The sequence below is a fragment of the Molothrus ater genome, chromosome W (genome assembly GCF_012460135.2).
Source record: "Molothrus ater isolate BHLD 08-10-18 breed brown headed cowbird chromosome W, BPBGC_Mater_1.1, whole genome shotgun sequence".
NCBI lineage: Eukaryota > Metazoa > Chordata > Aves > Passeriformes > Icteridae > Molothrus > Molothrus ater.
Genome location: NC_050510.2, coordinates 1,245,821 through 1,389,999, shown reverse-complemented (window position 1 = coordinate 1,389,999; position 144,179 = coordinate 1,245,821). Strand labels below are relative to the sequence as shown.

The 144,179-nt window shown below is 42.1% G+C and overlaps 1 protein-coding gene across 2 annotated transcripts; it reads left to right on the top strand.

The window, feature by feature from the left end:
• Positions 1-29,558: 29,558 nt before the first annotated feature.
• Positions 29,559-129,825, top strand: LOC118701542 (chromodomain-helicase-DNA-binding protein 1-like). 2 transcript variants are annotated; one of them, XM_036406219.2, is made up of 37 exons: positions 29,559-29,827; positions 31,342-31,523; positions 80,296-80,479; positions 83,078-83,179; positions 84,494-84,561; positions 86,824-86,973; positions 87,274-87,527; positions 91,838-92,063; positions 92,954-93,054; positions 93,282-93,460; positions 94,002-94,129; positions 94,210-94,426; positions 95,053-95,142; positions 96,424-96,614; positions 97,772-97,960; positions 98,134-98,296; positions 99,909-100,061; positions 100,348-100,419; positions 105,870-106,019; positions 106,666-106,814; positions 107,090-107,186; positions 107,268-107,363; positions 111,177-111,353; positions 111,559-111,719; positions 113,322-113,363; positions 113,959-114,089; positions 114,527-114,665; positions 115,377-115,527; positions 118,397-118,519; positions 118,885-119,013; positions 121,385-121,633; positions 122,046-122,186; positions 124,283-124,461; positions 126,580-126,676; positions 126,885-126,942; positions 127,941-128,148; positions 128,323-129,825. In XM_036406219.2, exons 2-37 carry the CDS (start codon positions 31,474-31,476, stop codon positions 128,684-128,686), a joined length of 5,358 nt encoding a protein of 1,785 aa, XP_036262112.1. In that variant the 5' UTR covers positions 29,559-29,827; positions 31,342-31,473; the 3' UTR covers positions 128,687-129,825. The 2 variants fall into 2 exon arrangements, with proteins under 2 accessions (XP_036262112.1, XP_054373759.1); XM_054517784.1 differs by lacking the exon at positions 83,078-83,179.
• The last annotated feature ends 14,354 nt before the right edge of the window (positions 129,826-144,179 follow it).

The window sequence follows — 144,179 nt, the reverse complement described above, 5'->3', positions numbered from 1 at the left end:
GCTCTTTACCCCCCCGGCAGTGCCGAGAGCAAACCACGCCCCACACGCCCTGAGTCGCACCCAGCGGCAGCCCCTTGCTGCCCATGGTCCCTGTCATCCGTGGCTCCCACTGTCCAAACCCCCTTCCCGGTCCACAAGCGCGGCCCCCGCCGCCAGCAGCCCCGCACCGGCGGACCAGCGGTTCTGGGATGCAGGGCTTCTGACTGCCGCGGTTACCTTCAGTCGGGTGGGCACCGCTGAAAGTCACCGCACTAGGCGCCCCAGGCCCACTACCGCTAATGTAGACCCGCGTGGTCCCTTGGCCTAGAAACCCCGTGCAACTAGGCCCGCCCCGCCGGGTGCCCCTGGACTCGGCGAGAGCCGCCCTACTCGCCGCCGGCAGCCCCCCCCGCCACTGCCCGTGACCCTCCGGACGCCGCCCCTCGCGTGGCGCCCCGGTCTCATGGCTCTACGCTGGTGGGTTCCATAGGGATGCCGCTGCAGCTCCACACCCCGGTCCGAGGACACCCGCACTGCCTGGCTGGTCCCTAACCTCCAGCGACGCCATGTGTAATCTAGGTCAGCGTACCGGGCCTCCGCTGCCTCCCCCTACCCTCATTGGGTCAGCACGCACTGGAAACTTATACGCCAAGCGCGGCCGCGAGCGCCACTCTACATAGCCCCACCCCCGGCTTCCTTTGTGCCGGCGGGTCGGGAAACCCCGCCCGCCTCCTCCCCCGTGGTCCTCGCTCAGAAAACCCCGCACACTTGGTTTTCTCCAAGTGGCGGTCCCTCTGGTGCCGGCCCCTCGCCACTGGGTACCCTGCCACTCGGTCAGCCCGCTGGTCTCTACTGCTCGGTGTCCCTGAGTCACTGTGGGCAGACGCGCGCGTGTGCAGTTTCTCGCCAGCTACGGGTCTCCTGCCTCCTTTTCCCCCTGCCCGGGAAACCTCGCATCACTGGGCCAGCACAGGACGCCCCTGCGCTCAGTTTTTTAGTCGCCGCTACCAGTGGCAACACCCCCTCTCAAGCCTCAGCTGGTAAGCTCTGGAAGCTATCGCGCTGACTGCGCACCAGAAGCTCACCGTTCTGAGCATTGAGCGTGCTGTTGCTCCACATGGAGCAGTCACGCGCCCCCCCCTCAACGCTGGAAGGCTGGGAAAGCTGCCGCGACTCCTCGCACTGACACGAGCGTGGTCTCCACTGAACGGCGACTTTCTCCGTCACTTCAAAACCCTCTAAACCTGGCGACCCTCAACCTGACGTTTCCAGATGCTCTTGTGAAAAATGCGTATTTTATGATTGGCTTTTCGCAAATATTAAAATGAATATTATATGTGTTGTGTTAGAAAGTTATGCTGTATTAATTTTCTTAAGTAGTGTGCTAAATATAGTTTTAGGTTATAACATAAGGTTAAAATAGAAACTATGCTATGTAGGATACTTTTTTTGTTCTCTAAGAAAGGACTCGCACCGAGATAGCAGCCACAGGACACCTAAATCTTTCAGAGAAAGAGAATTTATTGCCCCATTATCCGGAGAAACAAACTTCTTCCCGCCTCGCTCAGCCATGATGATGCCGGTCAGGATTAAGAGGAAGAAGTTGATGATGACCAGACAGAATCCTATGTTTTAATGGAATTTATGCATCATGTATGAGATGTATAAATATGCAACAGGCTATTGTTTTTAAGGGTTAATTCTTTGTTAATGTGTGTCCTTTTTCGGGCTTATTTTGCCGAGAAAAAGGTACCCAGAGGTCCGTAACTCTTTGTTTTTATTGTCTCATATTGTCCTAATCCAAATTGTCCAAATTATTATTACTTTAATTATATTGCTATTTTTATAACCATTTTATTATCATTAAACTTTTTAAAATTTTAAAAACAAGTGATTAGCATTTTTCACACTCTTGAGTCTCCTTAAGTCTAATATCCCTCTATCACACCCATCCCGCCAGCCACAGGGTCCCTGCTTTCCTCTTCCACGCGTCCCACCGTTTTTTCTTCCAACCGTCCAATATCCGAACGCTTCAACAGACCAAGATGGGTCCCGTGTATTGTCTGAAGCTGACTTTTATACACCGGGATTATGGAATTACAATCTGGCCAAAAATTGTTATGAGGATCTTCTAAGTTTCATATCTACCCCCAGCACACTCCCAGAACTACCCCACACACTTCAAGCATACTCTCAGACTCTCGCACACAAATACTCACAGACCTCTAGATCTGCAGTTTTCTTCCCTCTCTTTTGTTATTTAGTCCTTTGCTGTCCCTGGGGTGTGTACCTGCAATCACCAATAGTCACAGGAGAACTCGACAGAGCTGCCAAACTTGCAGCAGGGCATGCCTCTCTTTCAAAATCTACAGCCACAGAGATGAGGTTTTTATCTGGAATGAGCCCCCATTTGTGAGAAACGATTGCTCACTTTTAAAATTTCAAAGGTTTATTAAACTTTAACAAAAAAATACAACAAAAGGACTAAATAAGGAAAAATTACAGTGCTGAGAGCCCCTGTGACTATCAGCCACGTGCTCATCTACAAAATGGAGGCCCTGCCTTTTATATCATTAGCCCCTCCTAAAGTTTTGTCAGTCAATGTAAGAGCCTGAGATGAGAGATGTGGGACTCCAGGTGGCTCTTCAAAATGCTATTTATTGTATAGAAGATGTTACAGCAGTCTCAGGTCGTGGGTAACAGAGCCATGCCTACAGCTGCCAGCTACAGCTTATGGGCAAGCCAGAAGACGCTTTAGTTTTGGTTACAATGCATTATATATTTTTCTTTGCTGAGCATCTTATCACATAACAACCAATCAGCATCATATACAATACCTTTACTATTACCTATAGTCTATCATAACTACAATCATTACCATATTATGGTAATTACTATCCAATCACATGAGTTAGTATGTTACAGTTTAAGCTTAAAGTTGTTTTTCAGTTTTCTTGCAATGGAAAATTCTTAGACCATTTTTCTACTTGCCACATCGGCATGTTTGTTTGCCTATGGTATCTTTCTGCTTTTCCTAAGAAATATTTCTGCTTGGTAAAAACATCTTTTTGTTTGTGGTCAACATATCCTTTGCTCTAGTCATAAAACCCCCTTCCAACTCAACCTTTTGTCTTGGTTTGGAAAGACAGGAGTCTGCTAAGGAAGGCAGGAGCCTCCTCTGAAATAGAGAATGTAAACTCTCCCCACCCCTCCAAATTGCTATAAATTTTAAATTAAGGGGCTCTCAGGCAAAAAAGATGGGGGCGGGAAATAACAGTTCTTTAATAGGGAAGAAAATAAAAGGATAAAATAAACAATGCAGTACACTAGAACAACACTGACAGAGTCAGAACCCAACCTGACGCCCTGTTGGTCAGGGTGTTGGTAGCAGTCCAATTGGAAATGTGGCTGCAGTCCTCCTGGAGTGTCAGGTGTGGTTCTGTTGGAGCAAGGATCTTGGAGAAAAGGGTATAGTCTTCCTCTGAAGATCCAGTGGAAGAAGACACAGCTGCTGTTCCTCTGGGAAATCCAGTGGAGAAGCCCTGCAGTTATTCCAGAATCTCCGGATTATATCTGGGTAGCAACGCTTTGCTCCTCCCTCTGGGCAGAGCATCTCGCAATGGGATGCTATAGTTCTTATCAGTCATGCAGTGACATTCAATAGTCTGTTATCAGCAGGTGTCCCCTCCCGAGGTAGGAGTGATTGTGATCACTCAGAGAGAGATGAGGAAAACTGCCCACTTGACAAAAGACAACTGCCATACAGATGGTAATAAAATACATTTTGCCTTGCAATCTGGAGCACCTTTGCTTTATTAGTTGTCCAGTAACGACCAGCTCAGCAATTCTCAATTTAAACATCTATTTTTCTTCTATATCAAAACTTGCTTCCACCTCTATTCTGTTCTCCAGTTCTACATTCAGAGAGCTTTCTGCCAAGCATACATATCTGTGAAACTTTCTTGTCAAACTTTCATGTTTTCCATCAAGTCAACTCTTTCTCTGCCATTTTGTGGGATCTCAGCACATTGTTCCCAATGTCCAGAGATGCCAGGAGAACCCTTGGGGGTCTCGAAAATCCTGGAATGTTGCCAAGAGTGTCTGGTGGCTTGATTTTGATCCATCCACAGAAATAACAAGAGTTTGAGGACAAGAGAATCACTTTAGAATAAAAGGTGTAAAAGGGACACGTTTAGAAGGTGAAATATAGATTTTAAGGTTTTTTAGGTACAGGGGGGTTATGGAGACAAGATGGAGGGATCAGGGCGTGTCTTGTCCTTCTTCTTCCTTCTTCTTGTCCTCCATCTCCTGTGGTGATGTTGGCATTTGGGGATTGGTTTATGGTGAAGGTGCACTTGCCAACATGGGTGAAAAGCATTGGGAAATAAAGGTAAATATTGTGTACGTAGATATTAGTATAAAAAGACATGACCGCCCCGTGGGTGGTCAGAGAGTGCCTGTGACTGCTTGCAGATCAGACCTCTGTTGGGCAGACAGAAAATTTTGTAGATAAGAAATAATAAACAACCTGAAGACCGAAAAGCTGAAGAGTCCAGACTCATCCTTTAAAACGCGTGCCACCCAAGAACCACACTACCCGTGTCGGGGCAGAGACAGACAGCCGAACCCGACACCATTTATTGGTGGAGATTACTTTCTTACATCTTGATTGGAGGTCAGGTGTTGTTACGCTGTGCCTCCTGGTAACAAGCCAGCCTTCTCTAAATGTCCTGACTACTAAGGCTATTACAAGGGGGAGGGAAAAGGGGTCTATGGGGGGGACATATTAAATAACATTACTATACATCTACATAATATTTATCTTTTAATTGTGAGAGCCAACTATTACATTACTCATCTATAACACTGGCTCTCACTTGTCCTATGTGATGTCCTGGTGAAGGTAGCAGCAACCAGGCTCCCAGAAGCAGCCAGGAGATGCTTCCTCTGGAGGAGGGGGGGTGTCCCAGGTTTCCCCTGAGCCACCCAAGCTCAGGGATGAGGGTCCCTCCCAGGGACGTCGGGTGTTGAAAGGTCCCAGTTCAATGGCCGCTCTTGCAAGCAGAGCCTCATCAACGGTAAGAAGCAGTGAAGGACAAAACTCCGCAGTTGCAGCAAATTCTCCCTGGCGCAGCAGTCCAACACCAAAACAACCACCTCCCCTCTGATCCCCGAGAGAGAGAGGGCTGAGCCCAGCCCCTAATCCCCAGCCAAGTCTTGGTTAGCACACACCCCTCCCCCCCACCCCCCGCGGTATCTCTGCACTTCCCAAGAGAAACGCCCCAGACAGTGAGCTCACAAGGGACTGCAGCAACTGCATCCCTTCCCCCCTCCTCCCCATCCTGGCCACATCATTTGTCTTTTAAGTACCGTCATTCTTCATCTCTTAGGCTACAAATGGGAGAAAAATTCCCTGAGAGAAAGAAAAAAAAAAAGGAAAACAACTAACCTTCAACACCTTCCCAGACATTAACAACATAGTTTCTATTATTATTATAAATGTGCAATTATTTATCATTTTCATCTAGATCCAATGAATAATATCCGCTTAGAAAATCACATCCTATACTTATACCAAGAGAATTTATATATATTAAAAAACTCCACAGTGTTAGTTAGTCTTGTTTCTGCTGTGTTTAATGTGTGGTTCCTGGTTTTACCTGGGTGAGATGAACCCAGGGTTTGATTCCTTACACCTTGAGTGCAGTGTAGGTTAGGAGGAGGACTTGGAAAGGTCCTTTCCACTTTTTCTTCAAGGGCTCAGAGATCCAGGTCTTTACATATAGAAAATCGCGAGGTTGATACGGATGAACAAATGCACCCAAAGCAACTGATCCCAACAGAGTTATTAATCGAGAGTCCAGCAAGTTTTTCCTAAAGAAATCAAGTATAGATTTAAATACATTTCTCCCTTTAAATTAATTTCTCCTGGAATTGATAGTGTTTGATACGGCCATCTGTACAGCAATTCATAGGGACTTACTTTGGGTTTTGACCTCAGCTGAATTCTGACTCACAAAAGAGCCAGAGGAAGGGCCCGTGGCCATTTAAGAGGGGTTTTGGCCCATTTTACTAATTTGTCATTTCAAAGTCTGATTTATCCTTTCCACTTTCCCACTAGACTGTGGTCACCAAGGTGTGTGTAAGTCCCATTTTATACCCAGGGTTTTGCTCAGCTGTTGCATCACATCTCCTATAAAATGTGGGCCTCTATCTGAAGACATCCCAAGTGGAAATGAAGCAATACACAGAATAAATAGACTCCACAACCAGATATAGTTATGAAGTAGGTATGTATGTCAGTGCCCGGCACAAGCGAGATAACTCTCATGAAAACTTGTGCCCCGAGCCTCCGGCTGTCACATGTCTTTATTCACAAAGGTATTCCATATGCAATACATTGCACAACTTTGCCATGCATATTCAACCCCTGGCCCTGCCTGTTCTCGCCTTGTATGGTAATCAGATCTACGCCCTTCTGGGCATGTGTTGTTTGCTGTGGTGGTCGCACGGGGGTCTCTGGTGGTGTCTGAGGCTGAAGATTGTGGTCTTCCTCATGATTGAACTTTTGAACTTTTCTCCTTTGTGCACGCGCTTTTGGTCCCTTGGTGCTTATCTGAGTAGTCTGTCGGCCTTGATTAGCTTGGAGACAGAGGAGTTCTTTTATCTGGGCTTTTTGTATCTCTTGGTGTTCTCTGGTATTCTTTATGCAAGAAGCTTCAGAAATTTTCCTATGCCCTTTGTACCATGGCAGAGGTTTCTTAAGTAAAAAGGTTAAAATTCAACACATAGTTCTACAGGCTAAACTTTAAATGCTTAATTCATATTGCAATTCAAGTGAACTCCAAAAATCTCTATTTCAGGATAAGGGGGAGAATCAGAAAAAAGGGAAAACTCGTGGGTTGAGAAAAAACCAGTTTAATATGACAGAAAATTAAGGGAAAATAATAATAATTATGAAAGAATATACAAAACAAGTGATGCACAATGCAGTTGCTCACTACCTGCTAACTGATGCCCAGCCAGACCCTGAGCAGCGATCAGCAACTCTCAGCCAGCACCCCCCCCAGTTTATATACTGAGCATGATATCATATGGTGTAGAATATATCTTTGGCCAGTTCTGTAGGGGGATAGAATATAAGAAAATAAAGATAGCGTACAAAGTAATCTTACCCCTAAGGAATTGCAGTTGGGCCAATTATCAAAGATTAGGAACAGGCCTGACTTTAACAGGCCACAGCTATAACCAATGAGAAGAAAAGTGCTATAAAAGAGTGGTGTGGCTGATTGAGAAGGGAACTGGAGTCAGCTGGCTACTTTGTGAAGAAGAAAGAGTCAGTGCTCTGTGGAGCTGCCCATGAGAAACACAAAGAAGGTATGAAACTGTTGCGATAAGAAGACAACAGTATGGAACCCCTGCAATAAGATGACAACACAGTTCAGGTCACTTGTCCTGGTTATGCTTCCTCACAGCTCTTTATTACATTTATTATCCAGATGTTTTGTGGGGTTGGAGGTCAGAGGGACCACACACACACCAAAGCTCCATGTGACAAACAGCCTGGAGTTTATTCCTCCAGCTCCTTTTATGGGAGCTCCAATTACACATGTGATTGGTTGAGGTCTTAGCCCCATCCAGCTCTCTGGCCAGTGATACATCTGCATTTAGAACAGAATTATATTGGCTGAGAGTCCTGGTGTAGATTGAATCCAACCTATCCTTGCTACCCCAGGGGCTCCAATGCCACAGCTCCTTGTACACTCCCATTCTCCTTACTGGCAGGGCAGTACGAGAAGCAGAATAGTTATTGACTTAGTGTAAAGCACTGCTCAGCAACAACCAAAACATCAGTGTGCTTTTAACATTATTCTCATCCTAAATCCAAACCACAGAACTGTACCAGCTGCTAGGAAGAAAATTAACTCTGTCCCAGCCAAAACCAAGATGTGTTTTTAAAAAACCCAAACCAATACAAATTATAAGATTTAATTTAATCAAGAACTACTCTTGAGGAAAAAAAAGTAATATTTAAAACTATCATCTGACACTTCTTTATACAAGGACAATTTATTGCTTTGTAACCCTGGATGCTAAATGTCCTAGATTGCAAGGCAATATGTATTCTATTTGCCATCTCTTAGAGGTGTGGCAGTTATGGTCTGTTAATTGGGCAGTTTTGTTTATTTCTTCCACAAACCAATCTTCCTTCCAGGGAGACATCTGCTGTTAATGGGCTACTAAATGTCACTGCATGACCAATAAAATTACAGCATCCCATTGTGAGATGCTCCGCCCAGAGGGAGGAGCCAAGCATTCCTAACTAGATATAATCTGAGCTTTTGGAACACGGGAACAGCCTTTCCACTGGATTCCCAAAGGAACAGCTGCCTTTTCCACTAGATCTTCAGAGGAAGACTACACCCTTCTACAAGATCACTGCTTCAACAGAACCACACCTGCCACTCCAGGAGGACTGCAGCCACCATTCTAATTGGACTGCTACCAACACCCTGACCTACAGGGTGTCAGGTCATATTCTGACTCTGTCAGTAGTTTGTTTTGTATTACTGCATTGTTTATTTTATTTTTTATTTTCTTCCTTAATAAATAACTGTTATTCCTGCTCCCATATCTTTACCTGAGAGCCCCCCTTAATTTCAAATTTATAACAATTCAGAGGAAGGGGGTTTACAGTTTCCAGTTCAGGAGACCCTCCTGCCTTCCTTAGCAGACACCTGTCTTTTCAAACCAAGACACTACATTTATTCCTTTTACCTTCATCCAGGTACGTTCTTATTGTGATTGAGTAAGCCTTCAGGAATTAATTTTTCCCCTACTCCAGTATATAGCCTGAAGGAGTCTACTATAGTTATAGGTTTGCCTTTAACTTAAAATATCAAGCATTTTTGCCTAAGGAAAAAACCACCAAACTTCACTCTCACTTCACCCTAGCTAAACATTGAGAAGGTTATACTAACAGGAACACCATATTTATAAAGCAGGCAAGAGATTTTTAGAGAGAATTAATGCTTCCAGAAAGCCAAGAGCAATTTAAAGGCAGACAGAAAATATCAGTAAAAAGAGAAGTGTGAGCTTTTCTCAACTATCTTTATGTATATTAATTTTGAAGTCTCATTATAAAAAATTAAATGCCAATGTTTTGTTTATTTAATCTGTTCAGGAAAACCTTCAGTCAATGTACTAATTCAGTGTCAGTGTTTGGATGTTGCAGTCATGTACAGATACTCTGTCCAGACAACTCAGTGATTTGTAAAAAGGATTTTGTTTATTGTAGTACATATCAGGTTTAAGGACACTCTTGAATTATAATTGCCCAGTTATCAGGTTATCATTCAATTCAATTAAATTAATGTAGTTAATTAAAGAAAAATGTTTGCACACACTTGTACCAGTTGAAGCTATTATTTCATTTGAACTTGTAAATAATCACATTAAACTGAGGTATATACACAGATATATATAGTGGATATTTTTGCCCCTGACAGAGGAATGACGAGGAGGACTCCATCTTATCAGAAGGCTAATTATTTACTTTATTATACTATATTATTCTATATTATATTACACTATATTATATTACATCTAAACTGAATCTGCCAAGCACTCAACTGCACACAACTGCACAGAATCTCATGACTGTCAGCCGACAGTCCTGACACACACACACACTTGGCCCTGATAGGCCAAGGAAACAAAACACCATCACTTTGGGTAAACAATCTCCATATTGCATTCTATTTTGGCACAAACACAGGCACAGAAAGTGAGATAAGAATTATCCTTCCCTTCTCTGAGGTTCAGAGAATGTGAAACCCAGAAATATTCTTGGGAAGAATTGTGCCTTGCTTTTCTCTGTGAAGAGAAATGTGGCTACAGGTATACAAGGGTGTTGTGGATTAACCCCAGTAGGCAGCTGAGCACCACACAACTGCTTGCTCAACCTCAGCCCATCCATAGTGGGATGGTAGAGAGAATTAGAAGGGTAAAATTAAGAAAACTCGTGGACTGAGATAAAGGCAGTTTTATAGGTAAAGCAAAAGCCGCATGCACAAGAAAAGCAAAATAAGGAATTCATTCACTACTGCCCATCAGCAGGCAGGTGTTTTGCCATCCCCAGGAAAGCAGAGGTTCACATATGCAGCAGTTACTTGGAAAGACAAATGCCATCACACCAAACATACCCCCCTGCCCCCTTTCTTCTCTCAGATTTATAGAGGGAGCATGACACCAAATGGTCTAGAATATCCCTTTTGTCAGTTGGGGTCACCTGTCCTGGCTGTGTCCCCTCCCAACTGCTTGTGCACCCCCATCTTGATTGCTGTGGGAGCAGTGTGGAAGCAGAAAAGGCCTTGGCTCTGTGTAAGCCCTGCTCAGATAAACAAAAACATCCCTGTGTTATCAACATTGTTTTGATCACAAATCCAAAATAGAGCCCCTTGCACGCTACCATGAAGAAATTAACTCTGTCCCAGCTATAACCAGTACACTGGAAAAGAGAATTGAGGCAGTTTGCACAAGTGAAAGCTATCTAGTTTGCCCTAGAGATTGCCAGTGGCCAGTACTCTATTTCAATTTTGACTCATGGATGATGGCAAATACCCTGTGGGGGTGGCTACAGCAATGGAAATGGACCAACTGGCAGCACAGAGGCAAACCCATCTAGGCAAGTGTTGTAGTGTGTTTTTTATTTGGCATGTTTACTGTTTAATTTGTGGTTTTGTAATCCCTCTGTATATTTCTCCCCCTGTCTTTAGAGTGGCACAGACTTGCTTTTTTGTTATTCAGTTTAGTTGTGTTGGTTTCTTTGTTTATTACCTAGCTATTCCCTGCCAAGTTTCAAACCCCCTCCTCCTATCCAGTTGTTAACCCCTCCTGTCCCAAGCTGTTCCCCTCCCTTGAAATCCTTCATTAGTCTACACATTGTATTCCCTGCCTTGTGTTCCACCCCCAGCTCTCCCGATTAGCTAGAGATTGTATCCTCCCCTGAGACCTCCCCCCTGTTTATAAGCTGTTGTTTGCCCTCAGGTCGGGGCCTGGGACCCTGGACTTGGGGAGTTTTACCATCAAATAAAGTTACCCCAGTTCCACCCCAGGCCCGTGCTGCAGCCTTTTGTTTCTGCGCCGAACCTCTACTGGTAGCTGGGTTTCTGCGGAGCTCAAAAAGGGGGACTGTTGCGCTCCCTGTTATCATCTAGCCGGGACAAGGCACACTGCGACAATTTCGCGACAGGCAAGATATTATTGCCTAGATAAAAAACATTGCTTTAAAGGTCCATAGTATATATACTCACATACCCAAAAGCTGTGCTACTGAAGAACACTGAAACTACAAGTAGGAAGACCAGGCTGCCAGAACTGAAGTGACTCAGGTGAGGGAAACTGAAGAAACTAAGAAGATTAAGGAGAATATAACATAAAATGTAGATGTCTCCCAAATTTTGCAATTAGGAGTTTAAGTGCTGAAACAGAACCTTATTCTGCTTGAATCTTAAGCTTGTCTAGTATTGGCAGTGATTGCAAGGGGGGCTGGCCAATGTAAATAAAGCACCTTCATTTCTTCGAGCATAAAGAAAAGGGCATATGCAGGTACTTCTAGGGGCATTGCATTTTGACACGTTAAGAAGTCTTAGGGACAAGAGAGTATCTCTAGGGTGACAAAGGGTGGCTAGTATTTTCAAATGCTGTGTTCAGGAAGAAATTTATTTTTAGTGGACACAGGTTAGGATCTCTGCTACAGACAGAAAGCAGCCACACCTCACAGCTCTAAGTAAACCATGAAACTTCAAACAAGCAAATGATTAATCCCCATTGGAAAATGTTATATGTGGTCGTAGGTTGGAGAAAGACTTACAACTCGAGTCACCAAGATCATGGGACAAACAGTGTATTTTATTGTTCAGAACCATCTTATATAGGGGGTTTGAATTTCCCAGGCTTAGAAAGCCAATTGGTTGGGATCTCTGCACCACCCAGCTCCTTGACCAGTGATATGTCTGCATTCTGGATTGAACATGATTAGCTTAGTTCCCTGTTTGAGTTCAGATTTATCCTATGATTGCTCACTCAGGGACTTGTGTACTTCTGAACTAGGCGAGCCAAATTGGATTTATGTTATGGCCAGATTTATCTTGTCCAGCTACAGACCATCTGTACTGTTACAGGAAAAGAGGTAAGTTTAACCATATTTGGATATGGAAACTACTGGTGTTGAAGTCTTGACCAAAAAAAAAAAAGATAATTTTTAACTAACTACCCAGTACTAAGAGATTATAGCAAAAATTATGCCTCTGTGTGTGGGAGAGGGCAGGTCAGGCCTTGCTCTGGCAAGACAATGTCCTGCCCCACACCCCCCAGCCCTAGAGCATCCCAGCCCCACAGTGTCTGTCAATCATTTGCCACACCAGAGGCAGTGCTCCACTCTGCCTAACCCAGCTCCTGAGTGGCCGGATGACCAGAAGTCCCACACCTGGGAAGGGGGGGGGGGGGGGGGGGGGGGGGGGGGGCGAACAAAGGCCCAGAGGTATTTAAGGCTGTGCATGAGGCAAGCACATGTCTTGACCCTACCCTGCTCTTGGAGTTTCTATCTGGACACCACCTTAACCCAGGAGCTGATTGCTATATGTGTGTTTTTCTATCTCTTTTCTGTCTTTCTTTCTTTCTTCTTCTAATTCCCTCTTCTTGGAACTTTTTGGGTAACTTAACATTGAATGGGTTTAAGTTCAGAGTTTGCTTAGTTGAATGGGCCAAAATATAGCTATGAGAAGTGTTTTATGTTGATTGGATGTTGTACTAAAACTTTGTCAGAAGTTCCTTGATTTTCTATATTTTGCCAGTAAATTTAATTTGACCTCTTGAGAATATCTAGTTGGTATTTCTCCCATGCATCTAACTGAGAGTACAGGAACCTCTGTAAGCCCCTTTCAGCAAGTTGTTTGGGGCCTTACACCATGCTGTTTTTGGAGCTCAGCTTACAAGTCCAGCAAGTACCAAAAATGGCTTTATTAAATTGTCTAACGCTTGATATGTTATTAATGAGAAAGGAATATGTAAAATACTAGACCTCACTGAAGAAGAATACAATATCAAGAAACATGAAGGAAACTACCAACCAGTCTGCTGGACTCTTTGGTCATTGCAGCCAAAAGATTGGTTTAATGAACTCTCCTCCTGGATCCTGGTTGGCACCACACAAAATTGCCTGCAATTTTAGAGACTCACAGGATGGGGAGTGATGACTTGCATAGGAGGAAATTTTTATATTGACTAGACTTATGCTTTTGATTATTGAAATAGCAATTGTCCATTATATGATTTCCTGTATACTTTCCTCTCCTTTCTCCTCTGTCTGCTAGATTAGGACCCCACTGCTGCCACGAGAGGAAAGGTACCATTACTGTGGTCCCAGTCAATGTCTTGAGCCATGGGGTGGTATGAGAGACTGGAAGGATTGCTGGCTTGAAACATTTTGGGTGCATGTGTGGGGGGAAGGGGCAGGTCTGGCCTTACTCTGGTGAGGCGATGCCCTGCTCTGCACATACACACACACCCCCCCCCCATGCCCCCCGGACCTGTATCCCAGCCCCAGAGTGGCTGCCAGTCACTGGCACACTGGAGGCAATGCTCTACACCCCACCTCTGGAGCTCCTAACCCAGCTCCTAAGTGGCCAGATAACCAGAATTCCCACCTGGGGGAAGGGCCCAGGAAAGCCAAAGGGTACTTAAACCAAAGCATGAGGCAAGCACATGACTTAAACCTACCTTTCCTTGGATTTTATATCACTGCTGGAACCAGGAGTGGTAGCTGTATTTTTTCTTTTCTATACATTTTCTTTCTTCCTTTCTTTCCTTTCTTTCTTCTCCCTCTTCTAATTTCCTCTTCTCGGAGTTTTGAGTAACATAAAATTGGATGGGCTTGGAGTTTGCTAAGTTGAATGGGCAAAGTTAATGCTTTGTGAAATGTTTTACGTTGATTGAATGCTGCTCTAAACTTTTGCCAAAGTTCTCTGATATTCTGAAGTTGCCAGTAAAGTTTTTTTGTTGTTTTGACCTCTTGAGAATATATTGTCAGTATTTCTCCCGTGCGTCTAACTCAGGGTACATTAAAAAAAAAAAAAAAAAAAAAAAGCCCTTTTAAGAGGCTCATTGAGCAAGTTTTTGAGGCCTTACACTTGGCTGCAGTGATTACAATATTGTGGCGTTTGGGACCTGGCTGTGCACACTGAAGATTAGTACTAAGAAAAAGGTTTTAGATTTTAGAAGAACAAATTTCAGCTTGTTTAGAGCTCAGTTGTGAGGGATTCCATGGGAAGCTTCTGTGGAGGACAAAGGACCTAGCGAGTGCTGGAAGCTTTTCAAGAAAACTTTCATGGAAGCACAAAAACAGTTTGTCCCCTTTAAAGGTAAGGGAAGTAGGTGAAGCAAAAGACCCCCTTGGCTTAATTGAAAGCTTTTGAGTCTGCTCAAAACCAAAAGAGAAACATACCAGAGATGGAAAAGCCGATGAATACACCTTGAGAGCTACAAGGGCATTGCCAGGGTGTGCAGAGATTCAGTTAGAAAAGCAAAAGCTCAGCTTGAATTGAAATTGACCAGACACATCAAAAGCTACAAGGAAGGGCTCTTCAGGTCTGTAAACAACAAGCAGAAACAGAAGGAAAATATTGGCCCATTGTTAAACAGGAGAGATTAATTAGTCACCAACAACACTGAAAAGGCAAAGGTTCTCAACACTTTCTTCACCTCTGTCTTTACCAGCACTGATGGGCCCCAGGATCTGGGAACAAGAATCCAGGTGGATGCAAACACAGACTCACTGGCAGTGAAGGAAGAGTTGGTATGTGAACTATTACAGGAGCTTGACCCTGACAATTTATGGGCCCTGAAAATATCCACCTGAGGGTGTTAAGAGCTGGCTGATATTGTTGTGAGGCCACTCTCCATGATCTTTGAGAAGTTGTGAAGACTGCGGAATCTGAAGAAGGCTAATGTCATCCCCATCTACAAGAAGTGCTTAAAGGAGAATCCAGGAAGTTATAGGCCCATCAATCTTACTTCAGTTCCTGGGAAAGTTATGGAACAAATCTTCCTGGGGCCTATCACAAGTCAGATGAAACATGTGATTGGGAAAAGCCAGCACAAGGACAAGTTGTTCTTGACAAACCTGATAGCCTTCTATGACAAAGTAACCTGCTCAGTTGATGTGAGGCAAGCAATGAACACTGTCTACCTGGATTTCCCCAAGGTTTTCAATATGTTTTCCTAGTCTCCTCCTAGAGAAACTGATGTGTTATGGTCTAGACAAGTGGTCTGTGAGGTGGGTGGGGAACTGGCTGACAGGCCACACCCAGAGGGTGGTGGTAAATAGTTCCTTTTCAAACTGGCAATCTGTCACAAGTGGGGTCCCCCAGGGATCGATATTGGGCCCATTGCTGTTTAATATCTTCATAAGTGATCTGGAGGATGGGATGAAGTGTACCCTGATGAAGTGTGCCAATGATACCAAACTGAGTGGGGAAGTGGACACTTGGGAAGGGAGAACCACCCTGCAGGAAGACCTGGATAGGCCAGAAGAGTGGACTAACAAGAACCTTATGAAGTTCAACAAGGACAAATGTAAGGTCTTGCACCTGTGAAAACATAATCCAGGAGTGCAGCACAGGCTGGGAAAGGGACCTGGGGGTCCTGGTGGACAATGAGCTCAATATGAGCGAACAGTGAGCTGCTGTGGCAGAGTCAACAGGATGCTGAGTTGCATAAACAAGGGCATCACCAGCAGAGATAAAGAAGTCATTATCCCACTCTACTCAGTGCCTTGTCAGGCCTCACCTGGAATACTGTGTTCAGTTTTGGTCCTTGCTATATGAAAAAGATGTGGACAGGCTCAAGAGGGTCTACAGAAGGGCCACAAAGATCATCAAAGAACTGTGAAACCTGCCATATGAGGAAAGGCTGAGAGAACTGGGTTCTGAGGAAAGGCTTAGGGGGAGACCTTATCACCATGCTCTAGTATTTAAAGGGTGGTGACAAAGAAAACAGAGACTCCCTTTTTACATGGAAAAGAGGAGGGGGGGTAATGGGTACAAGTTACTCCTGGGGACATTCTGATTGGATACAAGAGGAAAATTTTTCACAATGAGAACAATCAGCTACACCATGTCAATTCACCACCAGAGCATCTCTTTCTAGCAGTTTGCTTATGCAGCTATAACTTCACTGGGATATATATGTACTTGGCTTTTTGTTTCACTTGTCTAGTGCTGATCTAGTAAAAATTTAACAGTCATTACCTCTTAGTATCACCTAAGCAGGGCCCAGATTCCCCTGTCTCAGGACATGACTGTAGCCTTTTTTTTTTTTTTTTTTTTGCTACAGTATTTTAGCTAATGAATTCATGAACGAAAAACAGCGTTCTCCTCCCCCAGCCTCCCCACATTTTACAACAAACACAAAATTACTGGCACACTAAGGGGTTAAAAAGCAGTAATGAAGAGCAGCCTTCTTTTCTCCCTAACACAGATACATTAAGCAACCCTTAGTTATTAAAAATGAATATATATCTCTAATCCCTGTCAGGGGATTACTTAAGAACCTCTACCACATGAGCAGTAATTCCGGTGCTAACCCTAGGAGGAAGGAGGGAATTATTTAAGAAAAGGTACACAGTTACACACATGCATGTGTTTATAAAAAGCCCATACATCTATCATCTCCTTACAAATAGAGGAGGAACTAAAGAAGCAGCAATTTCAAAACTTCACTTTAAATGCTACTACATTCATTTTGAAATTCTTTGATTTTTGCACAATTCAAAAAATGGTACAAAGCAGCAGTATGAGCTATCACAGCTGAAGCCAAGCACTTTGAAAACAGTGTCTTGGTCCTCAAACAATATATTTGCCTGCTGGTGAGTGATGCTCCACAAGAACAGCTTATTTTGACATTGCTACTAATGCCCTCTCCAACCTTCCCCCAACACAGCACCCCCTTAGTGCTGTCAGTGCAGTTTAAAAGGTAAATTCATGGAAACAATAGCTGTGAGGTAGTCATATTTTAACATCCTTGTCACATTTTCTTTTCCTCCTTTGCCTATGGGCTTCTTTGATTTCCCCGACATTATTTGTGGTGTAGCATACAAGCAATTCCTCCTCTAACTGAAGAGCTTTAAATATTATCTGATGATATCCAGCTAGGGATCTGTGTTGGTTTTGGCTGGGGAAGAGTTAATTTTCTTCATAGTAGCTAGTATGAAGCCATGTTTTGGATTTGTGATCAAAACGGTGTTGATAATTCAGGGATATATTTGTTATTGAAGAGTAGTGCTTACACAGAGTCAAGGCCTTTTCTGCTTCTAGTACCACCCTGCTGGTGGGAGTGCACAAGAAGTTGGGAGGGGACACAGCCAGAATAGCTGACCCCAGCTGACCAAAGGGATATTCCATACCGTATGACATCATGCTCAGCAGATAAAGCTGGGGGAAGAAGGAGGAAGGGGGAACATTCAGAAGGATGGTGTTCTGTATTCCCAAGTCACCATTGCACATGATGGAGTCCTGCTTTCCTGAGGATAGCTGAACACCTGCCTGCCCATGGGAAATGGTGAATGAATTCCTTGTTTTGCTTTGCTTGTGTACATGGCTTTTCTTTCCCTATTATTAATCTGTCTTTATCTCAACTGATGTGTTTTCTCACTTTTACCCTTCTGATTGAAGCCCCCATTCCAGGGAAAAGTGAGCCAACAGCTGTGTGGTGCTTGGTTGTCAACTGGGGTTAAACCACAACAGTCCTTTCTGATACCACACGTGGGGCTTGAAGGGTTTGTGATAACGACAGATTGACTAGGATATGCTAGAGCGAATTTATAGCTGTTATTGCTGTTTAGCTATTAATAGACAGGCTCCTGTGCTTGCCGTGGTACTTGTTTGCCTCACTGTATATTAGTCTACTGCTCGTTAGTGGATGCTTTTTCATAGAATTATATAAACATTTAAGTTGGAAAAGACTTCAAAGATCATCGAGTCCAACTATTAACCTAACACTGATCAGTCCACCACTAAACCATGTCCTTAAGTGCCACATCCACATGGCTTTTAAATACCTCCAGGGATGGGGACTCAACCACTTCCCTGGGCAGCCTCTTTCAATGCTTGGCCACCCTTTCAGTGAAGAAATTTTTTCTAATATCCAATCTAAACCTCTCCTGGCACAACTTGAGGCCATTTCCTCTTGTCCTATCCCTTGTTACTTGAGAGAAGAGATCAACTCCCACCTCGCTACAGCCTCCTTTCAGGTAGTCGCAGAGAGCAATAAGGTCTCCCCATAGCCTCCTTTTCTCCAGGCCAAACACCCCCAGCCCCCTCAGCTGCTCCTCATAAGACTTATGCTCCAGCCACTTTTCCAGCTACATTACCCTTCTGTGGACACACTCCAGCACCTCAATGTCTTTCTTGTAGTGAGGGGCCCAAAACTGAACACAGGATTCGAGGTATGGCCTCACCAGTGCCTAGTACAGGGGGATGATTGCTTCCCTGATCCTGCTTCCTGCACTATTTCTGATACAAGCCAGGATGCCATTGGCCTTCTTGGCCACCTGGGCACACACTGGCTCACGTTCAGCTGGCTGCCAACCAGCAGCCCCAGGGCCTTTTCTGCCAAACAGCTTTCCAGCCACTCTTCCCCAAGCCTGTAGCGCTGCGGGGGGTCGTTGTGACCCAAGTGCGGGACCCAGCACTTGGCCTTGTTGAACTGAATACCATTGGTCTTGGCCCATCAATCCAGCCTGTTCAAATCCCTCTGCAGAGCCTTCTCACCCAACTTGGCGTCATCTGCAAACTTACTGAGGGTGCACTCAATCCCCTCATCCAGATCATCCATAAAGATATTAAACAGGACTGGACTCAATACTGAGCCCTGGAGAACACAACTAATGACTGGCCACCAGCTGGATGTTAACTCCATTCACCACCACTCTCTGGGCTTAACCATCCAGCCAGTTTTTTACCCAGCAAAGAGTGCATCCATCTGAGCCATTGAGCAGCCAGTTTCTCCAGGAGAATGCTGTGGGAAACAGTGTTAGAGGCTTTACTAAAGTTTAGATAGACAACATCCACGGCCTTTCCCTCATCAACTAAGCAGGTCATCCTGTCAAAGAAGGAGACCAGGTTACTCAAGCCTTTCATAAACCAATGCTGACTGGACTTGATCACCTGGTTGCCTCTGACATGATGGCACTCAAGATGATCTGCTCTATGACCTTCCCCAGCAGCAAGGTAAGACTGACAGGCCTGTAGTTCCCCGGATCCTCCTTCTGGCCCTTCTTGCAGATGGGCATCATATTTGCTAACCCCCAGTCAATTGGGACCTCTCCGGATAGCCAGGACTGCTGGTAAATGGTTGAAAGTGGCTTGGCAAGCTCTTCTGCCAGCTCCCTCAGTACCCTTGGGTGGATCCCATCTGGCCCCATAGACAAGTAGTGTAGCAGGTTACTGACCATTTCCCCTTGGACTATGGTGGCTTCATTCTGCTACTCATCCCTGTCAGGGAGCTGAGTACCTGGAGAACAACTGGTCTTACTATTAAAGACTGAGGCAAAGAAGGCATTAAGTACCTCAGCCTTTTCCTCATCCTTTGTCACTATGTTTCTCCCTGCATCCAATAAAAGATGGAGATTCTCCTTAGCCCTCCTTTTGTTGCTGATGTATTTGTAAAAACATTTTTATTGTCTTTTACGGCAGTATCCAGATTAAGTTCTAGTCAGGATTTGGCCATTCTAATTTTCTCTGTGCATTACCTCACAACATCCTTGTAGTCCTCTTGAGTTGCCTGCCCCTTCTTCCAAAGTTCCTAAACTCTGTTTTTGTTCTGAGTTTCAGTCAAAGCTCTCTGTTCAGCCAGGCTGGCCTTCTTCCCCACTGGCTCAGATTTCAGAACATAGGAATGGCCTGCTCCTGAGCCTTTAAGATTTCCTTCTTAAAGCACATGGATGTGTCCTTCCTGGACTCCTTTGTCCTTCAGGACTGCCTCCCAACAGACTCTGTCAATCAGGCCCCTAAACAGGTCAAAGCCTGCCCTCCACAAGTCCAAGGTGGTAGTTCTACTGACCTCTGTCCTTACTTCTCCAAGAATCAAAAACTCTTATCGTTTTGTGACCGCTGTGCCCAAGATGGCCTCCAACCATCACATCGCCCACCAGTCCTTCTCTGTTCACATACAAGAGGTCCAGCCTCCCCTAATTGGCTCACTCACCAACTGTGTCAGGAGGTTCTCTTCCACATGCTCCAGGAACCTCCTAGACTGTTTCCTCTTTGCTGTATTGTATTTCCAGCAGACATCTGGTAAGTTGAAATCCCACATGAGAACAAGGGCTAGTGATTCTCAGACTTCTCCCAGCTGTTTATAGTATATTTCATCTGCCTCTTCATTCCATAACAGACTCCCATCAGATCTGCCTTGTTGGCCTTTCCCCTTAATACTGACACTTAAATGCTCAACCCTATCAGTGCCATCGTTAAGCTCTAGACAATCAAAACACTCCCTAATATACAGGGCTACCCCACCTTCCTTGCCTGTTCCTTCTGAAGTGTTTATAGCCATTCATTGCAGCACTCCAGCTGTGCGAGTCATCCCATCATGTGTCCGTGATGGCAACTATGTCATAGTTTTCCTGCTGCACAATGGCTTCCAGTTCCTCCCGTTTGTTGCTCATGCTGTGTGCATTGGTGTAGATGCACCTCAGTTGGACTATTCTCAGGCGCATCTGTAGTTTATAACACATCAATAACCCTTGTGTCTTTGCTGCCACATGGATCTCCATCCCCTACCTCCACTAAGACTGCAGACCAAAGGACCTCACTAGTTTCTTAAACACTGGCATGTTGCCTCCAGGCTTATCTCTAGTGAGCCTGGGTTTATCTCTTTCTCCCTTGCAATCTAGTTTAAAGCTCTTTCAATGAGCCTTGCTAACTCCTAGGCAAAGATCTTTTTTCCCCTTTGACACAGGTGTACCCCATCTGTTGCCCACAGGCCTGGTGTCACAGACCGACCCATGATCAAAGAACCCAAAATTCTGCCAGTGACACCAGGATTGGAACCAGATACTGATCTTCTGGCTCTTTCTGTTTCTTCCCTCATCATTCCCTGCGACTGGAAGGATAGAGAAAAATATTACTTCTGCTCCTGATCCCTTAACCAGTCGTCCCAAGGCCCTGAAGTCTCTCTTGATTGCCCTCAGACTTCCTGTTGCAACTTCATTGCTGCCTACCTGAAAACTTAATAATGGGTGATAATTTGAGGGCCGTACCAGGGTAGGAAGCTTTCTCTTCTCATCTTTAACCTGGGTCCCAGGGAGGCAGCAGACTTCCCTAAGAAGTGGGTCTGGTCTGCATATGGGGCCTTCTGTTCCCTTCATAAAGGAGTCTCCTATGACAACAACCTGTTTACTTTTCTTTATGGAAGCGGTTTTGATGCAGGGCATAGGCTGACTTAACCTCAGCAACACATCCATGCTAAATGAACTATTGTCCTCATTATCGTTCAGCTCCACTTGCAGAGCCTCATATCCATTATGCAATGGCACTTGGGAAGGTGGGGCAGTCACAGAGGAGATGCACTTGCTGCGCTGGGCAGGCACTTGCCTCCATTGGCCCCTATTCCTTATGTCACCATGTTCAGCTGGGAGGAGAGAGGATAGGGAATCCTCCATATCATGCACCCTGTCTACCTGTCAGGCCTGTCCCAGGGAAGGTAGAGTGCGATTCCAGTAATCTCTCACACTCCCTGATACTCCTCAACCTATTCACTTCCTGCCAGAGCTCTGCCACTAAGTAGAGGAGTTCCTTTACCTGGGCTCACCTCCCACAGGTGTGCTCACTACTGATGCCCAGTACTGGCATAAGAGCAGGGCACACCCTGCAGCCTGATACATGTTCCCACCGGACCTCTGGGCAGCTGTGTCAGTCACAGTGGGTACAGAGTTTAGAGAGGCCATAGCTTTCTACCAGGTAGTACGATTGCTCTCTGGAGCACCTCAAAGCATGTAGCCATGGATGAGCTCACAAAAGAGCAGGTACACCCCTGGAGGACCTGAAGCCATGGGTAAGGCTTTGTTGGAACAAGTACACCCTTAAGGGACTGCAGTCTGTGGATAAGTCCAAGCCAGAACAGGGGCAAAGAGAGGAGTTCATTGCAATATTAAACCCTAGAACCTCGTCCAAAGGGACCAGTGGTGGAGACTGTAGCAGAAATACCTTTAAAATGTTGCAACCTAATATTTGAGTTGCCTGTTATAGGAATTACTATAGCAGGAATCACCTGAACCAATGGAAGAGAAGTCTTACAAGAAGCAGTTGTAGTGCAGCAGTGACCTGACCTGAACTGACCTTGGTGCCCAGTAGCTGCATCCAACACAGCATTTCTGTCCTGAGTGACCACTATAGCAGATGGAGCCCAAAGTCATGGACTAAATGAACTCGGTAGACATTTGTGGACATTTTGCAGGGGTGGTCCATAGACTAAGGGAATGATAGGTGTATTGTATCAAATGATGGAAAGGGAGGTGGTGGTTAATGAGGATATATTGGCTAGTGTGGGACCTGACCATGATATAAATGGTATGGAATAAGGGGTGGAGAATGTGCTGGTTTTGGCTGGGATAGAGTTAATTTTCTTCATAGTAGCTAGTATGGTGCTATGATTTGGATTTGTGCTGTAAACAGTGTTGATAACAGAGGGATGTTGTTGTTATTGCTGAGCAGTGCTTACACACAGCCAAGGCCTTTTCTGCTTCTCACACCATCCCACCAGAGAGGATGCTAGGAGTGCACAAGAAGTTGGGAGGGGACACAGTCGGGACAGCTGACCCCAACTACACCAACTACCTGGAGATGGATGAACATCTGCCCGCTGATGGGAAGTGGTGAATGAATTCCTTGTTTTGCTTTGCTTGTGCACATGGCTTTTGCTTTCCCTATTAAACTGCATTTATTGCAACCCATGAGTTTTTTTCATTTTTACTCTTCGGATTCTCTCCCCCATCCCACCAGGGGAGGGTGAGTGAGCAGCCGTGTGGTGCTTAGTTGCCGGCTGGAGTTAAACCACAACAGGTCCATAATTTGTCTAACTTTTCTCACAATGAATAATGCCTATTAACGCAAAATAATACCACTGACCTCTTACAAGATTAATCCCTTGAACTGGCACTACTAATTACTGAGATTCTGGCATTGTATCTCTAGCTTTAGGATGCAAGGAACATTAGAACTACAATATTTCTTCAACCAAAGACTCAGAATGCTGTCATAATTACCTGCTACCCAGTGCTGTTACATAAATATAATCTCATATAATCAGCAATTATGATCCTCTGCTCTCCAGAGTTCCTCTTACATAAAAAGACAAGCAAAGTACTTCATCTACTGCCCCCTTCTCTTCCTGTACAGTCCAGGGTCAGTGCCTTTTCTTTAGATGCTTTTATTTGAAACAGTTCAGCAAAGGGTCAAAGAGGACACCACACTCATCCTGTTGGACACCTGAAGTAGCCTAAAAGAGAGAGTTTGAGTACAATACAACCAGCCTTCCCCCCCCCCCCCCCTTTCAAAAAAACCTACTTGAAACTGGAAGGTAGGAGGCAATCTTCAGACACTTAAGCTTAAATTAGAACCTTCCTGGTTTTCCCTCACCCTTTCTGAATATACTCAAGAGACTGGTAGAAAAACCATACATACCTTACATATAATGAGAGAAAGAGACAATGTACAAGACTTAATTTTCATTTACTATTCACCTGTGTTGGTCAATTTACCCTATCCCAATTTTCATATTATGTCTTCCCTTTACACTGCTCTTGCATTGCTGCCCTCTTACAACCAACTCTATCCTGTGGTGTAATTTGCTTCCCCCCCTTCTTCATTGATCAATGTGCTTCCAAGAGACCAAACACCAACAGAAACTATAAACACTATCAAGATGAGAAATGGAAGAACTCTAGCTCTAAAACAATAGGGCAAGGCAAATTAAGCTACAGAATAAAGATGCTGTTAATATCATGTATACAGAAAGGGAATATTCAGTATTTGCTGTTGAAGAGCGTTTCTGCTCTTTTAAATACTTAATTCTGTTAGCCAAAACAGAACTCCTGCATTTGTAAGTCCCTCTTTCGAACATGTCATATAAGCCTTCCTTCTCCGTGCTTCAAACTTTTTTTTTACATTATAGATATAAAACCCAGTAAAATTGAAACAGCATTATTTGATAAAATATATTCTTGAAATAAGAAACCGTACATTACATACACTGTACTTTGTTCAATTAGAAAAAAGCCACAAACAATACAACAACCAAACCCAAAACCAACAACACTAAACAAAGACAGGAATGCATGAGATTGTACAAAACAGTTACAGGACCATCATCACGGGACCATGAAAAAAAAAAGAAGCAAAAGTGATGGATAAAGCAAGAATGACCGCTTCAATGCTATTGAAGTGAGACTGCTTCTCTACTATGCAAACAAATTAATGCAATGATGCTGAAGTTAACTGACAGTGCTAATCTACTGTAGTAGGCATGCAGGAATATATACTAAGAGTGAATAGCATGCTCTCAGGATGGGATTTCTACATGAAAAATTATAATTTTATGTATGTTGGCAAACCAATGTAAAGTCTACAGAGAGCATCTTCCAGGATATGTAGTAAATAAACTTCTCACACCCCTAGCCTTTGAGTCAAATAGTTGCATTTGTACAGCAGCATATGGGAAATCTGACTTGGTATGAAAGTTTGATACTGTCTCTGGATATTCTCATTATATTTAAGAGCAATTTAAGAGAGATCCACAAAAGCAATATTTATTTTCAAACTATTTTACAAGAAAAGCAAAATAGCTTATTGAGACTACCAAGAAATAATTGCTTGCACCTGCTAATTTTTCAAATCCCAATTGTGGTGGTGCTTCCCCCCCCAGCCACACTATGATCTGAGAAATGCTCGTTAGGCCTTGGCCTTGATGAACAGCACCTGGACTAAGCTCCTCTTAAGCTTATCAGAAACACTGTCTGCTCCCAGGAACTTGTGCCGTCTAACAAGCTCCTGTTTTTTAACAGCCTTGGAAACTTATTTTTCTTGCCTGAATTACAACCCAAATGGAATAACACTTTTGTTATCAAACTTTCAAAGAAAGTTACTGACCCGAATTGCAGCCAGGATGGAAAATTACTATGACTAAAGCCCACTCTCTTGCGGCCCTATAAACACCAGTCCAAATGAGACCCTTTGAGCTCTCTTGGACTGCAGTGGGCTGTGACCAGCAACCTCCCTCTGAGTGCCAGTGAACTCTCAAGTTTGCCATACTCGGAGGACTGCCAAATGATGATGGATCCTGGGCTGATACCCCCCCCACTCCTCAAGGCTCAACCCTTTGCCCATTGAGAAGATGCAAGTGCATCCAAAGTGAGTACTTCACTGAATTCAAGGGGAATTTTTTCACAGGTAGCTTGTACAGACTCTTTATGTCTGTGCACATGCAAGTGTGAATATGCTACAGCAAGTGTACCAGGAATGCTGCTCTCCTAGATTCTTAAGCACGTTAGATTTGTAAGTTAGGCTTATAAGTGAGTTACTGTTGTGCTTATACTAAGTTCTATAGAATCTCTTGTTAATTTGTTTATATTAGGCTATCAATTAGGTGCTGTTAAGTTTAGGTGCTGTTAAACCTTTAGGCCTAAACTGTTGGTCAAGTCCAGGGCTAAGTTCAGCAAGGGGGTCCACTCTGAACCTTGTGACTCAATGGGAGGCTCTCCCTCATTCCTTTTTATCTTTACCCAACCTCCACATACATAATTTTTTGTTGATTTTAGTTTTAGATTGATTTATTTTAGATTTTAGTCCAATTTTTCTCAGTGTGCTTTAACCATCTAATAAGTAGTAGAGTCAACCTTGACAATGAACTTTGTTGTGCTTTTGCTTTTATATTAAACCTGATATCGTTGCCAGTGATTCTTTGAGTGACCTAACACACTCATTTGTGACAAATGTCTATGGAATAAAATCAGAGTATGCTTTGGGGAGATGACAGGAGAGACAGACTTCAAGAAAAACATCACTGGCAAACATTAAAAACAAATGTTCTGTCACAGGGTCACTAGTTCTTTTCAGTAGTCTTAGGTTTAGCTTCACTAGCTTACCTCTTAAAAAAAGGTCCCCCGATCAGAACACACAACTAGGAAAAGTCAGCTAATTTATACAAGGCACTAGGAAGAGAAACTTCATGACAGACAGTTATACAAGCCATGCTGCAAAAGCACTGTTAGAGCATTTAGACCCCTGTATAAGGTCTATGTTGATAAAGGACCAAAGAGAGGATAATTTATCACTGCTGATTTAGAGGGCATTCATTACATTAAACTGCCTTAACAATCCCCCAATTAAAACCCAACCAGAAACAGTATTATTTTGAGCAAAATAAAAGTTTAACCCATTAAAACCAGAAAAGATTAATTCCTGCAAGGTCTTTGAAAAGCATCTGAGATGACAGTCCACCCCATCTTAATAAACAAGAAGTCCAAGGAAGGTCATGCATTTGAAGAGCCCCTTCCAGAATGAAGTAACAGACACTAAATGCCAAGCTCTTAAAACTGAAAGTTTGTAAGCAAGTTTATTTAGGCAAATACAATTCAAGTGGGCTTTTGTTTTATTAAAAAAAAAAAAAAAACAACAGAACTACTCAATCTGATTTATATGTGTGAAAGACATTCATCTTATTCATCACCACTAATATAAAGCAAAGGGAACAAAGAGTATTAAGTTTAGGCTACCAAGAAGTGTTATTTCCTGTCCTCATCTATTCTGAAACACAAAGTCTTTTCCTTTTCCCTGACTTAGACTGACAACTCAAATTCATTTCTTGCCAATTAAAAATAAAGTAGGATGCTGAGACACAAAGACAAAACTAAAACACCTTCCTCCCCCAACCCCCTTCTTCCCAGGCTCACTTTCACTCCTTCATTTCCAACTTTCTACCTCTTCCCCCCCCCACTACAGGGGTGGGGAGAGAATCATAGAATGATTTTGGTTGGGAGGGACCTTAGAGATCTTCTAGTTCCAACCCCCTTGTGGAATGGGAGGTTGCAGTCAGTTCTTAAGAGCTTATCTGCCACTCCTTCCTCTTCACACTTTTTCCCCTGCTCCAACATAAGATATCTCCCACAGGATAGTCCTTCACTAACTGCTCCAGCATGTGTCCTCTCCATGGGGTACAGTCCTTTGGGAATGGACTGCTCCAGTGTGGGTCCCCCAGGGGCTGCAGTTCATGACAGAAAACTTCCTCCTCTCCAAAGGTGTGCTCTCTAGAGGCTGCAGCTTCCTCCAGGGCACATCCACCTGCTCTGTCACGAGGCCCTCCATAAGCTGCAGGATGGTTATCTGCTCTGGAGTGGTCTTCTCCACAGCCTGTAAGGAAATCTCTGCTCTGACACCTGGAATACCTCCCACCCCTCCTTCACTGACCTAATTGTCTACAGAGCTGTTTCTCTTGCATTTTTCTTCCTCATACCTACCTCCCTTCTCACATACACACCCTGTTGAATATGTAACAATTTCTTAAGAAAACATGTTTGATCTTCCTAAATTTTAAGCCTAATCAACAAGATGGGAGATTTATTCTGTGAACAGGGCACCTTATAAGCTCTAAGTGATGTCCAGGTGGTAGAAAAACAAATTAAATTTTAGGGCTAGACATGCTTCAGTGATCTCAGACCTAGGGGCGAGGCTAACAAGATTGGGAAGAAATGCAGAATTTATGGGCTACAAGGACATTTGTCAGAACTCCCAAGATAAAGAAGAAACTAATAAAGCCAACTCAGCAACTGTGCCCAAATCAGTTCAAACTGGGTAAAAGGTAATTCTGGCAGGGGGAGATCACAACCAGCAACCCACAGACCACCTATCCAAAAGAAGAGAGAAACTGAGCACGTGGATTAATTAGCATGAGAAGCTAGAGAATCATTAACCAGTACAAGATAGACTGCTAATTAATAAGAGAACTATGCAACTTATAGGATATGAACACCAATTCTTTTGTTTGCTACCATTTATAAATAATTAATTAAAATTTTTGATAGTTGGTGTGCATGTGTTAGGAGGAGTGATTAACCCACACACCCGGCACCAAAATAAAGTAATGCCTGCTCTCTGATACTGAAATTACAGTTTTAGAGTTTTATTTTCCTGATATTTTCAGTGATAGGGTGGGGGAGAGAATTGGAAAGGTGAGAAAACTCATAGGTTGAGCTAAAGACAGTTTAATATGTAAAACAAAAGCTGTGCACATAAGCAAAGCAAAACAAGGATTTTCATTCAGTGACAAGCAGGTGTTCATCCATCTCCAGGAAAGCAGGGCCCCATTACATGTAATGGTTACTTGGGGAAGATAGATGCCATAACTTTGAACACCCTCCCCTTCCTTCTTCCCTCAGCTTTATGATGTCATATGGTCTGGAATATCCCTTTGGTCAGTTGGGGTCAGCTGTCCCAGCTATGTCTCCACCCAACTTCTTGTGTACCCCTAGCCTACTCCCTGGTGGGGTGGTGTGAGAAGCAGAAAAGCCCTTGGCTTTGTGTAAGCACTGCTCAGTAATAAAATAAAAAAAAAAAACCCTGAATTCTGAACACTGTTTTCAGAACAAATGCAAAACATAGCTTCATACTAGCTACTATGAAGAAAATTACCCTAGCCAAAACCAGCACAATATGCAGGATTCTAAAGAGGACAAAGGAGGTAAATTACTTCCTGTTTCCAGCATTCTGTAATTGTGTTGCTCAGAGCTGTCTTTTACTCAGCAGCCACTACTTTTCTTTTGCTACTCTGGGAACAGGTAGACTCTAGCAGTAGGACTCTAAATATTTTTTTTTTTTCTGAACATGAGCCACGTTAAACAGTTTTCTCATTAATCACTTCAAAACAACTCCAGTTAGATATCAAGAAAAAGAGTATTCTGCCTCCAGCTAGGGGATGCTTTCCTCGTTTAGGCAAGTGTTCTTTGTGCAGCTGCATGCCAAGCCTTCCTAAATATGCCCTAATGCCAACTGTAATTGTATAGGAAGACTAAGAAATGCATATGTGCTTGTTAGGGGGTTCTCATTTTAGACAGGAAAAACCTGAAACAAACAAACAAACAAAAAAACCCGCACCGCTCTAAACAGTAACGTGCGGCTTAGGCCAGGTTCCCTGCTATACTGGGTGGGTCATGGGCGCCCCTCAGGCCGGGCCGCGCCCTACCCCCTCACATAAGAGCCGCAAGCGGGCACTAAGAGCGGCACTGGCCTCAGCGTCCGTTCGCTGCTGCGGCGGGCAGGCGAGCTCCTACTGCCTCCGGCCCCTGCAGTATCCAGCGCAGCTAAGAAACCGCTTGGGTTCCGCCATGCCGCTATGTCCCGGCGGCGCTGTCCCCTCCCGACTGTTGCTCCTCCTCCTCGCTCTGTCCCAGGGCGCAGGACTGACATCACGCCCAGGGTTTCCATCCAATTAAGGGAGGAGGAGGTTGAGCGGAGTGGTAGCGTGATGGCGGTGGTCGAGAGGACGTAGGAAATAGCGGCGGAGCAACAGAGCACTTACCAGGGTTCTCCCTACCCGGTTTGGGGCCCTATTGTTCAAGCCGGTGGGGGCTGCAGGCGAGCCCACTGTGTGGGGCTGTAAAGAGCCGGCGGCCCAGGCCTTGTACTGGCCGCAGGAGCAGTCTTCGACCCTAGGTTGCAGCACAGACCTCTTTGTGGAGTGTAGCGCCGTCTCGGACCAGGGCAGACCTAGGAAAGTCTGGCCGAGTGCACACACGCAGGTAGGCAGAGGCCCGCCATGGCTCCTTTCTCTTTCCCTGGTCCGGAGTTGTCCGGTGGTTGCCACTTTCAAAGATGGATGGAGAGGCGACTGGCGCTGAGAAGGAGTTGGATGCCTAGCGTGTCGCTGGGTTCCTGGAGCCGGTCTCTGTTTTCCGAAGAGGGAGGGAGGGAGGGAGGGAGCGAGCTGTGAGAATTGAGGTGGGCAGTCGGGGTTGAGCCTCTTTCGCTGGGTCCAGCGGGGTCTGTGACGAACTGGCTGGGGGGCCTTCGCTCTTCTCTGGCCATGGGGGGGCGCTGGGAGAAGCGAGCTCAGAGGACAGCGGCCGCTTTGCCAACACTTCCCGAGAGCCTTGACCAGGAGCAGCGCCTGTGCAGGTCGCGCTACCAGCAGAGGGCCATTTTCTGGGGCGGGAGGTGAACTCGCGAGAGGTAGGGAAGAAGCCCGGGCCTGGGCTCTCCTCGGGAGCTGTCAGTCACGGGAGGCCGCGACAGCGGGGTACGGGTGGTTGGGGAGGATTGTCGCAGAGCAGGGAGTGGCCGACAAGGAGAGTTTCATGGCCACTAAAGATCTTTCCTAGGGCCCAGGGAGTACCGGTCCCAAAGGAGGCGGAGTGTTCCTACTCTGGGCGTGGGAGGGCAGCCAGCGTGGATCTTGGCCTCATTGGGCAGCCAACGGCCTATCTGCGAGGAACCACCAAGCTGCCTAGCTCGCCGCCGCGGAGGCCCCAGCCTAGCTTCGCGGCCTCTCTGGGGTTACAGGGCTCATTCCTATCACTTTTTTTCCGTCACTGCTTTTGTTTGCTGTCTGGAGTGGTCCTGGTGTCAGATAGTCCTTGAGTGCAGGGCTTTTACCATCCCGGTACGAGGCGGCCTCCACCTCCATCATGCGTTGAAGCTTGGGCTATATTAGAGAGCACTTCAAGGCAGGCAACCTGCAGGCGGGCCCCTAATTGCTTTCACACCACTACATCTGTGAGAGGTGCTGCTCTTTGGCTTATTACCAGTGAGTTTATACTTGCACTCAATTTAATGTGAATCTAACTTTTTCTAGGTGCATCTGACACGGTAGAGATCTGATTTGAAGATGTTTGAAATAGTGATCACTCTATCTGTGGCATCTTGTTAGCATGATGTAGTTGAGCCATTTTTAAAAAATGGGACAGTCTATTTTCTTGACTCTACCCCCAACAGAATGTAAACTTTGTGTCTAGTACTGCTTATGATATGTGTTTTGTGCACAAAATGATTTTGCTAATCATATCTTAGAGCATTAATAGTTATAATTTTTATTTATGTGTTTGGGGAGGCTGTTTTCCTTTAAAAGTAAGATCAGGTTGTTCTTAACACAGGACTATGGCATATCAAAAGCTATTTTTCAGTTAAAAAGAAGATGCCAGATGTGATAGATACTCCCTTTTGGTTGTGTTATTACAGGATAAGTTATTTTCAGTATCTTTCAGTTGCAACTATCAAATATTTCAAGTTATGTCAACATTTTTCTTTACTACTTTAGGCAATTTTGGAAAAATCTTGCAGAGAACATTTGAGTCATCTGGGAAAGAGAGTATCAAGAAGTAATTTCTTGGCATCTGCCTTCTAACCTGAGTGGACTTCTATTTATCTTTTAAACTTGTTAATATTTACAATGAATGGGCACAGTGACGAAGATGTAAGAAACAGTAGTGGAGAGTCAAGGTAAGCACTTTCAGTTCTTGGTTACATATTCTCCTGTGTTTTGTTTTTTAGAACTGGTTTCCATTTTAACTTTGTGCTAAAGCTTCCTGTTGAGCAAGTGGACTGACCATGCATTTTTACAGATGCTTAATCTGCTTGTTAAAATCAGATAGTTTAATTTAATGACTGTAGTAATCGTGTATATACCTTACATAATACAGTTTTAATTCTATTTAAGCTCTATCGGCATTACACACTTTTTCCTCAAAAGTTGTCTGAAGTGTCAAAAGCTGAAACAGATTAGATTGAAATGATAATGTAAAACTCATGTCCATCTATAGAGCGCATGGCATGCATGCATAATACGTGCTGTATAAACCCTAAACTATGCTATCTCTAAAGCTGGAACAGTGGACTGTTAATTCCAGTAAAGCTTCCTTTTTTTTTTAATTGAGTTGCCAAAGCATTATAATGGAAAGTGTTAACTTCATGTTTGTTTTCCAAAGTGAAAGTACAGTTTTCCCAGCTGTTATCTTAATTTAAAAAAAAATCCACTCCTCTAATGTCAGTGCTGGTGTTCTAGGATGTGTAAAGGGTTCACTTGGTTGGAAAAGTCTGGTTAGAACTTTCCTGCTGCAAGATAAGGATAACAGTGAACTTGTAGGGGTGGAATTGAATTCTTGTTCAACTTAAAAGTGTTCTAGAATAAGTATCTACTGCACTAGGAAGTTAACATTTCTAAAACTGGGAATATGATGAATGCTTCAGATTTAATAAGGCAAGGTAAACTTACAAATAGAAGCTGTTGTGATCATGCTGTCAGTCTACCCATCTGTCTTGACTGCCTCCTCTTTCTGATCACAGCCTGTTGAACCTGTTAGTTGATTTCATGAATCAGAGGTCATAAAGAAAACTGAGTTCTGTGGGCTTTATGGAAACAGCCAGTTGGGTAAAGGGGGTAGATCTAAATTATTGCCCCAAGTGAAAAAAATCCAAGAACATAATGGCCAGCTGATCATTAAGCACATGCTGGCCATTAAGCTTGCATGTAACATAGTGTGAGTAATGGGGTGGGAAGAAGGGGGAAGAGAGAAGTGTTTAGGTGATATTAGGTGTAAATTGGTAGGAAAACTATGAACGGTAAAACTAAAGAAACTTTAAAAAATGCACAGAAGTTGTTAATGTCAAGCTTTGATGTTATACCAAGAAATATTCTAGAAAGTCAGTAAACTTTGAATCTTGTGAATAATTTGTAAATTTCTTTGTTGTGATTTCTACTTCTAGTAAAGATGGTACTTGTTTAGTTGTCACAGTTTGACGCTGGTGCAATGCTAGTGCCCCCATGAAAATACATTCTCCCTGGTGTCTGCTGTGAGATGTGACCAGGAATAGAGCAAAGCAGGCTCCAACTTAGGAATAAAGAAGAAAAACTTTATTAACCTACAACTATATGTAAAAAGAAACACACAGAAAGAATGAAAACCTTCCAAAAACACTCCTCCTCCCCCCACCAAATTTCCAATATATCCACCCCTCAGATCATCAATTCTCAGTCCATCACCACCCTTTAGATAATCAATTCTCAGTTCATCAAGGAGAGAGGAGTCCCCCTTGTACCATAGGCTTCCCCTGGAAACACAGTTGAGATCTTATGTGTTTCCATGTCACACATGGCACCGCCTGGAGATCATTTGCCATCGTGACTCTTCCTTCCATGTCCAGTGCTCTCACCACTGCACATGGACCAGAGCTGTTTCTAGGGTTCCCCTTTTAAGGATGCTTTGCCCAGTTCCAAAAAAGAGCACAGTCTCTCACTTTTGGGACACCTGTCCCCCCCAAATTTCACCCCCTGGGGCTGAGGGGTCTCAAGAACAGAGATCTTCTCCTGCACTGAAGACGGAGGGCACCACCACCACCCTCCTCACCTGTTGTCTCTGTTCACGCACTCTTTCACATAACAACACTGAACTCTCTTGGCTCCAAGCCATTGCCTCCCCAAAATGCAGTCTCTGTGTCACAGGAAAAAATGGTTCTGTCCATGTCTATACAAGAAAAGTCCAGCCAAAGGCCACTCCATCACCTCCTCCCACCTAAGATTCTTCTTCACTTCTCTGGTGGCCCATTTCCTCTTATCTTGTCTCTATCTCTCTTCTCATTCAGCTCCAGGAGGATCAGTATTTGTAAGGTTTCCATCATCCAAGAAAAGGGTTGAAAACCTCAGGCTCTGCCTGTCCAGAACTCCCACAGCTGCCCTGCCGGGCACCTTCTCGCTGCACACCCCCCCCCCCCCCCCTTCTCAGCTGGCATACTATCAAATTTCAAGGTGGCACAGGCTGGCTCTCTCTCTCTCTCCCTCTCTCCGGGGCGGGGGGGGGCTGCCCAATGTCTCTTGGTGCTCCTCCACCCTTCCATCCTCAGGACCCAGGCCTACATCACCTGGCCGCATGGCTTCCCCTCCCCTGCCCAGCTGTCGGCTGGGCAGGGGAGGTCTGAACCTTTCCCTGACCAGGAACCAAGAGAAAGTTTTCCTGGGAGTTCTCTGCTTTTAACCCCCCTGTGTTCTCAGAGGCGTATCCATGTCCTCAGTGGCCACACCAGGTGCCAGTATTCAAATACTTCCTCTCAAACCACAACATTAGTAAACAAATTTTAGGCTTCTTCTAGTAAGTGGCAAAATATTCCCAATTACTTACATTTAAAAAGAAACCAAAAAACCAAAACCAAACAAACCCCCCCCCAACCAAAGCCAACAATAACTTGTCAGTTGAGTAGAGGAACATGAACAAAATAAAAGTGTGACCAAAGCTAGACTTTTTAAATTTTAGAGAGTTATAACTAAAGACATTCAATAAGCATTAACTTACTGGGGACAACCCTGATGACTTTAGCTAGGTAGCTCATTTAAAGTAGTAAAAAACTTCTTAAATGCAATGTTTGAACAATACTGCATACCAAACTATGACCACTTGTAAATACCAGTATAACAAAGTTACTCAAAAGCTGTAGCAATTATCATAAGACTAAACCAACTGAATATAAAAAAAGTATTCAGACAACTATTATAAGCAAATATCAGGAAGATACAAATTACTTAAAACATGATAGTTGCTGCTGAAGTAAGACTTGGTTATGCATCTTAAATTTGCTGCTGAACACAATTTAAAGCTTTAAAAAAGTTTGAAAATGTTAAATGTTCTTCCCCTTATGCTTGTATCATTCAGTAACCCTGTACCCTAATTCACAGACAGATCTTGGAAAACCTATTTGTATGCTTGCCATTTGCTATCAAGAAATTCTTGAACGGACCTTACTTCTCTGTAGGTAAAAAAAGAGTGTGCTCAGTAGAGGTTATATGGAAAGTAGCTGGCTGGGGTGCAATTGTACTTCCTTTTTCCAGTAAGCAGAAAGTGGCTTCTTTTTATGTTCTTGAAAGCTGATGTTAATGCAAGACAATAATTTCTGTGGATTGAATTTGCTTTGTCGATTCAATAGTCTGTGGACCATAAAAGATGGTTAAGTAAAGCCAGCTCTTTGTCAGCAAGTTGGAATTTGCTGTATAAACTCATACCTTCCACAGAAGATTAAAAAATAAGTTGAAAGCCACTATTCTAAGTTCCTGCTTTCAAGAAACCAAAGTGGGAGTTAAAAACAAAGATTCTACAAGCATAATTAGGGAAGTATTTTCATCTATTGGTTTATTTTTGGCACAAGTATGTAATACAAATTAGAAAAAAAAAAGAAAAAAGTGCATATGTATAGAGAGAGTGTATTGGGTTTATGTATTGAGGTTTTAGTAGTGGGGAGACTGCAGAGGCAGCTTTCATCAGAAGAGACATGGGGCTTCTGCTGTGCTGGACAAAGCCAGTTCCAACTGGCACCAAAATAGATTTACCACTGGCCAAACATGAGCCAATCAGTGAAGCTGGGGCACCTCTGTGATAACATCTAAGAAAGGCTGTGCAGCGGTGTGTGTATGTGAGAAGGGAGGTAGGTATGAGGAAGAAAAATGCAAGAGAAACAGCTCTGTAGACAATTAGGTCAGTGAAGGAGGGGTGGGAGGTATTCCAGGTGTCAGAGCAGAGATTTCCTTACAGGCTGTGGAGAAGACCACTCCAGAGCAGATAACCATCCTGCAGCTTATGGAGGGCCTCGTGACAGAGCAGGTGGATGTGCCCTGGAGGAAGCTGCAGCCTCTAGAGAGCACACCTTTGGAGAGGAGGAAGTTTTCTGTCATGAACTGCAGCCCCTGGGGGACCCACACTGGAGCAGTCCATTCCCAAAGGACTGTACCCCATGGAGAGGACACATGCTGGAGCAGTTAGTGAAGGACTATCCTGTGGGAGATATCTTATGTTGGAGCAGGGGAAAAAGTGTGAAGAGGAAGGAGTGGCAGATAAGCTCTTAAGAACTGACTGCAACCTCCCATTCCACAAGGGGGTTGGAACTAGAAGATCTCTAAGGTCCCTCCCAACCAAAATCATTCTATGATTCTCTCCCCACCCCTGAAGTGGGGGGGGGAAGAGGTAGAAAGTTGGAAATGAAGGAGTGAAAGTGAGCCTGGGAAGAAGGGGGTTGGGGGAGGAAGGTGTTTTAGTTTTGTCTTTGTGTCTCAGCATCCTACTTTATTTTTAATTGGCAAGAAATGAATTTGAGTTGTCAGTCTAAGTCAGGGAAAAGGAAAAGACTTTGTGTTTCAGAATAGATGAGGACAGGAAATAACACTTCTTGGTAGCCTAAACTTAATACTCTTTGTTCCCTTTGCTTTATATTAGTGGTGATGAATAAGATGAATGTCTTTCACACATATAAATCAGATTGAGTAGTTCTGTTGTTTTTTTTTTTTTTTTAATAAAACAAAAGCCCACTTGAATTGTATTTGCCTAAATAAACTTGCTTACAAACTTTCAGTTTTAAGAGCTTGGCATTTAGTGTCTGTTACTTCATTCTGGAAGGGGCTCTTCAAATGCATGACCTTCCTTGGACTTCTTGTTTATTAAGATGGGGTGGACTGTCATCTCAGATGCTTTTCAAAGACCTTGCAGGAATTAATCTTTTCTGGTTTTAATGGGTTAAACTTTTATTTTGCTCAAAATAATACTGTTTCTGGTTGGGTTTTAATTGGGGGATTGTTAAGGCAGTTTAATGTAATGAATGCCCTCTAAATCAGCAGTGATAAATTATCCTCTCTTTGGTCCTTTATCAACATAGACCTTATACAGGGGTCTAAATGCTCTAACAGTGCTTTTGCAGCATGGCTTGTATAACTGTCTGTCATGAAGTTTCTCTTCCTAGTGCCTTGTATAAATTAGCTGACTTTTCCTAGTTGTGTGTTCTGATCGGGGGACCTTTTTTTAAGAGGTAAGCTAGTGAAGCTAAACCTAAGACTACTGAAAAGAACTAGTGACCCTGTGACAGAACATTTGTTTTTAATGTTTGCCAGTGATGTTTTTCTTGAAGTCTGTCTCTCCTGTCATCTCCCCAAAGCATACTCTGATTTTATTCCATAGACATTTGTCACAAATGAGTGTGTTAGGTCACTCAAAGAATCACTGGCAACGATATCAGGTTTAATATAAAAGCAAAAGCACAACAAAGTTCATTGTCAAGGTTGACTCTACTACTTATTAGATGGTTAAAGCACACTGAGAAAAATTGGACTAAAATCTAAAATAAATCAATCTAAAACTAAAATCAACAAAAAATTATGTATGTGGAGGTTGGGTAAAGATAAAAAGGAATGAGGGAGAGCCTCCCATTGAGTCACAAGGTTCAGAGTGGACCCCCTTGCTGAACTTAGCCCTGGACTTGACCAACAGTTTAGGCCTAAAGGTTTAACAGCACCTAAACTTAACAGCACCTAATTGATAGCCTAATATAAACAAATTAACAAGAGATTCTATAGAACTTAGTATAAGCACAACAGTAACTCACTTATAAGCCTAACTTACAAATCTAACGTGCTTAAGAATCTAGGAGAGCAGCATTCCTGGTACACTTGCTGTAGCATATTCACACTTGCATGTGCACAGACATAAAGAGTCTGTACAAGCTACCTGTGAAAAAATTCCCCTTGAATTCAGTGAAGTACTCACTTTGGATGCACTTGCATCTTCTCAATGGGCAAAGGGTTGAGCCTTGAGGAGTGGGGGGGGTATCAGCCCAGGATCCATCATCATTTGGCAGTCCTCCGAGTATGGCAAACTTGAGAGTTCACTGGCACTCAGAGGGAGGTTGCTGGTCACAGCCCACTGCAGTCCAAGAGAGCTCAAAGGGTCTCATTTGGACTGGTGTTTATAGGGCCGCAAGAGAGTGGGCTTTAGTCATAGTAATTTTCCATCCTGGCTGCAATTCGGGTCAGTAACTTTCTTTGAAAGTTTGATAACAAAAGTGTTATTCCATTTGGGTTGTAATTCAGGCAAGAAAAATAAGTTTCCAAGGCTGTTAAAAAACAGGAGCTTGTTAGACGGCACAAGTTCCTGGGAGCAGACAGTGTTTCTGATAAGCTTAAGAGGAGCTTAGTCCAGGTGCTGTTCATCAAGGCCAAGGCCTAACGAGCATTTCTCAGATCATAGTGTGGCTGGGGGGGGAAGCACCACCACAATTGGGATTTGAAAAATTAGCAGGTGCAAGCAATTATTTCTTGGTAGTCTCAATAAGCTATTTTGCTTTTCTTGTAAAATAGTTTGAAAATAAATATTGCTTTTGTGGATCTCTCTTAAATTGCTCTTAAATATAATGAGAATATCCAGAGACAGTATCAAACTTTCATACCAAGTCAGATTTCCCATATGCTGCTGTACAAATGCAACTATTTGACTCAAAGGCTAGGGGTGTGAGAAGTTTATTTACTACATATCCTGGAAGATGCTCTCTGTAGACTTTACATTGGTTTGCCAACATACATAAAATTATAATTTTTCATGTAGAAATCCCATCCTGAGAGCATGCTATTCACTCTTAGTATATATTCCTGCATGCCTACTACAGTAGATTAGCACTGTCAGTTAACTTCAGCATCATTGCATTAATTTGTTTGCATAGTAGAGAAGCAGTCTCACTTCAATAGCATTGAAGCGGTCATTCTTGCTTTATCCATCACTTTTGCTTCTTTTTTTTTTCATGGTCCCGTGATGATGGTCCTGTAACTGTTTTGTACAATCTCATGCATTCCTGTCTTTGTTTAGTGTTGTTGGTTTTGGGTTTGGTTGTTGTATTGTTTGTGGCTTTTTTCTAATTGAACAAAGTACAGTGTATGTAATGTACGGTTTCTTATTTCAAGAATATATTTTATCAAATAATGCTGTTTCAATTTTACTGGGTTTTATATCTATAATGTAAAAAAAAAGTTTGAAGCACGGAGAAGGAAGGCTTATATGACATGTTCGAAAGAGGGACTTACAAATGCAGGAGTTCTGTTTTGGCTAACAGAATTAAGTATTTAAAAGAGCAGAAACGCTCTTCAACAGCAAATACTGAATATTCCCTTTCTGTATACATGATATTAACAGCATCTTTATTCTGTAGCTTAATTTGCCTTGCCCTATTGTTTTAGAGCTAGAGTTCTTCCATTTCTCATCTTGATAGTGTTTATAGTTTCTGTTGGTGTTTGGTCTCTTGGAAGCACATTGATCAATGAAGAAGGGGGGGAAGCAAATTACACCACAGGATAGAGTTGGTTGTAAGAGGGCAGCAATGCAAGAGCAGTGTAAAGGGAAGACATAATATGAAAATTGGGATAGGGTAAATTGACCAACACAGGTGAATAGTAAATGAAAATTAAGTCTTGTACATTGTCTCTTTCTCTCATTATATGTAAGGTATGTATGGTTTTTCTACCAGTCTCTTGAGTATATTCAGAAAGGGTGAGGGAAAACCAGGAAGGTTCTAATTTAAGCTTAAGTGTCTGAAGATTGCCTCCTACCTTCCAGTTTCAAGTAGGTTTTTTTGAAAGGGGGGGGGGGGGGAAGGCTGGTTGTATTGTACTCAAACTCTCTCTTTTAGGCTACTTCAGGTGTCCAACAGGATGAGTGTGGTGTCCTCTTTGACCCTTTGCTGAACTGTTTCAAATAAAAGCATCTAAAGAAAAGGCACTGACCCTGGACTGTACAGGAAGAGAAGGGGGCAGTAGATGAAGTACTTTGCTTGTCTTTTTATGTAAGAGGAACTCTGGAGAGCAGAGGATCATAATTGCTGATTATATGAGATTATATTTATGTAACAGCACTGGGTAGCAGGTAATTATGACAGCATTCTGAGTCTTTGGTTGAAGAAATATTGTAGTTCTAATGTTCCTTGCATCCTAAAGCTAGAGATACAATGCCAGAATCTCAGTAATTAGTAGTGCCAGTTCAAGGGATTAATCTTGTAAGAGGTCAGTGGTATTATTTTGCGTTAATAGGCATTATTCATTGTGAGAAAAGTTAGACAAATTATGGACCTGTTGTGGTTTAACTCCAGCCGGCAACTAAGCACCACACGGCTGCTCACTCACCCTCCCCTGGTGGGATGGGGGAGAGAATCCGAAGAGTAAAAATGAAAAAAACTCATGGGTTGCAATAAATGCAGTTTAATAGGGAAAGCAAAAGCCATGTGCACAAGCAAAGCAAAACAAGGAATTCATTCACCACTTCCCATCAGCGGGCAGATGTTCATCCATCTCCAGGTAGTTGGTGTAGTTGGGGTCAGCTGTCCCGACTGTGTCCCCTCCCAACTTCTTGTGCACTCCTAGCATCCTCTCTGGTGGGATGGTGTGAGAAGCAGAAAAGGCCTTGGCTGTGTGTAAGCACTGCTCAGCAATAACAACAACATCCCTCTGTTATCAACACTGTTTACAGCACAAATCCAAATCATAGCACCATACTAGCTACTATGAAGAAAATTAACTCTATCCCAGCCAAAACCAGCACATTCTCCACCCCTTATTCCATACCATTTATATCATGGTCAGGTCCCACACTAGCCAATATATCCTCATTAACCACCACCTCCCTTTCCATCATTTGATACAATACACCTATCATTCCCTTAGTCTATGGACCACCCCTGCAAAATGTCCACAAATGTCTACCGAGTTCATTTAGTCCATGACTTTGGGCTCCATCTGCTATAGTGGTCACTCAGGACAGAAATGCTGTGTTGGATGCAGCTACTGGGCACCAAGGTCAGTTCAGGTCAGGTCACTGCTGCACTACAACTGCTTCTTGTAAGACTTCTCTTCCATTGGTTCAGGTGATTCCTGCTATAGTAATTCCTATAACAGGCAACTCAAATATTAGGTTGCAACATTTTAAAGGTATTTCTGCTACAGTCTCCACCACTGGTCCCTTTGGACGAGGTTCTAGGGTTTAATATTGCAATGAACTCCTCTCTTTGCCCCTGTTCTGGCTTGGACTTATCCACAGACTGCAGTCCCTTAAGGGTGTACTTGTTCCAACAAAGCCTTACCCATGGCTTCAGGTCCTCCAGGGGTGTACCTGCTCTTTTGTGAGCTCATCCATGGCTACATGCTTTGAGGTGCTCCAGAGAGCAATCGTACTACCTGGTAGAAAGCTATGGCCTCTCTAAACTCTGTACCCACTGTGACTGACACAGCTGCCCAGAGGTCCGGTGGGAACATGTATCAGGCTGCAGGGTGTGCCCTGCTCTTATGCCAGTACTGGGCATCAGTAGTGAGCACACCTGTGGGAGGTGAGCCCAGGTAAAGGAACTCCTCTACTTAGTGGCAGAGCTCTGGCAGGAAGTGAATAGGTTGAGGAGTATCAGGGAGTGTGAGAGATTACTGGAATCGCACTCTACCTTCCCTGGGACAGGCCTGACAGGTAGACAGGGTGCATGATATGGAGGATTCCCTATCCTCTCTCCTCCCAGCTGAACATGGTGACATAAGGAATAGGGGCCAATGGAGGCAAGTGCCTGCCCAGCGCAGCAAGTGCATCTCCTCTGTGACTGCCCCACCTTCCCAAGTGCCATTGCATAATGGATATGAGGCTCTGCAAGTGGAGCTGAACGATAATGAGGACAATAGTTCATTTAGCATGGATGTGTTGCTGAGGTTAAGTCAGCCTATGCCCTGCATCAAAACCGCTTCCATAAAGAAAAGTAAACAGGTTGTTGTCATAGGAGACTCCTTTATGAAGGGAACAGAAGGCCCCATATGCAGACCAGACCCACTTCTTAGGGAAGTCTGCTGCCTCCCTGGGACCCAGGTTAAAGATGAGAAGAGAAAGCTTCCTACCCTGGTACGGCCCTCAAATTATCACCCATTATTAAGTTTTCAGGTAGGCAGCAATGAAGTTGCAACAGGAAGTCTGAGGGCAATCAAGAGAGACTTCAGGGCCTTGGGACGACTGGTTAAGGGATCAGGAGCAGAAGTAATATTTTTCTCTATCCTTCCAGTCGCAGGGAATGATGAGGGAAGAAACAGAAAGAGCCAGAAGATCAGTATCTGGTTCCAATCCTGGTGTCACTGGCAGAATTTTGGGTTCTTTGATCATGGGTCGGTCTGTGACACCAGGCCTGTGGGCAACAGATGGGGTACACCTGTGTCAAAGGGGAAAAAAGATCTTTGCCTAGGAGTTAGCAAGGCTCATTGAAAGAGCTTTAAACTAGATTGCAAGGGAGAAAGAGATAAACCCAGGCTCACTAGAGATAAGCCTGGAGGCAACATGCCAGTGTTTAAGAAACTAGTGAGGTCCTTTGGTCTGCAGTCTTAGTGGAGGTAGGGGATGGAGATCCATGTGGCAGCAAAGACACAAGGGTTATTGATGTGTTATAAACTACAGATGCGCCTGAGAATAGTCCAACTGAGGTGCATCTACACCAATGCACACAGCATGAGCAACAAACGGGAGGAACTGGAAGCCATTGTGCAGCAGGAAAACTATGACATAGTTGCCATCACGGACACATGATGGGATGACTCGCACAGCTGGAGTGCTGCAATGAATGGCTATAAACACTTCAGAAGGAACAGGCAAGGAAGGTGGGGTAGCCCTGTATATTAGGGAGTGTTTTGATTGTCTAGAGCTTAACGATGGCACTGATAGGGTTGAGCATTTAAGTGTCAGTATTAAGGGGAAAGGCCAACAAGGCAGATCTGATGGGAGTCTGTTATGGAATGAAGAGGCAGATGAAATATACTATAAACAGCTGGGAGAAGTCTGAGAATCACTAGCCCTTGTTCTCATGTGGGATTTCAACTTACCAGATGTCTGCTGGAAATACAATACAGCAAAGAGGAAACAGTCTAGGAGGTTCCTGGAGCATGTGGAAGAGAACCTCCTGACACAGTTGGTGAGTGAGCCAATTAGGGGAGGCTGGACCTCTTGTATGTGAACAGAGAAGGACTGGTGGGCGATGTGATGGTTGGAGGCCATCTTGGGCACAGCGGTCACAAAACGATAAGAGTTTTTGATTCTTGGAGAAGTAAGGACAGAGGTCAGTAGAACTACCACCTTGGACTTGTGGAGGGCAGGCTTTGGCCTGTTTAGGGGCCTGATTGACAGAGTCTGTTGGGAGGCAGTCCTGAAGGACAAAGGAGTCCAGGAAGGACACATCCATGTGCTTTAAGAAGGAAATCTTAAAGGCTCAGGAGCAGGCCATTCCTATGTTCTGAAATCTGAGCCAGTGGGGAAGAAGGCCAGCCTGGCTGAACAGAGAGCTTTGACTGAAACTCAGAACAAAAACAGAGTTTAGGAACTTTGGAAGAAGGGGCAGGCAACTCAAGAGGACTACAAGGATGTTGTGAGGTAATGCACAGAGAAAATTAGAATGGCCAAATCCTGACTAGAACTTAATCTGGATACTGCCGTAAAAGACAATAAAAATGTTTTTACAAATACATCAGCAACAAAAGGAGGGCTAAGGAGAATCTCCATCTTTTATTGGATGCAGGGAGAAACATAGTGACAAAGGATGAGGAAAAGGCTGAGGTACTTAATGCCTTCTTTGCCTCAGTCTTTAATAGTAAGACCAGTTGTTCTCCAGGTACTCAGCTCCCTGACAGGGATGAGTAGCAGAATGAAGCCACCATAGTCCAAGGGGAAATGGTCAGTAACCTGCTACACTACTTGTCTATGGGGCCAGATGGGATCCACCCAAGGGTACTGAGGGAGCTGGCAGAAGAGCTTGCCAAGCCACTTTCAACCATTTACCAGCAGTCCTGGCTATCCGGAGAGGTCCCAATTGACTGGGGGTTAGCAAATATGATGCCCATCTGCAAGAAGGGCCAGAAGGAGGATCCGGGGAACTACAGGCCTGTCAGTCTTACCTTGCTGCTGGGGAAGGTCATAGAGCAGATCATCTTGAGTGCCATCATGTCAGAGGCAACCAGGTGATCAAGTCCAGTCAGCATTGGTTTATGAAAGGCTTGAGTAACCTGGTCTCCTTCTTTGACAGGATGACCTGCTTAGTTGATGAGGGAAAGGCCGTGGATGTTGTCTATCTAAACTTTAGTAAAGCCTCTAACACTGTTTCCCACAGCATTCTCCTGGAGAAACTGGCTGCTCAATGGCTCAGATGGATGCACTCTTTGCTGGGTAAAAAACTGGCTGGATGGTTAAGCCCAGAGAGTGGTGGTGAATGGAGTTAACATCCAGCTGGTGGCCAGTCATTAGTTGTGTTCTCCAGGGCTCAGTATTGAGTCCAGTCCTGTTTAATATCTTTATGGATGATCTGGATGAGGGGATTGAGTGCACCCTCAGTAAGTTTGCAGATGACGCCAAGTTGGGTGAGAAGGCTCTGCAGAGGGATTTGAACAGGCTGGATTGATGGGCCAAGACCAATGGTATTCAGTTCAACAAGGCCAAGTGCTGGGTCCCGCACTTGGGTCACAACGACCCCCCGCAGCGCTACAGGCTTGGGGAAGAGTGGCTGGAAAGCTGTTTGGCAGAAAAGGCCCTGGGGCTGCTGGTTGGCAGCCAGCTGAACGTGAGCCAGTGTGTGCCCAGGTGGCCAAGAAGGCCAATGGCATCCTGGCTTGTATCAGAAATAGTGCAGGAAGCAGGATCAGGGAAGCAATCATCCCCCTGTACTAGGCACTGGTGAGGCCATACCTCGAATCCTGTGTTCAGTTTTGGGCCCCTCACTACAAGAAAGACATTGAGGTGCTGGAGTGTGTCCACAGAAGGGTAATGTAGCTGGAAAAGTGGCTGGAGCATAAGTCTTATGAGGAGCAGCTGAGGGGGCTGGGGGTGTTTGGCCTGGAGAAAAGGAGGCTATGGGGAGACCTTATTGCTCTCTGCGACTACCTGAAAGGAGGCTGTAGCGAGGTGGGAGTTGATCTCTTCTCTCAAGTAACAAGGGATAGGACAAGAGGAAATGGCCTCAAGTTGTGCCAGGAGAGGTTTAGATTGGATATTAGAAAAAATTTCTTCACTGAAAGGGTGGCCAAGCATTGAAAGAGGCTGCCCAGGGAAGTGGTTGAGTCCCCATCCCTGGAGGTATTTAAAAGCCATGTGGATGTGGCACTTAAGGACATGGTTTAGTGGTGGACTGATCAGTGTTAGGTTAATAGTTGGACTCGATGATCTTTGAAGTCTTTTCCAACTTAAATGTTTATATAATTCTATGAAAAAGCATCCACTAACGAGCAGTAGACTAATATACAGTGAGGCAAACAAGTACCACGGCAAGCACAGGAGCCTGTCTATTAATAGCTAAACAGCAATAACAGCTATAAATTCGCTCTAGCATATCCTAGTCAATCTGTCGTTATCACAAACCCTTCAAGCCCCACGTGTGGTATCAGAAAGGACTGTTGTGGTTTAACCCCAGTTGACAACCAAGCACCACACAGCTGTTGGCTCACTTTTCCCTGGAATGGGGGCTTCAATCAGAAGGGTAAAAGTGAGAAAACACATCAGTTGAGATAAAGACAGATTAATAATAGGGAAAGAAAAGCCATGTACACAAGCAAAGCAAAACAAGGAATTCATTCACCATTTCCCATGGGCAGGCAGGTGTTCAGCTATCCTCAGGAAAGCAGGACTCCATCATGTGCAATGGTGACTTGGGAATACAGAACACCATCCTTCTGAATGTTCCCCCTTCCTCCTTCTTCCCCCAGCTTTATCTGCTGAGCATGATGTCATACGGTATGGAATATCCCTTTGGTCAGCTGGGGTCAGCTATTCTGGCTGTGTCCCCTCCCAACTTCTTGTGCACTCCCACCAGCAGGGTGGTACTAGAAGCAGAAAAGGCCTTGACTCTGTGTAAGCACTACTCTTCAATAACAAATATATCCCTGAATTATCAACACCGTTTTGATCACAAATCCAAAACATGGCTTCATACTAGCTACTATGAAGAAAATTAACTCTTCCCCAGCCAAAACCAACACAGATCCCTAGCTGGATATCATCAGATAATATTTAAAGCTCTTCAGTTAGAGGAGGAATTGCTTGTATGCTACACCACAAATAATGTCGGGGAAATCAAAGAAGCCCATAGGCAAAGGAGGAAAAGAAAATGTGACAAGGATGTTAAAATATGACTACCTCACAGCTATTGTTTCCATGAATTTACCTTTTAAACTGCACTGACAGCACTAAGGGGGTGCTGTGTTGGGGGAAGGTTGGAGAGGGCATTAGTAGCAATGTCAAAATAAGCTGTTCTTGTGGAGCATCACTCACCAGCAGGCAAATATATTGTTTGAGGACCAAGACACTGTTTTCAAAGTGCTTGGCTTCAGCTGTGATAGCTCATACTGCTGCTTTGTACCATTTTTTGAATTGTGCAAAAATCAAAGAATTTCAAAATGAATGTAGTAGCATTTAAAGTGAAGTTTTGAAATTGCTGCTTCTTTAGTTCCTCCTCTATTTGTAAGGAGATGATAGATGTATGGGCTTTTTATAAACACATGCATGTGTGTAACTGTGTACCTTTTCTTAAATAATTCCCTCCTTCCTCCTAGGGTTAGCACCGGAATTACTGCTCATGTGGTAGAGGTTCTTAAGTAATCCCCTGACAGGGATTAGAGATATATATTCATTTTTAATAACTAAGGGTTGCTTAATGTATCTGTGTTAGGGAGAAAAGAAGGCTGCTCTTCATTACTGCTTTTTAACCCCTTAGTGTGCCAGTAATTTTGTGTTTGTTGTAAAATGTGGGGAGGCTGGGGGAGGAGAACGCTGTTTTTCGTTCATGAATTCATTAGCTAAAATACTGTAGCAAAAAAAAAAAAAAAAAAAAGGCTACAGTCATGTCCTGAGACAGGGGAATCTGGGCCCTGCTTAGGTGATACTAAGAGGTAATGACTGTTAAATTTTTACTAGATCAGCACTAGACAAGTGAAACAAAAAGCCAAGTACATATATATCCCAGTGAAGTTATAGCTGCATAAGCAAACTGCTAGAAAGAGATGCTCTGGTGGTGAATTGACATGGTGTAGCTGATTGTTCTCATTGTGAAAAATTTTCCTCTTGTATCCAATCAGAATGTCCCCAGGAGTAACTTGTACCCATTACCCCCCCTCCTCTTTTCCATGTAAAAAGGGAGTCTCTGTTTTCTTTGTCACCACCCTTTAAATACTAGAGCATGGTGATAAGGTCTCCCCCTAAGCCTTTCCTCAGAACCCAGTTCTCTCAGCCTTTCCTCATATGGCAGGTTTCACAGTTCTTTGATGATCTTTGTGGCCCTTCTGTAGACCCTCTTGAGCCTGTCCACATCTTTTTCATATAGCAAGGACCAAAACTGAACACAGTATTCCAGGTGAGGCCTGACAAGGCACTGAGTAGAGTGGGATAATGACTTCTTTATCTCTGCTGGTGATGCCCTTGTTTATGCAACTCAGCATCCTGTTGACTCTGCCACAGCAGCTCACTGTTCGCTCATATTGAGCTCATTGTCCACCAGGACCCCCAGGTCCCTTTCCCAGCCTGTGCTGCACTCCTGGATTATGTTTTCACAGGTGCAAGACCTTACATTTGTCCTTGTTGAACTTCATAAGGTTCTTGTTAGTCCACTCTTCTGGCCTATCCAGGTCTTCCTGCAGGGTGGTTCTCCCTTCCCAAGTGTCCACTTCCCCACTCAGTTTGGTATCATTGGCACACTTCATCAGGGTACACTTCATCCCATCCTCCAGATCACTTATGAAGATATTAAACAGCAATGGGCCCAATATCGATCCCTGGGGGACCCCACTTGTGACAGATTGCCAGTTTGAAAAGGAACTATTTACCACCACCCTCTGGGTGTGGCCTGTCAGCCAGTTCCCCACCCACCTCACAGACCACTTGTCTAGACCATAACACATCAGTTTCTCTAGGAGGAGACTAGGAAAACATATTGAAAACCTTGGGGAAATCCAGGTAGACAGTGTTCATTGCTTGCCTCACATCAACTGAGCAGGTTACTTTGTCATAGAAGGCTATCAGGTTTGTCAAGAACAACTTGTCCTTGTGCTGGCTTTTCCCAATCACATGTTTCATCTGACTTGTGATAGGCCCCAGGAAGATTTGTTCCATAACTTTCCCAGGAACTGAAGTAAGATTGATGGGCCTATAACTTCCTGGATTCTCCTTTAAGCACTTCTTGTAGATGGGGATGACATTAGCCTTCTTCAGATTCCGCAGTCTTCACAACTTCTCAAAGATCATGGAGAGTGGCCTCACAACAATATCAGCCAGCTCTTAACACCCTCAGGTGGATATTTTCAGGGCCCATAAATTGTCAGGGTCAAGCTCCTGTAATAGTTCACATACCAACTCTTCCTTCACTGCCAGTGAGTCTGTGTTTGCATCCACCTGGATTCTTGTTCCCAGATCCTGGGGCCCATCAGTGCTGGTAAAGACAGAGGTGAAGAAAGTGTTGAGAACCTTTGCCTTTTCAGTGTTGTTGGTGACTAATTAATCTCTCCTGTTTAACAATGGGCCAATATTTTCCTTCTGTTTCTGCTTGTTGTTTACAGACCTGAAGAGCCCTTCCTTGTAGCTTTTGATGTGTCTGGTCAATTTCAATTCAAGCTGAGCTTTTGCTTTTCTAACTGAATCTCTGCACACCCTGGCAATGCCCTTGTAGCTCTCAAGGTGTATTCATCGGCTTTTCCATCTCTGGTATGTTTCTCTTTTGGTTTTGAGCAGACTCAAAAGCTTTCAATTAAGCCAAGGGGGTCTTTTGCTTCACCTACTTCCCTTACCTTTAAAGGGGACAAACTGTTTTTGTGCTTCCATGAAAGTTTTCTTGAAAAGCTTCCAGCACTCGCTAGGTCCTTTGTCCTCCACAGAAGCTTCCCATGGAATCCCTCACAACTGAGCTCTAAACAAGCTGAAATTTGTTCTTCTAAAATCTAAAACCTTTTTCTTAGTACTAATCTTCAGTGTGCACAGCCAGGTCCCAAACGCCACAATATTGTAATCACTGCAGCCAAGTGTAAGGCCTCAAAAACTTGCTCAATGAGCCTCTTAAAAGGGCTTTTTTTTTTTTTTTTTTTTTTTAATGTACCCTGAGTTAGACGCACGGGAGAAATACTGACAATATATTCTCAAGAGGTCAAAACAACAAAAAAACTTTACTGGCAACTTCAGAATATCAGAGAACTTTGGCAAAAGTTTAGAGCAGCATTCAATCAACGTAAAACATTTCACAAAGCATTAACTTTGCCCATTCAACTTAGCAAACTCCAAGCCCATCCAATTTTATGTTACTCAAAACTCCGAGAAGAGGAAATTAGAAGAGGGAGAAGAAAGAAAGGAAAGAAAGGAAGAAAGAAAATGTATAGAAAAGAAAAAATACAGCTACCACTCCTGGTTCCAGCAGTGATATAAAATCCAAGGAAAGGTAGGTTTAAGTCATGTGCTTGCCTCATGCTTTGGTTTAAGTACCCTTTGGCTTTCCTGGGCCCTTCCCCCAGGTGGGAATTCTGGTTATCTGGCCACTTAGGAGCTGGGTTAGGAGCTCCAGAGGTGGGGTGTAGAGCATTGCCTCCAGTGTGCCAGTGACTGGCAGCCACTCTGGGGCTGGGATACAGGTCCGGGGGGCATGGGGGGGGGGTGTGTGTGTATGTGCAGAGCAGGGCATCGCCTCACCAGAGTAAGGCCAGACCTGCCCCTTCCCCCCACACATGCACCCAAAATGTTTCAAGCCAGCAATCCTTCCAGTCTCTCATACCACCCCATGGCTCAAGACATTGACTGGGACCACAGTAATGGTACCTTTCCTCTCGTGGCAGCAGTGGGGTCCTAATCTAGCAGACAGAGGAGAAAGGAGAGGAAAGTATACAGGAAATCATATAATGGACAATTGCTATTTCAATAATCAAAAGCATAAGTCTAGTCAATATAAAAATTTCCTCCTATGCAAGTCATCACTCCCCATCCTGTGAGTCTCTAAAATTGCAGGCAATTTTGTGTGGTGCCAACCAGGATCCAGGAGGAGAGTTCATTAAACCAATCTTTTGGCTGCAATGACCAAAGAGTCCAGCAGACTGGTTGGTAGTTTCCTTCATGTTTCTTGATATTGTATTCTTCTTCAGTGAGGTCTAGTATTTTACATATTCCTTTCTCATTAATAACATATCAAGCGTTAGACAATTTAATAAAGCCATTTTTGGTACTTGCTGGACTTGTAAGCTGAGCTCCAAAAACAGCATGGTGTAAGGCCCCAAACAACTTGCTGAAAGGGGCTTACAGAGGTTCCTGTACTCTCAGTTAGATGCATGGGAGAAATACCAACTAGATATTCTCAAGAGGTCAAATTAAATTTACTGGCAAAATATAGAAAATCAAGGAACTTCTGACAAAGTTTTAGTACAACATCCAATCAACATAAAACACTTCTCATAGCTATATTTTGGCCCATTCAACTAAGCAAACTCCGAACTTAAACCCATTCAATGTTAAGTTACCCAAAAAGTTCCAAGAAGAGGGAATTAGAAGAAGAAAGAAAGAAAGACAGAAAAGAGATAGAAAAACACACATATAGCAATCAGCTCCTGGGTTAAGGTGGTGTCCAGATAGAAACTCCAAGAGCAGGGTAGGGTCAAGACATGTGCTTGCCTCATGCACAGCCTTAAATACCTCTGGGCCTTTGTTCGCCCCCCCCCCCCCCCCCCCCCCCCCCTTCCCAGGTGTGGGACTTCTGGTCATCCGGCCACTCAGGAGCTGGGTTAGGCAGAGTGGAGCACTGCCTCTGGTGTGGCAAATGATTGACAGACACTGTGGGGCTGGGATGCTCTAGGGCTGGGGGGTGTGGGGCAGGACATTGTCTTGCCAGAGCAAGGCCTGACCTGCCCTCTCCCACACACAGAGGCATAATTTTTGCTATAATCTCTTAGTACTGGGTAGTTAGTTAAAAATTATCTTTTTTTTTTTTGGTCAAGACTTCAACACCAGTAGTTTCCATATCCAAATATGGTTAAACTTACCTCTTTTCCTGTAACAGTACAGATGGTCTGTAGCTGGACAAGATAAATCTGGCCATAACATAAATCCAATTTGGCTCGCCTAGTTCAGAAGTACACAAGTCCCTGAGTGAGCAATCATAGGATAAATCTGAACTCAAACAGGGACCTAAGCCAATCATATTCAATAGTTAGGCTGCCTTGCCTTTTGTAGTCTGTAATTTTACAGGTCCAGTGAAGGGCCCCCAGCCCTCAGATCAGGCTTAGCTCCGAGAAAGGCAGTCCTATCCGGATAACTCAGTCTCTCTTGGAGACAGAGTGCTCGAATACTCAGTCAGCTCGTAGCCGTTGGCTACCCTAAGCAAGCTCAGTGGATTTTGGCTCTTTAGTGATTATCAGCTGTCTTTGGATTTCTGCTCTTTGCTTGCTTGCTTCGGGCGCCGTAGGGCCAGGGGTAGAAGCAGACAAGAGAGAGGAGAAGGAGAGGTCCTGGTCATTCCACAGTGATGGTTTATTGAGGGGTCTGTGAAGGGTTCCAGCGACGGCTCTTCTCCTGCCGAATGGGCTAAAACAGCCCCTTTTTATAGGGTACAGAGGGATCCAAACTTGTCCAATAGTAAGGGTTAGGGGAAAAGTGACCTATGGGGTTACAGAGATAAGCTAGGGTTCGCGAGGCACAAGACAGGAGCTTATTTTGCTGTCTCATCATGACTCAGCAATTCCTACTGTTAAGTTTCAGCCTGCCATGAGGCCCTAGCCAACTCCATGGAGCCTGCTACAGTCCAGGTAGTGCTCTAACCCAAACAAATGTACCTGTTCCCGATAACCACCCTTGTCCTCACCAACCAAGTTTCAACGCCATCCCCAGGACCCATACCCAGGGAAAGAGGAAAAAGTTAGTGTGCACCATGGGAAAATTACATTTAGTAAAAATTCTACTACATAGTAGTCTGGATTGGTACAGGGGTGGGGGTCAAAGATATAACAAAATTTGAGTCATTCCAACCTCCTCAGCATCTAATTTCAGTCAGGGTCCTGGGTTTGGACCAAATACCTTTCCAACTTTGCCAAACCCTTCATTGGTTTTCAAACCCAGAATCTTGCTGCTTCTCTTTTGTCAGCTTAACCACTTATGCCTTCTTCATCTACAGCTGTAGAGAACTTTCCAGCTATCACTTCAGCTCCTCCGTTAGCCCCTTTTCTCCCTCGTTCCAGGGGTTGCTGACAGTTCGACATCCCCTTCTTCTGCCCAATCATGCTTTACACGTTGTTTACCGTTACTACATGCGCTTCCCTCAGTATAGTAATTTTATGCTTTGCTCTGAAGAGATAGGAAGAGGTATACAAATTTGATTTCATAATCATCTGAAAACCTAAGGTAAATTTAGGGAGGAATCTTCTCTATCCACTGTGGCAACCAGAGAGAAAACACATAATTCAAAATTGCTTGCAACCAACTTTTATAAAACATGTACAAACATAAATATCTTTAAACTATTAGGATAAAAACATGTAAACAATCAATGCAGCGAAGAACAGCAACTCTTCAGTCCTGTTGTCACTTCATCCTCACATGGAACACCTCTTCACTTGGAATACTGTAAGAGGAGGGAAAAAGAAAACTCGATCCCACTTGGACCGGTCTTAAAAAGAAAGGCCATCCATTTGTTGGTATTTTGTGTTTTCTACCATAGGCACCTGTGGCCTTTAATCTGCAATGACTTCGTCAATTCTGTTCTTTGCCTCTAGTGGCAGACAAGGCTCTATACTCACTTGTACCGGAAGGTGGCAATGTAGGAGCATTTTGGAAAGATGCGTTGAGAATACAGGGCAACTGAATTTCCATTTATTTTCAGGGACCCTTTTAGGATATTTGGATTTGCCATCCTCCTCTAGTTCACTTATTGAGGGCAACACTGAGAGTTTGTTTTCTCGGTCTCGATCCTTAAAGTTTGCAATAAATAACAATAACATGGGAGAAGGCTGATGGGGCACCAGCTGTTTCTTGTGCATTGCTTGAAAACCAGCCGCCTCCCACACTTTCCTGGTAATTTTAGCACATTTTGGAGTGGGGAGAGGCATGGGTTCTCCCCCCTCCAACAAGTCCAAAGTTTCACACAACAGATTGCTCGCTGGGCAAGAGACCAGGGCTCTTCACCATGTTCTTCCTCGTCGGCAAGCTTTATTTCATTCATCCCCATTAGTGAAATTCTCAAAGCATTCTCTGTTTCGTTTTCTTTTCTCTTCCCACATAACTAAATCTGGTGCAGAGTGAGACACATTACCGCAGGCTCCACGTTAGGGTATACAAATTCTATATTTTCAAGAGGGCAGAACTTAGGGGGAGGAGGGGGTTGGCTTTGCTGAGTCAAACCCCTCCTCCAGGGAGTGGAGAAAGGTGACATCATATTCGGGGAGGCCCACCTCCTCCTCCAAGCAGAAAAACCCTGGTTCATTCTCCATACTTTCCCTAGTAGTGTTAATATGCAAATTTAAAGCTCTTTATCTCTGGATGAGCTCCTTCAGACGAGGTTTTTCAGGTTTGGGGCTAACTTCTGTGCATTCAATTCTCAGTCCGCCTGAGGCAGGCAATTGTTTCAGCCTCCTAGGTAATTTGTAACTCAATTAGCTCCTTCTGTTGCTACTGGGCAACCTATTTCTCTCTTTTTGCAGCTCTGAGTCCAGCCTCCACCCATATGGATACCTGACCTTTTTCCTTACTACGGCTTTTTTGTCTTTTCTTTTGCCAAAATTCGGATTTTCTCAGCAACTTACTGCAGATAGTGCTCGATTTCCTCACCCCACATCTCCTGTTTGGGGCTGGACAAGCTTTATAAGCTTTTAGTAACTCTACCAGTGCAGAGCAGTTAAGGACAATTTTTGCCGATGTTTCCATTACTTTTCTAATGGAGAATATTTGTTTCGACTGAAAATTAATTTCTCCTTTATTCCGTGACCGGCGGTTATCTCCATATAAAATACCTCTTCATCACCTCAAGAGTACCCTGCTTCACTGCACCAATTAAAATGCAAGGCCCCAAAAACTCACTCGATGAGACTCTTAAAAGGGCTTTTGTGGCATTCACATTCTCTGAACAGAGAGAGACATGATTCTCTTTCTCAGGTTTTTTCCTAGAGAAGCATAGAGGGGAAACAATTTTTATCTCTGCTTGCTGCTCCTGGTGTTTTGCATATGTGGAATGTATTGGGAAAGTTGTTTACCTGAAGGAATTTGGTAATTGGATTCTGGTGGAGATAGGCTAATTAAAATAAACAATCAGGTCCAAGCTGTGTGGACTGTCAGTCTGTAGACAGTCACGAGTTTTTCAGTTAGTAGTATGATATAGTATAGTATATTATAGTATCTCTCTTTAATATTGTTGTAATGTAATATAGTATAGTTTTAATAAAGTGAGTGTTCAGCATTCCGAAGCCTTGGAGTCAGATGCCAATAAATCCCTGCCTCGGGGGTCACCTTGTATTCAATAGGCTTTCAGGTTTTTTTATGTACTCTGAGTTAGATGCAAGGGAGAAATACCAACAAGATAATTTTTAGTAAATAGTTTAAACTCCAGTCATATTCTACAGTGGGTGCCTTGCTTTTATTTTTCAAGTCAGGTTAATTTTGTTAGTGTAATAGATGAGTAATGTAATAGTTTGCTCTCACGATTAAAAGATACATATTATGTAAATGTATAGTAATGTTATTGTAATATGTCCCGTCCCCCCCCATAGACCCCTTTTCCCTCCCCCTTGTAATAGCCTTAGTAGTCAGGACATTTAGAGAAGGCTGGCTTGTTACCAGGAGGTGCAGCAGTAACAACACCTGACCTTCAATCAAGATGTAAGAAAGTAATCTCTGCCAATAGACTGAAATAGGGGTCTCCTCGAGCCAGGTCTTATAAGCTCTTGGAGATCTATATCACACCCAAGATAGTTCAGCTACCCTAGAAGGCATAAAATCAGCAGGATGGCTTCTGTGGTAGTGTTGGAAACAAAAAAGTTTTAATAAAAGGCAAAATAACAAAACTCTTTACAGAGAAAAACCGAGCCAGGTGCAAGAGGTTCTTGCTCCTGGTAAAACACCTCACATAAGCGATTAGTTTCTTTGTTCTCTTCTTTTTCTAGTAAATTGCTCAGACGGGACTTTTTGGCTCCTGTCCAGTTGGCTATCCTTAAGTTCGAGGTGAAGTCCCCCAGGTCCTATGAGGTGTCTTTTTCGCTAATTGAGGAAAGAAACTTCTGGGCTTTTTTCCTTTTTAAGGAGACAAAGGATAGTTTTGTCACTCCGTCAACAGGGGGCACATTCCTACAATAGACGGCAGAGAAAGAGTTGACTGACAAAACTTTAGGAGGCGGTAAGGATATAAAAGGCAGAGCATTCATTTTGTAGACAAGCACGTTGCTAGTAGTCATGGGGGCTCCCAGCGCTGAAAACTTTTTTCTTATTCAGTCCTTTGTTCTAATTTGTTAAGGTTTAATAAACCTTTGAAAATTTAAAAGTGAGCAGTCGTTTCCCACTAATGGGGGTTCGTGCCGGGAGATAAAACCTCTTCTCTGTGGCCCAGGAGATTTCGGACGAATAGCACGCCCCTGCCGATTTTGGCAGATCGAACGACCTCTCCTGTGGCCATTGGTGATTGCAGGTCGGCACCCCAGAGACTACAAAGACTGGATAACGAAAAAGAAGAGGGGGAAGAAGAGGAAAAGCCCCTGAAAACTGCAGATCTAGAGGATTGTGAGTACTAGTGAAAGAGCTGAGAGTATGCTTGAAGTGAGTAGTGTGCTTGGGGGTTGGTCTGAGACTTAGAAAATCCTCATAACTATTTCTGGCCACATTGTAATTTCCGTCCTCCCAATGTATAAAAGTCAACTTCAGACAATACATGGGACCCGTCCTGGTCTCTTAAAGCTTTATGATATGGACGGTTGGAAGAAAAATGACGGCGGGACGTGTGAGGGGAGGAGAGTGGGGACCCCGTGGCTGGCGGGATGCGTGAGATTGAGGGATTTGTGGGGGCTCGAGAGCACTTGGGGGTTGGCAGGTTGAGAGTCACAGTGTTGGAGTGATGGCAGGGCTTGCTATTCAGCGGAGGTCGTGTGGCTGCTCCACGTGGAGCAGCGGCGCGCTCAGGGCGGCGGGCTTCCGATGCGCGCTCGACATGATGGTTTCCAGAGCTTACCGGCCGAGGCTTGGGGAGAAGTGCTACCACTAGTGGCAGCGACTGGGGAGTGCCGGGTGCGGGGGCGTTCGAACTAGCCCAGTGGTGCGGTGCTTTCCGGGCGGAGGGACCACGGGGGGCTGTGCGCGCGCGCGCCTGCCTGTGGTGGCTCGGGGACGCCCAGTGGCGGAGCTCAGCGAGGCTGACCCAGTAGCGGAGGAGGCCGGGGGCGGCGCTGGCGGGACCGCCGCTTGGGGAAAAACTGAGTGAGCGGGATTTTCCGAGCGGAGACCGCGGGGGAGGAGGCGGGCGAGGTTCCCCCGACCCGCCACAGTGGTTTCCCCAACCCGTCGGCGCAGGGGAAGCCAGGGAGGCAAGTCTGCACAAAGTAGCGCTCACAGCCGCACTGGGCGCTGCAAGTTTCCAGTGCACGCTGACCCAGCAAAAGGGGGGGAGGCGGCAGAAGCCCAGAGCGGTGACGCAACCAATCCCGCAGCCGGCGGGGGGAGCTGCCGATGGCAAGTAGGGACGCCTGGCAGGGCGAACCGCGTGCGCAGGGTTTTCCAGACAGAAGCACAATATAGTAGCTCCCGGCGCTTGCTGCCCCAGTGGGGCCGGCAGCAGCGCCAGGTGCGTTTCGTACGAGCCTCTGCCGAGTCAGGGACTGGCTTGGCTGTGTTGGGGGTCGCGGAGACCGCAGAGGTCACCAGCCCAGCGGCGGCGCGAGGCGCGGTCTGCATAAAAAGCCGCTTGAGAGAAGCTGTGTGCGCGGGGTTTCCTGGACGAGAGCCACGGGCGGGGGCTGGTCTGTGCAAGGAGCGGCCAGCGGAGACTCAGCGTAAGGATTCCCGGCGCTCGCTGCCCCAGCCGAGGCAGTGGTGGCGCCGGGCGCGATTCGCACAGCACTGCCGAAAGTCACAGGAGCGGGCTTAGATGTGCGAAGGTCTTGTAAACCGCAGAAGTCGCTGGCCCAGAGGCAGCAGAGGGCCGCCAGCAGCGACTGGGACGTCTTTCGCCGAGTGCGGGGGCACCCGACAAAACAAACCAAGTAACACAGAATATCCAAGCCGAGTGCCGCGCGGGCCCGCATAGACGGTAGCGGGCCGGGGGTTGGGAGCTGTGTCTGTTATGCGGGGATCTCGGGGGCCCGCGTGGGTGGCCTTCAGCGGTTGCTCCAAACCGAGACGCACCAGGGAGTTGAACTAATGCAGAACTGGTGAATAGCTCCTTTCCCAATCACAGGATTGTGCTGCATCCAGTTCTTACTCCCCAAGGCACAGGGATCCCCGCCGAAACATGTCTGTCTGTGATAGTGCTGGGAAGTCTCTCCCCTCTGTGCTAATGCCTTCACACAGAACCACAGAATAGTTTGGGTTAGAAGGGGCCTTGAAGCTTATCTTGTTTCACCCCCTGCCATAGGCACTCTGCCATGGGCAGGGATGCCTTCCTCTATCCCAGGGTGCTCCAAGCCCTGACCTACCTGACCTTTAGCAATTCCAGGGATGAGGCAGTCACAACCTCCCTGGGCAACATCTGCTCAGTGTTTTTCTAGAAGTCTCTTCGTTTGCCAGGGGAGACTCTCCCTTGAGAGCTGCCGCAATGATCTGCCTCAGTGCAGCACACAAGCTCCTGAGCTCTGACCGGACCCCATCTGTACTAGGAGCACTGGTCCTGTTGTGGGCCAACAGCTAAAGGCCATACAGGAGCACACAGGCTTAGCTACCTGAATATTTGCAGCTCATAGAAATATTGACTCTAGTTCTAAACACTGACTAAAGCTGATAAATCCTAGCCCTGTTTTTATTCCCAACATTACCACTACAATATTTAGCTGTTAATTCCTCTTTAATACCTGAGATTAACAAGTAACAGTTAGTCCCTCCTGGGCAGTCAGGGAGCTGGCTGGAATCCCTAAGCTTTGCCCTGCTGCTCCACCTTAGCTTCCTCACTTTTCAGCATAACCAGAGAGTATGGACATGCCTGAGTGTCTCTGAGCAATGCCCTCACCTTGCTGCGGGGTGAGTAGAGGAGCACAGCTGAGTACAGCCAACCCCTGAGTACTTCCTTTCTTCACTTGTTTTTGTTCTTTCTCCTTCTAGCTAATTGGGAAGGTGAGCCTTACTGAAAGGACCTGTAGTTTGCTAATTAGAGAGTCCCCAAGGAAAAAAGGAAGATCCTCTCTCCTCTTCTCTTGCCTTCCTCTGGGCTACTAAACCTCTAGGCTTTTCTTTTTCCTTAGTCTTCAGACTTTTCATCTTGTAGTTGCCAAAGAGAAGAGCTTAGGTGTCAAAAGCTTAGACACAGATACCTTTCTCTCCTTCAGTCCGAGATGACCAAGCCTGTCTGCTCCCACCCCAAAGGCACAAGAGGTGCTCTTTAAACTGAACCACAATGTCCCACCCACACTCCCCTCTCCTATCCCCATCCTTGCCATGACACAGGAGACCCACAGAGGTGTCTGAGCCAGGAGAGCTCTGACAGAGTCCTATACATGTGTGTGTCAGTGTGTACAGCTCTGTGTGCACGTGTGTTTTTCTAGTGTGCCCAGATGTGAGTGTACACATCCTGCTTTGCACAGTGTACATGTGTACTGGTGTGCACAGCACTATTCACATAGATGGACTGAAGTGCACGTGATGTGTACACTGCTGTTTACATGTGTGTTAAATCACACACTCTCAAGTGTGAGTGGGTCTGTGCACAGCTCTGTGCTTGTGAGTATACAGAGGTTCTGCTAGTGTGAGTATAGCTCTGTGTGAGATGTATATATATTAATATGTATAACACTGCACACATTGGTGTGCTCAAAACTCTACGTGTAAACAAGTCATGCTTGTAGGCACGTGTGCATCAGTAGAGACTGTACATAAGTGTCTGTATAACATGTGTGCTGATGTAGCAAGTTGAGTGTACACAAGTGTGTGCTGCTAGCAAGTACCGTAGTGCACAAGAGCTCTCTGCAAGTGAGCAAGTACCTATGTGTATGTACACTAGCTCTGCACATGTTCCTGTGTGCACACACAGGCTGGGCATGCCCAGGGACATAGCTCTAGATACACAGCTCTGTGCATCCGGCTGCTGTCCCACCTAGAAAAACAGACGTGTGTGTATATGTGTATTTGTGTGTATATCACTACCTAGCTCTGCTAGCTAGAGTAGGCCCTGGCTCTCTGCAGGAAACAGGACTCCTGTACAAGTAACCAATATGATTAAGCAGAAGCCATTTATTGTTTACATTATGCACTTATTTATACATTCTAAAACTACTGCACACACTAGTCACGCATTTCTTGATTGGTACTTCTATCTTGTCCACACGTTCTGCACACACTCTTCAGGGTATGTGATTGGTTACAGTCCAGGTGGTTCACAGCCCTCTGTTATCTAGCTCTTGCGATCTTGGTATTCTGTTTCTCAGCTTCTTCTTTCTTAATTTAGCACAATTTATGTCTTAGTAACCTTGATGCATTCCAGAGGGATCTGATAAGAATAACTAGAGATAGTTTGGCTAGGGCACAATGTTGCCTAAGTTGTTCAGATACATTGCTACAATTCCCCCTTCTTGCACCAGCCAAACCCTTTTTACTGTATTTTCTACCAAGTGCATCACCAATTTTATTATGCATGAAATAGCACAAAGCAGTATAATAATGACTACTAGTAATAACAAAGCTCCCTTTACGATATCTTTCAACCATCCAGTTATTCCCCATCCCTCAAACCATTCATCCAAACCCCAGTCATTCACTGTCAATTTCTTCATGTTATCTTGTAATTCTTTGAGTTTCTGGTCAATGGATGCAGGATGGTCAGAGAGGTTCATACAACACACTCCTTCAAAATCCTCACACCCGTGCCCATGTGCTAACAACAAAAAATCTATAGCAGCTGTATTTTGCAGTGTGCCATGTCTAATACTATCTACATCAGTGAGCATCTGATTTAAAATAGCTTGTGGTGGTTTCAGTTTTAAACTGGGCAGAAACACCAATTTCGTGTAGTGGTTTTGGTTCGCCAATTTCAGATTTCTCCAATTTTGAGATTTCCTAACTAATGCACTGATGAGTGTGGTGGGTTTCAGTGCTGGTTAATCACCAATGTACTCACTTCCTGATGTGAGATAGGATTAGGGAAAAGGTAAAGCAGGCTCAAAACTTTAAAAGGGTATAAAGAAAATTTTATGAAGAGTAATTAAAAGAAAAAAGTAGTAAGAATTAAAATAAACCCTTCAGAACACTTCTCCTTCCCCTACAACCTTTTTTCTTCCACTGACAATGCAATGAAACAAAATCTAAAGTTTCAAGTCAGTTTACCACCTTTAAAATAGGTTTTGTTTCCGTTTACTTAGGGAAAGGAGTCCCTCTTGTTAATGTTATGGAGACTTCTCCACAAGAGGAAGAAAACAGTTCTCTTGTGGTTCCCTTTCTCTCGGAATAGCAGCCACCCGGGGAAATCTGCTATTGTGGAGCCACTCCCATTTTCCACAAGCCTTCCCACAGCTTGTTTATGGGTCATGTTGACTTCTGGGGTATTGTTTTAAAGATGAGTTGGTAAAAGGTAAAAGTTCTCATTATCTGTTTCTAAAATCATCTTTATCCCTGGGAACAGTGATCTCCTCCTGGGGGCACAGGACTACTCTTCTCTTTTTCTCTGTTTAAACTTCTCATGGGATCACAGATACTTTAACATCTGCTTACTTTATCATGGAGGCCTTTGTGCAATATCAATTTGAACCCTTCATCTCCCCGTAGTTTCATGCATTTTAGGGAAAAGAGTATTTTCTCCATAGTTTACAAGAGGATTTCAGCTCTAAAATCAAGGCATCTCCTCATCCCTCCCATCTGGGAATTTAACTTCCTCACTGACCATGATGTCTTCATGTTGTTTCTTTACATGCTTGCATCTTGTTCCTTTCTCTCACTCAAGAAAGGATTGAAGCATTGAAATGGTTAACATCCCACCTGGAGCCTGTAAATGGTCAACTTGACCCCAGTTGGGCTGGGTGCTACAGACGCCCGCCGGGGGGGTCACCGGCTGGGGAGGCAGCTTGGATCAAATCAGCCAGGCCAGAACTCAGCAGCACGCCGGGGGTGGTGGTGGGTGGTGGCTTCCTCCTTCCCCCTGCCCGATGGCTGCGGGTAATTTCCACGGGGGTAAAATCCCGGCACAGACCCGGGGCTGCTCCCAGGCTGGGCGGGGGGGGGGGTGTAGCAAGCAATCAGGTGTTAGTAAGGCCAACTCCATCCGGCCCCGCAGCACCCCCTTCTCCCTGCCCAGCAGCCGATGTTTGGGGCCAGCAGGTGACCCGGGGAAGGGGGCCCAACCCCACGGCAGGGCCAGCTGGCCCGGCCATGGCAGGGGCCGCCCAGCCGTATTACCTTGCTCCTGGCCAGAAGGGAAAGAGGAAGTTCCCGGGTTTCTTTCGTTTTTTTACATCTGTGTTTCACAGAGGCGTGTGCAATTTCCACTGCCTGGAAGTATTGTATCACTTCCCTAGATTTCCTCCCATTCCAAACCACGACACAGCTAAAGTTATGTTTAGTTGTTTGACTGTCCAGCATCCCAGCTTGTTCAGCATTGCCAAAGCCTGAGCAGCAGCAACACCTGGAATAAGGAATGATGCTATTATTCGTTCTGGAGCACCCCAGAACTCTATGCGATTGTCACAATCAGGTCTTAAGCTTGTGATTGCTCTTTTGGTTCTCTTGCTGTGTCCCACTCTCCTAATAGTCAGATTCAGTATTTTGTGCATGCTAGCAGCAAACATGGTTAGCTTTCCTAAGTAACAGGGATCACCAAACAAATTACTCAGAATTGCGGGCCATGCCCTATCCCCACAGATTAAAAAGACACCTAGTGGAAGCGTTCTTACAGTCGCATTTGCACCAGCACTGCCAGGATAAGTCCAATTGTAGCAATATTTAGTCACGTTCTTACACCATGGAGAATTGGGATTAAGGATGACTATTATTTTTGGGTCGTGGGACTAGAACATTGCTCATATCAGTTGATTTTGGGTTTAAAAAGTAGTTGAAAAACAAGCAATAATTTCCAGGTACCGATCCTAAGAAATCTAATTCTTGAGGCTCTAGTCTGCTTTCATTCAGTTGATTGTGTTATCATACCTGCTTGGAAACCCTTGTCGTTCGGCCTAATCCCCAGCCTTTTGCATATGTCCAATGTGTACCACCTCTGGCTATGTTACACAAGCAATTCTCCACGCTTGGTTTACTTTCTTCCACTTATGGTGTTCCTCCAGCTCCTATCCATTTTGCAAAACCAGTAAAGTTACTTTTTGAGATACCAGTTAAACATGTGTGGAAAGGATCTCCTGGCATAGCTAAGGATAAACAAAAGGAATCCACCCCAGTAGCATTGGCCCAAGTAAGCCACATATTCTGTCGATGCCATCCTGGCAGGTTAATTTCTTCTGTACTACAGATGTTGCCACATATCACAAGTAACAGAGGGAGACCCCCAAAAACCCGCACATCTAATTTAAGAGTGTTCTTCATCCTTATCATCGGTAAAAAACCCTTCCCCTATGAGATCAGGGATAAAATCCAAACTGACTGTGCCTCTTCCTCTTTGAGCCCTTCTCCTATTCTGTCCTCTGTGGTTCTTCTCTTCCCACCTCCGCTTCGTTTGTTCCCACTGATTAGGTCTAACTCCCCAGGTCCCAGGAATAAACATTCCCTTCCCACATTCAAAAGCCTTGATCTTATTTTCTCTCTCTTTTTGCTTGAGCTTTCCACAATCCTTATGAAACCACCGAATAGCTTGCCCCAATTGCTCCCGAGACTCAAACAAGTTCAGTGCTTCTTGACAGGTTTCAGGGGAATTAACCGTTATTCCTGTCGCTTGGGATAACACCACCCAGGTATTGAATTCTTGAGTGTGCCAATGTCTGCACTATAAACACCTCTGGAAGCTTCCTCCTTTGTACTGACACTACCTATCTAATCCACACCCCACACATTCTAATCTCACCCAAGTATAGCAAAAGCGTTCACAGGTCTGAGAGCAATTGATGTTTTCAGGTATCGCTGGTTGCTGGTGGTTTACTGCAATTACCTACTAACTGTAGATGATTCATAACATAAACTGCTTTCAGCACTCTGTCCTTCAGGCTCAGCCCATCCTCTGCCATATTTTTTTAAATCAAGCAGTCCTTGCAGTACCTGATGTGTCCTTTCAATAATAGCTTGTCCTGTGGAGTCACTCCCCAACAAGCCAAGAAATCTTGGGTCCATCAGGATGCATATCCTGGCCCATTGTCTGTGTTGATTTCCTGAGTCAAGCCCATTATGGCAAAGCAGCCTCACAAGTGTAGAATGAAAAAAGGAGACACTTCGCTTTGTCATAGGAGTGGCCCAAACCATGGCAGAAAAGGAATCTATGGTTACATGAATGTGTCTAAAGCGACCAAAAGAAGTGTAGATAGTTACATCAGTTTGCCATAACTGCAATGGCCCCAGGCCGCAAGGGTTGACCCCAGGACCCAATCCACCAATTATACCCTGGCATTGCAGATAGGTTGTGACAATTCCTTGAGCATCCTGCAGTGATATGCCGAATTGTTTGTGTAAAACTTTTGCACTTTGGTGAAAAAACTCGTGAGCTCTTCTGGCTTGGCTAAACTTATTGATATTAGGAGAGGCAGACACCAAAAGTGGTGCCACCAATTGGTCAGCCTTCTAGTTTCCTAAGGCCAGGCCTCCTGTCAATCCAGAGTGACTCTGCATATGGGTGTTATAAATGATCAATCAAAAGCGAAATTATAAAATGCGAAAGGATTTATCTTTTTCTGCGACCAAAATACGGTCCTCAAAAGCACCACAGCCAAAGAGACAGCGTTGAGCCCGGGATCGGTGCTGGATGAACCTGGATCCAACCTCTATCGCATCAAATCCCCCCCCATTCACGAGAGTCGCTTCTAGCGACGAGGTTTTATACAGTTTATTGTGCCCGAGGTGAAGGAGTCCCAATTTCTTTTGTAACTCTTCACATTCATAGTTGGTTCTTTCACTGTGAAGAGCTGGACAAAGGCTGTTTCTTGGTTGATAGCCAGCGTTGATCGAATCCTGGGAAGTCACATATTCACATGTATCTTCCTGGCAACTTTGGCTCTTTTGATTGATGTTATCCGAAGGGCGATGATCGCTCTTAGGCGTTTTCCGATGACTCGGGATACTGGTGAGGGATACCGGTGATCATCGTGTTGGGTGCGTCTATTCTTGGGCTAAAGTGCCGATCGTTATCTAGCCAACTCCAGGAATTTCGGAGTTTGAATAGACATCCGCCTCTCGCCTCTCGGGGCTGCTTGTGGTCAGAGACTTGTTTGGATTTCACAATCTTTATAAAATACATTCTTTGATAGCATGAATTATTTCTAACATATATTACAATCCCTCCCCTTTAATATCACCACATTAATTCATGCTCCCTCTATATCCCAAATTACTAATATCTATTTATTTCCTACTTCTGCCCTCCACCCTTAAGGGTCTCCTACAAAGAGAAAGCTTTATTAAATTCTTATTCCATGTTCTCCTTGCGGGATTCCCTGATAACCATTATAATTGTTCTCATTCATTTTGACCCGTTTTTCAAATTTTGCCAAAACTTCGGCAGCATTGCTCGCACACTTCCTTTCTCCCAGGCTCATGATCTTGGACGTGTTGTTTCCGGACGCCAACTCCGGGTCTACGGGCACTACAGCTATCTGCATACCCTGTACCACAGACTGTATCAGTCTAATAAAACAAGGAATTAGACACGGGAGAAATAGGATTCCTGCTACTGAACACAGCACAAAGAATATTATTTTGTTCCACCAGGCCCCATCAAATAATCTGTCCCACCAGGATGATTGTAAGATCGATTTCCATTTTTGAACTGGGACATGGGCTACTTTCTTAATTTCGGCTGCCAATCCTCTTATGGTTTTCCCATAATCATCAATTTTGATACAACATTCTGATTCATTGAATTTTCCACACACTCCCCCTTCTTCGGCCAGCAAATAGTCTAAAGCTATTTGATTCTGGTACACAAAGGCTCGTACCTGGGTGTGCTGCCGACTTAATAAATCCAGGGCCTCTGAAGTGTGATTTGACACAATTTCCACCACTGCCTGCAACCTGATCAGCTGGTTCAGTAGATAAATTGGAGTCCTATATCCATAGCTTCCGTCCTGAGCCCATGTGGCTGGCCCATAATAATCAATTATTCTTCCTGCTGGCCACTCCTCCTCCCTCCAAGTTTGCCTGCCACTTATGACAGGTATCATTTTCTTCAAGCTTCTTCGCTCCTTCCTTAGGGTCTCATACAGAGGAGCCCCTAGTAAATTACTTTTTGTTCAGGGGAGGGTGAAGAAGACTGGCTGAATCATGCCCAAAGTGCATGATCCTTTCCACCTTGGAGGTAACTCACTGTATGCTTTCTTTCCACAGATCCAATAAATTCCATCTGTGGCTTTCCATCTGATATTAGTTTTCCCTGGGTCTCCCCAATATTCTCTCAGGCCTGCCAAGGATTGGAAAGGGTTGGCTCCAGGACTCTTGACCCAGCAAAGTCCTATTTGTCTATTCCATTCAGAATTTCGTTTTTCTGACTCCAGTACCCCGTAGGAGGTTCTGGTTGCCAGACTTTGCTCTTGCTGTTCGAATTTACCGTCAGAGTAGTTATACACGGTGTGCATCCCACCATTTCGGTGTATTCTTTCCCCTCTCGACTGATGCAGATCGTTCCAATCACTCGTTGATCCAACACCCATCCCTCAGGTCTCTGTACCAATTTTGAGACCCTTGGGTTGTCCCATTTCAAAAGCTGTTCCGGAGCCAAACCTTCACCCTTCCAAGGCCACTTCTCTGCCAATTTCAGCCCCCCGCAAATCCAACAGTTTGACAATCCCACTTCCATGGCAATTTCCTGCATTAAATAAATGAATAAGTTCCAGTCTGGAGAAGGTAGTTCCCTGTCAGCGTATTGTTTCTCGAGCAGTTTGTACTCCTCGCCCAGAGTTTTCAATCTTTCCTGTTCCATGCTTTTCTTCCTAAGTTCTGACTCCCTCCTTTTCAGTTCCTGAGTAATTTCTCTCATATTTCCCTCAGGATCCATTCCATCTTTGTTTCTCGCAAAACAGACAACCCTATTGTATTGCAGGCAGACTCTTATCATCGTTTGCCTGTGCTAAATCCAATATGATCGGCTCTCTGCTCAGGGTGAATTTGTTATCAAATTTCATATTTCTTCCCATCCAGTACATTTTCCCATTCATCACACACATCCCCAGTTTTGAATTGTCATAACACAATGGATTCACCTGGTGATATGCTACAAAAATTGATTCTGTCTTTCCCCCAACCCACATTGTCCGATTACATTGATTGCAGACGGGGATTGACATTAGTTCTACATTCCTTTTCTGTATTTGATGTTGGTGCTTGTCTGACTGCCTGTTCTGCATCCCTGCCTTCGGATCTATACACAAGATCTCTTTGCCTGATCTGCATAATTTGACCCGAGTGCCATTTATCAAACAGTACCTGCCAGACTCCCTGATGCACTCTTCCGGGGCTTGGTATGCTGAGATTCCCCTGTCCCTTTGCTCGATTGGGATTATCTGAGTGCATTTACTGCACTTGTCCACGGAGCTCTCATTTCCAACATGGATCAGGGTCTCAATGTGCAGACTCCGCGTCCTGCACATGGCTAGGCTCAGGCCAATCAGGATTCCCACCAGGCGTACTCCTCTGCCTTTGCCTCCGCCCCCTGGGGTGCCACCAGTGGCGAGGAAGACCATCTTTGCGGCAGCAGGAGTATTCTTCAGGGAATACATTCTCTGACCTTGCCTCATACCTCCTCTTAAAGGCGCCCCACCGTGAAACCTTGACAGCATCTGAGCTGCATGGTACTTTGATTGATTTCCGACACTCCACATCCAAAATCTCTGCTTTAGATTTAAGTTTTCCACGCACCCCATTCTGAAAAATGTGGAACCACTCCTGTGAGTCTAATTCAATGATTCCTAAATTTGTGGCTAGGGCTAGAATACAGTCAGTCAAGTTCAAGCTCCTCTTCCAGACACTGAGTGCACAATCCCTTTGGCTTCTGTCCCCTTCTGCAATGTATAACAAAAATCCCCTGAAAATATTCACACTTAAAGTGTACAAACGGATAGCATACACAATCTGACAGTATACAACCTATCAGTTCACCGTCAATCATTTATGAAGACCTTGGAGTTTGATTTTCAGGTCGCCTGGAGAAGAAGTGACCCTCCACTCGGGTGCTTCCTCCTGATGTTCGACCTTCTTCACTCTGGACGCGTGTGTCCAACGTTTCTCCGCCATCCGAATGGCCATGTCTGTTGTCAGAAGGACAAGAAAGGGGCCTTCCCAGTGAGGGGAGAGGGGTACATCTTTCTATACTTTCACAAGCACTCTGTCACCCGGTTGAATTTTGTGGATAGAAAATCCCAGAGGGGCGCTCTGAGATACTATCCCCTGTTTTCTCAGTTCCTGTAAATTTCTGTTTATCACTACCAAATATGGTTGAATCTGTCTGTCCTCCAATCTGGGGTGTCCCACCGGCATCCCGTGCTTGTATGGCATCCCATATAGCATCTCGAAGGGTGAGAGCCCAGTCTCTGAATGAGGCATCATCCTGATATTAAGGAAGGCCAGAGGGAGGCATTACAGCCAGGACTTCCGGGTTTCTAAAATTAATTTAGACAACTGCGCTTTCAAGGTCTGATTCATCCTTTCAACCTGTCCTGAGCTCTGGGGATGCCACGGGGTGTGGTATTCCCATCGAATGCCTAGTGCCTCTGCCATCTGCTTAATAATTTTTGACGTAAAATGAGTCCCTTGATCCAAGTCAATGTAATTCACCATCCCATATCGGGGCACAATTTCTTCTAGTAATTTCCTGGACACTGTCTGAGCCATTGTCCTTGGACTGGGGAAAGCTTCCACCCAATGGCTCAATTTGTCTACTGTTACAAGCACAAATTTGAACCTTCCCACCTTGGGCAATTCGGTAAAATTGACTTGAATTCTCTCAAAAGGTCCATATGCAATGGGATGACTCCCCAGGATTGCCTGCCTTGCCTTAGTTTTGTTAACTTTCTGACAGATCAGGCATCCTTGTACCTCTTGTTTGGCCAGTTCATAAATTCCTCTGCACCCAAAAAATTTCAAAAACTGTTCAGCCTGAGCCCCCCAGTGTGTTCACTGGTGCAGTCTCCTCAAAATTATCCTGGTAAAACCTTTAGAGACTAGTTCTCTCCCATCCGGTAGTTTCCACTTACCTTCCTCCAATTTTCCCCCAATCTTCTCATAACTTTCAATCTCCTTTGGGGAGGGTTGAGGAGGGTCGTCTGGGACCTCGATCCCTTCGATCTCTGGGGTACTTACCGTCATCAGTGCCATGGTCTTGGCCTCCTGGTCTGCCAAGTTGTTTCCCCGGGTCCGGAACCGCATCCCTGCCTGATGTCCCTTCACATGGACAACCGAAATTTCTTCCAGCTCCCTTATTGCTTCCAGAATTTGCCAGATCAATTCCCCATGCATCAGTCCCCATCCCCATGTGTTGATCAGCCCCCTTTCTTCCCAAATTTTCCCAAAGGTGTGAACCACCCCAAAGGCATACCTAGAGTCTGTAAAAATTGTTCCCTTCTTTCCCTTCAGTCCTTTCAAGGCTCTCAGAACTGCATACAATTCGCAAGCCTGTGCTGACCATCCCTGTTCGCCCGTCCACGACTGCATATCCTGACTTCCTTTTCCCTTCGATCACCCTGCTTGAACCATCTACAAACCATTTTTCCCCTTCGTCTAATTCCTCTTCTTCCAAATCCTCCCTAATCTTTGTCTGCAATTAGACCGCATCCATGCAATCGCGAACGAGTTCCTCTGAAGCTTCCCCAAAAAAGAACTGAGCTGGGTTTTGCACAGTTGTTGTCCGCAATTCCAAATCCTGTGAATGAATCAAAATGGCTTCATACTTCAGCAATCTAGCATCCGTGAGCCATTTATCTGCCTTCTGTTGTAGTATACACCGCACATTGTGTGGTGCAAATACTACCAAAGGTGCTCTTAAAGTTACTTTCTTGGCTTCCTCCACCAACAATGCCACAGCTACGATCGCTTGCAAGCACATGGGCCAGCCCCTGCTAACAGGGTCCAAAAGCCTAGACAAGTAACCCACCGGTTTCCTGACTCCTGCCCAGTCCTTTGTCAGCACACCGTGTGCTATGTGATTGCTCACATCCACAAACAACTGGAATGGCCATCTCACATCGGGGAGGCTCAGCACTGGTGCTGCTGTGAGCGCTTCCTTGACTCCCCTGAATTCGTCCTCATCCTTTTCTGTCCATTTGATTCTGTCCGTGGTGATTTTTTCATACAAAATCTTCACCTTCTTGCTGTATCCCTTGATCCACTGCCGGCAATATCCCAACAACCCCAGCAGTTGCCTAACGTCTCTTTTTTGTCTGCGGGGGCGGTAAGGCAATAATCCCTGCCACCCTTTCAGGATCCAACTTCTTTTTCCCTCTGGTTAACCAATGTCCCAAATATCTGACCTCGGGCTCTCTGAATTGCATCTTTGACTTTGACACCTTCAATCCTTTTTCCCCTAAAAAGTTCAAAAGTTCAATGGTACTCGTCCTCACAACCTCCCTCCTTGGACCTGCAATCAGAAAATCATCTACATATTGTAGCAATTTTGTTCCCTCCGTTGGTACAAAGTGACTCAGCACCTGTTCGAGTGCTTGCCCGAAAAGGTTTGGGGAATCATCGAAGCCCTGAGGCAACGATGTCCATCTGAGCTGCTGCTTCCTGTTCGTGTCTGGGTCTTCCCCCTGAAACGCAAATTAATCTCTGCTGTCCTCTGCTAAAGGACAGGTTCACAAAGCATCCTTCAAATTGATCACACTGTACCATGTGTCCTCGGGAGAGATGTTATTCAGCAGGATGTAAGGATTCAAGACCGTGGGGAACAGTGTCTTAGTCCTTTGATTCACAGCCCTTAAATCCTGCACTAGCCTGTAGCTACCGTCCGTCTTTCTCACTGCCAAAATTGGGGTGTTGTGCCGGGACATGCACGGCTCCAGCGTTCCTTTCTTTATCAATTCGTCAATCACTGGTTTCAGTCCCTTCCTCCCTTCCATGGGGATGGGGTACTCTTTGACCCAAATGGGGTCTTCTGGCCTTTCAATTTCAATGTGAATTGGCTCTATGTCCAGCCTCCCGGCCTCCCCTTGGACATATCAAACCTTTGGATCAGTTTTCTCCTCATCCTGGGTGGTGAGTTTATACAATCTCACCTTGAGCTGGCAATCTTCTACTGCTAAACCAATTTCCAATGCCACCATCAAATCCCGTCCCAGCAAATTAAAGTCTGCATCTTTTATTAATAACATATTTCCTATACACTTTTTAGTTTCTGTCTCTATTTCGACATTCTTTATGATCGGAACCTTAAAAGGTTCCCCCTTTGCTCCAGTTACCATCATTGCATCATCGCTCAGAGAGCACCCTCGTGGTAACTGCTGCACCGTGGTCCATTCAGCCCGAGAATCTACTAAAAACCAAATTTCCTGCCTGTGGGGTCCCACTCAATTTTATCAAGGGCTCCCTCGGTGTTCCAGACCCCAAACTGAAAACCCCCTGACACCCCTAATCTTACTGAAACATCATTTGATCCTTGACCTTGTTGGGACAATTCTTTAAAATGTGTCCTTTTTGCTTGCAGTAGTAGCACTCGATGTCCTTTTTCTGGTTGTTCGAACCCTTTCCTTGGGAAGGATTCTGCTTCTTTACCGGCGCCGTTTTCGCCGAGTCTCTGACCTGTTCCTGTTTCTGTGCTTCCCTCACTGCAGCCACCAGCACTTTCGCTTGTATCTTCTGCTTTTCTTTGTCTCTTCTCATGTAGACCTTCTGGGCTTCCCGGAGCAACTCCTGCAGTTCCCTGTCTTGCCATCCATCTATCTTTTCTAATTTCTTCCTTATGTCTTCCCATGATTTTGCCATGAACTGAGTTTTCAGCAAAACCGCCCAATCGGAAAGTCGGGGTCCGTCCCGGAATACATTCTCAGGCTCTTTCGGAGCCTTTCCAGCCATTCCGTGGGGGTTTCATCCTTTCCCTGACATTCCCTGAGTACTTTACTGATATTTTGTCCCTTCGGCACCGCCTCCCTGATACCTTGTATTATCATATTTCTCAAATTTATCATTTTCTGCCTCCCTTCCTCCATCTGGGCGCTCCAAGACAGCTTTTGGTCCGGCCACCTCTGGTCTCCCCTCTCCCCCTGGGGATTCCTGTTTTCCCAGTCCCTGATCGCCGCTTGTCTGATCATTTCTCTCTCCTCATTGTTGAACAGCGACCTCAGGATCGCATTGAGATCCTCGTATGTGTAGGTGCTGGTTCCTAGAAATTCATCTAGTCTTTCCGCCACCCTCAAAGGATCGTCCATCAATTTCCCCATTTCTTTCTTGAAAGCCCTCACGTCCCTGGTGTCAATCGGCGCATGTACGAAGCTGATAATTCCCGGAGCCCTCGGTACTTCCCGTAAAGGGAAGAGACCGGGCTTTTCCTCCTCATCATCACTGTCTCCAGTGGTTGCCCTCCTCGTTCTCCACCTCGTTTGATGGGCCAGAGTAGAGCTGGCTTTCTTTGGGAAAATACCTGTTTTTCCTTGGTCTTGGGGAGGGTTGGTGGCTGGGGCTGCTTGCATGGGAACAGAGGCGCCGTTGCCTGTCCACGTGGGAGAGAAGGCGCCACGGCCCGCCGCGGTGGGAGCAGCGGTGCCGAAGCCTGTCCCTGCGGGATCGATGCCTCGGGAGGCAACATGGGCACCGGAGGTACCTGGGCTGGTGCGGGCTGGGGTGGAGGGACAAGGTAGGGAGGTGGAAGGTTGTCCAGTGGTTCCCACTCCTTGCCCCGATTTGCCGAGCGTCTGAGAGCTCTGATCGTGTATAACCCTGAACAAGCGTACTTCCACATCTTGGCATACTCAATTTCCTCAAAGTCCTGCGGGTGGTGATCGACTACGTGGTCATACAGGGATTCGCACATCCACATCTCGAAAGTGCTGAACACCGGGCCAAACCACGTATTTCGCGATCTCCTTTCCCGCCCACTTTTCCATGCAAAACTGTATCATCTTTTCCTTGGACTTTCCCTCCCTCCTGGGGCTGTCGTCCCAATGTTCTAACATCCATCCCAACGGGCTTTCCCTCGGGCTTTCAGGCAGAACCTTCCCGGGATTTCGGGGAGGTTTTTCTTGGGGCTTTTTCTGGAACTTACTCTTTCTCAACCCCATTTTCCCAAAAAGCCCGTTCGCTAATTTTGTCACCTTGTCTCCTTCGGCTGGGATTCTCGACGCGAGTCCCAAGTCTCTGTCCGATGTTGATTTCCTAAGTTTGCGAAACACTGCCAGTCTATTCAGCAATGCGGAGAACTGTTCCCTGGGTCTTTCGACTGGTTTCGAGCTCTCTTACCTGATTCTCCGGATCAGAAGGCAGACCGGCTCCCGAAATATTTTGGGAATGTCTTTTTCCCTTCCCGACCCAACCGTGATTGATCCCCTGAACTCCCTATGATCTCAGGTCCCATGTGTGATAAGAAAAAGCGCTCGCTTCCCCCTTGACTGACCACGTCCCTCACAGGAGAGTGGAACTGCGATCGTGGGGTCCACATTCGCTTCATGATAGAATAATGTCTCACACACACACTTGATCACACCCAACTCAACCACGCGGTACTCACGGTTCCTTTCCCACATGGATTCTTTGTGCATGCCGATTTCCCGAGTGAAAAAGAAAAAAGCACTGCAGCCTCAGAGATCCCTCTTCGGATCGTTCCGAGTTTCCAAGAGCTGGGCCCGTTTTTATCCCTCTTTGGCTGTGGTTCTGGCTTCGGTTCGGTGTTTGATTGGTTTCGCGAACTCCCAATCCTGTCAGACCGCTGAAATCAGCGGGGTGCCTCCTGACTGGAAAAGGGGTTCCTGAACCCCAAATTCAAATCACATCGGGATCACCAGAATTGTTATAAATGATCAATGGAAAGCCAAATTATAAAAATGTGAAAATATTTATTTATCTTTTTTCGTGACCAAAACACGGTCCTCATAACCACCACAGCCAAAGAGACAGCGTTGAGCTCGGGATCGGTGCTGGGTGAACCTGGATCCCACCTCTATTGCATCGAATCCCCCCCCATTCATGAGAATCGCTTCTAGCGACGAGGTTTTATACAGTTTATTGTGCCCGAGGTGAAGGAGTCCCAATTTCTTTTGTAACTCTTCACATTCATAGTTGGTTCTTTCACTGTGCAGAGCTGGACAAAGGCCGTCTACCTGGTTGATAGCCAGCGTTGATACACACAATCAATAACACATGTGAAATTATAGAATTACTAAGCACTATAACACTCAACTGTCATCCTAGATTCTGCAACAGCTGATAAACCTCAGATCAATAGAGAATTGGAAAATCATGTCTGGATAATGATTCTCCAAGCTCACTTTAAAAGTAGGTTCAATTGTCATATTAGTAAAGTCAAATTGCCAAGCCAAAACAACTTGAATCTAGTTTTGATGCAGAAAACATCTGTGTTTGTTGGCAAATTTCCCATCCAGGTAGAGCTAGGGCCTGGCCACAGCCCAAACTCTAATTGGTGGATGTCGCTTAATACATTTTAAAACAAAGCTCTGAAGAATAGCAGTTATGAGTAAAAACCTTAGGGTTAAAGACTAATCAAACCATCTAGTAATTGCATCCCTCTGCAGTTTCCTTCAGGATAAAGATGCTTCAAACACAGCAAACCTCTTCTTCAAAGATCTGAAAGTGGTCACAGACAGGACTGCGAATCTGTATCTGGACACTGAAAGTGTGAAGGAGGAGGAAATACAGCCGAATGAGAGACTGATTACCCAGTACGAAACCCAGAAATAGAAGTTAATGTTGCAGCTAGACTCCCTGCTGGAGTGCTTCTGTATTAATAACTGAGGAAAGCTACAAGACTAGCAGTCTGGAGAAGGCTTTCAACTAATCTCAAGTATCTTTTCTTAGAACTCCAAAAAATACTTAAAATTATGAGACAGCATTGGGTCAAACCATAGAGTTAGTGCAGAAACTAGCCAAAGAGCTAACCTGGTCTAAGAGATACATAAGCAGCTAGAGAACAAGAAAAAAAGTAGGATCCTGAAATGACACGTGTCTTATAGGTGATCACACAAAGAGATGGTAAAGCATATGAAAGCCAGCTGTAAACACTATAACAATACCTTATAAATAATGCTTATTGCAAAAATCAGTGAATTCACACTACACAATCAATACATCAGCAGCATCTGAGGAAGTTAGGACAACATTTTTTAAACACTCAATATTAATAACAGTCATTATTCATCGGTGTTACCTATAGAAAACAGAAATAACAGCAGTTATAAGCTCTCTATTAGTAACCCCTAGAACTCTGAATCATTGAGGAAACAGCTGATGATTTTGCTAGTGGGATCTGGTTAAAGTTCCCCAAGTGTTCTGTCTTTGGAGAAATTTTGGATGGTTAAATCACTGCTGCCATTACTTATATCTTCACACGGTGGTTTTACTCACTGGGAAACACTTTTCCCAGTAAAAGATTTCCATCTATGTCATATTTAGAATGGCACTGATTTGTATAGTCTCTTCCCTTTTTACATCTAGGACATCTATTAGGTTACTTCATTTTTTTTCTGGGCTCTGAGCAATATTTGTTTATGTGTCCAGGCTTCCCACATCTGAAGCATGTTTTGATGGCTTCTGCTCGCATTGTGGCAATGGCTTGTGTGAGGTGGTCTATGGATGAAATGAATGGCTCAGCCATCCCTTGTCTTATTTCTCTATCTGTGCCCTCTGGGCTTCCTGCTGGTTGGGTTTGCAGGATTGCTTTTTCTCAATGAGCACTTGATTGAAAATTCAGAAAGTCTCTGGTAAGTCTCTGGTATCTGGAGGAAATAAATTTGGTTCTTTCTTTGGATATAGTTGAGCTGCATCCTGTAGATTTGTTTCTTCTGCCTCGATTTCCGTGTATAACTATAATTCTTATCTTCCCTTTTTGCTTGCAATAATAGAAGCGGCCAAAGGTGGCTCTGTAGCGGGAGGTCAGCAGTCTCGATGGTCACAAAATGGCATCTGCGGCACTGCGCATGCTCGGTACTGGGGGCCACCATCTTCCTATAGGGCGCCGCCATTTTTTTTTTTTTTTATGGAAACTCCCTGTAAGGCTCTGCCATTTTGTTCCAAGGGAGCATGCTCAATAGTGATGTAACAGATCTTGGCGCATCCGTCCGGTTTTGAAACCGGGACACCCGGGTTTTGGCTCTGATTTTTGGTTAAAAGTTCAGGGAGGCTGCTGCCCGATTCAGGACTGCTATTCCCGACGCAATTATATTCGCACATAAGGTCGAGGGGGTTACCCGTGGGCTCCATATCACTGGCTACGAGTACACTGTAACTAGCCTTCCCCCGCCTCCTCCGGTGTAATATTACAAGGTGGTGTGAGCTTGGCAGTGGGGGTCAAAGATGGTATCCACTATTGCGCCGGAGAAATTCCAGAGATAAAACTGCTAGCTATGCATTTCAACATAGTCTCCTTAATTACACGACAGGTCCGATGGAAAACGGCTGCAACCCCATCTCTACTAGCTGCAATATCAAAAAGCCGAACACCAACAGAGTCCCAGAGTTCAGAAAAGTTCTTAATTACCCAGAGTAGTAAATCTTTGAATTGAGAATTTAATCTTGTCAGAGTCTTTAGTTTAGTATAAACATCCCTTTGTTCTGACTCATCTTAGCCCGTGTTTAGTCATCCAGTGCCGGCTGCCTCTCGCTCCAGCCGCACTCTCCTCCTCATAGTGGCACAAGCTTTTTTTGCATCTGAATAGCCGCCTTCTGCATTTGAATACCCGTGCTGACTAGGCAGCTGCGAGTCAGGTGGCGACGGTGGTAACGGGGAAATACGCACCCCCCTGATGCTATTGTTAACTCTTCCGGGGATACCACGGGGCACCCCGCGGGTAGTCCCGGTGCCGGAGGGGGGAACATCACATCCACCTCCATTCTCTTCGGTTCTGGTGCAGGCTGCGGAGCCAGTGCCGGCTGTAGGACCGCGTTGATACTGAGACTGCCTGTTGAGCCTACAGCTCCAGCTCCGCGGGTGCAGAAGGTAGGGGTATAACTGCGTCCACCCCCATGAAAAACTCTCGCGGAAACACCGTGAAGGCCACTGCGGGGTCGTCTGGCTCTAGGGCTGCTGCTGCCCCTGCCACGGCTGTTCTTTCTGCTTTTAACTGCTTCAACACTGTTATCATAAGTTTCCAAGTTGTGCTAAGCCCCTTGGTTTCTTTTAACCTGTCACTGACGGCATCCCAGAGTGCATTTCCTAGTTTTTCTCCGCTCAGGGGTATCGAATACGCTTTTGGGGCTGGCAAAAAATTATCTCTCCTCACCCCACCTTAATAACTGTTTCAGGACCTCTGGGTCATATTTAATTTCTCTATTAAAGAGAATATGCTGGAGGACTCTTAGAGTGGCCTGCTCTTCTTTTGATAGTCCCTTCCCTATCCTCCAGCCCCTGACCGCTCACCTTTTCCGGTGTTCTGCTGCAGTGTAAGTATATTTTTCCCGGAGCCGTCTTCTGACTTCTGATCTGACTCAGTGGAGCCGTCCTCCGACCCCTCCCCCACCCCGGTTACGCCACGGGTGTCTCCGACCGGCTTCCCGCTTTTTCACTCAGTAGAAGCTTCTTCAGAGTTCAAAAGGTCCAAAGGGTTCTGTCTACTTAATTAGTATGTTCGTGTATCACGTCGTGGTTCACCAATAATGCAGGAAACAGGACTCCTGTACAAGTAACCAATATGATTAAGCAGAAGCCATTTATTGTTTACATTATGCACTTATTTATACATTCTAAAACTACTGCACACACTAGTCACGCATTTCTTGATTGGTACTTCTATCTTGTCCACACGTTCTGCACACACTCTTCAGGGTATGTGATTGGTTACAGTCCAGGTGGTTCACAGCCCTCTGTTATCTAGCTCTTGCGATCTTGGTATTCTGTTTCTCAGCCTCTTCTTTCTTAATTTAGCACAATTTATGTCTTAGTACCCTTGATGAATTCCAGAGGGCTCTGATAAGAATAACTGGAGATAGATAGTTTGGCTAGGGCACAATGTTGCCTAAGTTGTTCAGATACATTGCTACAGCTCTCTGTGTACACTCTGTTCTTGTAAGGAGAATAATTTGCCTCTATGTATAATTTTGCCAAAAAGGTTTATGTAAAGTTGCATACAGCAATTTCCACCAAATTTAATAGTGTTTAAGTTTCCATTAAATCTCTATAAACAGGGGTATCTACAATGACTGACCCACTGCTGTTCTAGCCCATGTTCCCTAGAAACTACATCTGTCAAATCAGGATGCTAGGCTAAGTGTTAAATCTCTCTTCATAGGCCATGCATTTCTCTTGTGTCAAACATATAAGGCAGTGCTATGTACTGTATCTTCAATTTAACCCCTCAGTAGAGAGGTCCCTTTCAAGTACTACTAACCACTAAATCGGCTGTGTGAACTGCAGAGTGGGAGTGGACTCATGTTGACAGAATTCAAAGCCCAGTGAAAGAACCCAAAGAATAGACTGTAACATCCAGACCGAGTGAGAGAGAACCGAAGAAGCTTGAAGATCTCCAAAAAGTATAGTAGAGCTTTCACCAGCTATGTTGAAGATTGTTTACTAACACTTTGGGTGGGGAGTTTGAACTGTATAATTTATTGATGTAATTATCCTATTTTAATAGGTAAGAATTACAAGCATCTGTTAAAGGGAGGTACACAGAGATTTGTAAGAAGTATTGAGACAGTTTCCTTAAGAACCAACAAGTAAGGTAAAACAAGGAATAGAGGGCAAGACTGGGTTGGCCTTTGTGTTCGACACCAAGAATATTTTAGCCCTGCTGTGGGTGGCAACCCTATAGGCATGGTAAGGTAGGGGCAAGAAAGCCATACCAGACCTCTATCATTCCTCACTTGTCTCTTAATCCAACGGAGACTAAAAAAGCAAGACTAAATTGGCCTCTGTATCCCAATTTGTCCATTTCCAAATAAGATTTTTTTCTTGTTCCCACTGTCCTCACCCACATCAACAGATGCTAGTAAAAATTATTTTTATTTCTTTTTTGAGAAGTAAGGGTAGATGATCAGAATCAAAAATAAGAGTTAATTGTTCGAGCCAAATGACTCATAGAAAAGGAAAAGGGAGGGTTTGGTATAGATGAGTAATGTAATAGTTGGCTCTCACCATTAAAAGATAAATATTATGTACCTGTATAGTAATGTTATTGTAATATGTCCCGTCCCCCCCCATAGACCCCTTTTCCCTCCCCCTTGTAATAGCCTTAGTAGTCAGGGCATTTAGAGAAGGCTGGCTTGTTACCAGGAGGTGCAGCAGTAACAACACCTGACCTCCAATTAAGATGTAAGAAAGTAATCTCCACCAATAGACGGCAGAGAAAGAGTTGACTGACAAAACTTTAGGAGGCGGTAAGGATATAAAAGGCAGAGCATTCATTTTGTAGACAAGCACGTTGCTAGTAGTCATGGAAGCTCTCAGCACTGAAAACTTTTTCCTTATTCAGTCCTTTGTTGTAATTTTTTGTTAAAGTTTAATAAACCTTTGAAATTTTAAAAGTGAGCAGTTGTTTCTCACATTAGCATTATAGCATCATGCCTGAAGTAGGCCCTTGATGACAGGCATGGGAAGCAACTTTGTTGCTCTCCAGCGAGTATAAGTAAAGCTAGCAGTCATATTTTTTCATATCCCTCCACTTCAAAATGAGGAAGTTTTATCATGGTTTGTTTCTTTCTTTAAAAGTCAATAGATGCAAATGGTTGGTTGAAGTGCTGTCTACAGGAATCAGTTTGAATAGCTTAATTTTTTTCCCCTCCTCACTAGTATGATTTAATTGGTGTTAGCAGCGGGGAGAGTAGTGGTTCTGTTTTGTGGCTTTAAATGTTGTCAATTAAGTGTGTTCTAGTGCAGAAGATGATCAAGCTACCACCCACAGACACACATTCTTACTGGTTGACAGCCAGGTGAATTGTGCTGGCAGTGATAGGCTTGGACTTTAATATTAGCTTTTGGGTTTTTATTGTCTTGGATTTTGCTATCATCTTTAAGGTTGTTTCTTTTTAAATGCTTGCAACGCAAGTGTACATAATTTAAAAGCATTTTGTGTGTGTGGTGTTGTAATTCCAATGTTTTCTCCCGTGATATCTCTAAAGTATGCTAGTGTTTAACTTAATGAGGAATTTGATTAAAGTATCAGCTTGGTTCCTTTGTAAAATTATTTTAGAAATCCAAATGTTTCTATGCTTTTGAATAGTCATGAAATAAATGTTTAAATATTATTTTATTTGAATATGTTAAGTATAGTGTGAAATTGATGTACAGGTGGAATAATCCAGTGGCTCAAGAGTATGCTCAGGTCACTGATTATGTACGACTTTGTACAAGTCATACAATTAGTGACAAATTCAGAGTTTTTCTGTGGGAATTTTACTGCTGTTATTTTAACAGTATAAGATGGTCTGCATAGATTTAAATCGTGTGGCAACACACCTTTGGTTTTCCAGTTACTTTTAAAAACATTTTTTTAATCAATTGTTTGGTTGTATTTTGTATATAGATAGTCCAAATCACAGCATTAAATGTAGCTTGCAAACAATTCCTTACAGATACTTTTCCCACCTATTCTTTTAATGAAAAAAAATAAAAGCAGGGAAACAAAACAGAGTTTATATTTGCTTTGAAGAAATGCGTACTCAAAAAATTGAGGGGCAACACACTGCTGATCTAAAAAGACTTAAAACAATTGGGTGTATGTGTATATGCAAAAATATGTTGTGTTTCTTAAAGTTAAATAAGGATTTGGGTGGGTGAGAAATAGTCTTGTTTTACTCCTCCAAATTAATGATAGATATTCTTTTTTCTCCTCTCTCCCTCCTTTGCCACTTCCTCTTTCTGCTCCGGTACCCAATGCTTCTTTTAAGGTTTAGTGAAAGGTTTCTGATTAAACTGAATTTTCATTCCTGATTTATTTAATCCAGTGCATTCATTTGTATGCTATCCATGTGTCTGGGCTAAGCTAACAATTTATAGGTAAAGCTAACGGTTTTTTATGTGACTTTTAAAAAATCCTATTTAATTATCCATTGTGTAATATCTTTTAAACTTCTAATTGCAGCCAGTCAGATGATGATTCTGGGTCAGCATCAGCTTCTGAATCTGGTTCAAGCTCTGGAAGCAGTAGTGATGGAAGTAGCAGTCAATCTGGTAGTAGTGACTCTGAGTCTGGTTCAGAGTCTGACACATCTAGAGAGAAGAAACAAGTTCAAGCTAAACTCCCACCAAAACTTGATGGATCCGAGGTAAAACAAAACAAATTAAACCTTTCTGTGGAAAAAAAAATACTCTGTGCAGAATAGCTGCAAAAGTAGTTTTTATTTTAACAAACAAAACCTCCATAATTTTTACGTAGAATGTTAAGTTGATTGGGTTAATGAATTTACATACTTAGCTCTCATAACAAACAAGGCTGCTAAGTTCTCATTTCTGCAAATACCTACAGTTAGATAATTACTTAAATTTTATAATGCAGAAGACCTATTCACATATTGTATATTTTTGAGGACAAAGCCACAGATAATGTTCCTATTTCTAATTTTTTTTAAAACTTGTCTCTCTAATGCTGAGTTTCTTCATATCAATAAATGTGCAACAATTTCAGGGTTAGGTACATCTTGTTTTCTGTATGGGGAAAAAGTCTGCCTAATTTAGAAAAAAAGAGTGGTGTCTAGAAATCTCTTCAATGCAATGGATGAGCTCTCATCTGTTTCTCTATGTAATATGGCCTTAATTTGGATGATATGATATACATGAAGGGTAGTAAAATATTTCCTACTGTAAGATTCAGAGGCTGTTAAGGATACTTTTTTGTGTTTGTGGTTTTGGGTTTTTTTGTTGTTGTTCATATTCATGGTTTTGATACTGTTTCTCACAGTATCCTTCTGGATACAGTGTTCAGCATACAGCTAGACAAGTCCATAAAATGATGGGTGAATAATTGGCTGATGGGTTGGACTCACAGTTGTAGTAAATGGAATTACATCAGGCTGGTGACTAGTGATTAGTAGGGTTCTTCAGGGCTCAATATTAGGGCTCTTTCTCTTCAGTGTTTTTATAAATGATCTGGGCACAGGAATTGAATGTACATTAAGTAAATTTGCCAACAATACTAAACCAGGAGGAGCTGTTGACTCCCTCAGGGGTAGAGAGGCTTTATAGAGAGATCTGGATTGACTAGAAAACTGGGCAATCACCAACTGTGTGAAATTTAATAAGACCAAATGCCAGATTCTGCACCCGGGACAGAGTAATCCTTGGTATATGTGCAAATTGGCAAACGCAGCTGGAGAGCAATGCTGTAGAAAGAGATCTGGGAATTTAGGTTGATGGCAAGTTGAATATGAGTCAACAGTATGCCCTAGGAGCCAACTGTGCCCTGGGGTGCATTGCTAGCCAGTCAAGAGAGGTGATTGTCCTGCTATGCACCGCACTGGTGCAGCCCCACCACCTGTACTGTGTGCAGTTTTGGGCACCTCAATGTATGAAGGACATCTAACTATTAGAATCACAAAATATTCTGAGTTGGAAGGGACCCACAAGGATCATTGAGTCCAACTCTTAAGAGAATGGCCTGTACAGGGGTTGAACCTTGGGGTTATTAGCACCATGCTCTAACCAACTGAGTGTCCAAAGGATGATGAACAAGATGGTGAGAGGTCTCAAGGGCAAGACTTACAAGGAGTGGCTGAGGTCACTTGGCTTGTTCAGCTTGGAGAAGTGAAGGTTGAGGGGTGACCTTATGGCAGTCTGCAACATCCTCACAAGGGGTAGTGGAAGGGGAAGTGCTGATGTCCTCTCTCTGGTGACCAGGTCAAGACAATAGAATGAAGCTGCATCAGGGGAAGTTCAGATTGGACATTAGGTAAAAGTTCTTCACTGAGAGGGTGATTGGTCATGGGAACAGGCTCTCCAGGGAAGTGGTCTTGGCACCAAACCTGTCAGAGTTCAAGGAGTATCTGGATGACACTCTTATTCATATGATTTAGTTTTAGGTAGTCCTGCGAGGAGCAGGGAGTTGGACTCAATCCTTATGGGTATCAATGCAGGACGACCCCCAGCTGGGTAATGATGTGCAATGACTCCATGATTCAGAAGGCTGAACAAATGCTTTATTAAGCGATACTATATTATACTATACTCTATACTAAACTATACTAAAGAAAAACCTGTGACCCTTTCCAACAGTCACGACACAGCTTTGACCTAATTGGTCAATCAATCAAAGCAACCATCACCAGTGGCCAATTAAGAAATCACTTTTGGTAAACAATCTCCATAACACATTCACCATGTGCCAAACAACAGGCGCAGCAAATAGAGATAAGAATTCTTTTCTCTTCTTTCTCTGAATTTTCTTACTGCCTTCCCCAGGAGAAATCCTGGGAAGGTTGTGTCTGCTGCTCTCTGTGAAGAGAGCTGCGGCCACATATGAGTCCCTTCCAACTCAAGATATTCTGATTGTGTGTACTTCAGTATTGCCATAGCAAGCAAGAGTAGATGAGCAAAGTGGCCTGGAAGGAGTTATCTAGATCAGTTAAAAATTTACTTAAAAAAAAAAGGAGTTATATTAATAATAGAGGCTTGTACAACTGTTGTTATACTTGATGTACAAATTGTGCCAACAATTCTTGTATAACATTCCTTTCTACAGAAGTCTCACTTCTTTAAAATGCTATCCAGTATTATTAATGCATGCAGTATTTTGTAGTGAGTTTTTTATTAATAATGAAATTGAGATTCATCTTAGTAGTGATGATGCTCAGCTTAAGAAAAGTAAGTATGTGGTAAAGTTTAAAGTTTCAATAGGTTTAAATTACTCTTGTATCTGAATTCCAATTCAGTTTTGGAAGTCCAGTCCAAGTATACTTGCTGTGCAGAGATCAGCAGTGCTCAAGAAGCAGCAACAACAGAAGGCAGCCTCATCAGACAGTGGTTCAGAAGAGGTGAATAATATATAAGTTAGTAAATAAAATGTAGAAATGCATTTCTCATTACCCCATATGTTAGAATAAAATTATTTAGAGCCAAGTTCTGTTCTCTTTGTGTTTAGCAAGTCTGGTTTTAGTCTATAAAAGTAATGTTCAAATAACTGACACACTTATGAGGAAACATGGGTGTAATATTTAGTTGCATGTTTTCAGGTGAGTTGTGTCAAAATGATAGCAATTTAGATTGATATCTTTAGCTAGATATTCTGTGATGTATGGACAGATTTTTCAAGTCACGTTATATTAAATTTCATTGTATTTCTTCCTTCTGAGTTCCATAAAGACAGTTAAAAATACTATAAAATTTTCCACTATTGTTTCCATATAAAGGTAGCTGCTGAAGTTTTCATAAACACTTTGGAGTAGAAAGCTAGATTTTTGCAACTTTTGTAGCAGTTATAAAAGTATTCTTGTCTTTTAAGAACTATACTTCAATTTTAGAGATTTTTAAAACCTAAACCATAAGCTCAACAAAAGTTGACTTTGTGCAATATGAATATCTTTTAAGGGCACTAATAACTGTGAATTAGAATTTATTTGAAAGCAGACTTTCATATTTCCTTCATTATTAAAAAAAAAACAAACAGTGTAATTGCAAGTCATCATTACTCTGTGTGTCTCTTGTTTAGTCAGATCTAGCTGCTCATCATTAAAACTGAACACAGGAGTTAATTACATATACTTAAAATATTAGTTTATTGCTCTTGCTAAATACTCTTTTCCTGAAGACTCTTTTTCAGGGTAAAAATGATTTAAATTTAATCTCCTTGAGATTGGTTTTAGGAAAATAATTTTAAGAGGGTTCATAGATTTATTTTTTTTTGTTTAGGAGTGGAGAGAGAAGAAACATACATGCTATTCTAACAATTTTCTAAGTGGTATTTAAATGTGAGAGTATATGAAAGGTGAGACAGCTCTCAAAGGGCAAGAGGTTTTATTAGGCTTTTGAGAGAACCTTCATCTTGATTTATTAACTTGCAGCAGTCTAAACTGACTGTATGTAGGCACAATGATTATATTTTAAAACAGTTTTTTGTAGTGGTTTCTAGAGTTCTGCTGACATGTTACGTTTTAGATAGAGAAATATGAAATCAGTAGCAATCCTGATCTTATTCAATATCAATGGGTACATTGAGAGGCGTGAAGAGGATAAGACATGAAGAATAGGATTTCTGTTTGAAAGTGGGAGCTGAATTATCTTTTTAATACTAAAAATACTTCATTCTTTTTGCGGTAATAAATCACGTATATTCTTTTCTTCATCTGCAGGATTCATCGAACAGTGAAGATTCTGTAGATGACTCTTCCAGTGAAGCCAGGAAGAAAAAACATGGAGAGTAAGAGGTTTTTCATAAATAATATAATTTTTTGTTATGGCAACATAATGCTTATAATTAGCCAGTCTTAATTTCTCTGCACTTAAAATACCGTCTTGTGCTTCTCAATTTTGATTAACATTTTGAAACATTTTAAAATAAATACTCTGAAAGCAATATATATATAGATCTTAAAGGTCTTTTCCAACATAAATTATTCTATAATTCAATGATATCACTATTCATTTCTAAGCAAGAGACTGTATTACCTACAGTGTTATTGGAAAACATTCATCACCACTTTTTATTTTTAGAATAGTCTTGTTTGTGGCATGTTTTTGAGCTGAAGGTCCTCTCTGAAAATTATTGAAGAAATAGAAAATTACTTAATTAGCTTGTCTCAGATAAAATTTCAATTGGAATCCCATAGTTAATGCCTAATTTTTCAATGCTTTAGAGGCAACCTTCCCTCCCAATTATTACAGGTTTGACAGTAATAAACCATCTTGGCTAGTCAATAAATCTAAGTTGAAATTGAGCTGGTTTTAAGCTGTAAATGAAATAGTTTGTGAAAAAGATTATACCTTCTCATTGGTAGTGACCTCTTGTGTGTGGGAGGGGTGGTTTTGGTTTTGTTTTGTTTGTAATTTTGTGAATTTTGTTTGGTTGTTGTTGTGTTGTTTTGTATTTTTTAAATGAACATTGAATAGAAATTGAATTGTTTTCTCATTCCTCTTCTCCAGTTAAATGAATCATCTCAGTATTCAGGGTTGTTAATATAATATCTTCAAGAAGGGAGGGGGCAAAAAGAGGCTGTTATGCCAAATAGTGCTTTTTGAGTGAATTGTCATTCTGTCTTTTGTTACTTAAGAATGTGATTAAACCTAATAACATAATCTGTTACAGGAAAGATAGTTTAGAAACTAGTAACCAAATAACCCCATCTATCCAGTGCTTCAATTTTGATTTATACCTATTTTGAAACAAGTATGTTTGCAGCTGTTATCTGACATGCAGAGCTGATTTCTATATATAAACTTAGTACAGGCTCCAAGCCGTACAGAGTGTGGTGTTCTATATGTTGTCTATATCTCCAAATAAATACAAGTTGTGTATTTGCATAGGGGTGGGGGAGTTGATTGGTTTGGGGTGGGGTTTTTTCTGTTTTTATTGGAGGGAGAGGTTGTTGTTTGGGTGTTTTTTAATTTACAGCTTACAGAAAAAAATCTTTTAAGGAGACAGATGATTCTGTAGCATTTCCAAGACACACAGATGTATTGATCACAATGAAAATGTAATTTGAGGACCACTTCATATTTAATTGAAAGAAGTGTCAAAGCCCTGATTCTTAGCTTTCCTCATCTGAAATGGAACGTAAAGGTCTTTGAGTAATATTTCACTTTTGAAGGACATTAGTACTATTTGATCATCTTGGTCAAAGACCCCCTAAGACTGGTAATAGATAGTAGTATAAAGATTTAGCAACCTTTCAAAAATGCATACCAGATTTTTCTTCCACCCACACCCAAGCAATTAAGATTAAATTTCTCTGTACAAACAGAGTCTGAGTTAAGATACTGTTGATCAGTGGGTACATCTTTCCTCTTGCAAAGTAGAATATCTCAGCTAAGCAGGAGAACAGAGATACGGCCACTGGGAGTCACAAGTGGCTTGCTCATAATATCTTGCATGAGTGTTAAACACTGAATTGGAAGCTCAGTTGGGGCTTTTGGGAGCCAGTGCCTCTGATTGCCATGGTTGAAGTCTTTCTGTGTGTTTCTCAGTCTGATTCTCTATTATTTTTTGTCCCTTTGCTGAAGTTGCTATTTATTCACGAGGCACAGGGGATATAGCTATTAGAGACTTTTGGATTCTGCAAAATATAATGTTATGGTTTTTATGATGATCATAGGTAAGTTCCAGTAAATATGTATCTTTCCAACTAAAGTTATTAAGGATGTCGGGTTTATTCATGTCAAAATAACTCATTTATTAAAGCTGTATTTTATACAGAAATCCATATTTTTGGTTTATTTTGTTCTTTACATCTGTCTCTTGATAACAGAATTCAATTCCTTTTGAAGCCACTTGGTATTTTTACCTGATATCCATCCATTATAATTTTCTGTCATTCCAGTTGAAATTACTATTATAACATTTTTATTTCTGTAAAGAGTGTTGAAATTAAAGCAGCGAGCCTGTGGTGAATGCTTGATTTTAAAAACAAAACAAACCCCCCCGAAAACTAATGCGAGTTACTATTTTGTTTCTCAATATGTACAGTGAAGACTGGCAAATGTCTGGGTCAGAGTCAGTATCAGGAACTAGTTCTGATTCTGAATCAGAGGAAGATAAAGAGAAAAGCAGTTGTGAAGACAGTGAATCTGACTATGAGCCAGAAAACAAAGTCAAAAGCCGGAAACCTCCAAGCAGGTAAGAAGGTCTTGCATTTTAGCTACTCTGGTACTATTTCTAATTTGTAATCAAGTACTGTACTACTATACAGGCAAATGAAAACATTAATATTTATTACAGAACTTGAAGACCTTTTTTAATCTACAAAAGATGTTATCATACCAGTGGTTTATGTTGAATACCTCTTTCCTGTCTGCTCCAACTGAAATTGGTGTAACTGAATAGTCATGAAAAACATGTATTCAGAAACAAATATAGAAGGCTTATAGTTGTCCATGTTGAAACTCCACTGTTGTGTTGTATCTTATTGCCTTCAAGAATTGAGCCAAAAAGTGGCAAAAAGATTGCAGGACAGAAAAAGAGGCAGCTTGATTCGTCAGACAATGATGACTATGACAAGAGAGGATCTCGTCGCCAGGCAACAGTCAATGTTAGCTACAAAGAAGCTGAAGAAACCAAGACAGATTCTGATGACTTGTTGGAAGTTTGTGGAGAAGATGTCCCACAGCCTGAAGAAGATGAATTTGAAACTATAGAGAAGTTTATGGATAGTCGAATTGGCCGAAAAGGAGGTAATTTTATTATCAGTGTTCTTAAGATGCTGCTCTGCATTGTGGTGCAATGTTAACAGCAATTATTCTCAGCTGTAGGTAACCTGTGATGTTTGTAAAGACGTTTTAAAGTACCAGAAAGTAATCCTATTTTGTTTTTCATACTCATAAGGATGTTTCTTTTGTAAGCCTTATAAAATAAAACATAGCAGAACTTAAGTAACTAGAGAAGTGGTCACAGAACTAAGCCTGACAGAGTTCAAGAAGTGTTTGGACAATACTCTCAGGCACATGGTGTGACTCTTTGGGATGGGCCAGGAGTTGGACTTGATGATCCTTGTGGGTCCCTTCCAAGTCATCATATTCTGTGGTTCTGTGAAAGAGAAAAAATGAAGTGGAATATTGCTTAAATGCATAGCATACTGTTACATCACTATTTGTACAGTTTATTGATATTTGATAGGTATAAACTCTATACAGGAGGATGAAGAGAAAATGGAATGAATATGAGAGCTAGCCAGTAGCCTGAATGATGAAGGATGATGTTAGGAAGGCTGAACTATTGAGATTGTGATTTCAGTTATTTATTTTCAAATAGTCCCAATACAGTGCAATGGATGGTGGAATATAAAATTTCAGTGGTATGCTTGCATGTGCATTTCTAGAACTAATTTTATGGATGATGGTAAGGGTTTAATATTTCCAGCATCTGATGAGATGCAGTGTCCTGCTTGTGTGTTGCTTCTTTTTTTTCCAGTGTATTCTTACTCTAGCCCTTTACTCTAATGCACAGTGTCATCGCTGTGTTAAAAGCCTTTTGGACTAAACTTCTTCTATTTTACATGCCTTTTACTATTGCAATGCTCTGTTTCTATATCTGTCCCCTGCATCTGGTTGGGTCCACTTCCTTATTTGGCTCTCCTCGCAGAAATGGGCCTGTTTCTTTCTGCTAGTGTGCTTCAGCTGTAATACCGACTGTATTTAATTAAAAATTACCCCACATAAGATTCTTAAGGTTGGGGGGAGGGAAGTAGTAAAACGAGTTTAGGGAGAAATAGTTCAAGAGCAGCCCATCCCAAAGAGCATGAAGTCAGGCAAAATTGCCAGTAGGCTTGTAGAGATAAACAAGGAGCTCTTGGCAAAACTCAAAAACAAAGAGGAGGTATAGGGAAGGTGGCATGCAGAGACACAATTAGGAAAGCCAAAGTCCACTTGGAATTGAATGTAGCAAGGATTGTCAAGGACAGCAACAAAGGCCTCTCTATAGGTGACAAAAGGAAGACTAAGGAAAATATAGGCATACTACTGAATGACAAGATAACACAGGACACAGAAAAGGCTGAGGTACTGAATACTTTATTCATCTCAATCTTTACTATCAAGACCAGTCTTCAGGAATCCCTGGTCCCCGATATCGGGGAGGGAAAGCTGGAGCAAAGAATATGTACCCTTGGTGGAAGATGATCAGGCCAGGGAATACTTAGGCAAACTGGACATACATAAGTCAATGGGCCCTGATGGAATGTACCCATGAGTACTGAGGGAGCTGGCAGATGTCACTGCAAGGACATTCTCAATAATTTTTGATCATGGCAACTGGGAGAAGTGCCTGAGGACTGGAGGAAAGCAAATGTCATAGAATCATAGAATGGTTTGGGTTGGAAAAGACCTTCAAAGTTCATCTACTCCCATCCCCCTGCAATGAGCAGGAACATCTTCAACTAGATCAGATTGCTCAGAGCTCTGTTCAACCTGACCTTAAATGTTTCCAGGGATGGGGCATCTACCACCTCTTTGGGCAACCCGTGCCAGTGTTTCACCACCCTTGTAATAAAATTTTTTTCCTTATATCTAGTCTAAATCTCCCTTCTTTTAGTTTAAAACCATTACGCCTTGTCCTATGGCAACAGGCCCTATGCAACTAAGCCCCACACAGCTGCTCACTCATTTTCTCCTGTGGGATGGGGGAGAGTATCAGAAAAAATAAAAAGGTGAGAAAATTCATGGGTTGAGATAAAGGCAGTTTAATAGGGAAAGCAAAAACTGCACACATAAGCAAAGCAAAACAAGCAATTCATTCACTACTTTCCATTGGCAGGCAGGTGTTCAGCCATAGCCAGGAAAGCAGGGGCCCATCATGCGTAATGATTACTTGGGAAAACAAACCATCTCTCCCAACTTCTTATGCACCCACAGCCTACTCCCTGGTGAGGTGGTATGAGAAGCAGCAAAGGCCTTGACTGTGTGTAAGCCCTGCTCAGCAATAACTAAAACGTCCCTGATATATCAACACTGTTTCTATCACAAATTCAAAACATAGCCCCATACTGGCTACTATAAAGAAAATTAATTGTATCCCAGCCAAAAGCAGAATGCCCTACTAAAAAGGTTGTCCCTATCTTCTTTTTTATAAGTCCCCTTTAAGAATTGAAAGACAACAATAAGGTGGAGTCTTATCCATGCTGAACAACCCCAACTCTCTCAGCCTGTCGTCATAGGAGAGGTGTTCCAGCCCTCTGATCATTTTCATGACTCTCTTCTGGACATGCTCCAACAGGTCCGTGTATTTCTTGTTCTGAGGACTCCAGAACTGGACGCAGTACTCCAGGTGGGGTATCGTATCACCAGTGGGGAGTAGAGGGGCATAATCACCTCCCTCAACCTGTTGGCCGCACTTCTTTTGATGCAGCCTAGGATATGGTTGGGTTTTTGGGTTCTGATAGCACATCGCTGGCTCATGTCCAGCCTTTTATCTACCAGTATGCTCAAGTCCTTCTCCACAGGGCTGCTCTCAATCCCTTCATCCCCCAGCCTGTATTGATACCAGGGATTGCCTCAACCCAGGTGCCAGACCTTGTACTTGGCTTTGTTGAACCTCATGAGGTTCACATGGGCCCACTTCTTGAGCTTGTCCAGGTCCCTCTGGATGGCATCCCATCCTTCAGGTGTGTCAACAGCACCACTCAGCTTGGTGTTGCCTGCAAACTTGCTGAGGGTGCACTCAATCACTTCATCTATGTCATTAATGAAGATATTAAATAACATTGGTCCCAATATGGACCCCTGAGGGACACCACTCATCACGGATCTCCATCCGGACATGGAGCCAATTCCTTATCCATGAAATAGTCCACCAATTTAGAGAAGGATGTTGTGGGGGACCGTGTCTAAGGCTTTACAGAAGTCCAGATAAATGACATCTGTAGCCCTTCCCTTGTCCACTGGTGGAGTCACTTCATCATAGAAGGCCACTGGGTTGGTCATGCAGGACTTGCCCTTTGTGAAGCGTGCTGGTTGTCCCAAATCATGTCCCTGTCCTCTATGTGCCTTAGCATAGCTTCTAGGAGGATCTGTTCCATGATCTTCCAGGGCACAGAGGTGAGGCTGACAGGTTCTTAGTTTCCAGGGTCCTCCTTTCTACCCTTTTTAAAGATGGGTGCAATGTTTCCTTTTTTCCGGTTACCTGGGACTTCACCTGGCTGCTATGATTTTTTGAATATCATGGAGAGTGGCTTGGCAACTACATCAGCCAATTCCCTCAGGACTCTGGGGTACATCTCATCAGGTCCCAAAAACTTATTTATGTTCAGATTCCTCAGGTGGTCTCGAACCTGATCTTCACTTGCAGTAGGACAGACTTTGCCTCTTCAGTTCCTGCATTGACTGAGGAAAAAAAGTTGTTGAGTACCTTATCCTTCTACTCATCTGTTGTTACCAGTTTGCATGTTGGAGTTGTCCAGAGAGGTGGTGGAGTTTCCCTCCTTGGAGATATTCAGAAGCTATCTGGACATGGTCTTGGGCAACTGGTTCTAGGTGACCTTGTCTGAGCATAGAGGTTGGACCAATGACCTCCAGAAGTCCAATCCAATCTCAACCACTCTTTGATTCTGTAAATTTTATTTATGGCATCCATAGTAATAATTGAATAGTAGGCTATTGAAGTCTCAAGGCTGATTAAGCACAATTCTCAGTATCTGTTATATTCTTAGAGATGAGAAGGACATAGCAAAGATGACAGCAAGCATTGTTAGTGGAGCATTCTCTCTGGATCATTAGAAAGACTAGGAATGCTAAGAAAATTCTGATGAGACTATAGGTTAGGTGCAGTATTTTTTGGTAGCTTATTTTGAATCTTGTTGGTATACTTGTGCATGTGTTAATATAGCTACATCATAATTCTTCAAATAAGAAGACTGACATAAACATTGTAGATATAATTAATCAAGTTGCATCTTCATATAAGAGCATCACAAATTGCTTTCTGCAGTGTGTTTTTTTACTGGTTAATTTATGGCAGTGCATCAAGCCTTATGGTGTGGTTTCTTTATTAGCCACTGGTGCTGCAACCACCATCTATGCAGTTGAGGCAGATGGTGACCCAAATACTGGGTTTGAAAAATCAAAGGAGCCGGGAGAAATACAGTATCTTATTAAATGGAAAGGCTGGTCACACATCCATAATACATGGGAAACTGAGGAAACACTGAAGCAACAAAATGTTAAAGGAATGAAGAAACTGGACAACTACAAAAAAAAGGAACAGGAAACAAAACGCTGGTGAGTATTTTTATAACTATTTCCATGTTGCATATTTTTGTAACAATATAGATGTTTTTAAGTGCCTGTACAAGAGGATGACAAAAGCTCTAAATTTGAAGCTTTCCTAACACCTTATGATCCTGTAAGATTCTGTGCACACCAACTTTACTTGAGCACGTGACAATACTCACACATCTTGTAAAATCAGGGCTTTAAGGAAGCAGCTTCTGCACCTAGATTTTAATATGTGTGTTATAAATGATGTTTTAACAAGATGAGTGGTGGGTTTTCTGGTTTTGTTTTAAATTTTAACTTTTACTAATTTTGTAATTGATTGTATTTTGATCAGAGTTCTTTGGGAATTGCTGCAGAGATTAAAAAAAATCAGAAACGGCTAAAGCACTCAAAACATTACAGCATTTCGTTTTCTTGGCTCAGACTTCTGTCAAAGCCTCAGAACCAAGAAATTAAAAAATTCCTTACATTTTAGTGCTATGGTATGGTATTACAGTTTATTAGTATGTTTAATATAATCTATGAACAGTGGTGGAATTTTTAGTGACTCATAAGATAGATTCTTATAGTGAGCCATCTGTGCTCTTCTGTGAAAATGCCATGTGAAGTGCATTAACTGTATTGAGAACAGATATTGTAAATAATCTGCATGACTAGTATAAGATGTAGCTGATAGTAATTTCTCTTTATAAGCTTCCTCAGTCATCAGTGATAACGTACCTAGGCCAGATGCAACACTTTTATAGCAGGAATTCCAGAGTTGTAGCTTTTCCAAAGAAGTTCTCTAAGCAGCATTCCTGTGGTGCTTACATTCAGAGCTTTAAAATTGCCAGATTTTCTTAACTTTAGTACTGCACAAAATAGTAAGTGCTGCAAATGAATTCCCATTTCAGGCTGAAAAATGCTTCTCCAGAAGATGTGGAATATTATAACTGCCAGCAGGAACTTACAGATGATCTCCATAAACAGTATCAAATAGTGGAGAGGATAATTGGTACGTGACAAACTTCCAGATGGAAAACAGTCTTGCGAATATTACAAGTTTATTGCTTGCATGTTGAATTTATAGTTAAGAAATTTAGGTTATTAGTATCCCTAGCAGCTTAAGGCAAAACCAAATCTTTGATGAAGAGAAAAGTTTTGTTTTATCACCTAAAATGAGTGCTTTCTTAAAATACAGAAAGAAAATACTGATCTAGTATCTCTAATGTGTTTCTGCAGCTCATTCAAATCAGAAATCAGCAGCTGGTTATCCAGACTACTATTGCAAATGGCAAGGTCTGCCTTACTCAGAATGTAGCTGGGAAGACGGTGCTCTCATTGCCAAAAAATTTCAGACATGTATTGATGAGTATTTTAGCAGAAACCAATCCAAGACTACTCCATTTAAGGACTGCAAGGTGAGTGTGTAATTTCAATGGATTTATACAGTTGCAATAATTTTTTTAAAACCTGATTTATTTTATGCATTCAATAATGCATATTATAAAATATTTTTGAATGCTGTCCATAACAGTGATAGCTATATTTATATATGTAGGAAGTATTACTATTAAGAATAGCCTTTGGTGTCCATGCCCATGGCAGGGGGGTTGGAACTAGATGTTCTTTAAGGTCCCTTCCAACCCAACCCATTCTATGTTTCTATATTTGCTCCTACGTATTTTATTGTCATTCAAAGATGAAATTGTTTATTACTTTAATTTGTTTTTAAAGTAACCTTTGTGAATGAGTTCTTGTCATTTCTGTTGTGGAATTCAGATCAGCAAACTAATTTTAGCTTGCAAATTGGTGGATATTGTTATATGGCTTAGATGTTTGTCATGAATAAAGACTAGACTTGGTGACCAAACAGAATCGTACAGCCTCTTTGTTTCTATAAGAAGATATATTGGTAACTTCACTTAGTAGTAGGACTGATGCTCAATTTGCTTTTGACAGATTCTAAAACAGAGGCCGAGGTTTGTTGCACTAAAGAAGCAACCATCTTATATTGGAGGACATGACAGTTTAGAGTTAAGAGATTATCAGTTAAATGGACTGAACTGGCTTGCCCACTCATGGTGCAAGTAAGTATTCTTAAATTAGTCTTGCTGGTTTTAACTTGAAGGCATTTATAAATTTTGCTTGTTTGTTTGTTTGTTTTTAGAGGGAATAGTTGTATTCTTGCAGATGAAATGGGTCTGGGTAAAACAATACAAACAATTTCTTTTCTGAACTACCTGTTTCACGAACATCAACTGTATGGGCCTTTCTTGCTAGTCGTGCCACTTTCTACCTTGACATCTTGGCAAAGAGAGATTCAAACTTGGGCTCCTCAGATGAATGCTGTGGTTTACTTAGGAGATATAACTAGCAGAAATATGGTGAGTATTTCTTTGTATCATTGGAAATATTAGTGGTAAATAAGACTCCCTTCATGTTCCTGTCTTATGCTAATCTCCAATATTTTGATTTGGAATGAGCAAATAATTATTTGAAACATTGCATATGGTTAAAATGCAAATTAAAAGTATAAATTTTGATCTGATCTGAATGACCATTAAAAATTTCATTCTTGTTTAATAATAAAAAGGACTAAAAATGCAACCTTGCATTTGAAAATAAATTGTCTTTTGTCATGCAATTATTTGGGTGCATAAAATAAATATTTAAGCCAAACAGACATAATCTTAATTTGTTTCCTGAAAGGAAGACTATAAGGAACCTTATCCATTAAAGCTTGCAAAAAAAAAAAAAAAAAAAACCCAAAACCAAAAAACCCAAAACACACAAAGAAATCCACAAAAAACTCCAACCAAACAAAAGCTAACAAACACTCCACCACCACTGTTTAATAACTTTAAGAAAAAAAGCTTCACTTGTTATGTTCCTTGATCACGATCAGATTCTTGTATGTCATTTAACATCTATATTGCTATAGTACCTGAAGTCATCCTGATCAATAGGACCATTTTTCTCTAGCTTATAGTTTGCTTGATTCTTCTTCTAGATAAGAACTCATGAATGGATGCATCCACAGACCAAACGATTAAAATTTAATATACTTCTAACAACTTATGAAATTTTGCTGAAGGATAAGGTAATGACCCTTACTTCTTCAGGGGGATACAAATAATTTGTACAACGTAAAATTCCTTTAGAGTTGGCACATATTTAGGTTCTGAGCTGTTAAATGGATGGGGGAGTATGACGGCTTTACTCTTGGAAGTATGAACGTTGTTTTCTTTAAGCGCTTTTAGATTTTATGTATGTGTGGTTAGACTTTCTGCCCCCTCCGTTAACCCACATATCAAGTGGGTAAACCTTTTTTTTCAGTTTGCTTGTGCTTCACATTGTTACCAAAATCTGTAAAGAAAAAACTCCATAACACCAATGTAGCATGAAGAAGCAGACATTCTTTATTTGGCTGAATGCATGAGGGGATATCTCCTCTGAAATACATGCTTAGTACAGGAAGCTTCCTGTTTATATGCTATATTTTACATACGTATGCATAGGTTTTCCCAGAAAAAACATACATATGATAATAATTTCCCTGAAGTCATTAACATATGTTCCCTCTCCTTTATGCATGTGTTCTGTTCTGGGGCTCTCTGTCATACCTGACCGCCTGGTGAACTAGTAAAAGTTGGCACAACTGGGCTGGTTGCTTTCCAGCTCTTCTTCCTACAGAATAAGCATTGTGTGGTTCCATAGGCCAAGTTTTTTGAAGAATAAGGATTGTATTAACCCACCAGCTGCAAGCAATTCTTCATCTGGCAAAAATATTGCTGTAGTAATTTCTTTGCATCTCAAAATCTTTACTTTCCTGTTAGTCATCCAGGAACTGAAAAAACAAACCAGTCCATGGCTCCAAGCACCTGTGATTCACAACTCTGAAATTTCATGGGGGTTTTTTTGTATTTGTGTGTGCAGTATTACATATATTTATATTACTACTCTCTTCCTGATGGTAGCATATAAAATTATTGTTAATCCTAATAGCATATGATAATTATAATAAAAAATTCTGCTTGCTGACTTTCTATTTAATTTGTTTGTACATGCTGAAAAGAAGAGAGTCAATAGTGGATTTATGTTGGGATTTTTTGTCAGTTGAAAATGTAAAGATCAGCTTTTTGTCTTCTTCCTCACCCTAAGTATAAACTTGGTTTATACTTTCTTTTTAATGTTGGGATGCCTGCATAGCCTTTTGAATCTAGCAAACATAAAACCTCTACTTAATATCAAAAACATATAGGTGTCCTTTTCTATTAAAATAAAAGGAGTGATGGTGTATATATAACCTCATGTAAAATGTCAGACATTGCATAATATATTAACTTGTATGATGTCTTTCCCTCTCCCCAATTTCTTGAAGTCATTCCTTGGTGGTCTGAATTGGGTATTTATAGGAGTTGATGAAGCTCATCGTTTAAAAAATGATGATTCCCTTCTGTACAAGACTTTAATAGACTTTAAGTCTAATCATCGTCTTCTTATTACTGGAACCCCTCTGCAAAACTCCCTTAAAGAGCTTTGGTCTTTGCTGCACTTCATCATGCCAGAAAAGTAAGGAATTTGATGGGGGGGTTTTGTTGGTGTTGGGGGGGTATTGTAGTGATTGGAGAATCAATAAAGAATTGCATTGTGAAATAGCTTTAATGTTTTTTATAAAATAGATGCACATATTTTTCATGCTGCTCTGGGTAAATTGTTTTGGTAGCAGCTGTCACTTTTTCTGTTTTGGCAGTTCAGGAAAAGGATGGATTGATGTATGGCTGAAAACCTTGAAAACATGCTTCATCCTTATTTAAAACGAAAATCATATGGATTTGCTGTAGGGAAATAGAATGGAGCTGAGGATGTCATCTTTTCTGTGTTAGCACCATGAATGAAAACCTCAATGCCCAATATCCAGTAATTTATTCAGGCACATGGTGTGATTCTTGGGGTAGTCCTGTGCAAGGCCAGGAGTTAGACTTTGATTATCTTTGTGGGTCTCTTCCAACTCAGGACATTCCATGATTCTATGATTCAGGCAGCCAATTTCCCCTTAGGATTTGCATAGAATAGGTTGACATTATTCTATACTAACCTCTGTTTATATTTGGAATAAATAAGAGCACATCTTCCATTCGAATATCTTGTAAATACAAAGCATTGTCGCTTCAATTAATTTCGGTGCTATGCATTGCATTGACTTCTTCAGAACCTTACAAACAAAGCCACTAAGTTTGTTGTCTGGCACCTATTCTTCATTTGATCACAAAGTGCATTCTCTTAGTCTGTTAGCACATACCAGAGGATAATCACATTTCAGCTAGTCCATACAAGCTGCAAAAGGTATGTGGTCTACTCTCTTGCACTTCCTCCAGCTATACAACTAATTTTCATGCTACTCTTGAGAAATATAATTGAATTTCTATATCCTTCTACCTGTGTTTCCATGCAGAAAAGTAAAATCTTGTGTTTTCACTGAAGAAATCAAAATTCAGGACTTTGTTTTGAATTTTCATTCTGCAAAAGTTTGTTAATTTCCATTCTCCTATTTGCTGACAAAATATTTGGAATTTCCTGTGAGATGCAAATTCAGAAACTTATTAAATAAAACAGAGGGGAGTAGTGAAGAAGTCTATTTGTGTTTGTGCACATGGTATATTAATGGTCTTTGTGTGTCTGTGTTCATGGTATGTCATTATTTTACCTTTATTCTTTCTATGTTGAAGGTTTTCTTCCTGGGAAGATTTTGAAGAGGAGCATGGCAAAGGGAGAGAGTTCGGTTATGCAAGTCTTCACAAAGAACTTGAACCATTTTTACTCAGAAGAGTTAAAAAAGATGTAGAAAAGTCTTTGCCTGCTAAGGTTGAACAAATTTTGAGGATGGAAATGAGTGCATTGCAGAAGCAATATTACAAGTAAGTAATGACACTTTTTAATTCCTGCCATTTTAATGACATCTCTATATAAAAATTACTGAAGTGTAATAGTTTTCATAATGCAGTTTTAACAGATATTTTGAGAGCTTACATCTTTCATATTTGCACAAATTTTTAGAAATTACTTCCATTGTGCACGTTCTGTATCATAGGTGGATTTTAACCAGGAATTACAAAGCCCTGAGTAAAGGTTCAAAAGGCAGTACCTCGGGCTTTTTGAACATTATGATGGAACTCAAGAAGTGCTGTAACCATTGCTACCTCATTAAACCACCAGATGATAATGAATTCTATAATAAACAGGAAGCCTTACAGGTAATACCTTTAAAAAAAAAAAAGTTAAGTGATTTTATATCTCTAATATGCATGCAATGATTGTATAGTGTTCTGTCAATTTATTTGTTCTTATTAAATTATGTTAAGAAAGACCGAGTTCTCTATCAAATGTGCATCCTGAGTTTTACAGGTAAGTGAATTGATTACCTTTCTGTTTGTTTCTTAACTGGAACTGAATAATTGAGAGATCAATACTAAATAGAATATCCTTGGCTTGAATTATGATCAAAATAAAAAAGAAATAGTTTGAAATAGTCTGCATTTTCAGACTAAATAAACTGAAGACCTATTTTAAACCCAGAATAAAATAAAACAGTTAAATAAACAGATAAATTGAAGATAAATGCAAATGTATGTGTCTGGCAGTGGTACACCAACAATCCATGTGATAGCAGAAAATAATCTGCTGAATCTCTTTAAGCTTAGTCTACTTGTTTTGTTGTTATAAATGAAAGCAGTTATAGCATCACTACCAAAGATGGTCTGTGATTATGTTGTGGGTTTATAGTTTGGGTTTTTTGTAAAGGTTAACTAATCTTTGTACTAAAACTGTTGAGAACCACAGCAACAAATAAAAGGACTGTTATAATTGATGCAGTTTATAACACCATAAATGTTTTGAAAGATCAGGGTTTTTTTCTGTAAACTTTGAAGTTTATAATGTAAAATCTTTCCCAAAACTACTTGACTGAAATCACAAGTTGTCACTGCACAAGCTATTTTATATTATAAAATGCTTTTCAAAGCTAAAGGATGTTTGCAACTTGGCATACTCTTAACTACTCAAATTTATAATTAATCTCATCAGAAATGTTCAGCCATTATTGCTAGTAATTGCCTACTTGTAACAATGATTTCCTTGGCTCATCTGATTAAACTTTGTTAGCTCTAATTATGAATGATACATCCTTCTCATTTCTGGCATAAAGAATAAAAGCACCTAACTCCCAATTTTTTATTTCCCAAAATTCTATCCTGAGCCTCTTCAGCTAGAGGCCTAATGATTTCATCATTAAATTCAGCATGCCACCTGAGTTTCTGTTCTAATTGTTTCAACTGGAGCTGAGAAGGTTGAACATCATAACCCAGCTAAAGCATGTTGACTTCTATTAACAGGATTCCTCTCACTTTTATCTTGTCAGAAAAGCTTGACTCATTAGGCATTGTTTAAAAATACTTAGAGGATCAAGTAGCAATGCTTAGGTCTGTTCAAAAGACAGAAGGTGAGGAGCAAGTAGTGCTAAGGTAGTCAGGTAATCTCATTGTTTATTTGGTGGAAGAGAATTTGAGTCTGCACTGTAACTGCTCTAACTCATAGCACAGTATATTTGCCTAACGTTTTAATGAAATGTTAAGATGCTGTTTTATGAGCCAGAGCTGAGAAATGCTTTTATTTGAAAAACATGCTAGTGGGTACCCCTGTTGATTTCAGTTAGAGCACTTAAAGCTTTTATAATGAGTTTTTACAAGATCAGGACTGACTAAATGCTTATACAACTTTTATGTTCAGTTAATGAATGTCTAACCATCTGCAGTGAATGTTAGTGTTGAGGTGAACTTACTTTGGGATACATGCTTTCTTGTCTTGTAGCATTTAATACGTAGCAGTGGCAAACTAATCCTTCTTGACAAGCTACTGATTCGCCTACGAGAACGTGGCAACAGAGTACTGATTTTCTCTCAGATGGTGAGGATGCTCGACATCCTAGCAGAGTATTTGAAGTATCGTCAGTTTCCCTTTCAGGTAAGAATTTTGCTGGTAGTAGTCAAGAAGCCTTGATTTTTACCATTTTATCTTTTTAAAAGTGTCCTTTCTGTAGAAAGATTTATGAAAGTTTAATTTTTCTGTACAGTAAAAGACTAGTAATTCCTATATGCCTAATAGTATTTTGAAATTAAACTGATTAATTGGAAGTGTTACATTATTCTTATATCCCCCCACCCAATTGGTTTGGCAATTGAGAATTCAAGTTGCTCCGGATAGACTATAGTAGGAGTTCCTTTTTAACTGTATCATTCAATCTCTTTAGAGACTTGATGGATCAATAAAAGGGGAATTGAGGAAACAAGCCTTGGATCATTTTAATGCAGAAGGCTCAGAGGTATGGTATAAGTAGGTGGTTGTTGTTTTTTGGGTGGTTGTTGTTTTTTTAATCTACCCAGCTTTATTTTTTTTTCTTCTCGGAAGTATAACAAATGTCGCACAAAAACTGAAGATAGTATAAAGTGAGGGATGTATTAGGTTGAAATTCCATTGCTGTTGCAGAGACTATAAGGTTTACAAGCCATGCAACAAAAAAAAAAATAAAATCCCCAAATTCAACCGACCAAAAAACCCAAAAAAAACTTTAAAAAGTTAAGAGGAGGTTCAATAGGAAACACAGAATTTATGAAAATGGTGTTTATAACTAATATAACTACATAGTTTTACTTTTAGATTTTTGTCAGTGCTCTTTAGCAAAGTAATTTTAAGTGCTGTTTAGAAACTGAAGAATTAAATTTGTTATGTAGGACTTAATCCTTCAATTTGTATCGGAGCACTGAACTTTACCACAAGTTTTTGACATCAAATACCTACTTAAGCAATGGGCAGAATTAAGTTGTGTATATCTGTCATGGTTTGACACTGGCACAATGCCAGTGCCCCCATGAAGATACCTTCTCCCTGGTTTCTGCTGTGAGATGTGACCAGGAATAAGCAAAGCAGGCTCCTACTTAGGGAAAAAGAACCAGAACTTTATTAACTACTCTACAACTACAGATAAAAAGGAAAACACACACACAGGGAAAATGAAAATTTCACAAGTGCATTTCCTCCTCCCCCCACCAAATTTCCAACACAATACATTTGGTTCCTCAAATCACCAACTCTCGGTCCAGCACCACCCTTCAGACAATCAATCCTCAGTTCATCAAGAGGAGAGAAGTCCTTCTTGTGCCATGGGCTTCCCCTGGAAACACAGCTGAAGCCTCGTGTGTTTCTGTGTCACTCGTGGCACCGCCCGGAGTACATCTGCCGTCGTGACTTCTTCTTTTTCATGTTCAGTGCTCTCACCACTGAACATGGACCAGAGCCGCTTCTAGGGTTGTCTTTTAAGGATGCTCTGTCCCGATCCAAAAAAGGCACAGTCTCTCCTTTGGGACACCTGTCCCCACAATCTCTCCTTTGGGACACCTGTCCCCCCCATATTTTTTCACCCCCTGGGGCCGAGGGGCATCAACACTGAACCCTCTTGGTTCTGAGGCCATTGCCTCCCCCTAGAATGCAGTCTCTGTATCACAAGGAACATGGTTCTGTCCATGGCTATACAAAAAGAGTCCAGCAAAAGCTACTCCATCATCTCTTCCCACTAAGATTCTTCTCTACTCTTCTACTATCTCTCACTCGCCCAGACCTCTCTCACACTGCCCATTTCCTTCCTCATCTTCCACTCTATCTTCTAGGAAAGGTCAATGTTCTGTAAAGTTCTCATTCTCCAAAAAGGGGTTAAAAGCTCCTACAAGCGGCCGGCTGAACCCCCCCCTCTTCTCCGTCCCAGCCGTGCTGCCGGCGCAGGCCCATGTTTATCAAGCTTCAAGGTTACAGTCCCAGGCACCGGCTGTACTCTCTCTCTCTGTGTCTCTCAGGGGGGGCTGCCTGATGTCTCCCGGTATCTCTCTCTCTCTCTCTCTTCCACCCTTCCACCCCGGGGCTCAGGCCTACCTCTCCCATCCACATGGCTTTCCCCTCCCCCTGCCCAGCCAGCAGCTGGGCCGGGGGAGAGACCCGAACTCTTTCCCGCCAGAAACCCAAGAGAACCCTCCCAGGGGAGAGCTCTGCTTTTAACCCCGTGTTCTCAGAGGCGTGTCCATGTCTCAATGGCCAGGTTAAATGCCAATATTAAAGTCTGAATATCCATTGGCCAAAAACACAGCATCCCAAAAAACACATTTCCTGTCAAACCACCACAATATCCTTGCATAAAGAAAAAATATCTTGGATAGCTTTAAATATGGCTTCTGTTATCTTAATTTGTTGCCTCTTATATTCTTGCCGTGGAAGAAACTGAAGAACTGATTTCTAACCATTGTTTGTGTACCACTTGAAATTCCTGGTTTAGTTTTAGGTTTCCTATTATGGAAGCCATTCCATACCTTTGATAATCTTAGGTCTTTTGTCCTATACTGACAGGGTTTTTCAGTAATAGAAGCATAGCATTTGTCAGTTGCTGCTGAACTTATGTTTCTGTTATGGTTGAGGAGGAAGGACTTCATAACATAAACTTCAGATATTTTTTTAATACAGAAGTTAGTTCTGTTTTAAATTTCTAGTACAGACATACTTGCCTTTTTCTGGAATCCTTGTAGTTGTACTGTACAGTTTTTAAGATGAAAGGGGATCCAAATTTCACATGGTATTCAAGAATGAAGACAAACTATGGAGTTGTGCAGCAATAAAATTGTTACCTGTTTTATTCTTTACTTTTTCCTAATAATAAATTTCATGCTTTTTTTTCTTTTTTTCTTTTTTTTTTGCTAATACTGAGTTAAAGTATTCATGGAAATATTTACAACTCCAAGGACTCATTCCTTAGCAGTAATGGCTTCTATTAGCTTTGACTGCACTTAAATTTATTTCCTATTTATCTTTAGTTTCATATGGTTTTTATTGCCTTTCTCATAAGATCCTTCTGTAGTCCCTTGTAGTTGACCTTGAATAACTCCATATCATCTGCAAACTTTGTCACCTCATTACTCATTTTATTTTCATATTCTTTATGAATATGTTGAAGAGCATTGACCCCAGCAGAACACTTTAGTTTTCTTTACAAAAAACCAGATGTACTTGGGCACACATGAGGCTTTAACAATAAGGGGTGGTGGTGTATTTTTTGGCAGTGTTTTGCTTGTTTTTTTTCTCCCCAAGTGGCTTTTGTTCATCTTCTAGAGTGCTGCTTCCTTTAAACCATGGAGAAGCCAATACCTGTTTGCAAGAGAAGTTGATATCAGTTTGCTTTATACTTATACAAGTTCTGGCTGGACTAGAGTTAATTGTCTTCATAGCAGCTCACATGGTGCTGTGTTTTAGATTTGTGATGTAAACAATGCTAGTAACACACCAGTGTGTTAGCTGTTGCTGAGCATTGCTTACATAGTATCAAGGCCTTCTCTGTTTCTCACTCTGCTCTTCCAGTGAATCGATTGGGTGGTGCACAAGAGGTTGGGAGGGGACATAACCAGGCATATGGCCTGAACTAACTAGAGAGATTCCATGCCTTATAACATCATGCTCAGCAATAAAAAAAGTTAGAGGAAGGGGTTTAAGGAGATTAGCCATCTTTTGCTTGGGAATTGGCTGGGCATCAGTCCTGCCTATGGGAAGGTGGCAAGAGATTACATTTGCATCACTTGTTCTGTTTTGTTTTCTTTCTTTTTCCACTTCTCCTTTGCTTATTAAACAATTTTTATCTTGACCCCCAAGTTTCCCTGCTTTCAGTCTTCCTTTCTTCTTCCCCGTCCCACTGGGGGTGTGGGCAAGAAGTGATTGTGTGGCTGCGTGGTGCTTAACTGCCTATAAAAAATATTAGCTGGTCTAAAGAAAACAGTGAACTGATACTTTTTGAAGGCCATTGATACTGTCCCTCACAGTGTCCTTCTGGACAAGTTGTCCAACTGTGGGATGAGCAGGTTCATGGTGTGCTGGGTGAAGAACTGATGGAAGGGCCGTGCTCAAAGGTTTGTAGTGAATGGAGCTACATCTGCCTGGTCACTATTCACTAGTGGTATCCCTCACGGTTCAATTTTAAAGCCAGTCAGTCCTGTTCAATATTTTTATCAATGATCTGGATGCAGGAGTTGAATGCACCATTAGCAAGTTTGCTGATGATACCAAACTGAGAGGGGCTGTTGGCTCTCTTGAGGGACAATAGGCCTTGCAGAGGGATCTAGATAGGTTGGAGCATCGGGCGACCATCAGTGGCATGAAATTTAACAAGTCCAAGTGCCAGATCCTGTACCTGGGATAGAGTCATGCTGGGCACAAGTATAGATTGGGAGAGGAGTGTGTGAAAAGCAGCCCTGCAGGAAGGGATCTGGGGGTGCTGGTCAGCAGCAGGCTCAGTATAAGTCAGCAGTGAACCCTGGCAGCCAAAAGAGCAAACTCCATCCTGGGGGGCATCAAACACAGTAGAACCAGTTTATTAAATATTAAGCCCCGAATGTTTCGGGGTGTGTCCTGCCTGGCTTCGTCTGGCCTCGCTGCTGGACCAAAGGCTGCAGCTGTGGCGTTTTTCACCCCAGAGATACCTTTGGCTGGCTAGGTGCTGCAGCTGGGCGCTCAGAACAAGTCCAGGCAAAATAGGAACTCAGTTTACCTTTGGTGGAAAAGGTTCAGACGGTGAAGAGAAAAGGAGCGGGTTCTGCCGTGTAGCTTAGATCCAGAGTTTATTGTAGCATGGTAGACCTCTGAATGTGGTATCAGCTCCAGCCAGACAGGCAGAGACCGAACCACGGCAGAGACCACGGCAGAGACCCCGGCCGCATGGTCTCGTGTCCTTTTTAAGCCCCGGGGAGAGGGGGAGGGGACGGACAGGTGAAGGCCAACCAGGTGTGAGCAGGGGAAGGGTCAGGGGATGTGGACGCTAGGACAAACCAATGAGCCCAGGCCTGGGGGGCATCTGCCAATCACACAATGCCTTGCTGGAAGGTGCCAGGCAGGAGGGCAAAAGGGGAGGGGGAAAGGTTGGCATCCTTGAGGGGGATGGGATAGGTGAGACAGGAAATGGCGACACACTGCAACACCAGTTGGTCAAAAGAGGCAATGATCCTGCTGTATTCACTGCTGATGTGGCCTCACCTTGAGTACTGTGTGCAGTTGTGGGCCCCACAACTTAAGAAGGATGTGAAAGTCCTTGAATGTATTCTGAGAAGGGCAACCAAGCTGGTGAAAGGGCTAGAAGGAACGTCCTGTGTGGAGCAGCTGAGGACACTGGGTTTGTCTAGTTTGGAGAAAAAGAAGCTGAGGGGTGACCTCATGGCTCTCTACAGCTTCCTGGGGAGGGGAAGTGGAGAGGGAGGTGCTGAGCTCTTCTCCCTAAGATCCAGTGACAGGACGCATGGGAGTGGTTCAAAGCTGGGGCAGGGGAGGTTCAGAGTTGACAGTAGGAAGCATTTCTTTACTGAGAGGGTGGTCAGACACTGGAACAGGCTTCCTAGAGAGGTGGTCGATGCCCCAAGCCTGTCAGTGTTCAAGAGGTGTTTGGACAATGCCCTTAATAACATGCTTTAACTTTTGGTCAGCCCTGAAGTGGTCAGGCAGTTGGACTAGATTGTGGTTGTCAGTCTCTTCCAACCAAAATAGTCTAGTCTATTCTATTCAAATAGCAATCCACTGGCTCTAGACATGACAAACAACTTCTTGTATTAGAAGTCTAACAAATGTTTATGATATACTTAAAGAAATATATGAGTTCATAGTCTGCTCCACAGAGCAAATAAAGAAGTGTCATATTGGTTCTCTAAAGGAATATTATAGCTAATATATATAAAGCTATTTCTTCTTTTATAATTTCAGGACTTCTGCTTTTTGCTGTCTACCAGAGCTGGAGGATTAGGTATAAACTTAGCATCTGCTGACACTGTAGTTATATTTGATTCTGATTGGAATCCACAGAATGATCTGCAGGCACAGGCTAGAGCTCATAGGATTGGACAGAAGAAACAGGTACATGCGCTTCTCTTTTAGGTATCAAACCTGAAGGAAGAATGAATTATGTTAGCCATAAGCTGTCTGTCTGGCCCATCACAGTCCTCATGTATTTTGAGAATAACTAATACTTGCTAAAAATATCTAAAAATGTTAATATTAATGATTTGCCTTTTAAACATTTTTTTTAAATCTCCCTATACAGAGAGATAGCACAGCAGCTGTAGTATATGGATGGGTAGGAGAAGTTGCGGACTTGTCCCATGTTCATTGGCATTGTATCATTCTAGAAAGTAACTGCTGTACTTAAAGCACATCCATTTTGCTTTGTTTAATACTTTGTACTTCTCTTTGGGTTTCTCGCAGAATACTTCAAGTAGTAATCAAACATAACACATTTCCTTGTGGCCATGCTTGTGCTTAATCATAGAAACTTAGAGGAGAGGTCTAAGAAATTTTTTCAAATATAATTTCTATAGAGACTGTGATAACATGATTGACTGGTTTCATATATGCAATACTAGTTCAATAAGATTTAGATTTGTAATCATGTCTAATATTTCTCCCTGTTGTTGCTCAAGGGTTTTTTGTTAACTTCATCTGTGTATTTTTTCATGGGTAATTTGTGAGCGGGCAAATAAAACCTTTTTTGTAATATACATAGGTTAATATTTATCGGCTAGTCACAAAAGCATCAGTAGAAGAAGACATTCTTGAAAGAGCCAAGAAAAAGATGGTGTTAGATCACTTAGTAATTCAGAGAATGGACACTACAGGGAAAACTGTACTACATACAGGCTCTACTCCCTCCAGGTATATTTGTTTATTCTTTCATATTACCTTATGCTTAAGTATACTTGACTATTTGAGTAAAAATTCAAGTCATTTCACTTGGTTAATAAAAGGCAAAAATTATGTGGTAAGGAGTTATGTAAGTAAAGACTGCAAAGTATATTGTCCATGTCATTTTTTTTTTACATAATAAAACTAGTTTTTATTTAAGACAAAAGGAAATTTGACTCATGGTTATAGTAAATTGAAACTGTTCACTAAGATAAAGTGTTTATGTGAAACTTTTTGTATTTCAGCTCAACACCTTTTAATAAGGAAGAGTTATCAGCAATTTTGAAGTTCGGTGCTGAGGAACTTTTTAAAGAACCTGAAGGGGAAGAAGAGGAGCCTCAGGTAAATGGAACAGTGCATCTACACTTGGTGGACAGAGAAACCTATGAATTGTTTTGTTGTAAAGAGAAACTTCTGTTTCAGGAAATGGATATAGATGAAATCCTGAAGAGGGCTGAAACTCGAGAAAATGAACCAGGTCCACTGACTGTAGGAGATGAGTTGCTTTCACAGTTCAAGGTATTGCTCTGTTCCCTCCCTCTTTCCTTAATTATACTTTCCTTTATTAATGCTATTTTTTGTTCTTCTTTACCTATTTATTGTTCCTTCATTCTTACATCATTCACACATCATGTGATGGGTGAGCAACTGGCTCATGGGTTGGGCAAAAAGGGTTATAGTAAATGGGGTGACATCAGACTGGCAACCTGTCACTAGTGGGGTTCTACAGGGCTCCATCTTAGGCCCTGTGCTCTTCAACATCTTCATAAATGACTTGAATACAGGACTTGAAGGGATACAAAGTAAATTTGCAGATGATACAAAATTGGGAGGAGATGTTGACCCCCTCAAAGGCAGAGAGGCCCTGCAGAGAGACCTCAAGAAATTAGAGAAATGGGCAATCACCAACCATATGAAGTTTAACAAGGGAAAGTGCCAGATTCTGCACTTGGGATGGAGCAACCCTGGATGTATGGACAGACTGAGGAATGAGAGGCTGGAAAGCAGTGCCATGGAAAGGGACCTGGGGGTCCTGGTTGACAGGAAGGTGAATATGAGTCAGCAGTGCCCTGGCAGCCAGGAGGGCCAACTGTGTCCTGGGGGGAATCAGGCCCAGCATCGCCAGCCTGGCAAGGGAGGTGATTGTCCCGCTCTGCTCTGTGCTGGTGTGGCCTCACCTTGAGTATTGTGTGCAATTTTGGGTGCCGCAATATAAAAAAGACATTAAGCTATTAGAGAGCATCCAAAGGAGGGCCACAAGGATGGTGAAGGGCCTTGAGGGGAAACCTTATGAGGAACAACTGATGTCACTTGGCTTGTTCAGCCTGGAAAAGAGGACACTGAGGGGAGACCCCATTGAAGTGTTCAACATCCTCACGAAGGGACATGGAGGGGCAGGCACTGATCTCTTCTCCCTGGTGACCGGTGACCAGTGACAGGACTTGAGGAAACAGCATGGAGCTAAGTCAGAGGAGGTTTAGGTTGGGTATAAGAAAAAGGTTCTTCGCCCAAAGGGTGGTTGGGCTCTGGAACAGGCTCCCCAGGGAAGTGGTCACAGCACCATGCCTGTCTGAGTTCAAATGTTTGGACAATGATCTCAGGCACATGGTGTGACTCTTGGGGGTGTCCTGTGCAGAGCCAGGAGTTGGACTTTGGTCCCTGTGGGTCCCTTCTAACTCAGCATATTCTGTGATTCTGTGAAATATGTGAAACACTAAGTTAGCTCTTTGGCATGCAATGTCTATTCACCTATACAGGTGTCATGGTTTGACACTGGCTCAATGCCAGGCACCCACAAGGGTTGCTCGCTCACCCTTCCCTGCCACAGCTGGGTAGAGGAGAGAAAAAAAAAAATGAAGGGTTCATGAGTTGAGATAAGGACCAGGAGAAAACACTTCAAGGGCAAAACAGGCTCAACTTAAGGTTGCAAAGTGAATTTATTACTAACGGAATCAGAGGAAGATAATGAGAAGTAAAATAAGCCCTTAAAACACCTTTTTCCCCTCAGCCCCTTCCTCCTTCCCACTGACAGTGCAGAGAGACAGGGCATGGGGGGTTTGGTCAATTCATCACCTGAAATTTTCTTCCACTACTCTGGGAGAGGAGTCCTTCCCTGTGAGACTATGGGGTCCCTCCCACGGGAGACAGTTCTCTGTGAACTTCTCTGGCATGGGTCCACTCTCACGAGCAGCAGTCCTACCACACTTGCTGCAATGTGAATTCCCCCCACGGGCACACAGTCCTCCCAAAACTGCCACAATGTGAGTCAATCTTCCACAGCGTGCAGTCCTCCAAGGACAGGCTGCTCCAGCCTGGAAGCAGGGGCCCTCTCTCTCCACTGGGTCTTCCACTGGATCACAGTCTCCTCCAGGCATCTACCCATTCCAGCGTGAGCACCTCCCCCACAGGCTGCAGGTGGATCTCTGCATCCCCCGTGGATCCCCATGGGCTGCAGGGGGACAGCCTGCTTCACCATGGTCATCACCACAGCCTGCAGAGGGATCTCGGCTTTGGCGCCTGGAGCACCTCCTCCCCCTCCTTCTCCACTGACTTTGGTGTCACCATGTTGTTTTTCCTCACATGTTCTCACCTCCTCCTCTTCTCTGACTAGATGGAAAAACCGTGTGCCCTTTGTTTTGATTTTCGTCTTAAATATGTTATCACAGAGGTGTTACCAACCTTTCTAATTGGCCCAGCTTTGGCCAGCAGCATGTCCATCTTCAGAGCCATCAGGGATTGACTCTGCCAGACATGGTGGAAGCTTCCAGCAGCTTCTCACAGAAGCCACCTCTGAGGCCCCTTCCTCCCCCCCAAAAAAAAATCCAGGCTGTGCAAAACCAATACAACAGGGTAATTACTTCCAGTGCAAGCATGTAAAATACATATTTTGCTAACAAATGTCGTGGTTTAGGGCAAATTTGGAGGAGAATTTCAAAATTAGGGCTCCTCCAGTAAGCAAACCCACACAGCCCCTCCCCCCAACCGGTTCGGGAAGGATTCCTCGGAGAGGAGTGGAAAGAACCTGTTTATTTAACAAGCACAGCACCCCCCAGCACACAAAATGAACAATACCGGATGACACCACTCTGAAAAAAGATGACAAATTCAGAAAGTCTCTCTTGGGGGGTGGTCACTCTGTTCTCAGTCCCTCCGGCGCTGGGGCTGCTGCTGCAGGCCAGAAGGTGCAGGATCTTGGTGTTTCTCAGGTCCCAGTCCGGAGCAGGTTCGAAATGATCAGAAAAAGGAAAGGAGAAACCGTCCAGGAAGAAATTGGACAGTTTAGCTAAACTAGCTAAAGAGCAAAAGCAAGCAGAAGCGAAGCAAGCAAGAGCGAGAGAGCAAAAGCAAAAAGCAAAAGCTGCAGTCTCTGTGTCCCGCCAGGCTGATAAGAAAACCAAAATAAAACTTTCCCTCTTCAGAGCCGGTCTTAAAGGTACAGAACATAATAGCCAACATTACCAGAACACATGAATGGGGATACAAGCATCATAACGCCACCCTAGGACACAAAATAAGAAAGATATTTACAAATACATTAGTCCTTGATTTAATTGTTAGCATACTGGGGAGAGCTGTTTTTAATTTAATGCTTTATGCTGTTAAGCACCTGTAGTACTTCTGAAAACAAAGAATGAAATTTGGATTTCTTAGCTAATGACTTTTAGAAACTTCTTTCAGCCCCCATGTAAACATAAATGCCAGATATGCTTAACTGGATGATACTTATAATATTGAGTGAGTCCAGTTGTGGATGGTGATGTATTTTTGTTGGCTGGGGCATTTTTCCTTTGTTTTTGTGGGTCTTTTTGTTGTTTAATTTTGGTGTGGTTTTGTTTGTTTTTTTTTAAATCAAGGCTGGACTTCTTTAGATCAGTTGAGTAGTAAATAAATTTTATGCTCATCGTTCATTTGCAATATACTGTGATTTCTACAGTTTATTAATGTTTAGTTAGTTCTACATTATTAAACATTCATATTAACTCTGACATATAGTTAGACTTGCTCTCTGTTTTGAAGGAATTTAAACAACAATCACAGCTATCGTGTATGCATTTTATAGTGGTTTTATAGTTCTCAACTTGTAAAAGAAGAAAAATATTCTTATCTTTATATTCAGCCATGTTGTATGCAATGTGTGTGTTTCATTTCTGAAAATATTTTCATTAGAGACAGTCCTTCATGAAGCATTTTATACGTATACATTTTGTGTATATACAAATAAATAAAATGTGTCATTCTGAACTAAGTTTTTCTAATATATTAATTACTGGCTCTTTGTATAAGTAAAGGATGTATTGATTTGGTGAAAATACTTATCTTCCAATATCTAAGGTGGCTAACTTTTCTAATATGGATGAAGATGACATTGAGTTGAAACCAGAACAAAATTTAAGAAACTGGGAAGAAATCATTCCAGAAGTCCAGCGGCGACGAATAGAAGAGGAAGAAAGACAAAAAGAACTTGAAGAAATATATATGCTGCCAAGGATGAGAAACTGTGCAAAACAGGTATCTGGGTTTCTACTGACTAACTGATTTTGTTGTTGTTATTATTTGGGTTTTCTATTGCAGTTGTTTTGGCTTGTACTTTTGGGTTGGGTGGTTTTCATTTGTGGCACCCACACACACACCTCCCTCATTTTTGACAGGCTAGATAACATATTAATAAAATGTTAAGTCATGTAGCTTTGAACTACTTAATCTGAAATTCCAGATCAGCTTTAATGGAAGTGAAGGGAAACGCAGTAGGAGGAGAAGATATTCTGGATCTGATAGTGACTCAGTCTCAGAAAGAAAACGACCAAAAAAACGTGGAAGACCACGAACTATTCCTCGAGAAAATATTAAAGGATTTAGTGATGCAGAGATTAGGCGGTAAGATGTGGGGGGACATGCATGTTTAAAGGGACAAAACTTTTTTTTTTGTCATTTTAGAGTTTGAAAATATGGAAATGAGTCTATTTTGCATTTATTTAGTTTAAATTTTTTATTTTAGGCATTTAAGTCTTTACTCTTGAGTAGTTTGGGGTGCTGATGTAAGAAACTGTTATGTGCAGAATTTGAACCTATTTTGGTGAGGAATAACTTGAGTTAAAAAATGTTCTACAAAAAGGTTCAGCGAGTTTTGTTTTTTTAAATTCCTTGTCATTGTATTTGTGTTAATGTTATATGATGCATTTTAAAACTAAAAAAAAATATTTTGATACATTGTTGTGATTTAACCTTGGTAGGCAGCTAAGCACCACACAGCTGCTTGCTCAGTCTCCTCCAGAGGGACTGGGGAGAGAATCAGAAAGGTAAAAATGAGAAAACTTGTAGGTTGAGATAAAGACAGTTTAATGGGGAAAGCAAAAGCCACATGCACAATAAAAGCAAAACAAGGAATTCATTTACCACTTCCCAGTAGCAAGCATTTACCCATTTCCTGGAAAACAGGGCTTCACCATGTGTAACAGTTACTTGGGAAGACAGATACTATAACACCAAACATTTCCTCTCCCTCCTTCTACACAGTTTTTATTGCCAAGCATGACACCATATGGTCTGGAATAACCCTTTTGTCAGTTGGGGTCAGCTGTCCCAGCTGTGTCCCCTCTCAACTTCTTGTGCACCCCCAGCCTACTCACTGGTGGGGTGGTATGAGAAACAGCAAAGGCCTTGATGCTGTGAAAACACTGTTAAGCAAGAGCTGAAACATTAGCATGTTATCAACAATGCTTTGGTCACAAATCTAAAACATACTAGTAGATATGGTGCTCTGAACAAAATTAACTTTATCTCAGCAAAACCCAGTACATAAGTGAATCTGTGCAGCTGGTCCCACAATATTTGATGCTAAAAATACTTCTTTGGGAGAAGGAGTAGAAATTGTTTTGCTTTACTTTGGTTTGTGAAATGCTACTTTGCTTCTGTCATTTAAGTATTCATTTTTCTCTAAAATACTGTACAGCTTGTAAAGTATTTTTGATTATATAAATAACCTTGAAGAGCCTTGTTTCCTTTTCATTTTATCTAATATATAATGGTTTGCTGCTTTTGTCAGGGATATTCTTATGCTTGCATTCCTTTATCTTTCATGTTATGTTTTCCTAAGTCTTAAAATTGCCGCTAGCTTCTCTTTATTATGAGAGACCTAACATAATATCTGAATTCTCAATTTACTATAAGTCCACATTTGATTTTTATGATTAGACACATCACATTGCTGAATTCTTTGTCATGTGAAACTAATTAGTAAAGTAACTTTTGAAAGAAATTGTATCTTCTGTTGTTTTATTTATATAATTTATTAAAACAAATAGAACTCTGGTTTTAAATGTGGGTTGTCTTCATATAGTAAGCCATCCTAGTCTCTCTAGTTCTTATTTTCTTTGTATTGTCCACATAGCCTTGTACTAAGACTTTACACATACATTTTTAAAACCAATGTAGTTAAGCATACATTTTTTTAACTGCAAAATTATTTTCTGTTATTAGGTTTATAAAGAGTTACAAGAAATTTGGTGGCCCACTTGAAAGGTAAACTAATTTGCTTATATTTGTATAGCAACTTGGTACCTTGTTTCCATTAAAATTAAACACTACACCAAGAAACCTTAGGTTAAAGAGGAAATAGTGTGCCTAATCTTTTGCCTGTACTATGACATGAATTTAATTTTTTTTTCCTTTCATCATATATGATATGTATGTAGACAGCCAGTTTGACAAATCTATACATTTTGCAAGACTGCTTGCTTTTTCTTTATACTTAACCTACTATTCTGTTAATTCTGCATTAGTGACAGTCATTCAGGTTTTTTTGTTTGATAAGTGAATAAAACCATAGACTTAATAATAGTTCCTTTTCTATTTAAAAGAATGTGTTGAAATGTAACTCAAAACTGCATTGATAGGATCCTTTATATTTCCTGTTGTATAGTCCTTTATGTGAAATACCCTTTTTTATAGTTTCTGTATTTTCTTTAGCTGCTTTTAACTGCATGCATTAAAATTTTACACAGCAAGTGTGGATGAATGATAACTTACAGGATCACTTTTCTAGTTTCAAAATCTGAAGGAGTCATTCATAATACTAAAGTTTTAGAGCTGTAAAAACATATTTGTTTTCTTCCAGGTTAGATGCTATAGCTAGAGATGCTGAGCTAGTTGATAAATCTGAGATAGACCTTAGACGTCTGGGAGAACTTGTACATAATGGATGCATTAAGGCTTTAAAGGACAATTCCTTTGGCCAAGAAAGAGCAGGTAAAGTGTGTTTGGGGGTGGGGGAGAGGAATAAAAAGTGTCAAAGAGATATGAACGATTGTTGCACTCTGATCATAACAAAACAATTGTGTTAGGGGAAAACATTAACAAAATGTTAGCATGCTAGGTGATTTAGAAAAAAAGATTTTAGTAAGAAGACTTTTTGGTTTTGTTTTTCTTCCCCCTTTCCCTGAGTGAGTTGTCATAGTAGAATGCAATATGGTTTTGCTTTACCGTGAAATTTAAAATTAATCTGCTAGTATTAACTGGAAGACCTTGAGGTTCTGGAGTTTAATTAAAGCATTTGGTTAAGAAAAATTCATTTCCTATAATTGAATGTCTGCTGCTATAGCATCAAACTTTTTTTTTTCTCTATGTTTGTCTATAAGATATACATAAAAGCTAAATATTTTAATAATTTGTTCCTTTATTTTAAGGAGGTAGATTTGGGAAAGTTAAAGGCCCAACATTCCGAATATCAGGAGTGCAGGTGAATGCAAAGTTAGTTATTTCTCATGAAGAAGAGTTGGCACCATTGCACAAATCCATTCCTGCAGATCCAGAAGAAAGGAAAAGGTATTTTTTTTTCTTCCTAAAGGAACCCATAATGTAGAAAGTTATTCAAGGCTTTTATGAATATATTTAAGCATTCCAGACTGAGTACACTGGGACACTCATGCCACTCCATTACCTCTAAGAACTGGCAGCAGAAATCTGCTCCACATTCTTTCTTTATTCTTTCTTCCCTCTCCTTAGAAGCCAGTATTTGCTTTGACTTCTGAACTGTATTCATTGGGGACTGGGTTCAGTTATTCTTAATTATTCCAGGCTTGAAATCAGACTTGTTGAGGAACTGCTTTGTGTCACCTCTGCCTGAGAGAATGCAATATTTGTCAAAATGGAGCAGATGGTAATTGTTAGTAGTTGTTTAGACCTATGAACTTTTTAGCTTACTACCTTGTGTATTATAGTCCCTAGACTATCTGCTTATTCAGTTAGCAGTTTCACTTGAGTAATATTCTAAGCTTATCTTCATGGCTAGCCAGTTCTAACTCAGTCCATGGCCACAGATAGATGACTGTTTTTCATATCTTAATCTTGACCTCCTTTAAAACATATTTTGGTACTGATTTGAATAAATAGTTTATAGAAATTGTAAGAAAGCCTGAGAGTTATGTGGATTACTTACTAAATATATCAGGATCTCAGTGATATGTGGCATGTTCTTCTATCCCTTACTAAGTTTGAAAAGTTTGCTTATGTATATTTCTAATTTATTTCTACTAGATATGTCATCCCATGCCACACCAAGGCAGCTCATTTTGATATAGATTGGGGTAAGGAAGATGATTCCAATCTGTTAATAGGTATCTACGAATATGGCTATGGCAGCTGGGAAATGATAAAAATGGATCCTGATCTCAGTTTGACACAAAAGGTATGTCATCTGCAAAATTTCATCAAGGAGTTTTTTTGTTTAGGTAATAATGTTAATAAGAACAGTTACTGAAAGAGTTTATTTTATGATAACTGAAATTGCCCAGAAGTTAGGTCAGTTGTACTTCTTTGTATCCTTTTGGTAAATTATTAGATTTTAAGATTTTGTGTATTCAGTTGAAGTATACCTTCTTAGAGTCTGCTATGTTTCTGTATTTCTTTGTGTCTCTATCACTTGAATTCTCTCTTCCATCTTTTGCTTCCCTAGTTTAAATAGTCTAGTTGTGTTAATTTGAATTAATTCCAGACTTTTGGAAGAAGGAGCAGGCAAATCAGGAAGAGTACAAGGATGTTGTTTGATCGTGTAGAGAGAAAATTAGAAAGGCAAAAGCTCAACTAGAATTCAACCTGGCCACTGCCGTGAAAGATAATAAAAAATGCTTTTACAAATACATTAACAACAAAAGGAGGGCCAGGGAGAATCTCCATTCCTTATTGGATGCAGGGGAAAACATTGTCACCAAGGATGAGGAAAAGGCAAAGGTGCCTTCTTTGCCTCAGTCTTACAGTAAGACCAGTTATCCTCAGAACAATTGACCCCCTGAGCTGATAGACAAGGATGAGGAGCAGAATACCCCCCCGTAATCCAGGAGGAGGTAGTTAGTGAGCTGCTGAGCCACTTAGACACTTACAAGTCTATGGGGCCAGATGTGATTTATCCAAGGGTACTGAGGGAGCTGGCAGAAGAGCTCAGTAAGATGCTCTTCATTATTTGTCATCAGTTCTGGCTGACTAGGGAGGTTCCAGACGACTGGAGGTTAACCAATGTGATGCCCATCTACAAGAAAGGCTGGAAGGAGTATCCGAGGAAGTACAGGCCTGTCAGCCTGACCTCAGTATCCAGCAAAGTTATGGAGCAGATCATCTTGAGTGTGATCACATGGCACATACTGGACAACCAAGGAATCAGGCCCAGCCACCATGGGTTTAGGGAATGTAGGTCCTGCCTAACCTGCCTGATCTACTTTTATGACAAGGCGAACTGCCTAGTGGGTGAGGAAAAGGCTGTGGATGTGTCTGCTTAGACTTCAGCAAAGCCTTTGATACTGTCTCCCACAGAATTCTCCTGGAAAAGCTGTCAACCCACAGCTTGGACAGGTTCAGTCCTTGATGGGTTAAGAACTTGCTGGATGGCCGGGCCCAAGGATCAGTATTGGGCCCAGTCCTGTTTAATATCTTTATTGATGATCTGGATTGAGTGCACCCTCAGTAAGTTTGCAGATGACACTAAGTTGGGTGGAAGTGTTAATCTGCTGGAGGGTAGGAAGGCTCTGCAGAAGAATTTGAACAGGCTGGATTGATGGGCCAAGACCAATGGTATTCAGTTCAACAAGGCCAAGTGCTGGGTCCTGCACTTTGATCACAACAACCCCCTGCAGCGCTACAGGCTTGGGGAAGAGTGGCTGGAAAGCTGTTTGGCAGAAAAGGCCCTGGGGCTGTTGGTTGACAGCCAGCTGAACGTGAGCCAGTGTGTGCCCAGGTGGCCAAGAAGGCCAATGGCATCCTGGCTTGTATCAGAAATAGTGTGGGAAGCAGGACCAGGGCAGTAATTGTCCCCCTGTACTCTACACTGTTGAGGCCATACCTCAAATCCTGTGTTCAGTTTAAGCCACTCCCTTCAAGACAGACATTGAAGTGCTGGAGCGAGTCCAGAGAAGGGCAATGGAGCTGCTGAAGGGTCTAGAGAGTAAGTCATATGAGGATTGGCTGAGGGAACTGGGGTTGTTTAACCTGGAGAAAAGGAGGCTCAGGGCAGACCTTATCACTCTCTACAACTACCTGAAAGGAGGTTGTAACTCGGTGAGGGTTGGCCTCTTTTCCCAGGCAACTTGTGACAGGACAAGAGGATGTGGCCTCAAGCTGTGCCAGGGGAGATTATAGTTGGACATCAGGAGAAATTTCTTCATGGAAAGGGTTGTTAAACATTTGAATGGACTGCCCAGGGAGGTGTTGGAATCACCATACCCGGAGGTGTTCAAGAAACGACTGGATGTGACACTTATTGCCATGGTCTAGTTGACGAGGTGATGATTGGTCAAAGGTTAGACTCTATGATCTCAGAGGTCTTTTCCAACCTAAGTAATTTATGAATTCTGTAATTTTATTCTTGATTTTTTGGAGGGAAGTTGGTTTGGGGATTTTGGTTTGGTTTCCCTATCACTGTTTTCTTTGCTTGAAAGTGACTTTCATTTGCAACATGAGAATTGCTGTATTTGTCAGATTAGAAGTAGTGCAATGGCTGCTTAGAAGTAGTGAGAAACACTTAGGGAAATACCGGAGTGAAGCAAACACAGTGGTACTGCCAACCTGTAGCTTTGGGATTTGAGGAGCCAGGGTTGTATAGAAATCTGTTTAATGATATTCTGCCCCTGCCTTCCATTAATTGCTTGTTTTATGAAACCACTCTTTCTTTTTTTTTTTGGCTTCTGCATATCCTGTGGTAATGAGTTAATGCATTTAGAAGCACATGGCAGAACTAGGAGATCTGTGGATGACAGTGGTACAGGAGCTCTGAATTTTTTAGATGAACTATGAGAGTGGAAACAGAAATCTGAGGCTAGTTTCTTGAGCTGACTGTAAATTTTGTGAGAATATTTTCAAGACTACATTGGTTGTGTGTTTGAGCAACAATAATATGTTTAAGTTGTCCATTCCTTGAGGCTGCCTGCATATTGGTCAGGTATAGTTGGAGTTGATTGGTTTTTTGCTTATTTTTTAATTCAGCTTTTTCTGTTCCCAGTGCTTCACACTAGCAGCTTCCTAATCTGATAATGTGTACTTGTAGTTGATGCTACCATTGTTCTTCTCAGATTTTACCTGATGACCCAGATAAGAAACCACAGGCAAAGCAGTTGCAGACCCGTGCAGATTACCTCATTAAATTACTGAATAAAGACCTTGCAAGAAAAGAAGTGCAAAGACTTACTGGTGCAGTAAGTTAAGCTTAATATTCAGTAGCAAGATAACATAATATACCTATGGGAATGTCAGCAGATACTTGTCTTATCTATAGAAGTTCCACTCTTCTTTGTGTCATTTTTCTCTGTATTGGTAATTGTATTAGATGAAACTAACTCAAGGAATGTATTGCAAATTTAATATTGTTTTTTCCTCCCTTATTTGTAAATATTCTTTACTGTTGCATTAGGCTTGGTCTCCAATCCTGAGAAAAGTGGTGGTCATTAGTGGCAATAAATAAGTTGAATGCTTTCTTTAACATGAAAACCAAAATCTTTTTCTGCAACTGTGATGCAGACACTTGTCAGTTGACATAATAAAGGTGCTAATTTACATTCAGGGCAATTCAAAGAGGAAGAAAGCAAGAAGTAAGAAGAATAGAGCAACAAAGACTGCAAAAATTAAAGAAGAAATAAAAAGTGACTCATCACCACCCTCAGAAAAATCTGATGATGATGAGTATAATGAGGTAAATATCATTCATACAAAGACTTGAGCATTTTATCTTCTCAAAATTCAATTTTATTTAAAAATCAAAATATAAAACTAATGTTTCTGACTAATCCATTTTTACTACTGATTATGATTCTTCAGGTAACAACTTTTGTTCAGGCTCAGGAAAAAAAATCAAGATTGTTTAGAAAGTACAGCATAAATAAACGGTGTTTTGAGACATGCAAGTGAATGCTTCTGTGTATGTCAGGGCTTTCATTATCACAGAATGGGTTAGGTTGGAAGGGACCACTGGAGGTCATCTAGTCCAACCTCCATGATCAAGCCAGTTCCCCTAGAGTATGTTACTCGGGATTGTGTCCAGAAAGTTCTTGAATATCTCCAGAGAAGGAGACTCCACACCCTCTCTGGATAATCTGTTCCATTGCTCAGTCACCTGCACAGTAAAGTTCTTCCTCATGTTCAGGTGGATCTTCCTGTGTTCCAGTTTCTGCCCATTGCCTCTTGTCCTATTGCTTGGCACCACTGAGAAGAGCCTGCCTCCATCCTCTGACACCCTCCCTTCAGATAAGGGGATACTGATAAGGTCCCCTCTCAGATCTCTCTCCTCCAGGCTGAAGAGACCCAGCTCCTTCAGTTTTTTTTCATAAGTGCGATGCTCCAGTCCCCTAATAATCTTTGTAGCCTTCTGCTGGATTCCCTTCAGGAGTTCCATGTTTCTCTCATACTGAGGAGCCCAAAACTGGACACAGCACTCCAGATGCGCCTCACTAGGGCTCAATAGAGGGGCAGGATCACCTCCCTTGACCTGCTGGCAATGCTCTTCCTAATACACCCCAGGATACCATTTGCCTTCTTGGCCACAAGGGCACTGCTGGCTCATGGACAGCTTGTTGTCCACCAGGTCCCTGAGGTCCTTCTCTGCAGAGCTGCTTTCCAGCAGGTCACCCTCAGCCTGTACCGGTGCCTGAAGTTATTCTTACCCAGATGCAGGACCCTGCATTTGCCTTGTTGAATTTCAGAAGGTTCCCCCCTGCCCATCTCTCCAACCTGTCGAGATCCTTCTGAAGGGCTGCACAGCCCTCTGAGGTATCAGCCACTCCTCCGAACTTTGTATCATCAGTGAACTTGCTGAGGAGGCATCTACCCCTTCATCTAAGTTATTGATGAACAAGTTAAACAATACTGAGCCCAGCATTGAATCTTAGGGGACACCAATAGTGACAGGCCTCCAACTAGACTGCAACTGATCACAACACTCTGAGACCTGCCTTTCAGCCATGTTCTCAATCTGCCTCACTGTCCACTATGATATGAGGATGTCACAGGAGACTGTTGAAAGCATTGCTGAAGTCCAGATGGGCAATATCCACTCCTCTCATCTACCCAGCCAGTTGTCCCATTGTAGAAGGCAATCAGGTTGGTTAAGCATAATTTCCCTTTAGTGAATCCATGCTGATTACTCCTGATCACCTTCTTGTCATCCATGGGGATAGACATGGTCTCCAGAGTGAGGTGCTCCATCACTTTTCCAGGGATTCAGGTGAAGCTGAGTGACCTGTAGTTCCCTGGGTCCTCCTTCAAAGATTATTGCGAGTGACCTAGCAGTGATGTTTGCCAGTTCCTTTAGCACGTGTGGATGCATCCCATCAGGGCCCATGGATTGTTGATGTTAAGTTTGACTATTATTCAATAGATATTGTTCTAATGAGCTACTCAACTTTATTATGTTTTTATTACTTCTGATGTGTTCCTTTAGGACTCTCTTTTTGTTGGTTCATTTATTTATCACACAGCAGAAACCACTACAGAGAAGAAAAAAAACCCCAACAGATTAGGTTTAGGGGCCACGTTGCACCTAATTTTGTGACTTTGAAGGTAGCTGAAAAAAACACTAGATTCTTCAAAACATGTCTGAAAAAGCAAAAGTTGGAACTCTGTTCCCTTCTCCTATCACTGTGACTGTTTAATTCAGGGTCACACAAAAGTTACTGGAACAAAATTACTAGAACAGAAGTCTTTTATCATCACCATGCCCTGAAAAATCAGCTCAGTCTTGTGAGGTCTACTTCCTTATTCCTTTTAGCTCTTTGCAGCTTAACTACTTTTTACAGGAGCAGATTTCTTTGGTAATACAAAATTAAATGGATTTAATCTCTCACACGCCCATTATCCCTGCCCAATCAATGCTTGTTTTGTGTCACATTAAGGAAATGAGTGAGTAGTCCTCATCTTGTTTTGAAACTGCATCCAGCTCCATTTGATAGGTGTTAAACCTAAGTCTAAAGAAATCACACACAGAAAAAAGTATATTTTAATCTGATAGTTGCAAAACTTGTATAGTTAGAAACTCTATTTGATGTGACATATATGCTTGTGTATTTCAGGATGAGATTGTTTCAGTGAAATGTCCACATAAAAAAATAAAAGCAGAAGAAAATGAAGAAAAGCCTGAGCCAGATATTGGTATAAAGATGGAAGCTGTGGAAAAAAGAGAGACAAGAGAAAAAGAAAATAAGAGGCATTTAAAAAGAGAGAAAAAAGAGGATAAGAAAGAGTTTAAAAATATTAAAGAAAAGAGAGAAAGCAAACTAAAAGAATCCACACAGAAAGAAAAAGAAGTAAAGGAAGAAAAGGTAACTAGGTTTATTTTTTCTTATATAGCACTAAAAAAGGCCCCAGGTTTTTGTGAATGATTTTGAGTTGAAAAGATATTTTAGATCAGTCATTTCATTGAAATTTTTTGCATCATGTGAAGTTTTATTTTTGCCACTTGTAAGTACAAGGACAGGCAAATGAAATGGGAAATTACCTTTTTAAAGATCTATAGCTTAGTGGGACTGAGAGTGCAAGTGGAAGAAACTTGTCCATTCTCCTTCTCCATCCCTCCGAGAGAGAAAATAAAAGGTACTATCACTGCATGACAGATTTTTTTTTTCTTTCTTTTTGTTATTATTGGAGAGAATGCAGTGATTGCCTAATTACAATATAATTTCAGCCCAAAAGTAAGGTTTGCTTATCAGATATATTTTCATGTTTTGTTCTTAGGCAAATGAACTCAAATCTGAAAATAAAGAAAAAAATAAAAAAGTTTCATTGTTGGATATTCCAGTTCATATTACTGCAACTAGTGAAACAGTTCCAATATCAGAAGAATCTGAAGAACTGGATCAGAGGACATTTGGTGTGGTAAGTCCCTTGTTAATAACTTAGTGTTTACACTTGATATACTAAATGAGCACAATTTCTGATGTTTTTGATTCTGCTATTAGGTATTATAATACACATATCTATTGCCAGTAAAATCTTAGATCACTGAAGGCTTATTGATGCTATACTAAATTCAGTTTTGTTTTCAGGTTAGCAGTTTTATTTTATTGCATTTATGCAGTATAGTGAAGAGTATTTGTCTAGTTGTGTGTGCTGTATAGTTTTAAAATACAGACTGTGAAGATCCATCCTCAAGAATAATTCATGGATACTGCTTCTTAAAGGACAGAAATTAATGAATTTTAATGCAGCTGCTGTAGTCTCTGACTTGGCCTTATCAAATACCCCTTTGTTCTTTGTAAGCTAACAAGAGAAAGTTGCACTTAAAGTATTACAGACTTCCTGCATTAGACAGAGGAAGGAACAAATCCTAAAGTCCTTAGAAATATCTTGCTGGAGTAATATCTGATACCAAAAGAATTTCAGTTATATCACTACTTTTGTCCACAACAGAAACAATATTAGAAGAACAAAAGGGAGATATGTAACATTTTATAGTTTGATTGGGGACTTTGGAAGGATGCTAAGAATTTACTTTGAGCAGCTACTTTGCTGCTGTAAAAGTTCTATCATTCTGCTTTCAACAGTTGTCCATTACTGCTAGACAGGTTTACTGGGTCTACTGTGGTGCTGGCTGTAAGAAGCAAATGATCTTGTTTTCTCATCAGTATGGTACTGACTAGCTTACCTATGTGGGGGTTGTTGTTTTGCGTTTTTTTTTGTTTGTTTGTTTTTTGGGGTTTTTTTTTATTCTAAATGATGTTATAAGTGATTAATCTATAATTTCCAGGATATCTTGTGAGTGGCTAGGTGACTGAAAATCACACAATTCCCATGTACAATTGCGCTTCTCTGTTCACCTCTACACTTAAGCAGTGTATTTTGTAAACTGTCTTTTAAAAAGTTCCTTAAGCTGTGGTTAGTGCAATAGGTAATGTAGCTGCTTAATTACTTAATGGCATGATCTGGTAATGAAACAGCTTCACTGATTTTTGAGTTGTCCCTAGATGTTGACACAGTGATTGTGATGTTTTCCAAAATCCCTCATATTTTTGATTCTGGATATATAGACTTGTCTTCCTTCCTTAGTGGGAGTAATTATAGGTTGGGTTTACATATAGAACATTTTTTTTGTCCAGGCCCTCTGTTCAGGAAGGTATATTTATCATTATGCCATGATCAGATGCAATCTAATTAGCATGTTTATCTTTTCAAATGGAAATTACTGCTGTGGGTTGTTGAGGCTAACTCATTTGACTTCTTGTCTATCTTGTGACAGGTAAAATATGCATTTCATCTACCTTGCCATTGTGATTGAATGGTATTTCCAAGCAAAGGTCTATAATTTAAAACATGCTAACTGATTTATCTGTATTTACTATTAACATGTTTAAATCAGTGTGAAAATTCAAGCATACACATATGAAATATACCTAGGAGTACATGTGTTGTCATCACTGTTACTAATTTAGGCACACCTAAACTAGCTTTATCCTAGTATCTGCATAGAACTCAGGCTTAAAAGCTGCACAGAGAAGGAATGCTGATCCTCTGTTGAATGCCAAGTTTAATTGTTGCAGAAAGTATCTACTTAAAATATATTAAACATTCTCATACCTAATCTTGGCACTGAGTTTGTATAGCTTTCAAGGCTCTAAAAAGTAAAATAACTCTTGTCCTATATACTTGTGCTGAAAGTTAAACCCATGATTGTAAAACCTAGTAATTCCTTTCCCTCAGAAAATCTTTTATATTAACTTAGTGCTTTCTTAAATCTTTAATATGGGTTACATACAATTTAATACTGTCATACATAAGTAAATTTTCAACTGGATTTAAAAAGCTACTTTTCCAAATGAAATTTTATAGTAAAACTAAAAGAGCTGCAAGCAAAGACTTGTTTTTCATTTGGCCTACAACAGTACTGTCTTTGCCTGTGTAAGGGTGAGTCATGTTTTATGATTTTTATATTTTTATTTTTGAATTAATGTATTCCTTTTTTAAAAATTTTACAGTGCAAAGAAAGAATGAGGCCTGTTAAAGCAGCATTGAAACAATTGGATAGACCAGAGAAAGGCCTTTCTGAAAGGGAACAGCTGGAGCATACTAGACAGTGCCTAATCAAAATTGGGGACCACATTACCGAATGTCTAAAAGAGTACGCAAATCCTGAACAAATTAAACAGTGGAGAAAGTAAGTTATTCTGCATGATTTTTCTTGAAAAAGGGAAATCCATAATAGCTTATATTAAGTAGAATAATTTTAAATTATTTCTCATTTATTATTCTCCATTTATTTAATTTTTCTGCTGTATTAAATAAGGGCTTATGAAAAGAAGATTAAAAGTGGTAGCAGCTTTTATTGGTTTCACTTTTTTATACTTGCATAGCAATGCATTTTGTCTAGTAGGTGGAGTCCTCTTACTTTTTAAAACCAAATGCAAAGAGAAAATAACTGTATTTAGAGTATATTTCATGTTTAGTGGAAAAGAGTTCTTATCATTAAAGAATCTACTTTTTTCAACATTGATGTTTGGTTTTGGTTTATTATTCATGCTTAAAACAGGCCATTATAAATGTGTGTGTTCAACTTTGAATGATTTTGAGTTGCAGAATCCTTTATTCTTTTTTAAAATATACTCTAAAATTAAATCATATTAATTGACTTGATAAAAAACATTTATCCTAACATACTCCGAAATGTATTTCAAAATGAAATAAGAGTTTTAAGTGTTCTTATGCATCTGTGAGGTGATAACTTTGGAAAAATTGAGGAAAATGTTGGTTTATAAACTTACTATATATTGTTGTTAAGTTATTAATGCAGTTAGATTTAGTTTTATCATAATGTGCACTTTAATCCTTTATGGTTGCAAATATAGTTGCACTTCCATATACGAAGCTCAGTCATTTCATTTTCTTGCAGACTGTTAACAGAATATTTCTGCTGTTTGTACTTGCTTTATTTTAAAATATTGGGGTGAACTGAAATACAAAAGCAATATCCATGTCTTAAAGACACTTTGGTAAATGTTATGTTTCTTTAAATGGAAATTCATAGTAAGATCATAGACTCATAGAATTGTTAAGGTTGGAAAAGACCTCTAAGATCATTGAGTCCAACTGTTAACCCAGCACTATCACTGTGTTCACCACTAAACCATGTCTCCAAGTGACACATCCATACATTTTTTGAACAGTTCCAGGGATGGTGATTCCACCACTTTCCTGAGCAGCCTGTTTCAATGCCTGACTACCCTTTCAGTGAAGAATGAGTATGGTAGAGCTACTATAATATAATTAATATTATAGTAATGCTACAGTACCATGCATAGATTATTAAAGTATGTGTTTTATCTATCTTTTATAAGACATAGAATTTAGTAAAGGTATTCATGCTATATTTCTTATACAGATGTCATTGGGCACACCATTTGCTGGTTTTGTCTAGTTTTGCAAAACTCTAGGCCAAAATTATAGTATTTAAATCATCACAGTAAAAGAGCAGATAGATGCTTCTTGAGCCTACACACTTGAGATGTTTCTCAACTAAAAACTAGTTAGAACAGTACTATTCTGTAGTCTTTTAAGCATTCCACCTGTAAACTTTGCTAAAAGAATTCTAGACTTAAATCTGGTGTCTGCAATCATAGAAGCAAATCTCGTCTTTAAGGTTTTGGCTTCTTGAAACCAAAAGTGTTGTTTTGTTTTGCTTTCTTCTTTCATAGCATAGATTAGGATCAAAGATTTTGGCATGCTGCTTCCATCCTCTTTCAGATTTCTCATTTGGTTTCAAAAGCTTTGACCAGGCTTTGGAATTTCATGGGAAAATCCCATCCCTGATATCTGTAGGAAATTAGTCATGTAGATCAAATTTTTTATACTGCAAGAGATTTAAAGTTCAGAAGAATCTTTACTGAGTAATAAATACTCCAGTTTTCTGACATATTTCAAATAATCTTTTAGAAGAATTGCACAACAAATTGAAAACTATATTTTTATGCAATTGCCAAATCATTCTATTGACAAAACTGCCATTAATACTATTTTTCATGCAGTTTGCATTCTTCAGTCATTGTGATAAATATTACAAAATGGCAAATTATTAAAGTAATTAATTTCTGAAAAGTTTAAAATACAGCTAAGTAATGTTTGCTGTGCAGCTAGACAATATTCTGTGTAACAGACTTTACAATTAATTCAGTTTACTGAAATACTGTTGAAATAATTTCATTTAAGTCCATGTTCTGTTGTATGACACAATAAAAATTAATATATGGAAGAATTATAACCTTTCTTTCTTTTTCCTCAGAAACTTGTGGATTTTTGTCTCTAAGTTTACAGAATTTGATGCCAGAAAGCTGCACAAGCTGTATAAACATGCAATCAAAAAACGCCAAGAATCTCAGGTAATACTTTCAGACTCTCTAAATATACAAAAATATATTCTAAGTTTTATAATTGTTATTATAAAGTATCAATTGCTTTCACTCAATACACTTTAAATGTATTTTACTGTTCATAGTAAACTAGTTTGTTTTCTTAGAATATTTTCTGAAGAATTCAGATGCAACTTTGGGATTTATCAATGACGGTTTTTGTACTTGTCTCTTTTAGCAGCACAGCGAACAGAATATTAGCAACAACATGAATACACATGTAATTAGAAATCCAGGTAAGAAATGTGGAACATATTATTGTGCTGGATATCTTAAATGATGGTATATAAAATGAAATAAACTTAAAACTGTCTCCTAGAACTCCCATACTGATGGATATCATAGGGATAGGCTGACAGCATAACTTCACTAGTTTGGTGATGAAATTCAACTGAGCATGGACTGAATTTGGCACTTAGAGGTTTTAGTAGCAAGTTATTTGGCCATTTTCTTAAAGTAAGTTAATTTTTAAAAACCCACACTTTTTTGTATTTAATTTTGAGAAGGGAGAGAGACCAACTCAACACTTGTAAACTTCTTGGAGGCTCTATACCTGTTTGTAGCACTTGTAATGTCACCATATCATAATAAAGATATTCCCTGAAGTTATGGTTAGCAATCAGTTATATGGGATGTCATTTACTATTGACAATAATACTGTTTTTCTATGCTCCCACAGTTGCCTTCTTGTAATACTTTTTTTTTATATCATGTTATATAAAACCTAGAGTATGTTATCATGGGTTTAAAATTTATATATAATAATAATAGTATGGTAATAATGAGTATAATGTATTTTAGGAATACTACTAAAAACCTTTCATTAAGAAGGTGTACCTCTAAAACTAGTGTTCTCACTAGGGCTGTCTCCTTAGAGAGGAACTTCCTACCATTCTGTTTCAAATTGCTCTACTAAAGGCACCTGGTTTCTACTCCCTGCTCAATTAGACCACACTGATCTTCTCTATTCAGTCTGTAAGGCTGAAAAATTTAGTTTCTTGGTCCTACATATCTATATTTCTAGCTTGCTTGCCTTCTATTTCCTTCTGAGGTCTCTCTCAGTTTGCTCACATTACTGCATTTATCTTTCAATCATTTAGATATTGTTTCTGTCAAACTATAATGCCATTTTCACATTGCTTTAAATCTGACAGATAGAAGAGCTATTTGAATGGATAAAGAAAATAATTTTTACTGTTTGAGGCTTCCTTATAACCTCTACTTTATTAAACAGGTGTTGAAAGACTGAAGGAGAATACAAACCATGATGACAGTAGCAGGGATAGTTCTTCTGATAGACATTTGTCACAGTACTATGATCATCATAAGGACAAGCATCAGGAAGATGCTTATAATAAAAATGACTCAAGGAAAAGGTCCTATTCAGCCTTCAGCAATGGAAAAGACCACAGAGACTGGGATCACTATAAACAAGACAGCAGGTAAATTGTTCTGTTAAAAATTCCTTTCCTGGTTTTTCAGTATGCTTGTAGTAAACAGCAGTGAATCTTTTCTAAGTAATGCAAAATTGCAAAGACATTTCTCTTATGCAGCTCTGTTGAATTGACATAATTGTAGTCCTTACTATGTGTTCAGTAATAAGTAAATTTTTTCAGATACTATAGTGATGGTAAACGTAGAAAGCTGGATGACCACAGGAGCAGAGATCACAGGTCAAACCAGGAAGGAAGTTTAAAAGACAGTCGACCTCATTCAAATCACCGTTCCCATTCAGACCACAGGATACATTCAGATCACCGTTCCACTTCAGAGTATATCCATCATAAATCTTCCAGAGATTATAGGTACCACTCAGACTGGCAAATAGACCACAGAGCTTCTGGTAGTGGCCCAAGGTCACCATTAGATCAGAGGTCTCCTTATGGGTCAAGATCTCCTATAGGACACAGATCTCCATTTGAACACTCATCAGATCACAAAAGTACACCTGAACATACATGGAGTAGCCGGAAAACATAACAAAGACTGACATTTTCTGGACCATCTTTTAGCCATATACAGTAAACTAACACAGTAATTGCCTTATGTGACTTGAAAGATATGGACTGGATATTGTTAGTCACAGTATTGTTACTTCTTTCCAGGATGCAAGGTCTATTATCCCAACAATAGAAAAATATTTTTGTATTTAAAATTTCGGCTGCACTGTGCTGCAAATGTTGGTGGCAGGTGTTTTCTGAGGTTTTTTTTCCCCTCTTTAAGAAATGAAAAATGTTTACTTCTACAGGGACCTCAACACTGCCCCATTCAGACTGAATCTCATAAAACTGGTTTCAGGGTGAACATAGTTTAAATTATGTTTGCAAATGAGATTTTAAACACAGACCTGTGATCATGTTTCAGGGAGAAATGAGGAGGAGTTTTTTTGTTTTCTTAGTAAAGAATTCTCAAGGACATTTGTTCACATTTCAAAGCTATTAATTTACATTGTATACTGCAGTCACCTTGCCACTTTGCATCACAAGCTTGAATATTTCTGTACCCATAACTGTAAAATAGCCAAGATTTCTCTTGTTTGTAGTCAGCTGTAATAATGCTTTTTTTCAAAATAAAAGAAATCGCTGAAAAATATTGCAAACTAATTAAATGAGATTTTTTTTTGCTTGTTCCTTTCCCTACCTACTCAGTCTTTCTTGTCACAGAGTCAATATACTAACACTTTTTAATAAAAATATTTTTATGAAATTACTGTTTAGAATGCAAAAATGGGGATGGGAACCTTTTTATTCCATTTAGTGCCCCTTTTTTATTGGATGCTTCAGATACATGTTTTGGTTTTGTTTTTCTATTAAACTGACAATATTGTGATTTGTTGTAATGAAATGGGAAATATTCAGCTAAACTGTGGTCTGAAAAGTTTTTGTGTACACAGGTTTTAAAGAAGGCATGTTCAATATCTGAACACTTTTGAATCCAAATCAGACAAAATTTATTGGAAATTTATTGTTTTCCCTCTTGAAATGGGCAATAATGTCAAATGTGCTATGCAGCCAGTTAATATTTTAGATTTGAATTACTTTCTATTACAAGAATTATTACAATACACACTGTATATAGATAACGTCTGTTTGACAAATTAAATTTGAAATTAAATGTGAGCTCTTGTTTCCTGCTGGTGTTTTTCTACAGCATACATCTTTCTCATGTAACCATAAAAATATTCAACTCTTAAGTACTAAATACACAACATAATTAGGGAAGATAAATGTCTACCCTGGCATCATGTGGTTGGTGCTAATATGTTGTTCCAATTTTTTTTCATCTTGCAATGTGTTGATGTCCTGGTTTAAGACAATTTAAGGTGTGGATACTCCAAAATTAGTTACCTCTCCTTTTAGTTTTAACCACTCCCCTTTCACCAATAAGGTGAGACAAATGCAAGATATAAGTGAAAAAATGGCAGTTTACTAAAAAACAAAACAGCAGAAGGCAAAAATAACAATAATAATCACTAGATACAAAGGTGCTGAATCTCGTGGACTCCCTAGGAACAAAGAAAACAAAATGGTGGAGAAACCACTCCCCCAAGATGGTGCCTTCTGTAGACAATGTCGTGGTCTGAGAGTTAAAGGCAGAAATGGTGGACAACAACCTCTCCCAACCACGTGTGAAGAGAGAGAACAAATAGAGAAAAACAGCACAGCAACTGAACCTCCGCGATAGCAAAAACTCCCTCTTCCCCCAAACAACAACTAACAGGGAACAAGGGCAAAATTTTAAAAAACCCTAAACTCCAAAAAACAGACAAATGCTCCTCTTATCTCTCTGACGGTGGCAGCTCTGTTGATTAAGGCAGCCAAAAACTGGCAGCTGGAACTGGATTTGCAGCTGGAACTCATGGAGGGACTATGCCTTCTCCTCAGCAAAAGCAGCAGGCAGCCAGCTAGGATTACTCGGACTCCATATCCTCCTGATTCAACCAGGCACTGCTGGTGGTCTGGGGCAACCATATGGAGCAGGGGCTGTTCTGTTTTTCTTGGCATGGCACCACAACTGGTTGTCCTGGGTGGTGTCAGCAAAAAAGAAAGGAAAAAAAATGGTCCAAAGACCTGCCTCAGCTTTCCTGGTGAGAACGAAAGAGAAAGGGCAAGAGAGCCTCTGCCTGAGTGACCCTGACCTGACCTTAAAAGGACCCCAGCATCTGCCAACCTCCATGGTTCTGTTTCTAGCCACCAGGTCTTGAAGAGAGAGTAACAATATTGGCATATGACATCGCACAGATAGATATGGAATACAATAACATTTTGGGTTACCCAGGACAGTTGAGCATTTTTTTCCAATTAACCAGGGTTACACAAAAGTATTAAAATTGAACCAAAACCTGTTCAGAGTACCTGTTTGTTATAATCTCACTATAGGCACAGCTGCTGCACATTCTAAGTTAATATCATCTAGCCAAGTACATTTAAGCTAATTTAATGTAGGCTGCAACTCAGATAATGCTTCTTCATTTATTAGCTGTCATTTTCCAAGGGTTTGGAGGGTTTTGAACTCTGCTTTTGAGCTTAATTACTGAAGCAGGGTTAAGCTAGTGGTGGCTAGTAAAGTTGTGCATGTGTGCTATGCATCTTCTAGTGGTGAAAATCTAGAAGTTGGAGCATCCACATCCACTGTCTAGTTCTTCCAGTTTGGGTAGTGAGCTGGAATCTTGGATCCATTCTAACGCATCAATAGAACAGTCCCACTAAGTCTACTTCACTATCAGTATAGCTAGACAGAACATAGTTGGTGTCTTTGGTTAGAATCTTTGCTAATTAGGATATTTAGGTTGGGTTAACTTTGATTATGTTATAGCTGTTTAAGACTTATCTGAATGCAGAGGGGAATGAAGTTTGATGGCAGAGGTGTTCTCCATGGCTTATGAAACTGACTGTTATGGGATTCTCCTAATTAGTAATATATGCACCATATCCTCTGCAAATAAACCATTTATCATTCATTTTCCATGCATGCAAATGTGGTGGCCAGACCTTGGCTGGATACCAGGTGCCCACCAAAGTTGCTCTATCACTCCCCTCCTCAAGTGGACAGGGGAGAGAAAATATAACAAAAGGCTCACGGGCTGAGATTAAGACAGGGTGAGATCACTCACCGATAGTACTGTTATGGGCAAAACAGACTTGACTTGGGGAAATTATTGGATTTTTTACCAAACCTTTAAAACACTGTCCCCCCCCACCCCTCCATTTTTCCTGGGCTTAGCTGTAGTCCTGATTCTCTACCTCCTTCCCCTAAGGGCTGGGAAATGGGTGTTGTGGTCAGTTCATCACATGTTGCCTCTGTTGCTTCTTCCTCCACAGAGGACAGACTCCTCACATTCTTCCTTTGCTCTGGCATGGTGTCCCTCCCATGGGAGACAGTCCTCCATGGACTTCTCCAATGTGAGTCCTTCCCACAGGCTACAGTTCTTCATTAACTGCTCCAGCATGGATCCCTTCCATGGGGTGCAGTCCTTCAGGCACAAACTGCTCCAGCATGGGTCTGTCATGGGGTCACAACTGCCAGCAAACTTGCTCCAGGATGGGCATGGTGGCCTAGGTTGGTAAGCAAAAGGTTCAGGGTGATGTGGACAAAACACACCTTGACACCAATAAAACAGGGCAGAAGAGGGCTGACTTTAAGTATACATGGACAAATAAGGACATGCTGAGAGGACAGCATGATGGGGGAAGCTCACACCCTTTCTGCAAAAATCAGCATGGTGGTGGGTCTCTCTTAAGTGTCTGTATGCTAATGTACACAACATAGGAAACAAGCAGGAAGAATTTGAGGCCTGTATGCACTTGGGGGTGTATAATCTCATTGGGATTGCAGCGAGCTGGTGTGATGGCTCACAGGACTGTAGTGCTGCAATGGCTGGATACTAGCTCTTCAGGAAGGACAGGCTGAAAAGGCAAAGAGCTGTGAGGAACGAGCAAGGTTGCCTGGAGCTCTGCCTAGGGATAGATGATAAGAGCTTTTGGATCAGGATTAGTGGACAGACCAACATGTGTAACATTGGGATGAGTATTGGCTACAGACTGCCCAATTAGGAAGTAATAGTAGATGAGGTCTTCTTCAGACAAAGGAAAGAAGCCTAATGGTTGCAAGCATTTGATATCTTGTAGAAGGGCAACTGTCCTGTTTAAAAGACAGGTGTCTGCCAAGGAAGGCAGGAGTAATTTCTTACCACCTTTTGAAAGAATTTGTCAGCCTTCACTGGGAACAAAAGATCAGTTAGCAATAAGGGCAAAAGCTAAATGGTTATTTTCCAACACCTGAAAACACTTTTCTTCCTGGACCTCCTGACAGCTGTCAAACAGTCCAGTTCAATCACTTTGCTGACTACAATGTACTGCTGAAAGACAGAGCAGGGAGCACAATGAGGCTAAAGAGAACAACTGTTCCTTTAGAAGTTATTTTTCCTTTTTTTTTTTTTGAAAGTGCCTGATAATTACATTATTGGTCCACAATCCTGAAAATGGTTAAGCAGGTGAAGAAACATGCTTCGATAATGATTTCGGAGTGATTTGTTTACAACTATAGTGAAATAACTTTCATGGGAAAAATTATTTTGCTTCTCTCAGTTTTCATGTACAGCATTTTGCTTCATGTTTGAAAAAACAGCTTAAGAAAGCTATAGCTATACTGATTTTGATTTAAAAGTGTCAAGCACAAAATGTACAGATCTAATAGACTGTCAAAAGCAAAGACCATGATCTAAAAAAGAGCCATATCCTAGGCAAATTGTACCATTTATACGGAGACGTATACAAGCCTAGGTGCCAGACCCCCATGATTAAACTGGGCAGCATGGTGACTAGTGAGTTCTGTACCAAATATAAAATTTTCCAGACAAAATCATCATTTTTTCTCTCTGTCAGGAAAATTAATCCACGAACACCAGAGGTTTATGTCCAAAAAGGAGGCAGAGGAGTCCTGTAACTATTCAAATAAAGGGAGAGGCCTTGGGGTATTTTCCCTGGGGTCTCTCGAATTTTTAGGGGACACAGCCTCCTTTTTATCCTAATTTTTCGGACGCATTTCCCTCTCTCTTTCCACATTGGCCGAGATACTTGAGAGGTACAGACTTCCCGAATCGCCTAATACCTAAGATCCCTTCTAATGTATCCCTCCCCCCATTTTTCTTTTTCCTTGTGTCTCTGTTCTTTTTCTCTAAGTCCAGAGATTTAGCACAGCCTTGGGTGAGCAACAATCTGTGTCAATTAGTGGAATTCCTATGGAATTAATGGTTCCCCCCCCCATTGCTTCTTTCACCTCTTCGTATCTGGCCTTATCTACCATCAGGCCCACAGTTTGTAAGGACACCTCCTTCTCATTCCTTTCAATCCCTCCTCATCTTATTTTCTCAATAATTGTCTTTAAAAACCTTAGTTATCATTGACTTAACTTTCTGTTCTTGTGGTTTTTTTGGTTTTGCAATTATTTGCAGTGATATAATTTTCTGTCTTTTTGTAGTAATTTCTGGATTAGTAGTCCTGGCTGCTACCTGTGTCTCCTTGATCACATGTTGAATAAGTTGCACTAAGCAAGGGATCACATATGGTAAAAAGATAAGAGTTGCTACAGTACATAAGAGGAAGAAAAGCATTTGTTTAACCCATATTACACGAGGTAACCATGAAAACATGTCCCATTCCCATCCTTTCCATGTTTGGACCAGTACATGAGCTAAATTTCTTATTCTTTTTGTTATTTGTTTTACCACTTTTCCATTGTCATCTATTTGCAAACAGCAGTTAGAGTAATTTAATTTTCCACACACTCCCCCTTTCTTCTGGTAATAGATAATCTAATACCATCTGATGTTGAAATATTGCATTCCTCATCTGAGTGGATTGGACAGCAAGAAGGTCAAGAGCTGTAGCTGTCTGGTTGATTATTATTTCAAAGACAGCTTGTAACCTAATTATCCAGTTTAAATTATAAATGGGTTCTCTGGCACCTGATATTAATTCATCAGGATTCCAAGTGGCTGGTCCATAGTGTTGTATGATTTGCTCAGGTGGCCATTCATCTTTTCCACATTTTGGGTGCTCCCTCCAGCCAGGGCTGCTGTATCTCTAATTAGATCATCATATACCTTGATTCCTAACTGATTTCCCTGAAGTTGTGGTAGAAGAAAGAACAAGGGTCTAATATACCCTACATAACATATCCCTGACCAGTTTGGAGGTAACTTGAGATAGGCATGTTGGCCACCCATGGCCAGCTGTCAGATCTTCCTGGACCTCCGCAGACCCAACAATTTCTAAGGTTAGAAGTGTTTGCTACTTCTTCTCCTAGGACTAAAAAAATTATTTGCCTACCTTTGGCCCAAATCTAACTGACAATATAAAGGTAAGATTATTAAGAAAAACCTTCTAAAAGTATAATCTAATTTCCTAAACTAATTTTCACGCTGTCTTCCGCACCACCTGTGATGAGTGAAGGCACAGAAACCACTTAACATAAAGAAAACAATGACAGTGAGGATTAGCCCCAGTGACTGGAGATTCTAAAGGAGGGATGCCCATACAGATTATTTTAGCAGTCTGTGGGTAAGCACACGAGGCTTCCCCCAATGCCAGTGGCCTGGTTGCTGCTCTGGTCCACTCCTGCAGTGTCAGTTGCTGCCTCCCGTCCTTCTCCAGCTGAGATGTCCAAACCTTTGAGGCTTCAGAGACCATGCCCCAAGTGTGATGGGTTCACCTGCATTCAGCTCTCTTGATGGCTGTTTCTGTGGTCAGTGACACTTAGAAAGGTCCACGCCACTTCATCACCAGTGGTGCTTCTTTCTACTCCTTAACTAGGACCCAATCTCCTGATTGGATGTTATGAACAGCAAAGTCCAAAGGCAGGGTCTGTGCCAGCTGAACTTCCTGTCGAAGAGATTTCACAAGAGAGTATTCTGGACACATATTGTTTTAAATATACATCACTTATCTCTACCCCCCCACTAAGTTGAGAATTACAAGGGTAAGGAATTCCAAACATCAATTCAAAGGGAGATAATTGAATATCTCCTCTGGGTCTGGCCCTTATTCTTGCCAAAGTCACTGGCAAAAGCCATATTCACAGCATCTTAGTTTCTATCACCAGTTCCAGAAGGTGTTTCTTTATTTCTCCATTCATTCTTTCAACCCGACCCAAGCTCTGGGGCTGCCAGGGGGCATGGAGGTTCCATTGTATCCCTAAAGCAGTCATAACCCCTTGAAGGATTTTTTCTGCTAAATTCGTTCTCCTATCTGAGTCTATTGCTTCTACAATCCCATACCTTGGAATTATTTATTCCAAAAATACTTTAATAACTGATCCTGTAGTTGCTGAAATGGCTGGAAATGCTTCTGGCCACCTTGTTAACTGACATACTATTACCAGAAGATATTTGAACCTTGCCACTCGGGGCATTTCAGTAAAATCCACCTGGCATCTTTGGAAGGGGCGTACAGCCCAAGGCCTCCCTCCCCTGGCAGTTTTCTTTGTAACCCTGTTATTTGTTTTAGCATAAATCAAGCAACCCTCAATAGCTCGCTTTGCCAGAGTAAAAAGACCTGCAGTAAGATACATTTTGAGGAACGCTTATGCCAGTCCTTGAGAGCCCCAATGACTCCTTTCATGAAGTTGTTTTAATATATTTAAGGCCAGAGCTTTTGGTATCCACTGCTTACTCTTTCTTGTAAACCAATTATCCCCTCTTTCCTCTGCCCCACTCTTTTTAATTATCTCAAGCTCCTCTGGTGGAAAAGACAGTTTCTCTGGCAGTGGTAGGGTTACTGGGTGCAAAGGGAGGATCTTAGAGATTTTTGGCAACAATGCAGCTTTCCGAGCTTCTTCATCAGCCAGTTGGTTACCTGTTGCCTCCTCTGAGCACCCTGCCTGGTGTCCCCTTAATGTGTATTACTGTCACCCCTTTTGGTAAATTTGCCTCCAATAGGTGAGAGATTAAACTCTCATAAGCTAATGTTTTTCCCCTGCAGGTTGATAAACCTCTTTCTTCCCATAATTTCCCAAACACATGTATCACCCCATATGCATATTTAGAATCAGTAAAAGCATTCACTATCTTGTCCTGATATAATTCACAGTCTCTCACAAACACAGTTCTGCCTTTTGAGCTGACCATGTGGGCAGAAATGTTTCCCCTTCCTTTAACTCCCTTCCATTAATGATAGTGTATCCTGTAAATCACTTCCCTTCTATCACCCTTGAAGACCCATCAATAAACACATTTTCTCTCTCAGGCCAGGAAGTGTCTCATAAATCTTCCCTAGCCCAGGTCTGGAGATCTATCACCTGAATGCAGTCATGGGTTTCTTCTTGGCCCCCCTCTTCAGGGCTGTTCACAGAGGCTGGGTTAAGTCCTTCCCCGCTTTTCAATTCTAAATCTTCCTGTTTCATTAAATAAGATTCATACTGTAATAACCAAGTGCTGGTCATCTACTTAGAGACTCTTACAGTTAACAAAGCTTTAACTTGTTGTGAAACTTTAACAATCAGATATCCTCCTGCTGTCAGTTTTCAGGCCTCAGTTACCATTAAAGCCATGGTTGCACAGTTCTGCAGATAATGAGGCCAGCCTCTGGACACCGGGTCTAACAGCTTAGAAAAATAAGCAACAGGTCGCTGTGTTCCCCCGTGTTCTTGTACTAAAACTCCTTTATCATGGCCCTGTTTAACATCTACGTATAACTCAAATTCATTTTCTGAGTCTGGCAGAGCTAAGACTGGGGCCTTAACCAATTTGTCTTTTAATTTTCTAAAGCTTTTGCTGTCTTTCTGGTGTCCATATCACAATATTAGGACTGTCTTGGGTTAAAAAGTTATATAAAGGTCTGGCCAAAACAGAAAAATCCTCAATCCATGCTCTGCAGTACCCCACCAACTCTAAAAACTGCCATAACTCCTTTTTTGTCTGGGGTAATGATACTTGCAAAATCCCTTGTATTCCTTCTGGATTGATACACCATAACCCTCCAGTCAAAATGTGTCCCAAATATTTAACCTTTTTCTCTACTGTTATAGATGGGTGGTGTGGTGATTGGCTCTCGCAGATGAGGAATGGATATTATGTCTATTAAAAAAAGCTTTGTTAAGGTTTAAAGTTCTTTTGAGGTGTGACCGTTGTTGTAAGTTGTTTTTGGACCCCTTTTTGTCCTCCCTTTAATCTTCTCTTCTTCCCTCTGTATTGTTGCCACCAGACAACCCTGGTTGGCGGGGTTGTCAGAGACATGTGGGGGGAGGGCGTATACACGTGCCCCTTGCATGAGGCTGCCAGGAGTGGGGGAAGCTTGTCACTGGGGGGACTTGGCATGCAACACCAATCGAGTTGCAAGAAGGTCTCCACCAATGGACAGCAAAGAAGAGTTAACTGGGAGACTTTGGGACAGGCCAGGGATATATAAGGAAGATGTTTGAATATGTATGACCGCTTATGAATATGTATTTGGCTGATGCAACACCAAGGGTATAAAAGGCAGAGCTGCCATTTTGTGGACATGCCTCTGGTGGTTGGCCACACTCCCAGTGCTGTCCCTTTTGCTTTGTGAATTTTTTATTAGTTCTCAATAAAACTTTTATAACTCATTTCCACTTGGGGTCTGAGTCATTTATAACATCTACCAACTGCGCCTTCTTTTTAGACACACTAAGTCCCTTTTTAGCAAGAAAATTAGGCAGCTTCACAGTAGCCTCTTCAACCACCTTTTCTTGTTCCCCTGATAGAACCAAGTCATCCACATACTGCAACAACCTAACTCCTGAGGGTGGAGTAAACTCTCTTAATATTTTCTGCAAGACTTGTCCAAACAAAACCGGTGACTCTGTATATCCCTGTGGGAGCACTGTCCTTGTCAATTGTTGTCCTACTATCTTCCCTGGAGCTGTCCACACTTCTGGGTTTATTTCAGCATAAGCCTTCTCAGATATTTTACAGAGTTACCACAGTGTTAGCCTCTGTATCATTTTTTACAATACTAATTTGCATTCCCACTTTAGCTATCAAATCCCTTCCCAGAAAATTACAAACCCTAACCCTATCCCCCATATCTACTAACAGCGGTTGAATAAAACACACTCACTCATCCTTTCCACTCACCCCTTGAATAATCAATGATCTTTTTGACAATTTTCCCCCTTTAGACATAAAATTCAAAGTGGATCGAGAGGCCTCTGTGTCTATCGGGAAACACACCTCTTCTCAATCTGGACCCACCTTAAAAGTTAGCAAGGGCTCCAGTGTGGTGGGTACTTGATATAATGGGAGCCCCTGACACCCCTAACAATCCATCTCCATTATTCTCTGAACTTCCTCCTCCTGAGGGTCCAGTTGTCTCTGTGGACATTCCAGCTTCCAGTGTCCCTTTGCCTTGCAGATAGCACACTGATTCCTCCCCAACCACTGTTTGGATTGGCTCTCCCCTGGTGAGGAGGGAATGCTTTTGGCACTTCCTTGTGGCTGACACTGTCCCTTCTATCCTGGGGGACCCCTTGGGTCCTGAGGTTTATCCCTCTGGGACTGTAAAAACTCTTTGCCTTTGCTTTCACCTTTTCCTCATCCCTTCTTACATACACTAGCTGTATCTTTCTAACCAGTTCATCCAGGGACTTATTCTGTTATTTCTCTAGTATCCCTTGCTACTGCCTGTGGATACGCATTTTCTCATAGCTCAAAACCATTCATTTTTCCAGTGAACCAAACAAAATCCTTAAAAGAAAATCTTAATCCTTCCATGTACAATCTGCATTTCCCAGATAGGTCTTCACCTCCTTCTTGTGCTCACTCTCTATCACACAACATATACCAGAGCCAGTCTCAGTCCTGCCACAGGGTCCAAACACACCTCCTCCCCCAGCTCTCCTGACAGGCACAGCTGGCAGCATTTCAGGTAGCCGGGATGTCCTGCAGCCTCATGGGGACCAACGGCCACTGCCGCCCCTGCCCCAGGGGTGGTGGGGTCAGGCACTGCCCGGTACTGAGCCCCAGCTGCCCCACAGCCCCCACAGGCCCCCAGCCCATGCTCCCGCTCCCACACTTCTCTGCCCAGTCATGCCACTCCTTGCCTTAACCATATCTCTCTACATTCCCCTTCAGCTAATCTTTTCTCAACATATCAACACTATTTGTCTATTTCCTGTTGTCAAGACTCCTTCTCAACTCTCCTTATTGCCCCCCTCGGGCATGGATTGTTGACACTCCTTCTCAACTTTCCCTTATTGCCCCCTTTGGGCATCTATGTCCTTAATTACCCCTGGGAGAATGCATAAACCAACTCCACATTCTTCCAAGGGATTCTTTGGAGATATTTTGGGGTCATCATCCCTTTTGCCAGGGCCCCTTCCTGGCTTTACCTTTGTAACCCTCCATGGGTGCCCTGTTTTACCTGTGCTACCCTCCATGGGTGCCCTCTCAGGTTAACTCCCTGAAGATCCCATTGTACTCACCAGTGAGATTTTCAGTGGTCATTCCCTGTGGACTCTTCACGGATCCCCCTGGTCCGCCACTCATCTGTCTTCTGGACAGTCTTGGGACCCCAATGTATTGCCTGGTGCCGGCCACCACCAAGGGGAGCTGATTACCCAAACTGGGTGAGGCGCGCCTTCAGCTCTGCTTGTTGCCTGCTGGCCCCGGATAGTGGAAATATCCTGCACAAGAGCCCCCAAATTGTCAGGAAAATTAATCCACAAACACCAGAGGTTTATGTCCAAAAAGGAGACAGAAGAGTCCTTTTACTTTATTCGAATAAAGGGAGAGGCCATGGGGCATTTCTTCTGGGGTCTCTCAGATTTTTAGGGGATGCAGCCTCCTTTTTATCCTAATTTCCCAGCCGCATTTCCCTTCTCTCTTTCCCCATTGGCTGAGGTACTTGAGAGGTACAGACTTCCCAAAACGCTTAATATCTAAGACCTCTTCTAATGTGCATCTCCCCCTCCCTTCTTTTTCTTTGTGTTTCTGGTCTTTTTCTCTAAATCCATAAATTTAGCACAGCCTTGGGTGAGTGTTATAAACAACAAATATAGTTATTGGCTTTCGCATTTATGTATTAACTTTTGTTTTGCAAGTTATTATTGATCACAAAGATCCTGATATAGTACAATTTGTAATTACTTTTAACTGCTTTTGATATAGCATAATCTGTCAGTTAACGTATGCACCATATAGCTTTTATAAATAGTAGTGCAATATATACTATCTTAGACCGTAGCATAATAGAGACTGTGGGATGTTAAAATGCTTTTTCATGTAACTAACTCAGAAAATGGTGTAAAATAATTAGGTGATTTCCAACATTCAGGGACTATCTTATCTGAAAGACAAGATAACAGACACAGAAACCAGAGCACCGAGAAAAGAAAAATTTATTGACCCTTGTTATCAGGGAGTAAAAATACAACAAGATGGAACCACAAAAAGAAATAAAATACATTGATCTAATCAACAAGATGGCATGTAGACAAGTCAAAGGTTAAAACCAAACAGGAAAATCCCTAAAACATCTAAAATCACAGGAATGTTTGAATAATGCATGAAACTCATAAGTATGCATATACCCCCTGTGAAAAACGCCAATCACTTGTGTTAAAATTTTAGAAGTTTAATAGTAATAAAATAGTAATAAAGATTAGGACAATAAGAATTTGGTCAATCAAAGTTAGGACAATAAAAGACAATAAAAGCAAAGAATTACGAACATCCGTATGCTTTTGCACTCTGCCACAAAAGCACGCTTCGCAAACAAAGGATTAACCCTTAAAAGCAATAGCCTGTTGCATTTTCATATATCTCATACATGAATCAAACATTCTTTTCAAATTAAGGGTGTCTTCTGCTTAATTTCTGCTCCCTCCCTCATCTTGTAAATCAATTTCTTGGCTCCTAGAAGTCTGGAAGAAGTCTGAATTGTCCTGATAAGGAGGTAATAATTCTTCTTTTAGAATCATGGGGTCTTGTTGCTGTTATCTTTAAGCAAAGAATTTCTTGGTTATCTTATCCATTCCTTGAGCTAGTTACAAAAAGTATCTTACATCACATCGTTTCTATTTTAATATTATGCTATAGCCTAAAAACTATATTTACCACTATACTTAAAAAGATTAATACAGCACTACTAAAATAATTAATACAGCATAACTTTCCAACATAACACATATAGTATTCAATTTAATATTTGCAAAGAGCCAATCATATAATATGCATTTTTCACACCTCTGTAATGTAACAGTATATAGAGAATATGGTTTTACGTTAATGTGTGCTTTTGCCAAATAGCCAAACATCCTAGCACGGGATTTTATCCCTTTTATCCTTTTTATCCCTTAATAAACTTTAAAAAATTCTAAAGAGTGAACTTTTTTTTCTCATTAAGCAATAGTCTGTGTCAATTAGTGGAATTCCTATGGAATTTATGGTTCCACTCAATGCTTCTTTCACCTGTCAGTATCTGGCTTTATCTACCAGCAGGCCCACAGTTTGTTTGTAAAGATACATCCCTCTCATTCCTTTCATCCAGAACAAAGAGAGACACAAAATGCTGGGGGACCCCCCAAGATGGCGCTCCGCAGCCCAGCGTGTAGTTCAAAGGACAAAGGAAAGATGTGGTGTCAACCTTCCCCCACCGTCCCCCCCGCTCTGCTCTGCTTATCTCCCCAACAGCTGGAGCTCTGAATGGTATTCTCCAGATCAAGGGCTAGAAACCCATGGAAGGATTTTGCCTTCCTCGCAGCAGGAGACAACAGGACAGGCAAGGCAAGAAAGCTGGGCTGGGGTGACTCCATAGTCATTCTCTTCTCAGCTGGACACTGTTAGCGAATTGGAGCTTTGCTGGAGCAGGGGCCACTCCACTCAGTGTGGCAGCAACAGACGGGCATCTGTGGAATTCGCCCCAAGGCAGTATCTCCAAGATGAAAAAAACCCCAAAACCCAAAAAGGGGATAAAAAGCCTCTGCCTAAGCAAAGACCAAAATGTCAGCAAGGCAAAAATCACTTGCCTAAAGAGTGTGAGATGCTTGCTAGAGTGGACTTTAAAACCATCCACGGTACCACCCTGTCTGTTTCCTGGCTGCAGGGTCTTAAAGAGACAATAACAATTTGGGGCACAGATACAGAATACAATAAGATTTTGGGTTACCCATGACAACTCCCCGTGGACCTGGATTTTCTAAGTGTTGCTAGCATCAGGAAAATTAATCCACAAACACCAGAGGTTTATGTCCAAAAAGGAAACAGAGGAGTCCTTTCTGGCTTTATTCGAATAAAGGGAGAGGCCATGGGGCATTCCCCTGGGATCTCTCGAATGTTTGGAGGATGCAGCCTCCTTTTTATCCTAATTTCCCGGCCGCATTTCCCTTCTCTCTTTCCCCATTGGCTGAGGTACTTGAGAGGTACAGACTCCTCGATACGCCTGATACCGAAGATTTCCTGAAGATTTCCCTCTAATGTATAAGCCTCCCTTTTAATTTTTAATTCTTACGGAATTTAGGGGTTTTTCTTCCCCATTGTTTCTTTAATCTTTCAATGTCTAATTTCCTTTATCAGCAAACCTAAAGTTTATTTGTAAAAGCAAATATCTTTTTTCCATTCATCAATCAGTGAAAGCCTTCCTATTGTTTCTTTTATCTCCCAGTGTTAGTTTTATCTACCAGCAGACCCACAGCTTGTTTGTAAAGACAAATCCGCTATTCCTCTCACTAGGAGACAATAACGACTGGATGCTTAAGAGAGACAGAAGAAGTCAGCTCAGGGGAGGAGTGCAGCTGGCTACTCCCTCTTTACCTGAGTTTTCCCGTGGAGGGTAGAGATACCGCGAGATATGGATAGGGGAAAAGGGGTTGGGTGCAGCCCCTAGCCCGCTTGTGCTCTCGGCATTCAGAGGGGAGAGAGGTTGCCGTTGATGTGGGGAGAATTCATCACCACTGCGGGGTTCCATCTCCTGCTGCCTTTCTTCCGCCGCGAGCTCTGCTCGCAAGAGCAGCCGTAGCACTGGGACTTTTTCACCATCTACTCGGGTACCTCAGGGAGAAAATCCTGGGATCCCGAGCTCGCCTTTCCCTGCTCTGCTCGGAGCCGGGGCGACGCTGCCCTGCCCCCGCCGCTTCTTCGGCACTGCTCTGAGCTTTTGCTACACTGTAGCTCTGCACCCCCTGCCTGCTGAGACGTCCTTCAGTTTCAGCTACAGCTGCAGAGCTTCTGATACATCTTGTCCACCACTCCGGGATTTTTGCTCATTTCTGCCCTTCCAGCTTGCTACTTCCAAGAGTCCTGCTGAGGCACCTGGATTGACTGCCCCAGGGGGTTTGTGAAGCAAGCTTTTCTTCCATCCCTTCCTGTCTCGGTCAAACTGCCATTACCACATGCTTCCCAAGCTCGCACCGGAGCGTCCCCTGCAGCCTTGGGAGAATCATCGCACCTGCCCTGCCCACCGAGAGTCACCAGCGCCCCTGTCGGCTGTGTCCATCACTACACCAAAGGGGAAAG

What these genes read in the sequence shown, in the direction of transcription:
- LOC118701542 (XM_036406219.2), top strand. Translation starts at nt 31,474, where the DNA reads ATGAATGGGCACAGTGACGAAGATGTAAGAAACAGTAGTGGAGAGTCA. An exon ending in AGTTGCTTTCACAGTTCAAG is followed by an intron (nt 107,364 to 111,176) that starts GTATTGCTCTGT and finishes CCAATATCTAAG; the next exon opens with GTGGCTAACTTTTCTAATAT. An exon ending in CTTTGGCCAAGAAAGAGCAG is followed by an intron (nt 114,090 to 114,526) that starts GTAAAGTGTGTT and finishes CTTTATTTTAAG; the next exon opens with GAGGTAGATTTGGGAAAGTT.